Source organism: Phaseolus vulgaris, chromosome 8, assembly GCF_000499845.2.
Source record: "Phaseolus vulgaris cultivar G19833 chromosome 8, P. vulgaris v2.0, whole genome shotgun sequence".
NCBI classification, from domain to species: Eukaryota; Viridiplantae; Streptophyta; class Magnoliopsida; order Fabales; family Fabaceae; genus Phaseolus; species Phaseolus vulgaris.
This window is the reverse complement of record NC_023752.2, coordinates 13,278,703-13,422,881: the sequence shown is the minus strand read 5'-3', so window position 1 is coordinate 13,422,881 and position 144,179 is coordinate 13,278,703. Positions and strand designations below refer to the sequence as shown.

The 144,179-nt window shown below is 34.1% G+C and overlaps 9 protein-coding genes across 9 annotated transcripts; 4 read left to right on the top strand and 5 right to left on the bottom strand.

Annotated features, from left to right (window-relative positions):
• Positions 1 to 11,105: 11,105 nt before the first annotated feature.
• LOC137826133 (uncharacterized) lies at positions 11,106 to 18,256 on the bottom strand. The gene is made up of 7 exons (XM_068631992.1): positions 17,690 to 18,256; positions 13,552 to 13,728; positions 13,331 to 13,477; positions 13,050 to 13,151; positions 12,877 to 12,947; positions 12,699 to 12,766; positions 11,106 to 11,712 (listed from the first exon to the last, which is right to left on the bottom strand). The coding sequence occupies exons 1-7, from the start codon at positions 17,870 to 17,872 to the stop codon at positions 11,477 to 11,479; spliced, it is 984 nt and encodes a 327-aa protein (XP_068488093.1). The 5' UTR covers positions 17,873 to 18,256; the 3' UTR covers positions 11,106 to 11,476.
• A 31,192-nt stretch (positions 18,257 to 49,448) lies between these two features.
• Positions 49,449 to 56,421, bottom strand: LOC137825850 (BEL1-like homeodomain protein 9). Its single transcript, XM_068631636.1, has 4 exons — positions 54,300 to 56,421; positions 50,797 to 51,158; positions 50,536 to 50,596; positions 49,449 to 50,439 (listed from the first exon to the last, which is right to left on the bottom strand). The coding sequence occupies exons 1-4, from the start codon at positions 55,083 to 55,085 to the stop codon at positions 49,897 to 49,899; spliced, it is 1,752 nt and encodes a 583-aa protein (XP_068487737.1). The 5' UTR covers positions 55,086 to 56,421; the 3' UTR covers positions 49,449 to 49,896.
• A 4,748-nt stretch (positions 56,422 to 61,169) lies between these two features.
• Positions 61,170 to 68,200, bottom strand: LOC137825755 (protein NRT1/ PTR FAMILY 5.6-like). Its single transcript, XM_068631518.1, has 4 exons — positions 67,924 to 68,200; positions 63,231 to 63,448; positions 62,563 to 63,110; positions 61,170 to 62,177 (listed from the first exon to the last, which is right to left on the bottom strand). Exons 1-4 carry the CDS (start codon positions 68,060 to 68,062, stop codon positions 61,304 to 61,306), a joined length of 1,779 nt encoding a protein of 592 aa, XP_068487619.1. The 5' UTR covers positions 68,063 to 68,200; the 3' UTR covers positions 61,170 to 61,303.
• A 6,694-nt stretch (positions 68,201 to 74,894) lies between these two features.
• On the top strand, positions 74,895 to 75,791 carry LOC137824609 (uncharacterized). The gene has a single exon (XM_068630276.1). The coding sequence runs from the start codon at positions 74,895 to 74,897 to the stop codon at positions 75,789 to 75,791; it is 897 nt and encodes a 298-aa protein (XP_068486377.1).
• A 355-nt stretch (positions 75,792 to 76,146) lies between these two features.
• LOC137824608 (uncharacterized) lies at positions 76,147 to 76,551 on the top strand. The gene has a single exon (XM_068630275.1). The coding sequence runs from the start codon at positions 76,147 to 76,149 to the stop codon at positions 76,549 to 76,551; it is 405 nt and encodes a 134-aa protein (XP_068486376.1).
• A 445-nt stretch (positions 76,552 to 76,996) lies between these two features.
• On the top strand, positions 76,997 to 77,518 carry LOC137824607 (uncharacterized). The gene has a single exon (XM_068630273.1). The coding sequence runs from the start codon at positions 76,997 to 76,999 to the stop codon at positions 77,516 to 77,518; it is 522 nt and encodes a 173-aa protein (XP_068486374.1).
• A 4,777-nt stretch (positions 77,519 to 82,295) lies between these two features.
• Positions 82,296 to 83,921, bottom strand: LOC137824606 (uncharacterized). Its single transcript, XM_068630272.1, has one exon. It carries the CDS (start codon positions 83,919 to 83,921, stop codon positions 82,296 to 82,298), a length of 1,626 nt encoding a protein of 541 aa, XP_068486373.1.
• Positions 83,922 to 85,214: 1,293 nt separating this feature from the next.
• On the bottom strand, positions 85,215 to 86,774 carry LOC137824605 (uncharacterized). The gene has a single exon (XM_068630270.1). It carries the CDS (start codon positions 86,772 to 86,774, stop codon positions 85,215 to 85,217), a length of 1,560 nt encoding a protein of 519 aa, XP_068486371.1.
• Positions 86,775 to 118,321: 31,547 nt separating this feature from the next.
• LOC137824604 (uncharacterized) lies at positions 118,322 to 128,982 on the top strand. Its single transcript, XM_068630269.1, has 4 exons — positions 118,322 to 118,421; positions 118,575 to 118,628; positions 126,322 to 128,587; positions 128,670 to 128,982. The coding sequence occupies exons 1-4, from the start codon at positions 118,322 to 118,324 to the stop codon at positions 128,980 to 128,982; spliced, it is 2,733 nt and encodes a 910-aa protein (XP_068486370.1).
• The last annotated feature ends 15,197 nt before the right edge of the window (positions 128,983 to 144,179 follow it).

Here is a 144,179-nt window from a genome sequence, read left to right as displayed (position 1 = left end):
AGAGCTTGAACATGTCCAAGCGCTTGAGTAGTGCAACCGTGGAACGTGACCATGGAGCGCTTGAGAAGTGCAACCGTGAAAACTTACGACAAGCATGGGTTTCAGATTTCTTTTCTTAATATTTTTGTGTTGAAAACTCAACCCTAGGTTCTCGATTTCTTTCTGTGTTTTTTAAGTTCTTGATTTTCAATAGTTTGAAGGTCTAACCTTAACATCTTATTTCCTTCTCGGTGATTTTCTGTGTCTTTCAAGTTCTTGATTTTCAGTGGTTTGAAGGTCTTACCCTAACACCTTATTTTCTTCTCATTGATTTCTTTGTTTTAGACGTTCTTGATTTTCGTGGATTGTGTTTGTTGATGTGGTGATGCACGCTCACTTTTGTATTATTGATCACTCGATGTAGTTCTATTACAATTTTTTCCTTTTTTCATTATTTTAATTATGAAAGAACACTTTCGACTAATGAGAGAGCATTTTCAACTAATAGCTTGAATATGTCTGAGCATTCGAGCAATGCGACCGTGGAACGTGACAGTGGAGCGCTTGAGCAGTGCGACCGTGAAATCGTGCGACGATCGTAAGTTTCACATTTCCTTTCTTAATCTTTGTGTGTTGAAGACTTAATCCTAGGTTCTCGATTTCTTTCTGTGTTTTTGAAGTTCTTGATATTCAGTGGTTTGAAGGTCTAATCCTAACAGCTTATTTCCTTTTCTGTGTTTTTTACGTTCTTGATTTTCGTGGATTGTGTTTGTTGATGTGGTGATACACGCTCACTTTTGTGTTATTGAGCATTTGATATAGTTCTATTACCAATTTTTTCCTTCTTACATTGTTCGACTGATGAGAGAGCACTTTTGACTTATGAGAGAGCATTTTTTACAGAGAGCTTGAACATGTCCAAGCGCTTGAGTAGTGCAACCGTGGAACGTGACCATGGAGCGCTTGAGAAGTGCAACCGTGAAAACTTACGACAACCATGGGTTTCAGATTTCTTTTCTTAATATTTTTGTGTTGAAAACTCAACCCTAGGTTCTCGATTTCTTTCTGTGTTTTTTAAGTTCTTGATTTTCAATAGTTTGAAGGTCTAACCTTAACATCTTATTTCCTTCTCAGTGATTTTTTGTATTTTTAAAGTTCTTGATTTTCGTGGATTGTGGTGATGCACGCTCACTTTTGTGTTATTGAGCACTTGATGTAGTTTATTACCAATTTTTTCTTTCTTACATTGTTTGATTGACGAGAGAGCACTTTTGACTGATGAGAGAGCATTTTCGACTGAGAGCTTGAACATTTCTGAGCGCTTGAACAGTGCAACCGTGGAGAGCTTGAGTAGTGCAACTGTGAAAACGTGCGACGACCGTGAGTTTCGCATTTCCTTTCTTATTATTTGTGTGTTGAAGACTCAACCCTAGGTTCTCGATTTCTTTCTGTGTTTTTCAAGTTCTTGATTTTCAGTGGTTTGAAGGTGTAACCCTAACACATTATTTCCTTCTCAGTGATTTTTTGTGTTTTTTACGTTCTTGATTTTCGTGCATTGTGTTTGTTGATGTGGTAATGCACGCTCACTTTTGTGTTATTGAACTCTTGATGTAGTTCTATTACCAATTTTTTCCTTCTTACATTGTTCGATTGATGAGAGAACACTTTCGACTGATGAGAGAGCATTTTCGACAGAGAGCTTGAACATATTTTAGCACTTGAGCAGTGCGACTGTGGTACGTTTGAGAAGTGTGACCGTGAGTTTCACATTTCCTTTCTTAATCTTTGTGTGTTGAAGACCTAACCTTAGGTTCTCGATTTCTTTTTGTGTTTTTGAAGTTATTGATTTTCAGTGGTTTGAAGGTTTAACTCTAACACCTTATTTCCTTCTCAATGATTTTCTGTGTTTTTGAAGTTCTTGATTTTCGTGGATTGTGTTTGTTGATGTTGTGATTCACGCTCACTTTTGTGTTATTGAGCACTTGATGTAGTTCTATTACCAATATTTTCCTTCTTACATTCTTCGACTAATGAGAGAGCATTTTCGACTGAGAGCTTGAACATTTCCAAGCGCTTGAGCAATGCGATCGTGGAACGTGACCGTAGAGCGCTTGAGCAGTTCGACTTTGAAAACGTGCGACAAGCGTGAGTTTCGCATTTCCTTTTTTAATCGTTGTGTGTTGAAGACTCAACCCTAGGTTCTTGATTTCTTTCTGTCTATTTGAAGTTCTTGATTTTCAGTGGTTTGAAGGTCTAACCCCAACACCTTATTTCCTTCTGAGTGATTTTCTGTGTTTTTAAAGTTCTTGATTTTCATGGATTGTGTTTGTTGATGTGGTGATGCACGCTCACTTTTGTGTTATTGAGCACTTGTAGTTCTATTACCAGTTTTTTACTTCTTACATTGTTCGACTGATGAGAGAGCACTTTCGAATCATGAGAGAGCATTTTTTACTGAGAGTTTGAACATTTCCGAGCGCTTGAGCTGCGCGACCATGGAACGTGACCTTGGAGCACTTGAGCAGTGCGACCGTGAAAACATGCGACGACCGTGAGTTTCACATTTCCTTTCTTAATCTTTGTGTGTTGAAAACTCAACCCTTGGTTCTCGATTTTTTTTCTGTGTTTTTGAAGTTCAGTAGTTTGAAGGTCTAACCCTAACACCTTATTTCCTTCTCAGTGATTTTCTGTGTTTTTGAAGTTCTTGGTTTTCGTGGTTTGTTTTTGGTGATGTCGTGATGCTCGTTCACTTTTGTGTTATTGAGCACTTGGTGTAGTTCTATTACCAATTTTTTTTCTTACATTGTTTGATTTAAGGGGTTGATATCCAACCCTAATAGTAATGTTTTCTAGGGTGGGTTTCAATTTCAGTTTACATATTTAAGGGTGAATCTGATGACTAGAATGTCAACTTAAAAATATTAGGTCATCTCAAATCAAATCTAGTGAGACTATGAGTGAATTTGTTTGATAATGAGCAGAGTTGTTCTTCTGCCATATGCGTTTGCAAAATGGAATTTGTATTATATTTGAATATGTTACAGCTCTACTTCTTCACTATCTATTATTTTAATAAGCATTGTTTTCTTACACTCAATGTTGATTTCATAATAATGCTCATGAGTTATGATTCTTGACTATAATTGCTAACATTGTCAGAAAATTTTGGGCTCATGTGAAGATTCTTAAGAGGTACGATTTTCTTTGAAGAGAATTGTTAAATAGTTCTTTGAAGAGTGAGGTAAGGATTTTCAACAATTTCCACCGTGTATATTCCCATGTTCTTCTGATATTCTCTATAGGGAGAAGACAAAACTTATAAATTTAGTTACCTTCCGTATAATAATTTTAATTAACTAGTATGTTGATGACCTTTTACGGCAAGTGCATCGCGTTTGTCAAAAGTAATAATTGTCCCTAAGGACGGATATCGATCCCACAAGGAACAGTGAATTATCGAGTACAATAATCGCTAAATATAAAAACAGAACAATTAAAAGAGTTTTGAATTAACTGTGTTGGCACTGATCAATAAGAAAACAGACAAAGAATTAGTTGTTTCAATTGGAAAAATAAGGATTAGTTTCATCTCTCTCACTCTCAAGTATTTTGATTAGCATGTCAATATTAAGTTCTGTGATTGAAATTGATGCCCGTATAAAAATCATTTATATCGATTCCTCGCATATAACATCCTTAAAAGAATGTTCCCTAACTATCGATCCCTCGCATAATTATAAGAACAACTTAGAACGAAGCTCAGACGTTAATAGCAATTAACATTTCAAGTCTATTCCTAGCACTCAAATATGCTAAGTATTGCTGTTTAGGTCCAAACCCTAAAAATACCTCCCGGTCAGATTTAAGATTCTCAATTTGTCACGAAAAATTAAAAGTAAAACAACAATACCAATAATCAATCAAGAACTGAATATTAATATATAAGATATCACCTCAATACATAAGAGTTTGAGCAGATTACTCCCAATCCCAAAGGGTAGAATTAGCCACGCATACTTCTAGCACCTTCTATTCTCCCAATTGGGTTACAATTCACTCTATGGTGTTTTCCACTCAATCTGGCACCCTAAGGTTGAGCCTCTAGCCCTCTATTTATCCTAGTTTTCTAGGGTTAGGTTGTTTATTGTGTCGCGCTAACGGGCTAAATGATAAAACATAAAAAAGGCTCAATCTTTCTATGCATCTTTTTCCATTCTAGGACCTTCTATCTTTATCTTTTTAGCTCAAATCATTCATCTTTAATCCAAATCTCCAATCTTCCTTAGAAATCTGCAATTAACACCAAATTTGGGAATAAAATACTCTTATTCAAATAAAAATCATAAAAAATGTAAAAAGGTATAAATTCATAAATTATGGATTATTTTATATGTAAATTAGCAATAAATCCTCATAAGTGTCTATATTTTAATATGAAATATTACTGAAATTAGACACTTATCATATGTACAATCAGATGTGAGTCTTGGACACTGTGACCCAGAGGTCAAAAGATCAAGTCAAGGACCTAGTCTATTCCAAATGCAAGGTAAGGCAGCCGACCAAAGACCCACTTAATGAGTCAGACCCTTCCCACAATAAAAGATTTATAGCATTAGGCTTCCAATTTTCACAGTGAAATGACACACTTGATTATAGTGAATTAGCATGTCCGACAAATGTTCTATTCCTCTGTACTCTTTAGATTACGGTTTAGGTTGCTGGGAGTAACAGTTATGACATGTGAGTCTGATTTTAGAAGGATCATTCAAACCAATATGTTGAGCAACTTCTTCAACAACATTGTCATAGGTGTCAAGCTTTGACTTGGAGTGTCAAAGTGAAAAGTTAAACTACCAAATATACTTCACTCAAAATTACAATAGAGAGAAAGAGAAAATAAACTAACAACTCAAAACTAAAGTCATCCTCCTTTGGTTTTTCCAAAATTCTAAAGCAAACAACCTGCATATCAAAACAAAGTATTGAATCAAATAATCTTCAAACGACAGGACTCTTCAGTATTGATTGTTAACTTTTGCAAATAGAATTCAAACAAAAAATGAAACAGGTAAAAAATAGGATAAATGCAATAAGAAAGAGAGAAATAGAGTAATTTTAGAATTGATTTCACATTAGTTAATGTAATTTTAAAATTGATTTATTTCAATAAAAAAAAATATTTTTCTTTTTAATTATAATCAGATGAAACTGGAAACTAGAAACTGGACCGCTCGTAACGCTCGTTATTTGAAAACGCACACCTTCTTTGTGTGCCAAACTTGTAGGCTAAGCCTACACTTCTTCAAATAAATAATATAAAAATATATTTTGAAGGCTAAACTCACGCTAATTTGTGACCAAAATGAAAACTTAGCCTACGCTTATTTGTGACCAACAGAAGGCTTAGCCCACGCTTATTTAAAGATTGTGTGGCACTCCCGTGGGATTAACTCACGCTTCTTTAAAAATATGTGGACATCTCAAAGGCTAAACCCACGGTCTTTTAAATGTAATATAATTTTGTTTGGGCGAAACGTACGTCAAATCCACGGTTTCTAAAAATTTGTCAACTCCTTGTAGGCTAAGCCCACGCTTGACCTACGCAAAATACACCTGCCATGTGTCGCCCGCACCCGCCAATATCTTTATGTCGACTACATTAGCTTCGAAATTCCCATTAACGCTAAGCTCACGATAATTATCCTTTTGCATCAGTTTTTCATAGTTAGTGTATTGATTTATTTTATTCTTAATGCTTAAATTATGAAAGGATTCCATAATTATAATTTCAAATTCTAAGAAGAGGTTTGGAAAGTGATTTTTAAGATTATATTTGATTAAATTTACTTAATATAACAAGATTCGAAGGATAGATCTTGATATACTAATTGTTTATAGCATGATGCTTAATGTTAGAGAATTTGTTAAATATTTGAGGAAACAATACTTAATAAATATTCTTATAGCTTATTATTGAGAAGGAATTGTTATAAAGTAGTATTAGAATCCTTTTGCAAAAATATTGTATGAAAATTGCTTTAAATGAACTCATGAATAGTTAAGATTAAATTATTTTTAATCTCATGCATTTATATTACTTACTTAATTCCATTATTTTATTCACGCTACATAAATTATTTATAACTATTAGAAAAAATACATTATTTTTTATAAATCTACCATTAATAGAAATTGACGAGTAATTGCTCATAGATGTATTACTTTTTTTTCATTTCTTTTAACTTCAATAGGATTTTAGTATGCTTTCCAAGTAAAAAGATTATTTATACTAAAGTCATTGTCAAGTCCTTGCCCCGATTACCAATGATAAACTAGCATTGGCATTGGTAACACAAATTTGTTACATCAAATGTCATGTGATCAGTAACTTACAAATCAAGTATTTATGTCTTAGGAGTACCCTCATTGTTAAAAAAATTGATTTGGACATGATCAACGATAGCCATGATAAATTTTCCTTGGTGTCATTAGAATTACTACAATTCCAAGCATGGAACTTTAACTACAATTCAAAATAGTCTTGGAGTTTGAAATATGTTTCGCAAATATGTTTGGTACCTACATAGCGAGAGAACTTGGTACCATTAGATGAATATTTGCTATCATTGGATGCATGTTTGGTACCATCAGATGATGTTTGATATAAATAGGATTGGAGAGAAATATGATGAAAAAGAAGAAAAGCAACTTAAAAAAAAGAAAAGAATAAATAAGAAAGACATCTCTTAACAATTGTTTTGTCTGTCCGCCAACGTCGATGGTTAGTGTCACAAGGTAGTGGTAAGTTATATAGTACATGGATACTGATACCACACGGACACGGATATGAAAATCTGTATAATCTCTAAAATGTAGGATATGGAATACATATCTATATATTGTATAATTATGAATTATATAAATTGAAAATAAAGATTTATGTGCACAAGTATGTTCTAGATTTATTTTGGAGCAAAAAGATGTTTTTCATGACTGGTTCAAAAGGATTTGTTTCTTATTTTTATAATCATAATAAAAATTCATACAATAAGTTTGAGTTTTAGAAAATTAATGTATTTTTCTTTTTTAAAATTGTATTAAAATCATACTAGAATTGTCAAAAATTCAACAAATATTTTTTGAATTGGATACTTCATAGATATGTCTCCTATGAGTAGCATATGAGTGTCAGTGTCCAATATGTAAATCCGACACCAACACATCATTTAAGAGAAGTGTCTGAACTTCATAAGTGATATTTCTTCATGGATATATCTCATTCTGATTTTACCTAAGATGTACATCTCAATCACCAAAGACCAAATAGGATAATTGTTGCATCAATTGAAATCAAACGATGCATTGGTATGTTCAACACTAATCTAGGATAGCATTGGAACTTTGTCCAAAACTCTGCCATTTTTTTTTTCTTTTGCCAACTTAGCTAGAGTAGGCTCAAGGCATCCATTATCAGCCATGGAAAAAAAAGGCTAATGCAAAAATCAAGGTATGGATCATTCGCTTCGATACCATGTCAAATGAACATAGTACAAATAGTATTTTTGAATATATGAATATGATATATGTACAGAGAATGGAACTATTTCTAGCTATACATAAATTATGATAATCACCCCTATTAAATACATATTGTAATTAGATAATTGTCATGATTTGGTAATTATTGTAATTATAGTAATTATTATAATTTAAGATTCAGTGATTCTCTCCAAGGATGAAATCTTTTTCCAACTCACCCCAACATAGACATTCTATTGATTAAATTGTCATGCATTGGTGATGTGGAAGAAATAATCTGCATTCCAAGGATTAGAAACACCAAAAGTGTTACTCTAAACCTCAGGATGCAGATTATCTTGTCCTCACCCAATAGTATTACTGACTTCACCAAAAAAACATTGAAGCATTGAATTACCAAAATATCAGTTAAATCGGTCTACATTGGTGTTAAGGAATAGATAATCTGCATCCCAAGGACTAGACACAATAAAAATATTGTTCTAAACCTCAGGATGCAGATTATCTTTTCCAAACACAATATTTAGGTAGAGTGGAACCTCTCTGGAAGTTTCAAATTGACTAAACTACTTTGTAAGAAAGAGGTAATCAGCTTCCAAATACTAATTACAATACAAAGTATTATACTGCTCTAAATTTCAGGAAGCAGACAAGAAGTATTAAGCTAATGAGAGAAGAAGAAAGAGCAAAGCAAATAATATGCTAAAAGAAGGTTTGTTTGTGGGTTGGATTGAAAGCCATCATCATAGGAAGTTATATATAGTGGTACTCAAACACTAGAATACAAATCATTCATGATACCTAAGAATCTGTTACATTCATAGAAGAGTTATCTAGATCTCCGAAAAAGATGATCATGAATGAAATGGAACTTTTTCTCTTCTACATGCTGTATTCGATAGCAACTTTTACAATCATTAGGAGTTTGGACAGCTCTTGATTCATGCCACTTGTTTGAAGATACATGTGTGTTATTAATACTAAATCCCCACTAGAATTCAAGTTAATTCTTTTATACAGAACTCATTGTGTTAATATGTAAGTAATTTTTCAATTCATTCTAATTAACTCAGGACAACCTGAGCCTGGTGCTCATACGCCTTATGCTCATACAAGTCACAGTCTAATGAGTAAAAATAAAATATAAACTTTCCCCTAAGTTAATTGGTAGATGTAGAACATGTCATTAATTGGCATAACATTGTCATTCACTTTAGACTTAAGTTAGGAATTCAAATGTAAGTTTAAGTTCCCTATTGAATAAAAATAAGAAATTAAGTTATATAAAAGAAGAAAAAAACCAGAAAAATTGGATTAAGGTTTTAGATTGAAAATAGTGTCAACTTATGTGAGTTTAACTTAGGTTTCATCCTTATGAAATCTGTAAGGTAAATCTTTTCAAAAGAGCAAACATGTTGAAGTTTCTTTTAATTATGAATTGATACCAGCAGATTAAGAAGCAGCAGAGGCATCACCTTGCATGCCACTACTAATAAGATTGCCTAGCTTCCTGGAAACACTTCATTCCAGCAGGAATAAATACCACCATTGCCACTGCCAGTTATAAATGTTATCTGTTATATTTATTAACTAAATCTAATACTTTCTAGACCATGTTCTATACCTTAGGACCATTCAGCGTTATGCTTCAAATTAATTTGAAAGGTATAGAATCTATTTGTTGAGGGCAAGATCATAATAATGTGAGCATATAGGTGGACCAATTTGTTCCCGTTTCACTGGTTTACAACAAAATAAAGCAAATTCCTGATATTTAAAGACTGAACCAGCCATTGCTAATGCAGACAGTGTTCCAAGTGAAATGAATACTTTGAATTTATTGATAAGAATTAAACACAATTGCTCAACCAATTCAGAGTTTATAACAACTTAATAGCTCAACCAAATTAACTAGGTAGACCCTGATTGAATATTTTGATTTGAGCAAAAGCCAGTAGATTTGCTTGTATAAATATGTATATTTAGCTTATTAATTCATAAATGACATGAGCATTAAAAGACAATTTATAATTCTATACATCTTTATTATTTTGATCAAGTTCGAAATATGATTAAAGAACATCACATTTCACAGTTCTATACCTTGAGAACTGCATAGATTGTTCTGGTGGTGGTGTTTGTTTCACAACAATGATATTTTGTGAGAACTTTCTCTGCATTAAATGAAAATCAGATTACACACTATACAAAATCCTAAATTGTACATAATTAGTAAACTTTGATGCTAGAATTTTTTGATGGAATATATGATCTCATAGAGGATAGTACATCAGTTTCTAGTGTGGACACAACAGAACATGGGTCATTCACATGTCACAGATAATGATGTTTGTTCAAAGTTAAATGATACTAATGCCTAACACGCCAACACTTGTGCCTTGGCATAAAACTTTTTCGATTTCACTTTCCAAAGAATTGCTTCGGAAAAAAGGAGAACATCAATTTAAAAAGAAAAATTATAGATTGAATAATAAAATTGTTTAGAAGTAAAATGTTGAGTAATTAAAGTTGCATACAAATAAATAAATAAGAATCAAATTAGTGTGTTAGTAATTTTTATTGATCAGCTTCATATCTTTTATTGCTTAGCGTATGATTGAAATACAATCTCCAACAGAATTAAGAATAACAAAAAAGAAGAAGATTTGAAAGAAAATAAAAAGACAGAAGATAAATGAGGCTTACAATAAAGAGGTGACAAAACGCAATTTCAATTCTAGTCAAGACATACCTATGTTTAGTGTCCTGTATCTAAAGTATATAAAAAAAAAATATATATATATATATATATATGAGAAAAACTTTAAATAAAACAAATAATATGATATTTTGTTGAGAATATTATTATTTTAATCTTATGAATATTATTATTTATAAAGGATTATTTGTAATACAGTCTTGAATATATTTTTTCCAACATTTATATTAATTACAAATTATAAAATTACCAGTATGTCTTGTCAAATAAGAAGTAAAACCCCATCAAATTTTGTATTTTTTTCATAGATCAATTAGCAGGGCTGCAAATGGTTAAACACTCTCCAATATAATTTATTTATAAAAATATTATTTTAATATAAAATCAATAAAACATAGATTTCTTTAAATTGAGTATTTAGCTTTTCTTGAAAAAAGTATATGGATTGAGGATGTTTCTCCCGACTTTGGTCGCTTACCTTCGGCCGTTTTGCCAAATAATTGTGAACTTAATGCTTATGATGGGTACCATCTAAGTTACGTGTTAGGTTATTTTTAAGTTAGCAAATAACTATATGACTAAAATTTAATTTGAAAATTAAAATGTTCATAATTTGGTTCTGCTTAAGATTAACCCCTGAGTAACATTTTTTCCTTATATTAGAACACAGTGGAGTCCCATTGGATAAACTATTATTCATTGCATTTAATCCAATATGCCCAAAAAAGAATGGTAAATACAAAAAAACATGGCCAATAAAATGCGAATTTACATTGAGCAAAAAGAGAGAGATTGAATCTAAACCCATAATTAGTGGTTCCCGCATGCATTTTAATGAATAATAGAGTGCTTTAGAATAAATATGTGACTCAGTGAAATACCAACAATTCAATAATGAAAACATATAATTCAAGTTCTTCTCAAAACAAAGAATCCCCAGAACATCATGGTAAAGATACATCAAATGCTAACATTGATACAGTGAGACATCCTAGTCTTGTCTCGGGAAAAATAATATCTTAATGGTGGAGAATTCTATAACCAAACTATTTCTCTTATCATCCATAACTTCAACCTAAAATTCGATTAGGTACAATTGCTGTAACTCGCTAGATTATAACTTCCTATACAAATACAAAAATGTGCCCTACGACAATAATAAAATCCACCTCAAAATTTTCTTCTAAAGGATAAAAATAGTATGAATCATCGCATAGGATAAAAATAGAGTGTTTCTTAACTTGGACTGCTTGATAGAAACACCTTCAATGTCTCATATGTCATAAAGACAATGCCCACGCTGGGAACAACCTTGTAGTACTCAGGCAAAATGCCTCTGTACAAACCACGTAGTCCTTCATTCTGAAGAATGTGCTTAAATGTCCCAAATAAACTGGTATTATAGACACGTGCCCGACCACCAGCTCCCTCCAACTGCATCCTGCGTCTTACAAGATCCAAAGGAAATGTTGCTGCATGTTGCAAGAGACAACAATTAAACACAAAAGTAAAGTAAGAAGGATTCATAACTAATGAGGAAATTGCTATCTGATCTATGAAAGCTTCTACCGTGACTTTTTGGGAGAAACCGATGTTCACAATGACTGACAAAATTATATATTCTTTCAAAGAAAATAAGGTAATTACACTACCAAACTAGTTAATTTTATAGGTGCTAATGCATTGTGTGTTTCACATGAAGGTGCTAGTTCATCATGCATGAAAGTCAGCTTACACCAAAACACACCACATCCAAGTCACACCACCGGGCATGCAACTTCTAGCATAACAAAGCTTATGCCAAGACAAGCAATCATCGTGGTTAAGGGCCTGTTAGGGGAAGTAGCAAGTTTTCAGTTTAGTTTCAAATGAAAATATCAGAAGAAAATTCGTTTGATTAGATTGTAGCTGAAATGACTTGTTTGGAAATACTATTAACTCAAACTTTTAAAATTAAAATTTTGATTTTAGGTTGTAGAAACAGAGACCTCATATGTCCCCCATCTCTTCCGAAAGACCAAAGACACTGCATTAACAGCTTCTTCCACTGCCACTACCGTCACACCCATCAAAAACCAAGCTTGAACAATCTTCTGATTTTAGGTTTATCGTGGGTGAGTTTATCGTGTATGAGTTTATCGTGGGTTAGTTTATCGTGGGTGAGTTTATCATGGGTGAGTTTATCGTTTATAGTGATTCAGATTTAAGATTTACTATATTAAAAATATAAAACCTGAAAACTGTAGAAACATTAAAACTTTGAAAGCTAGCTTTAGTTTTAAAAAAAATTAAAAACTTAAAACTAACAATCAAACCAAATAGGCCCTTAAGCAGATATATTCAAGCATATCATTAATTAACAAGCCCAAAGAAAAAGGATTTATCACCTTTGGAGCAGCATATGCAATCTAAACTCTAAAACTGATATTTGAGACAACAACCATCAATAAACACCTACCTGTTGACGATGCAACACCTGAAAGACTGCCACTAGCGAGACTGACGATGACAGGAGAATCATCTGGCCTAAATTTTAAAGAAATAAAATAAATGTCCACAAACCATACACACCAAACACAAGGAAGTAACCTTCCGCATAAAATAGTCTCAACTCAATGCAAAATACAGATATTCACCTTCGGGACTGCCAAAAAGAACGTAAGCCTTCATAAACAGAAAAGCTTATAGCTATGCTGGGTCCAACACCCTATACCATACAAAACAAGTAGTTGGGTCAGTTGTAAAATATAGCAGGATTGCAAACACAAAGAAGCTAAAAAGAAGAATTGAAAATGCATCATCAGCATACCAACAATGTAGCTCCAAGTCCCTTGTAGAAACCTGAGAACCCTTCTTCTCTGCAAATGGTATTAAAAGCATGTGAGATGCCCCTGTAGTAAATGGCACTTCTCTGCAGCGAAACATAGCCTGTTAATCTCTACTCTCAGTTAAAATAAAATCACAAACAGTAAGTCATTACAAAACTGGATCAAATTCAATGAAACAGTAAATGCCAATTCAAATATAACCAACGCATAATGCAAGCAACTGAGCACCAAAAATCTTCAACTAATGATAATTAGTAATTACCTGTGCTGCAAGTCGTGTTCTCACCAAATCCAAAGGATATGTAACTGTAGCAGATGTTATGCCAGACAAACCACCACCCACAAAGTGCACAAAGAGATCTGCACTGGTATTTCCTCGATGATTCTCCCCCATAAATATATGCAATAGCTGTAACAGAATACAAACTATGAAATTGATTCCACTGACCGCATAAATATTATGCAAAGAGCATCAGAGGTTACATTCTTGAAGCGTTCATAAGCATAGAAATTGACTGCAGAATAAGGGAGACGATGAGCTATGGTCACCAAATTGCCTTTCCAAAATGCTCTAAATCCTTCTTCATTGACAATACGTGAAGCCTCACCCCAAATGCTAGGTTTGCTCAATGTTGCCATATCAAAATGCATACCTTGAACCTGATAAAGTAAATGCATGTAAAGATAAGCAGATATACAAGAGTTGAAAGCATAGTTGTCATTACTGAATAGCAGAGTGGAGCTGCTGACCCCAAAAAAAGTGGGACGCAGAATAGAGAATAGTGGGATGACGGCTATTCCAATATTTTTTAATATTAAATCATTAATATATAAGTATACTTAAGTTGAAAACCAGAAAAACAAAACTCAAAATTCAGACATTAAAACATAGTACTTGGACAAATATACAGTATAAAGTCCAGAAAAAAACATACGTAAAGCCTAATTTAAGAAAAGATTACTGAACACAAAAATTAATTATAACACAAGAAAGTTCTTAGAAAACTGACTTTGGACCAACTTAACCTCACAAAATGACTTGTTTGCACTCACTTATATACTATAGTTTTAGTTATATCTCTACAAGAAGTGAAATTTCTAACACAGCCTCACACCAAAGACTAGACATCACAAATGTTAGACTAAATATTTGTGAATGGTTAGATAGCAGGTGGCATGATAGGCCCAACAAATCATTCTACAATAGACTCTGATACCATTTTAGAAAGTGGACTTGAAGCCTAACTCAACATCAAAAAATGGTTTGTATGGTGAAGTTTACATCCACTTATATGTTATAATTTTGGCTATACTCTAGTTAATGTGGAATCTCAGACAAATACCAGGAAATGAAGATAACAGTGGGAACAAGGGAAGGAGAAAAATAGCAGTAGTTTTGAACAACCAGAGAAAAAAAAATCTAAAGAAAACAAAAGAGAACAAAGGAAATAAAGACAAAAGAGTTAAGAAAATGAAAATCGTGCATGCCCTCACTAGAGAAGCTGGGTCACGGGAGAGTGAGTCACCAGAGAGTTGGTGGATGGACAAAGGCAGTCACTGGAGAAGACAGTCATGGTGAGAAGGAGGAGAGGATGCAGACAGATACTGTGTTTGCAAAGAATGTGAAGAGTTCCACGCTATTTGCTGGTTCATTTGGTTCACCGTTGAACTATGCAATATAAAAACTTAAGCTAAAAAGACTGAAAATACCCTTGCAGACACTCCTTAAGTGACAGTATTTCAGACTTTTCTATTGTTTCTAATCTGCAGCAGATGAATCACCTAGGATCCTGATTCGCACTGCACAACCAGTGCCATGACACTGACCCACACCATCCACTACAGGCAATATATGAAAACGCACCACAACCAAACAACTGCTGCGGCTTGCTGCCATGCTGCGCCACCACAACAATTGTGATTGACTACCTAGGTTTAAAGAACTGAGTTTGAAATTAACAAGGAGAATTACGAATGCACACACAAAATCCTTTTCGATAATCAAATTACATTCTGAGAATGCTAAAAGTCATGGAAGGTAAAATAAATTGTTGCAATCATGATTACCAGCAGAAGATTAAGCACTCATCAATCACCGATTACAATTTGACTTTCAACATGTAGTGTTGAAATGGGGACAAGAAATTGATACAGCATAAAATGGATGTAGGAAACAATTCCAGAAAAATTAGACTAAGGACCTGTTTGTTTGAGAGAAGGGATTAGGATGGAAATAATATCATGTGTTTGGTGGGAAGAGGAGAGAAAAATAAATTTAAAAATGGTGGGACCCATGCTACTATTTCTTCTCTTTATCTGTCTTCTCTATTAATCTTCAACCAAGCACCTTTGATGTCTACATTATTTCTTATATTTTCTACTCCAACTTATTTCCATCTCACCTATTTCTCTTTACTTTACCAACCAAACAAAGAATAAGTAAACAAGGGAACAAGAATACTATTCTGAAGAATGCATGCTTGTCTTCAAAGTTTAATCTAACAATTTTTCTGAGCTTAATGTTTTAACAAGTACAACAAGATAATAAAAAAGTACCGAAAGCAGAAAACCCTATCCCCTGATCTAAAATTATCCATGAGAAATAAAGGAATGAACAGGTGCCATTCATGACTTCGACACTATAACCTTGAAAAAGACACAGTAACAGACCTTATATGTATCTCTAAGGCAATTGTAAGTAATGATGGTAAGAATAACAAAATTAAAACAATGTTCATTTTTGCATTAATCTCATCAATTTTTCAACAATGACAATCATGTCCAAATAAATAGGTCAACATTGCCATCTAAAAAGCCACCAAGAGTGGCTAGTAGTGAGGGGCTTGGGTAGTTTGAGCGAGGGGGTCACAGGTTCAAAGTTCAAACCTCAATGTCACCACATCTAACGAAAACAAGCATTGCCTTCAATTCAAAACAACCTTGTTACCCTAATGAAGTTTCAACAAATTAAACTAGCCAGAGTAGTATAGGCACCTGCCAAATTTCATACTTTCACTATGCTAACTTCAGATACTCAAATGCTAAATTTTAATGTTTAAAAGTGACTTTATACAGGTATGTGTCGTATCTAATTAATGTTAACTTAGCGTTGTCCAACGAAAAAATAATATACAATGAGTACATTGTTTAGAAATAAAAAATTGGATAATTAGTGGGTTAAGTACAACAAATCGACATATTTCGTTTTTAGTACAATAAGAAAAAAAATAGTCTTAGTACAAAAACTTTAATTCCACTAGTTTTGCTTGAACTCCGTAAATGGTTGGGATAATTGAGCACACGTTTAGTGTTTAGTAATTGTCACGTGTGTTTATTAAAGAGGAAATTAACGTTAATATGCAGTTAACCTTTAATGGAGTCTCTTATCCTTTGCTTTTTGCTTTGTAAATTTAAAATCCTTAGTGACTCCTCTTCAAGGTTAATTGCATATTAATGTTAATTTTTCCTATAATAAACATAAGTGGCAATTACTAAAGATCAAACACATGCTCAATTACCTCAATCATTAATAAAATTTAAACAAAGAAATTAAATTTTTGTACTAAGACTGATTATTTTAACGAAATATGTGACTTATTGTCCTGAACCAATTATCTACCTAAAAGATTTAAACATATTAAACTAGTTTATGATGGTCCAAGGCTCTTATACTAAAATAGTTGGTGTAAAAAGAATTTTCATCAAGATACACTTCTCAATGTGTACTAATATAAATAGAAAATAAGGTAAAATGAATTAGGCCTTTCCCTTGTGTTAAATTTAGTTTCTGCATAAGTTAAATTCAGTTCTTGAAGACGTTAAATGAGAAGTTCTATAAAAGTTGAAGTACACAGATCAATTTTAACTTCCAAAAGAAGGATAATTCATTTTACCACTTTATGTATTCTCCACTTATTTAGTTCTTGTTTGATTTTTCTTCACCTGAAGAGTTGATACACCTCTCTGAGAATCATATATGCATAGTTTTGCGTCTATATGTATAGCTTGGCGCAGGTATTTTTCTGTTAACGTGGATCATTCAGGCAGTACCAAACACACATTTAGAAGTTTACTAAAATAAAGCCATAGTTTGCAAAGGAAACTAAAATTGAATTTAAGCTTCATGAAGTTCTGCCTCCTAGATAGCAAGTCTGGTGCACTAGTAAAGTTTTGCCTTGATATTTTGTTGCTATTGGTTCGAGTTTGGAAACAATGTCTTTGCATATGCAAGGAGAAGGCTGTGTACAATGCGTTTGGAAACAATATATTTGCACATACAAGAATAAGGCTGTGTACACTGACTAAAATTCGCATGACAATAAACCTTTTATAGAAGGTGGGATGAGGCTTGCACAAAAGTTAACAATCAACCACACAAAACCTCACAAAATCAACTCGTAAGGTAAATGACCAAATTCTTAACCTCACGTAATAGACTTGTGAGATGGTTACCCACTTATAGGGATCTCCAACGATTAATACCAGTCAACTAGACCAGAAACCCAAACCCATCATCCCATTTCAGCCAAAACTAAAATTTCGCCTCCGCCACATGCTATGCAACCCTAAATTCAAACACATTCATTATAACACATTTAAACAAACAAACAAGCAAACAAACCTGAAAAAGGATGGTGAGGCGTGCAAGTGGAGCAGTGCATGTCTTGGCAAAAGCACCGGATAGTCCACCGGCGAGAAGCTGAGACACCGTTCCCAGTTGTGCTTGCTGACTCTTCTGCTGCAACAATTTCACATTGTTCCCGTTCCCACCTTCAACCACCACACCCACTCGCGCTGCTTCCATACCCACCCCAAAAATATAATTTTTCAAACGAATGAATGAATAAGTAAAAGACCCTTGTTATTTTTTTTCTTTTCTAGGAGTACTGGGGGAGAGTTTAACCTCGGAAACCTCGAATCGCGGTTTCCCAGGGGAGGATGGGTAGTTGTTACATGGGTGTTGGATGACGGGTGGGCCTTCTTATACTCAACAAGGAACGAAGCGTGAAGATGAAGTAGAACAAAGAAGTGAAGAAAGAAAAAATGTTGTTTTGATTCTGAGAAGCCGAAACCTTGGAAGTGAAGAAAAACAACAAAAAGGAAAAGCGGAAAGGGTTTAGGTGTGAACGATAATTGGGATTAGGGTTTTACGGAAATGAGACCGTGCCGTGATTTCTTCCACGAGTTCAGTGTAGTGTCTGTTTAAGGGAAATTTACATAGTTGGTAAATTTACATATTTTAAAAAATAAATAATACAAAAAATATTCAATTACAAAATAACTAAATATCTATGTCTAAAAACTGTTATTTTGGATCATTATCAATTTTACCCTTTTCTTTAATTGCACAAACTATAGTTGGTTTATTATTCTTTCTTTTGAAAAAAAAAATAATAATAATGAACGGTAGCAACGGTTTCTTCACCAATGACTTTACTTGTGACTGTGACTTTCGTCAACAGCATTTGGCGGACGACCATTTTCGAATGTCTCGCATGGAAGATCTGGATGTTTGTCCCGCCTTTCGCAACGAGACCTTTAAAGTCATTGTTAGGTTTATTATTCTTTATTTGCAAAAAAATATGAATGAATGGTAGTAGTGTTTTCTTCACCAATGACTCCATCTGTGACTATGACATTCGTCAACAGCATTTGGCAGACGACCATCTTCAAATATCTCGTGTGGACAATTTAAATGTTTGTCTCACCTTTTGCAACAAGACCTTTAAAGTCATTGTTTGGAGGACGGTATTCACACTCTTTATCAAATTGATAATTCTTTCATTTCCTTTTATTTATTCATTCCATTAAATTAAAAATTATTAATAAATATAAAATATTAAATTTTTTTATATTGTTGTAATAATATTATCACTTTGGAAATGTTAATGATAAAAAAAATATATGTACATGGAGTTGTCCCGTGTTTCCATTAGTATTTTATAAGTTATAAAAATATAGCAAAATTGAAAAACGAAAAGAATAAATAAAAAAAAACATAATAAAAAAAATAGAAATCATGTCTGCAAACACAATTTCAACAGCAGTGTACATTAAAAAAGTTTTAAAAATATTTTTTAAGAAAACAAGTTTAGAAAAGAAAAATTAAAAATAGTGTATGAAACGATTTCTAATATAAAAATAAAAATTGATTGCAATAGAAGAAGTCGTACACAATCTATGTAATTTTTAAAAAATTTACCGATAAAAAATATAAAATATTATACTATTTATGTAAAATTCCCATCTATTTTAAACTATTTTTTTACCGAAATCATGTGAAACTTAAAGATTAATAGCGAAATATTAAGATTCATTAACAAAATAGTTTTCTCTTCCCAAATATCTTTTTATTGTAATTAAGCATAATCGTGTATTTCATTGATAAGATTAGTTGTTACATTATAACTTATTCTTTATCTTTATTTAAAGTATATTTATTGTTATTTATTTTCTTTCTTTATAAATGAAACAAGTAAATGAACATTTTTACTTATTTTATTATAGGAAATATGTTTATTTTTAAATCCATAACTTTTTTTTTGTTTTTCTATACTTTTAATCTATTATGAATTTGTTAACGAAATATTTACACTTTCTCAATGAAAGCAAACGTATTTATTGGCTTAATAACAGTATAATTGGTGAAAACAATTTATCTCTAAAGATATTATTTAAAGCGTCATTAATATTACTACTACTTAGTTTTATGGGTATTTTTAAAATTAAATTAAATTTATAATATTAAGTTTAATCAACTTATCACTATTTCTTTTTCTTTTTATACATAACTATTTTTTGTCTTGAAAAAATAGTTAGTTTTTTTGTATATACATTTCTTCTATCGTAATTAATATTTTTTTAAAATTTTAAATTTTCTTAATTGATGAACTTTTGAATTATTTATTAGTAAATATTTTCAATTGTTTTAATCATTGTATGTGACACTAGTCAAAATAAAATAAAATAAAATGTTTACATTTAATTATAATTTTTAAACAAATTTATTGGTGTGATAAAAAATTTATAAGCTTTTCAAATGATATTTTTTAATTAATTTATTCACGTTATATTTATTGGCCTGGTAAAAATTATTCAAACAACATTTAGATAAAGTATATACACTCTAATTAAAATAAAATAAAATAAAGTTTAAAATAATAACTAAAATATTTTAAACTAAACAAAATACAATTTTTTATAGAATATAATTTAATTTTTAAAAAACATTCAATTTAAATCATATATATATATATATATATTCCTAAATATTTATAAATTTAATAAATTATAGATTTTTCTACTTATATATTGGTATATTTATATAAAAAAATTCTAAACTCATCTAATTATAAAAGTTTTAACTAATTTATTGGATTTGATCCAACCAAACCTACTAAAGACTAATTATACTCAATTAGATTTAGGCTTGACTCGACCCAATTCAATCTTGCATGACTTTGGCTCAATTCTCTTTTTTTTTTCTAACTTTAAACCTGACTCAATCTAACTTGAACACAGGTCAACTCTATTGATCGAGTTAACTCATCCCAACCTGAACCCAAACTTACTCGAGTTAACTTGTGTCGACCTTTCTCAACTCCAACTATACCTCCCTCTGACTCAGGTTGAAGTTGGACAACCCAACTTGGTTTGACATGGACCCAAACAAACACAGCTTAATATGGATCCAGACTGACTCAAATAGACTTGAGTTTGAGTCAATTCAACCTGACATGGGACCAGACCAACTTGTCCTAACCTAAACTAGCCCTCTAAATTTGTCTAATGTGGATCTAGGTTGACTATACCCAACTTCTGCTTTAGTCAATTCATCTCAAATTGGCATGTCTTATAACAACCTACATTAACCTAACTTGGCCCAACTTAGGCTCGATCCTATTCAGCCTAATGAGGTCCACCACCAACTCGACATATGGTCCCGACCAACTCATTATGACTTAGGCTTAAGCCAATTCAACCAAAAATGGACTTAAAATGACTCGAGGTGAACTTGGGTTAACTCAATTAAACTTAGTTTGCTTCACCCTAATGTGGGCCAAATCAGATTGTGCATGACATGAAATGGCCTAACTAGATTTGGGCCCGATCCATTGCACCCAACTAGATTTGGGCCCAACCTGAGCCAACCCAACTTGGCCTAGGTCCAATCCAACCAACTTGACATAATTGTAGTCTAACCTAACTTGACTTGGGGTTAACCGACCCAAATTGACTAAAGTCTAACCTAACACAACTTGACTTAGACTTAGCCTGACTCAACCTAACTTGGATCTAACCTTGTTAACTTAATTTGGGTCTACCATAACCCAATTTAACTTTGGCTTGGCCCAATCTGACTTATCTTAGGCCTAACGTGACATCACCCAACCTTGCATGACTTCAAGCTAAGTCGACTCAACCTTACACGTGTTGGCCAAAATCAACGTAGTCCTGCCTTGTATAGGTCAGGCCTAACCTAACTTTTCATAACTTCACCTAACCTAGACTCACCCAAATCAAATTAAATGAATTGGACATAAAATCATAAAATATGAATTTGGATTTGAGATAAATCTATTCAAACAGACTCATAGCAATATGAGTTTGAATAATTATGGATTGAATTTTTTTTCCCACCATTAATTTGCAAACTAATGAAGAACCTTAACTCTCTCACTATGCTTATTTCAAATCCATTATGAATTAGCTTAGAAAAATCTCCATATAGAGGTTTACTAGTGATAGCTGTCGTTTTGCTGTCAAATTAATATGATTCTAGTGTAGACTTGTCTAACACTAGAGAGATGATAGTATAATTGTGGACAAATGTCCCCAAGTCGTCTCCCAATGAATCCAATAGTAAAATCAGTTGATCACGGTTTAGAATCTATCTGCAAGAAATAAAAGTTAGCAATAACAATAAAGATAAAAAGGGAGTTTGAGATAGTTGTGCAGAAAATAAAAAAGATATTAAAATAGCAAATAAAAAGCGGTTGATCCCAAGTTCTTCCACCATTGAATTCTTCACAGGTTCTCTAAAGATTAATCTTTTCTCAATCCTCCAACAGAGCTAAACCAGATTGAACATGCGCCGATCTAATTCAACTGAAACTCACCAGTAAAGCATGCGTCTACTAGTTTAATCAATACCCACTTTGTTCCATGCGTATACTCCATGGGAATACTTATCTCCTCTCCCTTGAATCATGCGCCCAAGAAATTAATTAGAACAATGCGAACTAACTAAGAAACCAAAGTTTAAGATAAGGAAGACTCTCAATCATGCGTTCAAGTACAACCTCTCACAAAAACCAGTTTTCCAGGAGATTAGACAATAAAAACAACTGTTATAGAGAATTAAAAATCGAAACTTTTATTGAACAAAACCTTAGAACTCAATGGGAAATTACAAAGGAATCAACAAAAAAGGTTTAGCCTTCCATGCGGAGGCAAAACAAAAGAATTACTAAGAAGAAAATAAACTAAGAAAACCCTATGAAGCTCTCCCTTTTCTCCTTGATTCTTGTGTCCTTTTATAGGCTTTTCTGCTCCAAGGATCTTGAGAGAATATTGTAGTTTATATTTTGTTAACCGTTTCTAAGTTTCCATCTTTCCAGAATTCTTGTATTTTGCAGAAGATTTGATTCCAATTCTGTTTCTGAGATATTGTAGATTTTATTTTCTCTTTCTTCTCCTCAGATTTGTTTTCTGTTTTGGTTCAAGAAGCAACTTGGACTTTTGCATATTTTGCCCATTCACAAAGGTAGATGTTTCCTCCGGATAATTTACTCTAAAAACACAAAATTAACAATAATAATAGTTAAGGCCCAAATAAACCCAATTATAAGAATATTAATTAAAACAATGGATTTATTTATTATTATAGTCCAATAATCTATGAATAAGGCTAGTGAGTGTGAATAAATATATGCTCATCAACTAGCAACACCAAATTGAATGTCATCTATTTAAAATTGAATTATAATAAAGTAGAGAAATAATCTTGGAGACCACCTCCTCTTTTGAAACCATTTTTATTTAGAAAGTAGCTTAGACGCGTGTACCAAGCTCAAGAAGCTTGCTTGTGTAGCTTAAAAACATTATTTGAAAAGTTAGTGCTCTCAAACTCATATAATTATTTTACATAAATGTTGACTTTCTAGCAATTACATTAGTTGTTTTAAAATTAAGAGACTTGGGGTAGTACTGTGAATTACACTAATTTTATACTATTAGGCTTAAAATAAATTATAAAGCATAAAGCGAGATTATATAAGGGTAACTTAAAAAGTTAAAACTAAAAACTACAACATTTTTGTTATTATTGGAATAATAAAGCTAGTTGAAGGGTTAGAGTTTGTTATCTCAGTCTTTTGTTTCATTAACCTCATATTATCAATCCATATAAAAAAAAAGTTATACTACAATCTCTTTGAGAAAATCGTAAGTATCCTATTAAATCATAATCACTTGTCAAGTGTATGAAAAACGAAAAATATTATTATTGTTCACCCTTAGCAAGGTGGGCATGAGAGCCTATATACAGATAGGGGTCTGCAACTATAACAGAACCGTAAAGAGAGGCTAACAGTAAACTGTATTAACTGACTAACATATTAACTGACTAACATCCCCCTATCAAACTGATGTGGGTGGAACACCAACCATCAGTTTACATCTGAAACCCAAGAATGCAAGACCCGATATGGCTTTGGTGAGAATATCTGCTACTTGAAAACCTAGCAGGAAGATGGACTAAGCTGATCTTATGTTGTTGAACATAGTCGCGAACAAAGTGTAAGTCGAGCTCAAAGTGTTTCGTGCGAGAGTGCATGATGGGGTTGGCACTGAGTAGGACAACACCAAGATTGTCAGAGAAAATCTGAGGTTGAGAAGTAGGTAGATGTAACTCATGTAACAGAGACTGTAACCAAAGAACTTCGGTTAGAACTGTAGCGATACTCCTGTATTCGGCTTCGATGCTACTACGTGATACAACACGCTGCTTGCGGGACGACCAAGCAATGAGGTTGCGACCATAGTAAACGCAGTAGCCTATGGTAGATTTGCAATCATCTACATCGTTGCCCCAGTCAGCATCACTGAAGGCACATATAGTTGGAGAGGGGTTGGGGTGAAGAATCAGACCATGAGTGCGAGTACCGGCTAGGTAACGAAGAATCCGTTTAACAGCTTGCCAATAGTGATCTTGTGGGCTATGCATGAATTGGCACACCTTGTTGACAGCATAGGATAGTTCAGGGCGAGTAATAAGAACATATTGTAGGGCACCGAAAACGGAGCGGAACATAGATGGATCATTCATGGCAGAGGAAGCATCCTTTTGGAGGCGAAGGTTGGTTTGCATGGGTGTAGGAAGCATCCGTGTTGGTGCGACGAAGCAAATCCGTGATGTATTGTTGTTGTGACATATGTAGACCACCCGTAGAGAGATGAGTTACGTGAATGCCAAGAAAAAATTGAAGCGGACCGAGATCTTTAAGTGCGAAACACGTACTGAGAGTGGATATGAGTTGTTGAATCACTACTAGGGAAGACCCTGTAATTATGATATCATCCACATATATTAAAATAAAGATAGTGTATGTGGAATAGAAATTAACGAACAAAGATGTGTCACTTTTTGTTGAATGAAAACCAAGGGAGTTAAGAGTTGTACTTAGCTTATGAAACCATGGTCGCGGAGCTTGTTTTAGCCCATAAAGGACTTTGTGCAGTTTGCATACTAAATGTGGAGAGGTGGAGGTGAATCCTGGTGGCTGGGTCATGTAAACATCTTCATTGAGTTCGCCATTCAAGAAGGCGTTGTTGACGTCGATTTGGTGGATAGGCCAGTGATGGGAGATAACATGAGATAAAACGAGGCGAATGGTGGCAGGTTTCACTACAAGACTATAGGTGTCAGTGTAATTGTACCCAGCAGTTTGACTGAAGCCCTTAGCAACCAGTCGTGCCTTGTGACGTTCGAAGGACCCATCGACATTGAATTTGTTTTTGAATAACCATTTGCATCCAACAACTTTTGCACCAGCAGGAAAGGAGGTTAGAGACCAAGTATGATTGGTGAGGAGGGCATTATACTCATCTGTCATAGCTTGAAGCCATTGAGGGGAAGATAAAGCTTCGTTAATGAAGGTAGGGATGTGAGATGTTGAAGTGGTGTGAGTCAGGAAGGTTTTGGGTTTGAAGATGCCACTCTTGGAGCGAGTTTTCATGGAATGGGTGTTGGCAAGATCATTGGCAGTAGTGGAAGATATGGGTAGCATGGGTGATGGAGGAGAATAAAAAACAGAGAGAAGAATCAAAGTTAGTGAGAGGAGCAGATATAGGAATAACAACAGGTTTAGGAATAACAGTTATGTGATTATTTAAGCAGCTAGAATCAGAGTGCGTGATAGTAGTGGGAGTGAAGTTGTGTTCAGGTTTAGTGTAAGGAAACATGTCTTCATTAAAAACAACATTACGATATATATATACCTTACCCGTAGGAGAAAGACATATGTAGCCTCTGTTATATAAGTTGTAACCAAGGAACAAACAACATGTAGATTTAAAATCCAGTTTATGTGTGTTGTAAGGACGTAGTAAAGGGTAGCAGGCGCAACCAAAAGTTTTCAAGTGAGTGTAAGTTGGGTCTCTATGAAACAAGGCAGCATAGGGAGATTTATTCTGAAGAACAGGGGAGAGAAGGATATTAATTATATGTGTGGCAGTGGTAAAGGCTTCACCCCAAAACTTTATGGGTAAGAAAGCAGGAGCAAGAAGGGTTAATCTCATTTCCGAAATATGTTTGTGTTTACGTTCGATGGAACCATTTTGTGCATGTGTGTGGGGACAAGACGATGAAAAATGCCATGCAGTTGAGTAAAAGGTTTGAAACATAAGAATTCTTTAGCATTGTCCGTTTGAATCACACGGAGCTTAAATCCAGTCTGATTTTCAACAAAGGTTTTAAAACGTATAAGAGAATTTAAAGCTTGAGATTTATTATGTATAAGAAACAACCACGTATATTTTGTGTGAGCATCCAAGAACGAAATATAGTAACGAGCACCATTGGAAGCACAAATAGGAGCAGGGCCCCAAATATCAATGAAAATTAATTGCAAAGGTTCAGTGTATTGAGTTACAGAGGTGTGAAAAGGAAGTTGATGATGCTTTCCTTGTATGCATGGATCACAGAAATGAGTTTGAGAGGGATAGGAAATATGACATTTATTCAAAACATGCTTAACAGTAGTAAAATTACAGTGGCCAAGTCTGTTATGTCAAAGTTGTAAAAGAGGTATCTTGGGTTATTAAGAAGCATAATGAACAGAGGGAGCAGGAGTTGAAAGCGATGGCGAAAACACAAGAGCCCATCTTTAATTACTCCTTGAAGTAAAATCTGATGGGTTTCCTGATTTTTAACATAGCAAAGGTTAGCATGAAATTCAAAGTAAATGTTGTTATCTTTGGCAAATTTAGAAACATTGATAAGATTTTTAGTGATAGCAGGAACATGCAACATATTATGAAGTTTGAACATGGTGTGGGAATGAGGGTCAGTATAAAGAGCAGAACCAGTGTGAGAAATAGATGTACCTTGTCTGTTGCCGAGTTTGAGATCATCATTACCGTGATATGGTTGTTTGAGTAAAAAACTTAGAGTCTTTGTTCATATGGTGTGTGGCACCCGTATCAGGATACCATAGAGGGTCTTCTATGGTGGAGGGTGTGCCAAGAAGAGACGGAGTGGAATTGGAATCCATGGGAGAGTTATAATGAGAAGATTGGCATTGTAAGAGTGAGTAGGAGGAGGATCATACCTACGCCACCATGTGTCCGCAGTGTGGCCAGTCTTATGGAAAATCTGACAGGTGGGTTTTGCAGAATTCCAAGACACGTCATGGTGGAAAAGCGGACGAACAGGTGGACGAGGGCTAGGTGGACGAAAACCAGTGGGATGTTGCGATTGGCCTCCACGAAAGGGATAGGTGGAAGGTTTCTTTTTGTATTGGTTTTTGAGATTCCATGAAGAGGAAACGTTGTTTACCTGAAGAATGGAATCATGCGCCAGCTTGTGCCTTTTAAAGCGTTCTTTTTGCGCAAGCAGAAGGGCTTCAAGATCGTCTACCGTGTATGGGTCTTGACGAGAAATAATGGAAGTGATGAAACCATTGTAATCTGCAGAGAGCCCATCAAGAATGGCATCGGCATGGTCTGTAGTGGACAAGGGGGAACCAACAACAGCAAGCGAATCAGCAATTTTCTTTATATTAGTGATGTAGGTGGTGATAGTTTTATCATTCTTTGGAGTTTTCATGAGAAGACAAAACTTCTTCACCATGGCACGGGTGTGTGATGCAAATGAGTGAGCAGACGTCCCTAAATAGCAGAAGAAGAATCCAGACCCACCATTTTGGTTAAAAGAGGGGAGGACATGGAAGCAAGAAGCCAGGCTACTAGCAGTTGATCTTGTTGCTGATAGGTGCAAAACGCAGGATTGGCCACATTGCGGTTGTTTTGATTCAAAAACTCAGAAGGAACGACAGTGCCATCCAAGAAATGCATAAGCTGGAGACCACGTAGAGTAGCACTTACCTGTTGTTTCCAAACAAGAAAGTTTTCATCGGTGAGTTTGAGAGAGATAGGAGTTTGAAAATGGTGGACAACAGAAGGAATGGGTATGCGTTGGTTAGAGAGGGAAGAAGGAGAAGAGGAAGAGGAAGGAGAAGACATGATGGGAGAGAAAAAAATTTGGCTCAAAATACCATGTATGAAAAAGGAAAGATATTATTATTGTTCACCCTTAGCAAGGTGGGCATGAGAGCCTATATACAGAGAGGGGTCTGCAACTATAACAGAACCGTAAAGAGAGGCTAACAGTAAACTGTATTAACTTACTAACATATTAACTGACTAACATCAAGTCAATTGGATAAACATGCATCAAGTTCAAGGATTCAAAGATGATGAATAAATTATTATCTATTCTCAAACAATTTATTTATTGATTATCTTATCTTAAGTCAATAACTTATAAGAATTTTATCATCTCTTACAACTTCACCTAAGTTATGGTTTACCAAGTCATTATAATCAATAAGCATAAACATTAAAAATTAATGAAGAGGAAAAATATAGAAATATATTCAAATATAATCAAAATGTTGAAGAGAGTTTGGTGATTGCATCTAACCCTAACAAATGAGAATTTAGCTACTCATGTTGAATAACATAAAATCTAAACTAAAAGATGAAGAAGAAATAGCAATCAATGAGGGAGTCTTCAATAGAAAAACTTTTCCCTAAAAGAATGTTATAATGGATGAATCCTCACATAAGAGAAAAAAATTCAAAGTATCTTTGGTCTTCTATCCTTCATACTTTTTTCGACAGTGTATGTATGTATGAGGTTGATGTTACTGACAGAATGATAGTTATGCAAACGACAACATTTGTCATGGTCAACAAGTTTTTTTATTTTTTTTTTGTTTAATAACAAACATTGTCTAATTTCCTGTTGATGAATTTACTATGGGATTGTTTTCAAGTGTTGAATGTAGCTTTGATATAGTTGCCTCTAATAGTTTAGTGTTGGTAATTGTTACAAATTCTTTGTACGACTTGCATGTAAAAGCGATGTGTTAAGTGGTCTTACAGTTTTATAATACTAGGTTAGGGATACCATGTTGGATTACTTTTGTTAGTCGGGTAACCTGGTACATGTCTCCTCGCCTCTTTATCTCATCTTAATTATAATAGTTTCAAAGGTGACTTTCTTAAAATATGAGAATTTGGAGAAGTTGTTAGTTTTGATTCAACTTGCCCAAAAAAACACCCTACACCACTTAAAAACCCTTTAGTGTATACTTATCACCATGTTGCCAATACGATCTCGATGGTATGTTTCATTCTTGATACCATTGTTTGTTTTCATTATTTTAACTTAACCGACCTTTTCTCTTTATTTTAGATATCATGCTTGTTACTAAGTCAAAAAGTAAAAACTACTTCAAAAATACTAAGTCATTCCTGCTAATAGGAGAAGAAGATGATTAAAGGGGTTATGCCAGTATAAGAGACTTAATCTCTTTAATTTTGTCATTATAAAGTATAAAATTATTTTAGCTTTATTTTTCTCGTTTTAGCCATTTAATATGATATTTTTCTAATTTTAACAATATGAAAATCAAACCTTGTATAATAATAATAATTATATACTAATGTTATAAAATATAAATTTATTCTGATTTAATATTTTTTTATAAGATAGTTAAAAGGCCTTTTTTAATAACATGTTGTAGTTAATGTATATATACAAATTTTAATTATGAGTTCACAAAAGGATTTTTTTTCTTCTTCTTAACACATGAAATTGAAGGTATAACATCTTTATTTTTAAATAATTATATTATTTGTTTTATCGCTACTTTAAATATAAGAGTTAGAAAATTTTAAACTTCAACTTTTATGGTTAAATTTATTTTAAAATTATTTTGTATTCTATTAAAATAAAGTCTGAACATAAAAAATAAATCAAGTTATTTTTAAGAAATATTGTGAACAAGTAAAATTAAAATAATAATAAAATAAATAATAATAATAAGAAGAAAAACATTAAAAAATAATTACTAAAAAAGTAAAGAGATAAATAATATTAATTATTAAATATATATATATATATACAAAAATTCATTATTAAAAAATTTAAAGAATATTCTAATCTCATCTTAAATGAAATAGAAGATAAGATAAAAGAGGAAATAAGAATTATTTATTTATTTTTAATGCATGTAATGATAACTTTGAAAATAAAATTAAAAAAAAAGAAATATATATATATATAGAGAGAGAGAGAGAGAGAGAGAGAGAGAGAGAGAGAGAAAGGGAGGGAGAGAGATATGGAGCTAGTAACATTCTAAAAACCCTTATAGGTCTAAGTCTCCAATTAATAAGGTTAAAGTGAGTGAGGTTAAAACTTTTTTTTTATATTAATCTTAAGTGTATATTTGTGTGCTACCAAATAATTGATATTCTAAAACTAAAATTATAATTGTATCATTATTTTTTAAAATAAAAAATACTCAATTACCTAATCATGTTAATTAACTTTTAATGTTTATAATAAATTATCAACTAGGATATAAATTCTTGATAAAGTGAAATTAAGTCCGCTAGGTGAAATCTTAAGTTTTCTCATTGTCTATATTGTAACTTAAGTTTATTAAATTATATATGATCTATAAAGACCTTACTAATTTTCATGTTTTTTTATATGTACCAGTGAGTGATACGAGTAGAAGAAGAATTTATTCACTAAAATTTGTTTGAAAAAAATTACAGTTTGACTCATGAACAATTTATTTTTAATTTTTTTAAAGATATTAAATATATAAATATTTCTCTATTTTGATACAATTTTTTTTATTGTTGTACAGATGTTATATATTATAAATAATTATAAAATATAAATTAACACATATAGATTGTGTTGTTTTATATATAAAAAAATATTTATTCTTAATTTTTAATTAAATAAATATACTTATATAACAGTGAAGGTGTCATAGAAGATTTGAGAATTGGAATATTTATACTTCAAAAGTATATTTTTGTTCTTATTTAAATATGTTTTATAAAATTATTCTTGAATATTTTTAGAAATATTTAATTTTAAATATTTTATATATGAAGTTAATGCTTATAAAATTTTAAATAATATTGAAGCTTTATGGTTTCTTCCTCTTAATTGGAAATAGAAATAAATATAAGTTGGGTTTTTATTGTTTTGATTGAAAATTTTGATTGAACAATTTAATTTAAATTTACACCAAAACTCGAAATAAGTGAGAACGAATTAATATATCAATCTTGCCAATAAAAAATAGAAAACTTAAACTAAATTATGTTCTATGAATATATATATTTAAAGAAACAAATATAGTAAATAAAAATGTCTTATTTTTAATATAAAATAATTAAAAATTTATATTTTAAGATAATCTCAGGAAATTCTTCCTGCACCTTCATGCTCTCTTCCTACACCTCCATCGATGAAACAAACTTTTTTCATCTTCTCCGTTGAGCACATCTCTTCCCCTAATTCATAATACAATATAATTCATATTCTACAATCCAGAATATAAACCACAATTTATATTTCCATATTGTAAAATTCTAATACAATTTTTTTTGCATTTCCAATTATAAAATTCGGAACAAGCAATTTCGATATTTTGTAAAATATGGGACTCCTGGAAGAAATTATTGAGGTGCAGGAAGAATGTGCTTAAACCTCAGTTAAAAAAATAACCCAAGCCCATTTTAAAGAATATATCTCATTTATTTTAAATTTTAAATCCGTCCAACTCATCTTAATTCTTATAATTTAATTCAGTTTCTTAAGTATTACTGGAAAGATAAATGCTATTATTATCTATGTCTATGAATTTTTATATTTTATCATCTTATTATATTATCTTATCTTAATGAGTTAAAATTTAATATTTATATTAATATATATTTATTTAAATATAAATACTAATATATTATTATATTGTATATTTGATACATAATCTATAATTTAACTAAAAATAATATTAGAAACATAATATAAATTATAGATTTACATTAAAAAGAAAAATAAAGAGAAAAAATTATATTATTAAATGGTAGTGTTTACCTTTATCTCTACTATTTATATCTCTACTTTAAAATAAAAAATATGAAAAATTTAAAATATAAGTAAAAAAAGGATAATAAATAAGAATAACATTACATCTCCTAGTTATATAATTAGTGTTGTATTTGTTATCAGATGAATATTGTTCACTCCGATGGATTTGGAAAAAGTATTCGCGTTTGGTTCTATACATATTTAAGAGGAAATACGAGCATGGATGTAAGAGATGATTTGTTTTTTAATCTTCACTCATGTAAATGGAAAGAAAAAAAAAAGCCTTGTAGATTTGAGGAAAATACCAAAATATCATGTGTTACAAGATGGTGACAAAGTTCAAATAATTGATTATCATGATGCATAATTGATTATGTTTGAAATATGAGTCGCATAAAGTATAATGATCATGTGATTCATATTTAAAAGATAATTAGTTATACATTCTAATAATTATTATCCCTTTTTCTTTCAACCACCACAACTTTTCACTTACCCCTTTTTGCTTCCATGAATGTACTGTTCAAGAGGAAGGATGTGAGTGGATATCCATAGTTTGGATCAAGGGATGTGCAGGGAAGTGAAAGAGAGGATATACCTGTGAACAGTAAATATCCTCTCCCCTTAAAATGAAGAGATGTGGAGGGAAAGCCATGTTAGCATCCCTTATTTCCAAATTTACCCTCATTTGAATGTATCACAATGCTTCATTTGAATGTATTAGTATTTTAAAAAATTTATTGCACAATGTTTAATATATATATATAATATTTAAAATGAAGAAACAAATCATAATAAATTTTAAAGAAGTTTTAAGTTTGTTTATTATTTTATAAAATATTATAAATCAGTGTAAAAAAAATATAGTTAAATAAAATCTTCCATTTATATATTAGTTATTAGAGTAGATCAGGTGATACCTATTTTTCAAGTTCTAATCGGATATTTTATTAAATGTGGTTGGATTTAGTTTTTTTTTTAAGAAAAGAATATACTATATCTAATTAAAATTGAAAATATTACCTGGGTTGGATCATGATCATCACCAAAAGATTATACTAAACATTTTTCATTTTTTTATACTAAATATTTAATTTATTTAATACAAAAAAATCCCTAAAAACAATCCATCACTTAAAATAATTTTATTCTAACATAAATTATTCATTAGAAACTGAAAATATAATTAATATATTTTCACGTATTTTTACATAATTTATTGATATAAACTACACTTTATTATAAATATTAGTTATTAAATAAATTTAACTAACACAAATATTTAATAAAACAAAATAATAATAATTAATTATTGAACTATATCGGATTATACTACTAATACGTTTTTATCCTTATATTTTATTATAATTTTTTATGGAATCCTTCTCTATGATGAATTAAGTTATATTTTTGTTACTGATCCTGCCTGTTGACCGGAGCGCGGGAGAATGCCTCGTCAAAGGATCGACGTGCGCGCCGCTTCTCACTTCCGTTCCTCCTCCGGATCTACCTCAAGAACCTGCAAAGAAACGACACGGCGCCGCTGCGGCCGATCGCACTCCGACGCTCAAGTCAGTGACGGTATCACCAAATACTAAGAACTGGAACCGTGCAAACTCTCTCTCACAAACAGCTCTGTCACTCGCAAGCGTAAAGTGTATGAACTGAACGCGCGTACCTTAGGAAATCTGTTAAGAACTCTTATATACCTGGTGATTTTCTCTCTCCTGGCAGTTACAGACTTGAACACGTGGCTCGTATCCAACCGTACACGTGCCATCATCTGGAGGCTCCCTGACTTGGCGCTGCTTCTACTCTCATTTTGGCTAAGTTACCTATGCATGGTACTGCCCATTGCATAGCTAACTTAGGAGTGCGATCTCTACTGAAACTGGCGAGTTAGGGCCTTCATACACCTTCCCTGTGGTCTCGCCGGCCGCCTTCATAATCTGCTTCTCCTTCGTCTTTCGGCGATGTGCTTATTCTGGCGATCTCCGATTGCCTGGTCGCCTGAGTCTACATCTGGCGACTTCATCTTCAACCTGGCGATCGCCTATTCTGGTAAGCTGGAAATCGGAACACGCCAACTTAACAATCGGCGACCACACGCGCCTCCCGACTTCCTTCCCATCTGCCAACCTGGCGCCTTGTCAACACGCCTACACTGTAGCAGGGTGCCACGTCATCGCACCCGACCACCACGGCGGTACACAAGCCCCCCAGTCTTAAGCGAAGACTTGTCTAGCGAAAAGACTAAAAAAGCCTTCGTTAACACCGGTCTACGTGGCATGGACGCGGAATTCCAAGCGATAGTACTTTCTGCTGCTCTGACGCTCCACCAAACCCTTCGCGCATCGTTCGACACGTGGCTTCATCAACGGCTCTCTTCATCTGCCGTTAGCGCTTCCAAACTTATTTCGAAAACCCTTAAACCCCTTACGCTCCTACTGTTCCATCACTTTCTTCACACTTGCATACGCTCTTATTTCCTTCTGCGAAAACTCTCGACGTTCCTCGACGCTCCAGATCACCACCTCCCTTCAACGCTCTCCTGATCATCGAAAGGTAACTACTTTCCTTCATCTGGTGGGTTTCCTTGCATTTTCACCGATTTGCATCATCCTGTAACTGTCTGGTGCATACGCTGTGGGCTGTTTTTCCATTTCTCCTTCTGCGTAACTTAGGGCTTTGTCGATCGTCGCAACGAACTCACATTCGTTCGTCTTTCACTTTCCTTCTATGATCGAGTCAGCCTTTGTAACCCTCCTGATTGTTCTTCCTTTCTTCTTCCTTTGCAGCTGCCATCATGACTCGCACCAAGATCACCCCGAACCCCCCTCCATCAGCGCGAAACCCTCCTTCACAAGCACACGACTCAATGCAAGTTCGTGGTGCTCCCTCTTCGCAGGCTGTGAGGCCTGCGTCTTCCCAAACCGCTCTGGCCCAGGCGACTCCACCAAACGCTGGAGGAGCCCCCATCCCTCTGCCAGACTTCAAGGCTTTATACCCATGGGCTAACCCAACCCTCTTAAAGGAAACCTCGTCGGTGAACACCGCGGGAGCGGTTCTGCGACTGACCAATGGGGACGAGGTCCACCAATCGTTTCACAAGGAGCACGATGAGAGAATGATGGTGCTGCCTTGCCCCGCCGCCCTGCCAGTGTGCGCCGATGATAAAGTGAGCGCCGATGGGCCCTTCTGCTTCGTCTACACCACCTTCTTCAAGAAGGTCAAACTCAAGTTCCCTCTTACCCGATTTGAGAGGGAGCTCTTAACCGAGCTCAATATCGCTGCCGCCCAGCTTCACCCCAACAGCTGGGCGTTTGTCCGAGCCTTCGAGATAACATGCGCCCACCTGGGGTTGCCCGCGTCAGTGGACGTGTTTTTATTCCTGTTCGAGGCCAAGCACCCAGGAGATCGCCTGTGGGTCAGCCTGAATGCCATTGCTGGGAGATCCATTTTCACCATCTTCCAGCAGTCGTACAAGGATTGGAAGAGGAAGTTCATCCAGGTTCGCGCAAATGACAAAGACACTTCCCTTCTCGACGGTTTCCCCTTGTACTGGGTGGACAAGGGGAAAAAGGAGTCCAAGAGCTGCTTCAGGAGGCCCAGAAGTCCTGATAGCATGGGAGCTTTGGATCGAGACCTCTGCCTATTCTGGAAGAGGGTGGCAGATGCCCACATAACATTCTTGACCCCCACCCTGATTTCCTTCGAGTTCTTTGAGGACCAGTTGGAATTCCAAATAGGTTAGGACGCTACACCCTTGTCTTAACATTGCTTCTGATATTGTTTCTGGGCGTCTTGTGCGACCCGCACAAGACTTTGGTTTTATCTTTTCTGCATATGCCTGTTTTTGCTGTCTCATTGCCTTGTACACTTACCCCTTTCTCCTTTGAGCTAACTTATGCACTTTCATTTTATGCAGACACCATGTTGGGTAAGAACATGCTCGCTGACTTGAAGGCGCTCGCCCGCAACCACGGGTTGGCGAGCGGTTCCCAGACGGTGCCCAACTCGGCGGTCGAGAAGGCCATCATTCATGGGCGATCACCGCCTAAGGAGCCCACCCAACGAAAGACACTGGTCCTTAAAAGGCCAAAGCGGAAAGCCCCCCAAGTTGTCCAAGAGGATGAGGAAGAGGACGACGAGGTCACTGAGGACGGCCTTGTTACAAAGAGGAAAAGGGTGGCACCCCCTTCTCCACCTGCCCCACCCCCTCTTCCTGCTTCAACACCACCATCAACACCTACTCCTCCTCCCTCATCGCCAACACCACGAGCCCCTTCACCACCAGTCCAAGCAGTTGCATTGGCCACTGCGCCACCTGCAACTGAGGCCCCAGAGCCAAATTTCTTGGAGGACCCCCCGAGCGCCTCTACACCACATATATCAGCAGGAGGGGGCCCTCCTTCCAACACTTCAACTGCAGGAATCGTTCCAATCGGGGATGAGGTCGCTCACACCTCTCCAATCCTAATCACCGAGTCCCCGATTGCGTCGCCACGCCAAGAAGCAACCACCGAAAATATTGCTAAGGAAGGCGGCGACGAGAACCCTCAACAAGCCCCCCTAGCGCCTCTTCAAGCTGTAAATCTTTCCCTCGAGGTCACGAGGATGTAGGAACCTCTGACTGCTAAACTCAAAACCATTGCAGAGGATATCCCATCGATCATAACGAGAGCTGTGGAGAGCTCCACCAGGCGACTACAGGATGATATCTACAACCTCAAGACCGAAAACAGCACAATGAAGGTTGAGGTGGAGAAGGTGGCCTTCAGCCTAACGCTCGCGGAAATGGAACATTCCCGAGTAGAGGATGCCCTAAGTACCGAGCTTAGGCTTGCGCGCAAGGAAGCTGCTGACCTTCGCCGCAAAGTCCATGAACTTGCCCAAGAAAAAGTTGAACTTGAAAGCAAAATCGTGCCTCTGCGCACCAAGGCGAGCGACCTGGAGGCTCACATTCAAGCTAATGCCGATAAGGTACAAAAACTGGAGCAAAGGTCAATCGACCGCGAGAAGCTACTTGGGCAAGTAGAGAAAGCAAGAGACGACGCCATGGCTGATCTCTCCGAGGCAAACAAAGAGAAGGGGAAGATAGCTGCCGAGTTGGCCCAGGCTCAAACTGAAGCCAAGAAGGTTACTGACGACCTTCTCCACGCTCAAGAGACTAACAAACAACTGCGAAAACAAGTCGAAGAGCTGGAGCAGCAGAACAAGGAGCTTAAGCAACAGGTTGAAGAATTTCAAAGGCAAACTGAAGAACTCAAGCTAAGCTCCGCTCAGATTCTGGTTGCTGGATTTGATGCCGCTCGGGAACAATTCGCATGCCTATTCCCTGATCTTGACCTCAGCATGGTGTCGTTAAACAACGAAGTAGTAGATGGGAAGGTCGTCCCCGCCGAAGACTCAACCAATTCCACCCCATCTGCTTCTTTATAAATTCACTTGTATTTACCTTGTAAAAACTCTTGCATATGTGTTTTGAACAGCTACTTATTTCAATAGCGAAACTTGGATATTCTTCCTTCTGACTCCTTTTGAGCGCTTTCAATCTCTTTGTATGTTTAACTTTGCCGAGTTTAACTTAGCGATTATGCAAACACAATCTTTGGCGTAACTGCCTCGAGCCAATTCAAACTTAAGCAATAATCGCTTTAAACAACGTGTATTCTTGAAGCACTAACCCGATCATAAGAAAAGCTTCCAAGCAACGAACTGTAACTTAATCATTGGCTCAAACAACGTCCCACTCGACCTGCTTTATCAAACAGGCCTTTCAACCTTCTCGCCGTGTTTGAACTTTTCGCGATCACCAGGACCTCTTGGTAACACCAGCTTTTCTTAGCCTCAGGCTTTGGCAGTCATTTCTTTGTCTGGGGCAGAAATGCCCTTTGGGATCTTCCTTTACCCCCCGAACTTCAGAGCTAAAGACTGGCTGGCTAGGCGTTCTCTTCGAACCTGCCTTAGCCACCTTTCAAGCTTCTTCCACCCTCTTCGCCATACCTGAACTCGTTCAAGACGAGAAGGATTTTATCTTGCCTATACTCGCACACAAGCGAGAAGGTTTTTTAACTCGCCTGAACTCGCTTATCGGCGAGAAGGACTTTACTCGCCTGAACTCGCTCATCGGCGAGAAGGACTTTAAATGGCCTTAACTCGCTCGACAGCGAGAAGGACTTTGTCTGGTGCCTCAACTTGCCCAGGGTGTACATCTCCTCCCCCCTGGATGCACTGAGGACCTTTTCTTTCTCGCCTGCACTCGCTCAACGGCGAGGAGGTCTTTACCTTGCCTCGACATTGCCCCAGGAGTTACATCTTCTCGCTCCCAGAAACACGGAGGACTTTTTCTCTTTCTCGCCTGCACTCGCTCAACGGCGAGGAGGTCTTTTTAACTTGCCTCGACATTGCCCCAGGAGTTACATCTTCTCGCTCCCAGAAACACGGAGGACTTTTTCTCTTTCTCGCCTGCACTCGCTCAACGGCGAGGAGGTCTTTTTAACTTGCCTCAAAACGCGCGAGGGCGTTGAGGTCTTCCGTCTGGTGCCTCCGATCGCCGAAAGACGGTGAGGACTTAAAAACTTAACTGGTGCCTCCAATCGCCGAAAGACGATGAGGACTTTAAAACTTAACCGGTGCCTCCAATCGCCGAAAGACGATGAGGACTTTAAACTTTTTAGAAAGCACGTGATATATCTTTTCTTGCCTCAAATCATGTACAAATGACAAGGTCTTTTTTTCAAAACTTTCGAAAATAGCACACATGCAATCTGGAAACACCTTATACTTCGAAAACTCTTCTTTTATTGGGTGGCCTCGTTAAAAACCCTCCTTAGGGAAAAAAGAGTGCCCCTTGAAACTGTTTTGACAGAGACATTGCAATATAACATTTGTGTTTGTCTTTACTTACAAAGCTCTTAACTATAGTACAACTTCAGGTGTGTGGCGTTCCAGGTACGAGGGATCGCCCCTCCTTCCAGCGTCTCTAAGCGGTAGGCTCCGTTCCCGAGTGCCTCGGTTATTCTGAACGGTCCAGTCCACTTGGGTGATAGTTTATTCTCCATCTCGTACTGGTGGGCCTTCCTCATCACCAGATCGCCTTCTCTAAACTGCCTTGGCATCACCTTAGAATTGTACCTTCGCTCGACCCTTCTCTTCACCGCCTCCGCCTTCAGCCTTGCCTCCTCCCTGACTTCATCCAGCAGATCCAGGTTCAACCTTCTCTCTTCATTCGAGTCTTCCTCTACAAAGTTCTGGAATCTCGGCGAGCTCTCCTGGATCTCTACTGGAATCATGGCGTCGCACCCGTAGACCAAACTAAACGGGGTCTCGTGGGTTCCTGACTGCTCGGTGGTGTGGTACGCCCAAACTATACGGGGTACCTCCTCGGCCCAACCTCCCTTGGCTTTCTCGAGCCTTCTCTTCAAACCTCTCAGCAACACCCGATTAGCTGATTCCACCTGGCCATTTGTTTGAGGGTGCTCGACGGATGCAAACACTTGCTGAATTCCCACCCCTTCACAAAGCTTCTTCAACAGGTGGCTTGCAAACTGCGTCCCATTATCTGACACCAGGCGCTTAGGCACTCCAAACCGGCACACGATGTTCTTCCATACAAAACCTTCGATCTTGTGCGCAGTGATCTGGGCCACTGGTTCCGCTTCAATCCACTTGGTGAAATACTCGATCGCCACCACCAAGTACTTCATATGCCTGATCGCCAGTGGAAAAGGTCCCAGGATGTCGATTCCCCAAGTATGAAACGGCCACGGGCTATAGATCGACTTCAACTCCTCGGGAGGTGCCTTGTGCCAATCGGCGTGCTGCTAGCATTGTTTGCAGCACTGGGCATACTTCTTGCAATCTTCTCTCATGGCCAATAGTAGCCTGCACGGAGAGTCCTTGCGGCCAGAGCTCGACCCCCAACGTGACTTCCACATATTCCTTCGTGGAGCTCTGCCATAATTCTCGTGCACTTCTCGCCGTGTATGCACTCCAGGAGTGGGTGAGTGAACCCAAATCTGTACAGATCGCCATCAATCAATGTATACTTGCTGGAATTTTTCTTTACCTTCCTAGCTTCTGCTGGATCCAGCGGGAGGAGACCATCTGCCAAGCACCGCTTGTACTGTGTTATCCAAGTGTCTGGCTCATGGGTGGCGCAGACCTGCATCACGTCCACCTTCTCTCCTCGACATGCTCTAATTCTTGACGATCTCAGAGTTTCTTGTGTCAAAGACTTATGGCTTCTCGCTGCCCTCTCCGTCGACTTGCTTATCTGAAGGACCAGGTGATCTGCTACAAATGCCCTCGGCGTCTTCAGAGTTTCTTGAATCACCGTCCTCTGCCTACCCCCCTTGCCTGAACTGGCGAGCTTAGCAAGCAAGTCAGCTCGGACATTCTGCTCTCGGGGCACATGCACTACTTCAAAAGAGGCAAAGGAACTCTTCAATTCCTGCACATACGCCAAGTAGGCCGCCATTTGTGGATCTTTAGCCTGGAACTCGCCTGTTACTTGCCCTGTGACTAGCAGCGAGTCACTCTTAGCCATCAGCACCCTAGCTCCCATCTCCTTGGCCAGCAGAATCCCGGCGATCAGCGCCTCATACTCTGCTTGGTTATTGCTGGCTTTGAAGGCGAATCTCAACGATTGTTCGATCAGCACGCCGTTGGGTCCTTCCAATATGACTCCAGCACCGCTACCCTGCTGGTTCGACGATCCATCCACCGAGAGTACCCAACGGAAGTCGTCACCTTCAACCCGCGTTGCCTCGGATGAGAGCTCGACTACAAAATCTGCAAAGATTTGCCCCTTGATCGGGCCTCGAGGCTCATATTTAATGTCAAATTCTGACAGTTCTACTGCCCACTTCACCATTCTTCCCGCAACGTCAGGTTTCTTCAAGACCTTCTGGATGGGCAGGTCAGTCATCACCAGAATTGTGAAGCTGTGGAAGTAGTGGCGCAACCTCCTCGCCGAAAACACCACAGCCAGCGCGGCCTTCTCAAGGGCCTGATATCTCGTTTCTGGGCCCTGCAACACCTTGCTCACAAAATAAATAGGCTTCTGAGCCTGATCCTGGTCCTGGGCGAGCACCGCACTCACCGCCCTCTCAGTCACAGCGAAATACAACCTGAGAGGGATTCCCGCCAGTGGTTTGCACAGAACCGGCAGGCTCACCAGATATTCCTTCAGCTTGACGAAAGCTTCCTCGCACTCTTTCGTCCAGGCGAACTTGTTATTGCGCCGCAGGCATTGGAAATAGGGATTTCCCTTTTCTCCGCTCGCTGACACGAAGCGAGATAGGGCCGCCATCCGACCCATCAGCTGCTGGACTTCTTTCACTGTAGCCGGGCTTCTCATCGCCAAGATGGCGGCACACTTGTCCGGGTTGGCCTCTATTCCCCTTTCAGTCAAAAGAAAACCCAAGAACTTTCCAGCCTCCACGCCGAAAATGCATTTCTCCGGGTTGAGCTTCAACTTAAATTTGGCGATCGTCGTGAACAATTCTTCCAAGTCTGCTACGTGCTTGCTCTTCTCTTGCGAGGTCACGACCATGTCATCGACGTAGGCTTGCACGTTCCTTCCCAGCATCGGTGCAAGTACTCGATCCATCAACCTCTGGTACGTGGCCCCCGCGTTCTTCAGCCCAAACGGCATCACCTTATAGCAGTAGCACGACCTCTCCGTCATGAAGGCTGTTTTTTCTTCATCCATGGGATGCATCTTGATCTGATTATAGCCTGAGAAGGCGTCCAGGAAACTCAGCAGCTTGCACCCTGCAGCACTATCGACCAGGGCATCAATGCTTGGCAAAGGATACGAATCCTTTGGGCAAGCTTTGTTCAGATCAGTGAAATCGACGCACATGCGCCATTTCCCGCTACTCTTCTTTACCAGCACGACATTTGCCAACCACTCAGGGTACTGGACTTCCCTGATATGGCCTGCAGCGAGGAGTTTCTGGGTCTCGTCCTTGATTGCCTGCCTCCTCTCTTCATTAAATTTCCTCCTTCTTTGTCGCACCGGTCTCACCATGTTGTCCATCGCCAGATGATGGCACAAGAAGTCGGGATCGATCCCGGGCATGTCCGAAGCGGACCAGGCAAACGCGTCCAGATGCCGTTCAATCACCTTGGCGATCTGGTCCTGGAGATCGACCTCCAGAGATCTTCCGAGCTTGAAAACTTTCCCCCCGATCTCCTTTTTGAGCCACTGCTCGACGGGTTTGGGCCTGGATTCTCTGGCGATCACCGCCTTGGCGATCCCCAGTTCCCTTGCTTCCTCAGGGCGATTCTGTGTCTCTTCTTCCTCCAGGCCAGCATTTCTCTCCCCCAGCTCAGCATCTACCATCTCTACATCCCTTCCGGCGGCCTCCTCTATTACCGGCGGTCTGGGCTTCACACCGGGAGGCGGGGTGGTCGTTACATAGCTCACTGATCTTTTATTTTTCAGGCTATTTTCATAGCACTTTTTCGCTTCTTTCTGATCAGACTTTATCGTGATCACCACCCCTTCCATGGACGGCAGCTTCACCTTCATGTGCCGAGTCGATGGAATTGCGCCTATCCTGTTAAGAGTGGGCCTTCCCAACAGGATGTTATATGCTGAAGGGGCGTTTACGATGAGGTACTTGATTTTCTCCGTCCTCGACCCAGCCTCATCGGTAAACGTGGTTCTCAGCTCGATGTACCCCCTGACCTCCACCTGGTCACCGGCGAATCCATATAAGCACCCTCCATATGGCCTCAGCTGGTCAAGGGGCAATTCCAGCTGCGTGAAAGTCGGCCAGAACATTACGTCTGCCGAGCTTCCTTGGTCCACCAGAACTCGGTGGACCTTCCTCCCTGCTGTTATCAACGAAATAACAATGGGATCGTTGTCATGAGGCACAACGTCCCGAAGATCCTGCTTGGTGAACGTAATGTCCACTTCCGGCGAGTGATCTTCAAACATGTCCACTGACATCACCGATCGCGCGTACTTTTTCCTCTGCGATGCGGTGCATCCACCACCTGAGAAACCCCCTGCAATGGTGTGGATCTCCCCATGGATAGGCATCTCGTGCTGCTGGGCTTCTCCACCTGCCGGCTGGGAACTCGACGCTCCTCCGGTCCTTCTGTCCAGCAGATAGTCGTTTAGGAACCCGCTCTTAACCAGATCGTCGAGCTGGTATCCTAAAGACAAACACGAGTCCAGGTTGTGGCCAAAGCACTGGTGAAACTCGCACCAAACGTCCGGCTTTGACCCCAGCACCTTGTCGCCCACCTTCTCGGGCGCCTTCAACCTAGCAGATATGTTAGGGATAGCGATCAGGTCCGCTAGTCCCATGACGAATTTGTGCTTAGGCGGGCGATTGTACTCTCGGCGTGCTGGTTGTTGGCGTGCTGGCAGTTGGCGCGCTTGGCTTCTTCCCTTATTTCTCCTATCGTAAGGATAGCGAGTCCTTTGGTCTTTTCTGGTCGCCGCTGCCGTTTCCAGCACCCTCTGTGGCTGGATCCTGATCTGGGCGCGTGGCCTGGCGGGAGCCACGCTGCCTCTCTTCTCGGCGACTTCACTCTCGTCGGCGATATGGGCCACCGCAAGTCGCCTGACTTCAGCAAACGTCACTGGGTGAGCCCTGATCAAGGCCTCGCAGAATGGCCCTGGCTGCACGCCTTTCTTGAAGGCATAGACCAGCATTTCTTCATCCTTGGCCGGCGATCTGACCATCTGCGCTCCGAAGCGATTGAGGTAGTCTCTGAGGGACTCCCCATGGTACTGCCTTATATCAAACAGATCATAGGACACCCTGGGCGGTGCCTTGTTCACAATATACTGCTCGACAAAGATTTTCGAGAATTGTTGAAAATTAGTTATGTGGCCATTAGGTAGGCTCACAAACCACTCCATCGCCGTTCCCTGGAGCGTGCTCACAAACATCTTACAATAGACGGCGTCCGACCCTCCCGACAACATCATCTGCGTGTGGAACGTGGTCAGATGAGCCTCTGGATCCTCCACGCCAGTAAAAACAGCTTTAACCGGAACCACGCTCGTGGGAATTGGCGTGTCGGTAATCGCCTGAATGAAAGGCATTGGGAAAACACGAGGTGGCGTCGACGGTGCCACCTCTTCAGCTGAAGAACGACCCTGCTGCTCCTGAAGAGCTCGACGCAGCTCCTCAGCTACCTTGCTGAGCTCCTCGTTCCTGGCGCGAGAGGCGACCAGGTTTTCATGTATCCTTGCCTGCTCGGCGCGCGAGGCTTCTACAGTCGCCTGCAACGAGCGCATCATTTCTGCCATCTGCGCCATGGTCATGGCGGTGTCGCCTTCAGCTGCGACGGGAGCCACGGGACTGGAACGATTACTTCTCATCTTTCTCATTAACTTCAGCGAACCACAGAAATACAGCAAAAAACACTTCAACCACGAACGAATCAGCGATCAATCGGGGAAAACTCAAGAGACTGCGCAAGAACCCAAGAACACCGCAAACCTTCGCAGAAAACCACTAAAGAACTCGAACCTCCACCAGACAGATTGTGCGCAAGCAACAAAAGACCTCGCTCCACCGATTGAAAAACAAACAAACAGCACAAAACACAACTCACCGAACGAAACTCAAAGAAACTGCCAACGACGGTTGCACCAGCACACAACCGCGCAGAAAACCTCGAAAACTTCCACGAACTCACGCTGTGGATGGGAGCACGTTTTACACGGCCCCACGGTGGGCGCCTGATGATCCTGCCTGTTGACCGGAGCGCGGGAGAATGCCTCGTCAAAGGATCGACGTGCGCGCCGCTTCTCACTTCCGTTCCTCCTCCGGATCTACCTCAAGAACCTGCAAAGAAACGACACGGCGCCGCTGCGGCCGATCGCACTCCGACGCTCAAGTCAGTGACGGTATCACCAAATACTAAGAACTGGAACCGTGCAAACTCTCTCTCACAAACAGCTCTGTCACTCGCAAGCGTAAAGTGTATGAACTGAACGCGCGTACCTTAGGAAATCTGTTAAGAACTCTTATATACCTGGTGATTTTCTCTCTCCTGGCAGTTACAGACTTGAACACGTGGCTCGTATCCAACCGTACACGTGCCATCATCTGGAGGCTCCCTGACTTGGCGCTGCTTCTACTCTCATTTTGGCTAAGTTACCTATGCATGGTACTGCCCAGTGCATAGCTAACTTAGGAGTGCGATCTCTACTGAAACTGGCGAGTTAGGGCCTTCATACACCTTCCCTGTGGTCTCGCCGGCCGCCTTCATAATCTGCTTCTCCTTCGTCTTTCGGCGATGTGCTTATTCTGGCGATCTCCGATTGCCTGGTCGCCTGAGTCTACATCTGGCGACTTCATCTTCAACCTGGCGATCGCCTATTCTGGTAAGCTGGAAATCGGAACACGCCAACTTAACAATCGGCGACCACACGCGCCTCCCGACTTCCTTCCCATCTGCCAACCTGGCGCCTTGTCAACACGCCTACACTGTAGCAGGGTGCCACGTCATCGCACCCGACCACCACGGCGGTACACAAGCCCCCCAGTCTTAAGCGAAGACTTGTCTAGCGAAAAGACTAAAAAAGCCTTCGTTAACACCGGTCTACGTGGCATGGACGCGGAATTCCAAGCGATAGTACTTTCTCCTGCTCTGACGCTCCACCAAACCCTTCGCGCATCGTTCGACACGTGGCTTCATCAACGGCTCTCTTCATCTGCCGTTAGCGCTTCCAAACTTATTTCGAAAACCCTTAAACCCCTTACGCTCCTACTGTTCCATCACTTTCTTCACACTTGCATACGCTCTTATTTCCTTCTGCGAAAACTCTCGACGTTCCTCGACGCTCCAGATCACCACCTCCCTTCAACGCTCTCCTGATCATCGAAAGGTAACTACTTTCCTTCATCTGGTGGGTTTCCTTGCATTTTCACCGATTTGCATCATCCTGTAACTGTCTGGTGCATACGCTGTGGGCTGTTTTTCCATTTCTCCTTCTGCGTAACTTAGGGCTTTGTCGATCGTCGCAACGAACTCACATTCGTTCGTCTTTCACTTTCCTTCTATGATCGAGTCAGCCTTTGTAACCCTCCTGATTGTTCTTCCTTTCTTCTTCCTTTGCAGCTGCCATCATGACTCGCACCAAGATCACCCCGAACCCCCCTCCATCAGCGCGAAACCCTCCTTCACAAGCACACGACTCAATGCAAGTTCGTGGTGCTCCCTCTTCGCAGGCTGTGAGGCCTGCGTCTTCCCAAACCGCTCTGGCCCAGGCGACTCCACCAAACGCTGGAGGAGCCCCCATCCCTCTGCCAGACTTCAAGGCTTTATACCCATGGGCTAACCCAACCCTCTTAAAGGAAACCTCGTCGGTGAACACCGCGGGAGCGGTTCTGCGACTGACCAATGGGGACGAGGTCCACCAATCGTTTCACAAGGAGCACGATGAGAGAATGATGGTGCTGCCTTGCCCCGCCGCCCTGCCAGTGTGCGCCGATGATAAAGTGAGCGCCGATGGGCCCTTCTGCTTCGTCTACACCACCTTCTTCAAGAAGGTCAAACTCAAGTTCCCTCTTACCCGATTTGAGAGGGAGCTCTTAACCGAGCTCAATATCGCTGCCGCCCAGCTTCACCCCAACAGCTGGGCCTTTGTCCGAGCCTTCGAGATAACATTTATTCATTAGAAACTGAAAATATAATTAATATATTTTCACGTATTTTTACATAATTTATTGATATAAACTACACTTTATTATAAATATTAGTTATTAAATAAATTTAACTAACACAAATATTTAATAAAACAAAATAATAATAATTAATTATTGAACTATATCGGATTATACTACTAATACGTTTTTATCCTTATATTTTATTATAATTTTTTATGGAATCCTTCTCTATGATGAATTAAGTTATATTTTTGTTACTATTGTATTTTTTAGATTGCTTTATTGTGAGGTTTTTTAATATTAAAAAATAGTAATTTTTTATTTATATAAGATGTGATTTATTTTTTAATTTTAGAGTATATGTTTAATATTTAAAGAAATTATTTGAAATTCTATTTTTACTTTTTATTTTTGTTATGTTTATATTAATATATTTCTATATATATTTATTATGTTTATGAGCTATAATTTATTTTATTATAATTTTTTATGAAATGTTTTTATATTGTTAATTACGTTATATTTTGGTTGTTGTGGTATTTTTTATTTTTCATTTCTAAAGGGTTTTTAATATTAAAAAATAATATATTTTTATTTATATAAGATTTGATTTATTTTTCAATTTTATTACTTGAAGTTCTGTTTTTATTTAATTTGTTGAATACATATTTTTTTTCTAATTATAGTTTTTATATTATACATATTTATATTTAACATATATTTTTTTAATTATAATTTTTAAATCTACGAAATGTGTGAAAGTTTTTCATTTTTAAACAAAAACAACTCATTTTATTATTAATTTTTTTAATAAGCAAGGGTTAATATGTAAAGTAATATTTCACACCTTTAAAAAAAATTAAAATTTCCTCATAACCATCACATCACTCACAAACTCCCATAAACTTTCCTCACACATCCACCTCCTCACACATCCACCCTAACATACCCCAATCCAAACACCCTCACTTTCTTCACACTTTCCTCACACATCCACTCCCTCAAATCCTCACACATCCCCTCCCTAATCTAAACAGAGTCTTACAATTTAATAATCGGACAACAATTTTGTACATTGGCAAGTAATAGTCGAGAGTGATATGTTGTTGAGAACTAACAAGCAATTACATAATGATCCTAAAATAAGCACGACACATGGTCCAATAGGAAAAAAAAAACCACATTACCAAAAGAAAATAAACAAATTAATAAATCACCCTTTAAAATAATAATAATAATAATAATAATAATAAATCATAAATAATAATAATAATAATAAATTAACAAATTAATGAGAATTAATTTTTTATAATTATAAATATTTAATTTTATTTATTTTATCTAACAATTTTTCATATATTGACAATATCAAATAATTTGTATTTCTTTTATAACCGAAATATTCTATATGCTTAAGGAACTATACTCAACCCCCAACACTTCTTTTAACATTGGCATATGTAATCACTTATATATGCAAATGAATACATGTTTAAGTATCTATTCATTAGTATAAATTGATGAAGTGTCTTCACTAATAGGGTACCAGTTTCCTTCATATTCTTTGCACAACCGTAACTAGCTTCCAGGTAGCTCTTGTGGCTAATCACATTCTCGATATCTTTTCCCATGTGTAACACATGTTAATTTCGTCATCCTTTTATGCGTACTCCTCTTGGACATCTAGGATTTACATTGAAGTTAAATAAGTCAAAATGTAGTCTTAGATGGTTTATGACATCATATTCTAACCCCATTTTACCCTAGCCCAAATACAAGGCCCAAAATCTTATTCTACTTGGCTAAAAATACAAGACCCAATTATTCTATGCTATTAGGCCCAATACATGACCTATGAAATACTAAACTACTTTCTACAATTAAAGAACTAAAGTATGACCCAAATAAGATGTTAATTTTTCTTCTCTAAAGTAAGTTGAAACTCAGTCTTCTTGTGTTCTTCTTATCAATGCTCTAGTTGATATTAAAATGACTTGTAGGTCTTCTTGTATATGTTTTATTCATTTTTCTCATCCTCAAGTTGTCATCTTAATGGACCTACAAAGATAAATAAAAAGTCTAATTAGGTTCATATGTGCTAGTAAATATTTAGACAAATTCTAAATTTTCATCCTCTTATTTTGTGGGTGGTTGTAGTTGGAGAATTTTCATTATCTCCTCACTCTTAAGAGGATTTGTCCTCCTATCTACATATTTGATTCTAGACAACTACCTTAACTTTGCTTGAAATTCATGTTTCTCCTCCAAAATTAAATATCATATGAAATAAACATCAAAGAAATCAAGTAGCATACGTATAAATCAAGAAGAACATGATTCTTTAAAAAACAATTTTCTCATATTTTAATTTGAATGACTTTCAAAAAGTTGTACAAAACTATAAGGACCATAAACCTTAATATCAACACATGTATTACGAGAAATTATGAAAGAATTGACAAATTACAACATGAATTTCATAACTTTTACAAATCTTTTAAATGATAAATATCTAACTAATTGTTATTATTTTCAAAATATTATTTTGATATCATTTTTTATTCATATATGCCTTTAAAAGTACTCTTACAACATTTCACAACACCATATGAATTAAGCTTCGCTTTAACTTATTAAAATATTTATATTTTTAAAATTTTCATACATCTTTTTTAATTACAATATTAAAAAATTAATTAAAAGAAAAAATTTCTATCTTCCGACAATTTTACTTAAGTCATTTTTTCAAAACTAATTCTTAAACAAATAAAAAAATATTTTAACTATGAATAACTTAAATACACAAATAAATAAATTACATTTCATTTCAATTATTTTAAACACATAAATAAATTTATAACCTTACATTTTAATAACTAAAAAAGTTAAAATTTCAATTTAACCCATCACACTATTCAGAAATTTTAATAAATTTTTCATTCCTTTCTACTTTACTTACCTTAATCCGAAGGTCATATTTTTCATTCATTATTCTCTCAAATCAATATTTTCCACTCCATTAAATCAATCCAAACAAAACATTAAAGATAAATAATTTTTATATATAGTTTTGTTGACTTCAGATAGTGGAGGTATAGATATAATAGCAAAAAATTTGCAATGTTCTACAAGATTCAACTATGACATTGAAATCCGTTTACCCGGTTTGGTTAATACAAAAAGGAAAACAATGTTTAACCTTGTGCTGCCAACAATGCCAACACTAGGGTGAATCGATAGAAAGGCCTGACATAATATTTCCCCCTAAAATGAATTTACAATGACTTTACAGTCTTGTACTTGTTGTGGCCTTAATACAAAGACCAGTTCATGCCAAACTCTGTAGCACCATAGAAGCCCAATTTTTCAATCACTTTCCTTTTCCTTCCTAATTTCTGATGGTTGATTACAGCAACAGAAACATGGTTAGTTATATAATATAAACCAAATTAAACCAAGTCTAAGCAAGGTAGTAGATTGAAGACATCTTCAGCCTACAAAATCATGCAACAGTTGCCCTCCTCCAATAACATCTCTTCCAAAATGTCGATTTTGTGATTCAAAACCACTTATAACATAGCCCTCAGGCTGAAGGGTAACACCAAAACGTTGAGCTGCACTCATGCCAAAGGGCTCAGACAACCCAATACCATGATTTTGATGAAGACCAAGTGTGAGAGACACACCATTATTACTACTTGCCCCACCACCACCACTCCCCATGCTCACTCCAACACCCACTTGCTGATTTCTCGTGTTAGTTTGATTCAGCTGTTCCTGACCCCTCACTTGCATATTAGCAATTTCATTTCTGTGTTGTTTATAAAGGGTATCCTGAAACTTCTCCATGGAGGATGATGGATTCTCAGTAACAAGAGAGTTGTCTGAAGGTAAATGATCAACACTTAAGTTTCTCCTATTTTGTTCTTCCCTCTGTGGCCTTTTCTGAGCTTGCTGTGATTCTAGCATATGTATCTCTTCCACCATTGGTTTCCAAAGCCTTACTCTTGCATTAATAAACCAATTAGACACCTGTTGAAGAGATAATGTCAGTAAACAAATATAGAATCCATCAACCTGATATGAAAATATTCATAAGATGAATAATAATTTATCTTGAATCTTCACCTGGTTGCGAGATAGACCAGTTTGTTTAGCCAACATTATCTTGTCGGTATCAGTAGGATAACTGTATCAAGAGAACAATGTTTGATTAATATTCTAAACACATTAGTCTCGTAGAAGGGTAAGGGTCTCGGGGTCCATACATCATACATGTATTAATTGTTTAGGTGATAAGGAAACAGTGAAAAAACATGTCCTTGAAGTATACATATCTAACACGAGGCATTACTTGATTCGTTTTAATAAAGTTTAAATAGCACTTACGGATGAAGAAAGTGTTCAAACAACCAGGCCCTGAGAACACTGACAGCACGCTCAGGAAGTCCTCTTTGAGGTCGCCAAACTGGTTGTTGGTGCTCAAGAAACCCTGGCCTTTGGCTGTAAGTGCCCCTATCACTGCTGTGCAACCTTGGAGATTCATCCTTTCTGTTACTAATCTGAAAAGGAGCCTTGTTGATGAACTGAAGCTGGTCAGTGATAGCACTCTTCAAGCCTTTAAAATGTTTGGACATTGCATTTATAGCCAAACTTGCAAATGGGGCTGCATTACCAAGACCAGAAACATACTCAAATGAAGTTATCACTGCATGCATCTGTTGATAATAATGCCTGTACCTCCTGTAAACCTGTTGGTGATTCACAAGGAAAATGTTAAGTTCGAGGTGACACTAGATCATAATATCCCAATTCAAGCAAGTGCTTAAGGAAACAAAAGGAGCTTTGAAATTATTCATGGACTTTTACAACTTTTCACATTTATTTGGGCTCTACACATTCAGATTTCACATTATCGATCCTAAAAGTAAGGGATGAATAAAGCAGTGGAATGCACCATCAAATGAAATATAAAAAACAAGAATTGCATTAACTTTTAGCAAAACCAATCTACATTAGTACATAGTACTTGATTGATTGTCACACGTTACACTCCACACAACACAAAGGAAATCATTAATCATTATAGCATCCTAGTAGATTTAGTAAACATGCTACAAGGGTCAAGACAAACAAAATTAAAGAAAATACAAATAACAAGCAAATTAAACAACTTTCTACACAGAACCTCACATTCTAGCCCTTGGATGTAATAAATTGGAAGTTCAAAGCCATAGTGATGAATGAGTTGATGTCCAAGATTTTGTACGACAGTGAGATAGGAAGAACTTCCATCTTCTGTCCAGTAAATTTAATTTTGTAGAGTTTGTTGCTAGTAAAAATTAAAAATTCAGATTTGCTGATAGTGCTTGGAGCATTAATAATTTAATTGTAAGAAATTCCGACCATGCACAAATTAACATCATGAACAAGAGAAATGATACTAGTGCAACAAATTTTACAACGAAGAGAGAAAAAGAGAAGTGGGAAAAGTTTGAATTGAAATAAATGATGTAATAGAGACACACAAAAATGTTGTATAAATTCTCGTATGTATATCACATCTAATAAATAAATAGGAATCATAGAAGCTACAATTCAAAATATCATGTGACAAGAAAGAAAGAAAAAACTGACAACTAGAGTTTAATTAGCAAGATCAATTTGGAAGAAGCAACTGACATGATAATTACTAAACGGAAATCAGTAAAGTGAATATCAATAACTGTCTAATAAAACAACTAAAGAAAACAAAAAAGACTCGATATAGCTTTATTTTTCCACCATATAATGCATAGTTTAATCTAATTATAATAGTATTAGTTTACAGTGAAATTGAAGTTGTATTAATATTTAGAGTCATTAGTTATACACTTTACTTTGATTGACATCACATTACACAACAATTCAATCATTACAGAAGGACCAGGACCCACAGTTATGTGAGTAAAGCAAGGAACCAATCCCTGTCCAGTCCAGGAACTGTGGCGTTGTAGGGACGAAGCAGTATTGTCTAGCTTATAAAAAAAATACAGTATTTGAACAAGTGAACACTCTTATTCCATTCAGCTTTCAATAATGTTTTTATGACTCTTTTCTACCAACAAAAAATGAAAACAAATAATTTTTTTTATGCACATTAGAACACTGGTATGGTTTATACACACTGTCATTGAGGAGCTGACACGGCCAAATAAGTATTGAGTTTTTTTTTCCTTTCTTTCTTTCTGTTGTGTACAAAGACAGTAATGGATTTGAACCTAAGAGCCATACAAACTATCCAACCCTTCAGGCCAACCCTAGTGGGTTAGGTATTGGCTATGTTCCACCATTGATATTCCATCTCCACTTCCCATGTTCCCAAAGGTTTACCATTGGATTTCAAATTCTGCATGATATTTATAATTTCTAAACCAAGTTCCAATAAATAGCTATCTATTTAAATGATACAAAACATGTTCATGCCCTATATTTCCACCCTAAAAAAATTGACCTAGCATAAATGACTGCTTAAGCGAGAATAGGTTCCCACCAAAGCAAAACCATAAAGCATACACCAACATGACAACTACCAAATGGTACAACACTACCAATCTTACAATTAATTAACGTGACAAGTCACATGCTCTAATGCCACATGTAGATATATACCATTATATTATTCATCAACTTTTTCACTTTTCAAGGCCATATTTATTCTTAGAAGCAACTGATCGGGACACAATGCATGTGTACGTTGATACCCTACACTTGACAATATAAGCCCACTATGCGAGAGCATAGTACGCATATGCCTACAGGTATTATGATTGGTTATAAGAGGTACATTTGTAGCATAGCATGGTATTAAAATAATATTGCATTATAACTTCATCAAACTTCCAAAAGTTAATTCATATTTAATATTCACTATCAAAAGGATAAAAGATTTGCCTCCTAATCTTTTGATAATTAAAGAGTACAATGTATCGCCTATATAATCATTTTATATACCTGCAATATGGCCTGTCAGAAATTAATTAATAGTTCGAAGTTCATGTGAAAAAACCAATTTCATTTCGTAGAATCAATTTGCAACTAGTGAAAATTGTCAATATAATAAAGTGAAGCATTATCATGACATTACATGCAACTATTATAGATCCAGAATCTAATATTGTCAGACTAAAATGGCAGTCACAACAATCAGAGTTACTTTAATCTAAAGCCAACTTAGATAAAGGTTAAAATAAAAACCCTTGTCATACGTAAGTTTCTTTAATCTTTAGACATGATCATATCAAAAAACACATTTTTACGGAGTATAAATCTTTTCCAATGGATTCCTTCAATCACTTTATGCACATTAATTACTCAACCCAATCTGGATGGCATAGTTAGTAGCTAGAAAATCTTTCTATAGATGTCAGGCCCTTTACACTCCCAATCTTCGTGCATATATTCCCTGCCAATAACTTTTCCAAAAAGATAACCAAGTTCACCGAGGCCATCTATACCACGAAAAACAAGCATCTTTAAGCAAATAGATCATAAATAAAAGCTCGGCCACATACAAATTACAAAAACATCACACCACAAACTCACGATTCCTTCATGCAATCCACAAGATCGAGTGCTGGTACAGATATCAAACCCTTAATGTTATCATTAAGTATACATTTATGATAACTTAGGACTTAACTTTTTAAGGAAAGAAAACCCTGGCAACTTTAATCAAGAATCCAATTTTCACTCAGTTTTTCTAAAACAGTAACACACTGACACTTATCAGAAGGAAACACGAACACAAAAACCAAAAAATTGATAGAATAACATCAAACTTGAAACCTCATTTCAAGAAAATTTCAATTAGCCATAACTCAGATCATTAAAAATAAAAATAAAAAGCATACCTCGTCAAGCATGGTTAATAATCTACACTTCTTCTTCCTACTCTCATTCTCGTATTCCCCAAGTGGATCATCCCCACCAACAACTCCACTAGCACTCAAACCCTCATGAGGAGGTTCCATCAACGATGCATCAGGAGCAAGAGACTTCTCGGTAGCGTAAATTCCACGAACCCCGCCATCACACAACTCTTCCAATAATTGCTGTGCAGGTTTCAGGAACCTCGATCCCTTCAATATCGAAGCATACCCCGTAAAGGGTCCAAGTGGAACCGAATTCCTCGAAACCTCACTGTTCCTTCCAACCAAACCTGGAATAACAGCCCCAAATCGCTGAAGATTCAGTTCCAAAGGGTGATGAGTGTTGTTAGTCTGGGAAGACAAAGACAAAGACAAAGGCTCAGGCTTGAACACCATCATTTCACTCGCATCATTGTAGCCATCACCAAATTCCCTAAGGTTCTGAATCTGATAGAGAAAAGGGTTGTTGTTGTGGTGGTTGCTATTACTGTTGATAACATGAATTGCATCACCATTGACAACCCCCCCTTCCACAAACCCCATCATCAAATTGGAACCTTCTCCCTTAGCAGCGGCACCTTGTTGGGTGGCACAAGCTAACAAATCAGAGGGAATAAGAGAAGGATCGTAGAGAGAGGTTAAAGGTGGACAAGTGGGATGAAGGATAGAGGAAGATTCAACGAAAGAAGGTTGGTTCTGAGCGAAAACTCTTAACTTGTCCCTCCTACTTTGTTGTGGGACATGGTAATGCTCAAAACCCTCAGCCATAGGTAAGAAAAGAAAGTTAAAAGGAGAGGGGTTGGTGTAGTTGGTGATGTTGTTGCAGTTGATGAAGAAGGAGAAGAGGGAAAGAGAGTGGAGCAGAAGAGGTGACGGAAGTTGCAGAGAAGAATAGTGGAAGTGATGGTGACTGTGAAAGGAAAGGATATAATAATTATCATGATCTTATGCAGCAGAGAAAGTGGCGCAGTTTGTGACAGAGATACGTGAAGTGAAGTGATTTGAGAAATTGGGGTGTGGTATGGGGTTTGGTCTCTACACGCATCTGAAACCACTGCACACAAACTCACACACTCACTCACAAGCAAACACAGCTTCTACCTCTTTCTCTTTCTCTTTCTCTTTCTCTTTCTTTGCACTGTTTTTAACAAGTAACTGTGGATTCTTCAGTTTCGTTCCCTTTCTCTCTCTCGAAACTCCAAAGGGAAGGTGCTCATGATACACCTTGGGGCTCGAGAAAGACCGGCTATTTCCGGTAATAATCGAACAACGTTGCTCCTGTGTGTTGCAGATATTTCTGACAACTGGGTTTCTCAGTTTTGTCGTCTTCTCAACCCTCTTCTCTTCTCTGTCTTTCTTACTTTATTTTATTGTTTACTATTCAATACTCAGATTAGACAATCATTTACAATTATATTAAACTAAGGTTTTACTCTTTTATATTTTACATCATAAATATCTTTTTATATATACTATCACTATTAGATACTTATTTTTAACTTCAAAGATAAATATACTTAAATTATCGTTTATTTCTAATTTTTGAAAGTATTAAAATTAGGGATAAGACTAAAAGATAATGGGTTCAATATCACTTTTACCGCTTAATTATCAATACAATTCTCCATGCGTAATTTAAATTTAAAAATTGATAAATATGTAAAAATTAAAAATTTGATAGAATAATTGAAATAGTTAAAAATGAGAATGATTAATAATAATATAAAAGAAATGAATAAAAGGGTAGTTAGGTGTGAAAGAGATAACATGTAGTAATGTTTTGAATGAAAGATGAATTTAATTGAAAAGGAAATAAGAATATATAAGGAAAAAGTTGTTGCTTAGAGAAGTGGTATTGTATACTAATAAAAATAATATAAAAAAATGAATAAAAGTAATGGTTGTGAGAGATAGTAGAGAGTGGGGGTAATAGAATGACGCACGTGAGAAGGGAGGAACAGAGCGGTGAATGAAAAAAGGCTTTTGCCGTTCGCAACACTCATCCCCTTCTGCTTCACCAAAATCGACTCCTCTTTCATTTTTTTATTTTTTATTTTAATTGAGGGTACGCTAATGATACAACAACGAACAACATTTTGCAAGTGATAAACCCATCCCATTACCTCCTTATATTCATTTTCTATAGTTTATAGATTAACTCGATTTTTAGTTGGACTTTTTTTTCACTTCGATATTATTTTTGGTTCATTTTTATTGATTTTTTAAGTCTTAATGACATTAACAATATTAAGAGTAGTTGTATATTGATATTAATTAACTTTTTTTTATTTTTTTATTTTGTCTATAATGTGGATCATAAGATTCCTGAAACTTGGATACGGGTTGTGGTTATTTGTTGTGTTATTTATTGTATTTTTTTCTCTCAAAAAAAGCAGTTTTAACTTGAAATTTGTGTGATGAAATTTTTAATTTTTTAAAGTCGCATGAACTTAGTGACTTTGTGCATTAGTTCTTCTAGGTCAAACATTATTTTTTATTGTACAAAATGTCTACAAATGGTTTATGTTTAAGTGTTATTACTATTTCATATAAAGCTATATCTCATTTCAATTTTCTTAATTTCATAGTTATTTTACTAAATCATTTTATGACATTCATAAAAATTCTTTTTTTTTTCAGATGTTTACTAGTATGGTGAAGTTTAATAATACAATTGACTAGTTGCGAAATACATGTCAAATATTATTACCCACATGTCCAAAAATCTACAAAAGTATGTGAACAAACTCATTGTTTCCCCTTTGTGTGATGTGGGAAAGACCCAATAGAAGATGACAACATTTATGTTTTATAGGCTAATTTGGGTGATGACATCATCAATGGTGAGACTTTCCTAGCTTGATGGGAGGACACTCTCCATGAATTCATCCATGAAAGTGTGAAAAGAACCCTTTTATGGTTAAAGATGTACGAGCGAATGTGTGTTATTGTAATACAAGTTTTTGGCTACTATTGACCTTTGCTCCTTTTAACATTTCGAAGGCAAAAGGTGTTGCATCAATCGTTAACAACTTGGTGCTTCTCGTTCTTCCTTTTGTTGCACCAGGCTAGGCTCGTGAGAGGTAATATCAAGTCTAACCTACTTTATATTTAGGAATTTTCAAGCCTTAAATCAACCATTTATTTTATGTTTCACTTCTTTAGGTGAGTTAGTTATTTTTCTAGTTCAATAAGCAATGTTGTCTTGTGTACATTATTCTTTTGCACTTCATATGATTGTTGATACTCATTGTTTTGTCATGTTCCTTAACGACACCATATGGTCTAAGAAAGTTTAACTCGACCAATCGTGGTTGTCAAATGTTCTTATAATGACCAATATGATTTTATAAGACTAACATCTTCTATCCTATTATAATTTTTTCTTTTATTGTCTCAAGATGTTCTCTCTCTCTCTCTCTCTTCTCTCTCACTCTTATCGTGTGAATGTATTAGTAAAAATATTTTATTGCTCAAATAAGTTAAGACAAGGTGAAGTAATGAACGAATAATTCATACTCAAAATCTTCACCTATTTATAATATTTTAATGAATTTTTACTTGTAATAGCCTTGATCATGCTCAAAATTTCCTTAATACTTAATTAATGCTTAATCACTTAATTACTTGTCTAATATAAATTATTATCCTATGTTAAAACATTATGATGGTTGATATCATGTTAGACCATGAATTTTATATTGACCTATTGACTCAAATATTTGTTATGAGAAGAAATTTTGAAAGAAAATGTGCACATATATAATGAAGATCACTTTAAAATATCAATAAACCTAATTAGCAAGTTGTATTGTATGATGCTCACCCTTTTAAACAACCACAAGAATAATACAACAATTATATTCTTATGGTTATTTTTAACATCCGAAACATGAAGTGTTATATTTATACTTTCGATCTCTCAGCATTAGGAAATTTTAATGAAGTTCATTAAACTATTTTCTTATTTATTTATGAATAAAACATTATTTTAATTTGAAAACAATTCTTATAAACAATTTATAGATATGTCTTTTTCCATTTGAGACCGTCATCGAAATATATATTTAAAATTGTTATGTTGTCGTGTATAGGATCTAGGCTATGGATAGAGAATTAAATGTTAAAAAAATTCATTAGTTCTTGATATCTTGATTCAACAAGACTTAATTTTTTTAATCCGCATTAACAAAGGTAAGTCCTCGCACATGTATTATTTTTTTCCCAATCAAGTACATGTTTTCTATTTTCCTATTTTTATTTTTAATTTTTGTGAATATGCATTTGAATCAGTTGATTGTTATTGATGAGTACAACAAGTATGGAATATTCTACAAAACAAAAGTTTATCATGATTAATTATAGTTATTTGTTAAGAAAATTAATTTATGTAACACGAGATAGTTCCAATTTAATGCTCTTTTTTTTAATTGAGTTTTCTGAACCTTTTCTTTTTATGTGATTTACATTTTCAGGTTAGATACAAAACAAACACTTTTGTATGAAACTTTTATACATCTGGCTGAATCAAGCAAAGATGTGCACATTTTTTTTTTAACCAAAACTTCTTGGTAAATTCTCTCTGCACCTCCATATATTATCTCTGTACATCCATATTTTTTTTTTTAAATTTCAACCATACCCTTTTAAGATAACATATTCTTATCCATTAAGACATCTTTATCAATGTGGGAATAAAAGTTTGATACTCCTTCCTACCTCCATTGAGAACAGGGAAAAAATCTATCCTCCTCTTATTTTTTTTTGGTATAATTTTATATTATTTATGAACAAAATTTTGGACCAAATAATACACATATTTAATTATGATGATGTTATTTATTTTTGAGATATCTCATAATGTTAATACTTTCTTCCGTGATAACTAACATTAACGTGTATTGAATTTTAACTTTTACTTAATTGATAATGTTACTTAAATTAATTTTGATCTGACCACTCCCAAATGCACGCCCTCCTTGTCCCTACTTGGTTTTGATTCACATGCATCCATTTTTGTTGTATAATATTGAAAATTATATCATTGCTAGGTGTAAAAATGCAGTTATACTGACAAAACAAACATTAATGTTTAAATTCATATTAAACAACCCAGAAAAAAACTAGTGAGGTGCAAAAATGGAGTATAAAACTAAAACAAGAATTATCTTCATACTGGCGAACGTCGAATACAACGAATCTTTTTGTCAACTCTCTCACACACGCTCAAATGATGAAACTGTAATCTCAAACGCTCTGATTGAAGAAAAATGAGAGTGTTGCTGCTGGAAGGGAGGTATGTGGCTAGAATGGAGGTATGTGTAGATGCCGGAGTGCAAAAAGTTTAATTTTGCTTTCCCATCTAGCTACTCTAGGTTGGGGAGTAGGTCCTCTAAGGTTATCTAAAAATATAAGGTTATGATTTGTTTAGGGTTATTTAAAAAAATTTAAAAATTAAAGCTAATTTTTTCACAATTAATATGGAAGTTCAGGGAGAAGGTATGGAGGTGGAGGAAGAATTTGCCGACATTGGACTTTGAACCCAAATATGTTAGGATTAGTTATTATTTTATTTGTAATAGATTGATTTATTGGTTTTGGAGGAGACATTAGTTAACTATGTTATTCGAAATCTATTTTGATTAGTTTTTCAAATTACAGCAATTTAATTGTATAAACTTTATTTACTTTGATCTGTTTCTTTCTTCAATTTAGGCCTTGATTAAAAAGCATAAAGAAACCCAATGTGGTGAATGCAGTGTTTTTTTTTATTGGATGGGTGATATAAATAGCAACTAAGGAGAGTGGAAATAGCAATTTCCAATTTCAAGTTATCATTGCTGGTCCAACTCAAAAAATGTGTTAGACTAGTGATAGGTTACCCTAAGTAGCCCAAATTAGAAGCTCTGCCTACGACTTCAGCTCAATTCATTGATGTTAAAAGTTTCACTTTCCGTTAAGTTTAACTTGGATTGGAAAGAGATAGAAGATTCTTACTGAAAATCAAGATGCCATTCCTATTTCTCATAGTCTTTTCTTTAATGAGAAAACTAACCATTTGAATATTGTTTTCCCTTTTTTTTAGTGCAATGAGATAAGTTCAATAAAATATACTCAAATAAATTTTAATATTATTTTAGAAAATAATGAACTTAAACTTTAATTCAATCTCACAAACTAAACTTTTTTTTATAGCCTATAAATAAACTCAATTTCTACTTTGATCTTTCTTCCACTCCTACATTATCATTAACTCATTCGTATTAACTTTCGAGTCCTAGTAACATTAACAATATCAAGAGACACCATGGATTAAGTTAAGTTAACTTTCTCATATTTAAATGAGATAGATTTAATAGAATTTGATAAGATAGACTCTCATAAATTTTAATATTACTTTAAAAAATTAACTCAAAGTTTAATTTAAATTCATAAAACTAACTTTGTAAAGCAAAGTTTACACCCATTTATATTATAATGTTATAATAAGCAAGGCTAATAAATATGTTTAGAATTACTTATAGAAACTATTAACATGAGCTTCTTATATTAGGGAGTAGTTATATTGTTGTTATCTAGTCATGACTTAATTAATTTTTGGATAATGTTGTGAGTGTATAGTGCCTCTTTAACTTCAAATGGTTTAGTTTAAATTAACCAAGGCTAAGATGGTTGCTAAGTGAAACCATGTTGAACCTTGTAATGACATTGTGCTGCTAACTGGCATGGCTTGTTATAAAAGTAAGATAAGATGTAGGACTTACTCTTTGAGAGAGTATGCAAAAGTGCATAGTTCATGAAGTTATATCAGCATTGACAGGATCTTGAGATTAACTAACCCAAACCAAACCATATGAAAGGATGGAAGAATAATATAGAACAGTAAGCAACACAAATACAAGCAACATAAATATAAGCTGCCAAGAGATGTGATAATATATTTGTTCTACATTACAACATTCTTAGTAATTAAAATTAAAATGACCCTAAACCTTGGTTTCCACACTCTCATAATCACTTTTGTCTTCATAGCAATCAGCCACAACTACCTTCTGCACCCTTTTGTAGGAATATCGACTGGCAACAAACGCAAACAAGAATAAATTCAGTGTGCTCATGGCTGCCAATAGCCAATAGAATTTGTCCAATCGACTACTATTCAAATCCTTGCCAAACCAACTCTCCCCACTCTTCTTTGTCAAGTGGTCAACTATTGTTATAAGCATGCTACTCAGGAAACTTGCTGCCCCAATTACACTAAGGTAAAATGCTATGCCTAGGCTTCTCATTGAGTCAGGAACCTGATCATAAAAGTACTCTTGCAAGCCCACAAGAGTAAAACCATCCCCAAAACCAATGATGAGAAACTGTGGTGCCAACCAGAAGATACTCATTGTCAATGAACCCTTCAAGGGATCCCTCTCAACAGCTTCAAGCCTCTTTCTTTCCACCAAAGCTGCAACTATCATTGTAGCAATAGAGAAGAGCATTCCAAAACCAATCCTCTGAAGAATGTTGATTCCTCTCTCATTCTGTGTTACCCTTCGTAACACAGGCACAAGAATCTTGTCATATATGGCCACAGAAACTACCATTCCCAAGGCAGAAACTGTGAAGATTGAAGCTGGAGGAATCTCAAAGCCATTACCTATATTTCTGTTCAGTGTGGTACCTTGTTTGACGAAGAATGTAGCAGTTTGTGCCACACATATGCCGAATGGTATGGTAGATACCCAAATGGGAATCATGTTGATAATAAGCTTCATTTCTTCGACCTTTGTTACAGTTGCTAGATTCCAAGGACTCTGCTTCTCTCCTAAACTTCCCTCATTGACTAGAATCGCTGCCTTGTCAAGAAATCTGAAATCAAATTATAACCATAACGAATTACGTGTTAACGTGTACTTAATTAGCATACAAGATAAAATGGGATAAAACATAACACATCAGGTCTGTTCTATGTTTACGGAGTAAATCATAGAATTTATTAAGAACATTGTCATAGTATAAAATTTGTTTACACTATCATTCAATTATAGATTGTTATGTATAGTATGATGGTTGATTTTATAGTTCCTAATCAGTTGACAATGTAAATATGTTTAAACTGACTGTGTATCAAAATTAATCTCTAAATCATAGTTATATTTTGTTTGTTTGCTTTCAGAGAACAGAGCAAAATTAAAGTTATATTTTGTTTGTTTGGTTTCCAAATACTAGTATACTACCAAGTCACGATACTTACTTGAGTTTGTTAGTGTGACACAGAAATCTTTTATTGTTGCTAAGAGACTTGGGAACCTCGTAGAATTGAGCAGGATCAGAAGGGTATGGAAGCTTTCTTTTGGAAAAGGAAGCAACAAGAACCTGCAACATTGGAGTCAAGGGACTCCCAGTGGGTACCCTATAACGATAAAATGGCCTTCCTAATATGAAGACGATGAGTGAAAAAACCATGATCACTGTGAAGATAATATCAGCAGCTCCCCAGTTTATGTTGTCTTGTATGTAAACAATGAGGGTCACTCCCAGAACAAGTCCAGTGCATAGTGCACAATTCCACCAATTGAAAAAGGACATTTTTTGCCTCCTTTCTTCATCATGATCCTCATCAAATTGGTCAGCTCCAAAGCTCTCCAAGGAGGGTTTGTGCCCTCCAGTTCCAAAAGATATTAAGTAAATGGCCAGGAAGAAAACCACTTCATGAATTCTCCTTGGTTTAGTGCATAAGCCTGTGTCGTCACATGGCTTTAAGCTTGGCAGGAACCAAGACAAAGTAAGGAGAATCAAACCCTGTATTTCATTATAAGTTTCTACAGTTAGAACATATACAGAAAATGGCCAAATAATAATAATAATAATAATAATATAGTGTGTAATAGTAAGTTGTAATTGAATATTGTATGAGCTTACCATGAGATAGACAATGCTTGATGCCAGAACAGTGGTGTAACGGCCCATGTATGAATCAGCAATGAATCCACCAAACAGTGGCATCAAAGTTGTGACACCAGACCAGTAGTTCACATTTCTTGCTGCTGTTTTGAGTTCTTGATGCATAACCTTTGTGAGGTAAAGGACCAAACTAGTGGCTATTCCAAAGAAGCTCAACCTCTCGCTGGTCTCAATTGCTGAAAACAAGGGTCCAATCAAAATCATATGGTAGGTTAATGGCACTTGATGAACATAAACAACTTGTTTCAAAATCGTGAGCTCCGATCATAATCGTTTTTATTAACACATGCTACTATTTATGTTGCAGGTACCATTGGAAAGATCTAGAGGAATTTGGTAACAGATTAATTTTGGAAAGTAATTAGTACATTTCTTTCATAAGTCTTTCGTGATAAATCAAAGACAAAACTCGTATAAAATTTCACGTAATAGTAAGGAATTTGAATAGCTCATATAAAATCTTAGATTCTAATCTCATGATCACTATTCAACCTAAAAGAAACACGAACCTCATCTTTCCTATGAATTCCCCTTTAACTAAGAGATCCGTGGGTAACACAATTCCATCTAAACAAGAAAAGGAAAAGTGAATCTATTGTGTACATGGTAAATACGGGCCAAAAGTTTACTTTTTTGGATAAATTAAATGGAAGAATAAATTTGTCAGCTTCTTGTAATTTAATATCGTAAGTTCAATCAGTAACATTACATGATTTTAATTACATGATTGATGCTTATGTGTATGGAAGATATTATTCAAAAGATCACAAAGTGGATCAATCAACTCTTTGATAGAGAACAAACTACTTAAGCCACTAATGCCTACTATCTTGTACTTGGAAAACGTCAATTGGACACGAAAGCAGACAGGTACTCTTCGATTCTTTGCATTTTGGCAGGCAAAGAGAATCATGGGTTTCGTCAAACTCTTAGGAAAATTCAAGAGGAAAATAAAACTTCACTAGTGGTAATATTTTTTAATATGATTTGGACTTGGAGGGCCCACTGCACATTTGCTTGCTATAATATTATGGAAATTAGTGTCAGATGGTCTTCTGAATATGACAAAATGAAGAAATCATATTAAGTGATGCTGAAATGTCCATGATTTTATGGCCACAATTGCAATACAACAACTATATTTTTTCATAGTTTTATAGTATATATGTTAAGGATTACGACCAACGCACATCAAACTTAGAGACCGGAGGAGGTTTAGATATGCCTTAGTCCATTTGGAGTTGTCAGAATGAGTGTTTTTCATAATAAGAAAAATAGAAGCAAATCTATATTCTCCAAGGTAGCAATTGGTGGAACCCGCCAAAAAACAATTTGGATATACTATTGTTCTTACTAATATAAAGCATCCTTTAATGTTATTAATTACTAATAAATGGCTAAGTAGGTAAAAGAAATGCTAATTAAAGCTTTGGATAATGAAGCTGTCTGAGTTACTATAAAGGAGAGGTTTATTGGTTGATTGGTTCCAATCTATCATATGTTTCCTCCAGATTCGGATGGTGTACTATGTGACCACTGAGAATTTAGGGAGATTTTAAATTGCAAGACCCTATTTAGTGTAACTCATGTTCAGAGTATATCTAGAAAACTTCTATTTTTAAACTGCACTGCACATGTTTGTGTGGAGAAATGAAATTAGTTTTTTAAATGATTTCTAGTGTGAAATTCGAGCATGTTTTGAAGAAAAAAAGTTAACAACGAATATTAAAAATGAAAACATAAAGTAATATTGAGTACTTGATTTACAATGCTGTGAAACCTGATATGGAGTCTGAACTATGTTGAGTAAATGAAAGAGGTGTGTTCTAGAAGTAAGTATGAGTGGCACAATGTACTGCATGTGGAATTTGAAAACTAGTGGAAGGTGACGGTTCTGAATAGTTTGCTTATTCTCAAGTGAAATCCTGAAAATATGATTTGTTTGTGGTATAGGATATAAGGTCGGCCACGCCATACACTATGTAAGTTCATGCTCATGCAATGGTCCATGTACAATAATCACGTATATTTTCAACCTTTAAATACCATTGACAATTGATTTGAATCAGGGTCAGCATCTGATAAAGAAGAACCACTACTAAATAGCAACATTCTTAGTGATAGAAACCATTAGGGTTTATGTGGTTGATATCGTTTATGGTCATAATTTAATGGTGTTTTGGATAATATATATATCTATCAGTGGATAGTGGCATGTGGGACTGGGAATCCACCGATTTTCATGGTCGTACTGTTTTTGACCTAACTATAGTGTGGAGTACAACAAGGGAAAATTGACCATAACAGTTAACCTTTTTTGCTGCTTCTCTTTTTTGGTTATGGCCAATAATTTTACGACTGAAGATTTTGATTTAAGTGATATCACAGAATCATTATGCAAATGGTTTGGTTTTTAAACTGGGTCTCTTAATATGTATTTGTTTTACTAAATTCATCTCCTTAATTACTAAGTAAATGAAGAATTTAAGCCTATAAGTGTTTGCTATTTCAAATATATGCGGCTTTGAGAAACTTATCCACGATCTAGTCTTCTGATATGGAGTTGGATTTGATTTGACTCTTCTGATGGAATAAATGCTTCAGAAACTCTCTGATGCATTCTATTTTTATCAATCAGAAGAAAAGTTATCCTCCTAGAATTTAGATAATTATGCATCTTATAAGTTGGATGAGACATTTCTTCTTTATGAGATTATTTGCTCCTTGGCAGGGAATCTATTTTGTGATGATGATACACATGCATGTGGGCGATTAGTGTTTCACATGTTTGGAATATTCTCATGAAAATTATGCAAAGAGATGAGACTCAACACTCTTTAGTACATATCTATTTGGATACAAATAATGAGGAAAAACAGAAACAAACTCAACACATGAATCTTTTCCAATTTACTATTATTTTTGGATGTGTAGTCTCCAAGTGACTTACAACTTTTTTATAAACATTTTTTAATAATAATTGTAATAAGTTTCGAAGAAACACTTATTATTTATAGGGTTTTTTAATTTACTTTAAAAAATTGTCACAGTTTAAAATTTTATCAATGAATATTTAATTAAATATACAGAACCTCCACCAGCAACTTTATGTAAATTCTTCATTCAGATAAACTTCTTACATAATTTTTGTGCGTGTATGAAATAGAGTATTCTAAGGTGTTCTCCAAATCTGTGAGTTTTAAATTCGTACCAACGTCAACCAGACAAGTCATGAAAGGAGATGATCGTTTGACATTATCATTTTTTTATACTTCCATTTAACAATTAAAAATATTGTTATTTTATTTTATAATTTTGTTTATCTTATTTTTATTTATTAAATATAATATTTTATTATTAAAAATTATAAAGTGGAAGTAAGATAAAAACTGAATGTGAAATGATAATTTTTCATTTATATACAAACTTACAAGAGTTATTTTGACTATTGAGAATGAGGAGAAAGTTAAAAAAATAAAATAAATTATTGAAAAACTCCAAAATTGAGATGTTTTTATCCTTGTAACCTTTTTATCTGTTTCGAATTTTGCGAAGAAATTATTTTTCTATAAAAATTAATTATATACATATTGATTCTATATAAAAAAATATGTTTTAATATAAATATATATAATGTTTAAAATTTATTTATTAATTATTAATATAAAATGAATAACTAAAACAAATATAATTTTAATTTTTATTATTAATATGTATTTTTATTATTATTTAATATTGATTTTTAATTTAAAATTGATTTAAATTCTAATTTATATTTCTAAATTTTTTATAATTTTTAAAATTTATTATATCTATCCAATTACTTGCAACCTTTCTTTTCATTTTTTTTTTCTTTTCTCTTAATTCAAACCATATCACATTCCAATGTCTTTTCTCTCTTTATTATTCTCTCAAGTTGTTTCATGACAAATTAATAGTAAATAGTATTCACATTTAACCGAGCAGAAAACGTGCGTGTTAAGCGAATGAAAAATAATACTTTAACACTAATCAATTCACAGCTATATTATAATAATATAATAACATAAATAGATTATTCATAAGTTAAATCAAATTATTATGTTAAATACAATTGTTAATATATCATTATTTTTTATTAATAGAGATGAGTTTCGTTAATTTATTAACTTGCTTAATATTATTAGTGATATTTTTTCAATCAAGTTAGATTTGGCCCCAAGTATAAGTTCTCTTGATTTTTTTTTCATGAATATTGGTTTTGTTCTCTCTTGTATTTCCGGCATGATTTTCTCAATTGTTTATACACTCATAACCTATTGTAAATGATAGATGAACTTAAAGTAACAACTTATTGTAAATGTCTTTGTTCTAAGTAGCTAATCAAAACAATAAATTACCAGAGTTTTTATATTTTTGTGAAACTTGTTCCACAAAAATTTCTAAGAAACGAATCTCCTGCAATTTTTTCTGTGCATTTCATAAAGATTCGGGGAATATTCAGAGTCTGATAGAATAAGAAAATTAAGAATAATAAATGATAAAAGTAAGTAGATGCATAAGGAGGTTGAAGTAAAAGGTGGATAAAGAAAAACAGAAGAAAATGAAGTGTGGAAAGTGCAATAGGAAGCATTGAATGCAATAATTTGGCAGTAATTAATGAAGTTGTTACCAATAATGAAGAGAGCAGCTTTCCAAGAACCAGTGGAAGTTCGGAGTGGAAGCTGGCCTCTGTGGTCCACTGAAGAGTCATGAACCCATTTCATCTCCTCACTCTCTTCACCTTTCACTTCAACATTAACCTTCTTCATCTTCCACACTTTGATACCGCAATTCTATTACACCCACCAACCTTTACCTCACCACCTCTTTTTATAGAGGAGGATCTCCTTTTTTTCCCTTTTTCTTTCTTTTCTCTTCTTCACATAATAAACATATCTTTTATATACACTTAATTATTGCTTTTTTCATACTAATAATTGTTTGCACTACAATATATTCTCCTTTTTGCCCTTCTCATTTTTTCCTTCACAAAAAAGCTTTTTCTTAATACCTCTCACGTCATTTCAAAATATTGATACCTTTTAATTTATTCTGAAAATGCCTCTATTTTGAAGCTTAAAGTATGATACCAAACAAAACACATATATACCATTTTCACCATCCATAGAACCCGTACATTTTGGATACATATACCTGTATTTGATTAAATCTTTGTTCAATAAAATAATGTTTATTCTCGTAGAAATTATGTTATCAACCATGATTTCATGAGTTTAATGGTTATTTATTATCCATTAATTATAGTTGGATATTGTTGTTGGCTTTTTTGTAAATGATTACTGCAAAAAATCAAAATTTTGTAATTCGATCGTAAAAGTGCTGATAAAAAAAATCGATCATAAAGTAAAATTACTTTATATTTTTAGTGCATGTTGTTTTTAATTTAATAAGTTAAATTCGTGAAAATAGTTTATGGTTTTTCTCTGTGTTCCTTTCAACTAACCTATAACGGTAAATTTCAAAATAAAATTTACAACATAAAATTTAAAAAAAAAATCAATTTAACTTGATTAATCCAAATTGAATTAACATGCAATGTGGTTTGTGGTAGGTCAAATTTCTTGGCAAAATACAGAAGTCATTACAATAATGGGTGAAGGACTGAAAAATGATAGATCTTTAAAATATGGTAACATCATTGTAGTAAGGAACGATGTTGGTATGCCATTATCTTTCATAGACCCACACTTCAATGCATTTGAATGTATAGTGCTTCTAAAATACATCTCAATCTTTCATTAAAAAAATCATAGAAAAATTACTTCTCAATTGGCCACAACAATTCAACAATGTATTTGTTAGGCCTCGCAACATTTATATCAAGATGTAGACGTTTTACATTAGTTTTTGGTTTGGTTATATACCTACCTGGAATGCCAAATTAATTATTAATTTTAAAGGAGGAACCAAAATAAAATACTTAACAACATGTTTCAAATAATTCTAGAAATATAAAAATTAAACTATGGTAATAAAAATAGTTTATTATTAGAGAAAATGTAAAAGATGATAAATTTGAACTATAACACAAACTAATAAATTTTAAGATTAGTTATGAAGAATTTAATTAAGTGGTTATACACTAAAGAAATCTGATATTATTGTTAAATTCATGAGTAATTCAAGCTATTTTATTTTTAAATTTTTAATTATTATTTATAAATATTATTTTATGTTAATTTTTATGATTATTATTGACAATTATTATTAAAATTAGAACTAAACAGTAATAGATGAGATTCAAAGTCAAATCCATTAAAAAAATACTAGAATCTTTAAAAATTATACTATTCAAGTTTTGTTGTTATATTATGATGATTATTATTATTATATTTTTATTAATATGATTATCAATATTAATATAATTAATATTATTAAATATTCCAAAATACTATTAAATATGATTAAATACTATTAAATATTATTAAATATTATTAAATATTATTAAATACTATTAAATATTATCAAATATTATTAAAATTATCAAATATTATTAAAATTATCAAATATTATTAATATTATAAATATTATTAATATTATAAATATTATTAATATTATAAATATTATTACTATTATAAAATATTATTAATATTATAAAATATTATAAAATATTATTAATATTATAAAATATTATTAATATTATAAAATATTATTAATATTATAAAATATTATTAATATTATAAAATATTATTAATATTATAAAATATTATTAATATTATAAAATATTATTAATATTATTAAATATTATTATTATTAATTTTATAATATTAATAATATGTATATCTATTAGTTATGATTATATTATTTATGAATATTAGTTGTGATTTTATAATTATTCATATTATAATAATATTTTTAATATTAAGTATATAATTATTATGATAATAGTAGACAAGTAATAAAGATTTGTGAGTAATAGTTGGTAGCTAATAGAGATTCGTTGGTAATAGTTGGTAGGTAATAAAGATTTGTAGGTAATAAAATTCATAGGTAATAAAATTCGTAGGTAATAGTTGGTAGGTAATAGAAATCCGTAGGTAATAGAGATTCGTAGGTAATAGTTGATAAGTAATACAGATTCGTGAGTAATAATTGGTAGGTAATGCTGTACTTACCTACGGATTTAAATTTGTGGGTAATATCCGTAGATAATGTTGTTTGTAGGTAATATCTGTAGGTAATGCTGAATTTACCTACGTATTCAGATCCGTGGATAAAAATCTATCGATAACACTATATTTTTTTAGTAATTATTGATATTATTAATTATTATTATATATTATTAAAGTTATCAAAACTATTGTTGAACCTAACAAAGTAGAAGAGTCTTTAATCACTAAACCAAAATTAGTTAGTGGTCATAATATTTTATTATATTATCATTGTTATTATTATTAATATGAAACAAAAATAATAAAAATATTATTAATGTAATAATAATATTAATATTATTATAATTATTATTATTATGAATACCATTAATATATTATAATCATTGTAATTATTATTAATTTTATTAATATTAACATTAATATTACTAATATTACTAATATTATAATTATTAATATAATATTAATAATAATAATTGTAAGGATTTAGAAAATAATCTTAGAGTATAAGTGGTATAATTTAAATGACACCTGAATATTTTATTATTAAAATAAAAAAGAATTATAAATAAAAAAATTTAGTTATTCAAGTTTCATTTTAAAAGAACCAACATCTCTCTAAAAACTTCTCTTTTCTTTTTCTCCATATTCTCTCTAAGATTCTGACCTCATCGCCCATCAGTTTAATGATCGAAGTTCACCATGACTCTTGACAGTGAATACTACAAGACTGCCTGATCGAAATTTTTGATAGAGTAAATTCATTTTTGCTCTTCTCTTTGAGTCAAATTTCGAACTTGTTAGGTTTGTTTCTATCTCGGTTTTGCATGTGACTCTTTTAGCTTTAGGGTTAATCTCTGTTAGCTCTAGGTCCTAGCGATATAGTTAGATTTTTTATCAGGACTCTATGGTGCACGTTAAGTTATCCCTAAGTTTTTGACAAATTGAGAACTCTTAGTGAGCATCTGCTCAAGTTCAAGTAAGGGAAACTAGTTTAAATTCCCAATAGAACCCTAGGCTAGAAGATTTGGATGTGGGGGGTGACATGGTCACCAATCTCAAAATTTCTTACAAGATTATTTGTTTTTGAATATATTAGAATTTGATTGAAATTAGAATAATGTTATTAAGTAAGTAAATGAATTTGATTGAATTGAAATTATATTGTTTTTTATTTGAATAAGTAAATGAATGTAATTAAATAGTTTGATTAATCACTTAAAGGATAATGTTATTGAGTATTGGTTATTTTGATGTTGATTTAGGATAATTATTCAACTCTAGCAGGGAATTTGTTACTTTGGTTTAGTATATTTGATAAAATAATAATTTGAATGAAAATATAAGGTACTCTCGGGTCCATTTTCGCTCAAACGAGATGAGATTTCGTTAAATCAAAAATGGAGAAACTCTGGGTGCACGATGGTTCATTTTTTTCACTCAAGTGTAAATTTTGGGTGCACACTAGTTCATTTTCGCTCAAACGAATTTTTTTTCGCTCAAACCATTTTTGAAAAAAAAGTTAATTAGTTTTTTTTTTAAAAGCCTAGTTTATTATTGCTTATTGTTGTTAAGTGAAATTTTAGATATATTTGGAGTGTTTAAAAAGTTTAAAATATAATGTGGTGTATTGATGTGTTAAATGAAATGTGCACTAAGGTGAAAGTGTGATCAAGACATAATATTTTCAGGAAAGGAAATACCATGTTAAGATTTTATTAGGGTGTATTGATTTGTGAGTATCCTGTGAATGAGATGATCCTGACTCTACTAATATAACAGAATCATATAGATGAAATTAATTAGTTGGTGAGAGTCAAAGGAAATTCATTTAACTGAGTCTAGGTTTGAAAGAACTAATAAGAGCATATCATATATAATTCCATAACCCATTTGCATTGCTTGTTGATTGCCCTGGTTTTCGTCTATCTTGGAGTCCATCGGACCTTTCAATACTAGGATTTCATGTTTTGAAAGGAGCTAAGGAATAGTTCCAGACAAACAAGCTACACCTGCTTTGCTAACTAAAGACTTGCAAGATGGAGGTGAGCTTCTTCTTCTCAAATTTTCCAATGGACCATGATGAGAGGGATATGTGGAAGGTCTTTCAAAGGCAAGGTAGGTTAAAGGATGTCTTCATCTATAGAAGGTTAAATGTCAAAAAGCAGAGATTCGATTTTGTTAGGTTTCAGGAGGTGGGGAATGTTGATGCCCTGGAAACAAGGTTGAATCTCATCTGGTTAGGGACCTGGAAGCATTGGGTCAATAAACCAAACTACAGGAGGCACTAAGAGACTAGAAAGGTAGGGAACAAAAGTCAGAGAACAATACAACTGAAATATGAGTGTAGGTAGAGGGACCATAGACTTACGTATGCTCAGGCAGTTGGAAAAGAGAGTCAAAGGAAGATACAGGGAGCTGCGATACAGAGTGGGACTCATATCAGGGTTTAGGGGGACTGTGGTAAATGACTACAAAAATGTTTTATAGGAAGAGTGGCGAACATGGAGAAGATACAGTTAGTGAGGCTGTGCTTTCTCATGGAAGGGTATAATTTTATCAGTATGAGATACTTAGGGGTATTACACGTGTTGTTATCTGGAGAACCGGATGGAGCTCTACAGAAAGCCATTGAGGGGAACAAGGAGATGTTGGTGGACTTTTTTGACTCTGTTGTGTCGTGGGACAACAATTTTGCTGTGGAGGACATGGTGGTTTAGGTCAAATGCAGGGGAATACCATTTAGATTTTGGAACAAAAACTGCTTCGAACAAGTTGTTGCTCTCGCAGGGGCTCTAATGGAAGTCGATGCTGAAACGTTATAGCAAGAGGTGCTTGAGTTTGCAAGGCTAAAAGTGAGGGTACCAGTGGGTGGAGAGCTTCGTCTATTGAAGAACATATGGCTTAATGACGTTGAATGTTAGATTTCCTTCGAAGAGGAAGTCGTGAATACGTGTTGTTGGCACCAACATCAGAGAAGGGAGATGGAAGATGAGTTCTCGGATGTGATGTTGGAGGAGAAGCTCGGTGAGGAATTATCTGAGTCAGAGGGTTCGATTATGGTGGCCAAATGGAAGGTGGTGAGTTTGGTGGTGAAGAGGTTACGGTGAGAGGCTCAACGGAGGGGGCGTGTGTTCAAGAGAGCGGCGCGTAAACTCGGGAGGGGGCAAATTGTCAAGGTGCGGTGAGAGGTTGCCTAAAAAGGTGGAACAAGATGGAGGCATGAAGAAAAGGGGAGAAGACAATTTACATGAAGAGGGTATGTCAGAAAAGAAAAAGGGCAACGTAGATGATAGGTGTGCAATGGCTAGTGAGGAGTTTGACCTAATTGTTATTGGGCCAGTTAAGGCCTAGAGGAAGGAGGGGGTGTGAGTTTAGCATTTTCATGGGCCTGAATCCAGATGATGTGGACGATGAACAAGTCGGGGGGTGCTACAAGCAAACTTGTTTTTTGTAGCCCTATGCAGCGTCGAATACGGCGAATGGGAGCGGTAGCGAGGTACTATCGGGGAGCAGCACCCAGGTTCACAGACACAAGGAAAAGTGAGGTTTCTCTCGGTGATAGAGGTCCATGAAGATGAAGGTTCAATGACGAGGTCATGGCGAGGCTGTGCGGTCGATGGTGACATAGAGCAACGACGTGCGCCGGGACGCACTGTGCGACACTGCCCAGGGAGAAATTCAAGATCTCCATTGACGCTTTTTGAGGATGGCTTGAAAGATAGAGTGTGTAGTAGGGGAGATACGGGCATGGAGGAGGAGGAAGACGACGGTATGATTGCCGAAGATAATCGCAAGGTGATTTCTTTCCCTTGTAATGTCGTGAGCACATGCAACGAAGGAGTTGAGATGCTCAATGCAGATTCAAGGAGTAGAAGGACCTTGCTAGGTCTCATACCTGTGAAAATTTCAACATCCAATCAATGTCTCAATAATCGTTTATCTGATAGTGTGGTTAGGAACTGTAACAAGATGTTTTGGATGAATAACAAGAACTCTGGAGTTGTGAGAGTTTAGAAAATTGGAAAAAAGGTGGGGTACTCTTACTCGGGGAGGAATAAGGTGTTATCGGTCGTTTACAAACTATGGAGATGAGACAAAAATCAACGGTTAATAAGGGGAGTACAAGTAAGGTGGAAAACAGTTTGTTTGATGATGAAGTTAATTAGTATGAATATAAGAGGAGTGGGGGGAAGTATGAAAAGGAAATATTTGGGCGATTTGATTACGAAGGAACAACTAGATTTTGTATGTATTCAAGAGACAAAATATAAGGAGCTGGGTTAGGAAGAGATTTTTAAAATGTGGGGTACAAACGAGGTCGAGTTGGCTAAGAATGATGTGGAGGAGAAATTGCTTTTGTCCAAGTAACATTACTAATGGGAGTAATTACAATATTATTGAGGGGGAATGAAAGATAGGAAGGGCTCTCCAGATTACATTTGTTAATATGTATAACTCTTGTTCACCGATGGAGAAAATAGTTGTGAGGGAGGAGGTGTGGGAGAGGAGAAGGGAGCAAAATACAAAGACTTGGTGTGTGGTTGGGGATTTTAACTCAATTAGGAGCCTTGGTGAAAGGAGGAATGCAAAGTTTGATGCTAATCATAGGAGGGAGATGAGAAGGTTTAATGAGTTTATTGAAAATAAGGAGTTGGTCGATATTCCGATGGTGGGAAGAAAGTACACGTGGTACAAACCAAATGGCTTGGTCAATAGCAGAATAGACAGAATCTTAGTGTTCAGGGAATGGTTGGATAAGTGGCCCGATAATAGGTACTATGTGTTAGATAGCTCAGTGTCTGATCATTGTGCCTTGGTGTTAAAAACAAAAACCATGGATTGGGGACCGAACACGTTTAGAAGCCTAGGCATTTGGCAGAAGGACAATAGGTTCAAGACTTTTATTCGTGACAGATGGGGAAGTTATGAGGTGCAAGGAAGCAGGATCTTCATCTTTAAAGAGAAGTTGAAAATGCTGAAAGCATATATAAAAGTTTGGAACATAGAGGTTTTTGGTAATGTTTTCCAAGAAGGGGAGGAGATTCAGAAGAGAATACAAAAGTTAGATACAAAGGATGATGAAAGCGAGTTGGATGAGGTAGGAAGGGAGGAGAGAAAGTTGTTATTGACAAAACTGAGTAGAAACAGTCTCAGCCAGGAAGCACTCTTACAAGAAGGCTCGTCTCAGGTATTGAAGCATAGGGATTCGAATTCAAAATATTTTTATTCGGTAATTAAGTGGAGAAGTGTAAGGAATGGTCTTAGAGAGATTAAAGAAGAGGGTCAGTGGGTTGAGGAGCATGGTACTGTGAAGGAAAAGGTTCGAGACTTCTTCAAAGAAAGATTCAGGGGAGAAGATAGTTAACGGGTCAGACTAGACAACGCAGAGTTCAATAGGATTTTAGAAGAAGATGATGCGTTGTTGGTAGGAAGGATAACCGAAGAGGAAGTAAAGCGCGCTGTGTGGAGTTGCGGTAATGATAAAAGCCCGGGTCTCGATGGTTTCAATTTCGACTTTATCAAGTTTTGCTAGGAAGAGTAGAAGGAAGACATTTTAAAAGTTGTGCATGATTTTGAGGAGGATGGAAGGTGGCTAAGGGGGTCAAACACTTTGTTTATTTCCTTGATTCCTAAAGTTGACAATCCACAACATTTGAACGATTTCAGACCGATTTCTTTGGTCGGCTGTGTGTACAAGATTGTGGCAAAAAATCTTATCTATGAGGTTGAAGAAAGTGCTACATAAGGTCATCGATGGAAGGCAGTTTGCTTTTCTGGAGGGCAAGGGGTTTATGGACGGTGTTCTAGTAGCAAATGAGGTCTTGGAAGACGTAAAAAGGAGGAAAAGTAGTTGTGTTTTCTTCAAGGTTGATTATGAAAAGGCCTACGAATCAGTATATTGGGATTTTGTGTATTACATGATGGAAAGGTTAGGCTTCTGTGGGAAATGGGTTGGATGGATAAAAACATGTCTCGAATCCGCTTCGATTTCGTTGTTAGTGAATGGAAGCCCCACTCAGGAGTTTAAGCCAAAAAAATGGGTTGAGACAAGGAGATCCTTTAGCTCTGTTTCTCTTCATTATAGTGGCAGAAGGGTTAGCTGGGGTCGTAAGGAAGGCAATTGAGAAAGACTTATTAGAAAGCGTAGAGGTTGGGGGAAGGAGTATTAAGGTTAACATGCTGCAGTACGCGAATGATACTTTGTTCTTCTGCAAAGCGAAATCGCAAAGTGTGTTTGTCATCAAGGCGATTTTGAATTGCTTTGAACTAGCCTCAAGTTTAAAGGTTAATTTCCAAAAGAGTAGTGTTGGAGGAGTGGATTGTAGTTGTCGTTTGACTCAACAGTTTGCGGTAATTTTGAATTGTGACATGATGAACACACTGTTCAAATGTCTCGACATGCTAGTTGGAGAATGCCATAAAAGAGGTAGGTTATGGGAAGGGGTGGTGGAAAGAGTAAGGAACAAACTAGGCAGATAGAAAGGTAAATTTATATCTATGGCAGGACGACTCTGTCTGATTAAATTTGTGTTATCTGCTCTTCCCTTGTTTTACATGTCTATGTTTAAAATGTCGGCAATAGTGGTGAAAGAGTTAGTGAAGTTGCAGAGGAACTTCTTGTGGAATTGGGGTTCGGAAGGTAGGAAAATTGCTTGGGTTTCGTGGAATAAGATGTGTCAGCCAAGGGAAGAAGGAGGGTTAAGAATGCTAGGCATGCGTCGGTTCAACACGTCTCACCTCTTCTGTACGTGTAGAGTTGCCTGGCTTGTGTGGGCTAAGTGCTATGAGTGGATGAGGTTGGCAACAATGGATCATCAGGAGCCTAAAAAGCACTTCGCTAGTTTCAAGGTAAGTGGAGCCAAAGATAGTGTTAATTTGATGTGGGCTTGCGTGTGGATAGCTGTGGTAGGAAAGATATGGAAACACAGGAACATAAGGATTTTCATAGGTGGAAGGATAGATCATAATGAGATTTTTGACCTGGCTCAACTGAAGGCGTGGTCTTGGATAAAGTTCAAAACACAGGGGGTATGCTTTCCTGATTGGTGCCTTGAACCAATGGTTTGCATGAAGTTTGTCAAAAACCTATAGGAGGATTTTTTTTGATATGCGGGGCTATGTTTCATAGTTACGTCTTGTAGGATAGGTGGTTTTAATGTTTTTTCGTTGTGTATGGTGGTAGGAGGGTGTGCTTCTTAGGGAGGCTTTTTGTACACGGGTTGAGGTATCATTGAAATATCTCATATTTATTCATTCATTTATTGCTGATACAAAAAACCCTGTCATATGAGATGATAAGATAATGAGATAATTATGCGCATGATTGTGTGGATTTCACAACGAGTAGTATGACATGTGCAGGTCTTTGGATACTAATTTCAATACACGAGTCTTCCGAAATATAGTGAATTGTTTGAGTATGTGAGTCAGTAGAAATCTGACAGGAGTAATATGGATGATGAATGTGATAGACACTTGATGATTTTTTTGCAAATTACAAGAATTTGATGGATTATACTTGTTATTAGAAGTCAAATTTTCTAGCGAAACAACTATTTTTATTTGAATGTTTTGTTTTCAATCCTTTGTGTGTATATTAAAATTCCTATGAAGAGGGATATATTTTGAGATACAATATGAAATAGTAGTATATGTTTATATGTTAATTAGATATTGCATGCATATTATGTTATTAAATATGAGTCAAATAGGGATGTTACATTATGGTATCAGAGCAGGTCGAACCTTAGGTGACCTGAGGGTTATGGCGTTGTTTGTGTGTGTTTTAGATTGCATGTTTGAAGAGTGTTTTTGAAATCTTGTTTGTGCTTGAGTTAAAGGTATGTTCTAAATGAAAATTTTAGTACTAAGAATTAAAGAATCTTGATAATGTGGTGAGGTTGCACACTCATAACTGAATCAAGATGATTTTATATCTTAATTCTAAAAAGTTTGATGTTGAGCATATGTTTAATTAGTGTGTGACATGTTTTATTTTATTGAGTGGTTTTTATCTAATTAGAAATTTTCTTTTAAATTAACAGTTTTACACCAATAATTATTTTTGGTGTAATACTTTATATCATAAGTGTTATGATTTTGTTGATGGACTCAAATTCTAGATGAATTTGAGACTTGCCTTTGAAAGGTCTAGGTGTTATTTTTTGAATGAATTGATTATTTATCAATTTCATTCTTATAGCTAGAGGAAAAGAAAATATAGTTTCAAAACTTTAGAATATAAAATGCATAGTTTCCCAATAAATGTGGAGCAAGTTACAAGTTAGAATTTGTACCTGAATGGAGAGATGGGGCCCAGGCACGGTCGGTTGACGTAGTATAATTGCTGACGTGTCGATCTTCTTCTCCTTAGGTCGGTCGTTCCTTCTCGGTGTCTCCTTCAGTCGGGCGGGGGAGGGTACCTGCGAAGGCACTCCAACGCTCAAGTAAGTATGAGATTCTAAGTGTGATTTAGTAAGTGAATGAAAACGTACCTTTCTCTGGCTTGAGCACAGTATTTATAAGATTGCCTAATGGGCTTTTTATCTTTTGGGCTCAGGGTGGTTATGGATAGGTCTTGCCAGTCGTGCTTCGGAATACCCGGGGAATATATCTTCTTTAAACGCGTATTCCTTATTCTTCGGAGGTATATCTTAACCACCTTATCTTGTTACATAAATACCGTATTTATTATGCACTCGGTCGGTCGGCCACATGCGACCGTCCGGTACCTATCAATACACCTGCCCCCTAGGCTCGAGGTAATAAAAGCCGAAGAGTCGTAATGATTGTTGTGCCTTTCGAGGTGTCAGACATAAAATGTAACGAAATGACGGGACGTTTGCCTTTGGTCGGATGGGACAGAGATCGATCTGACGGTGGAGATCGAGTGACGGTTCGACTTTCGACTGGCTGAGGCCGTAGGATGAATGTGCATCTGACGGTTGAGGAAAGAGGAGGAATGCTATAAATAGCGTTCGCATGTGGGTTAATTTCGTGTTTTTGTGAATCCGGCATCCGAGTCGCTCCGAGTGCCGAGTCTATATCGTGAACCTGTGTTGCCGAACGAGCTAAAGTTGCCGACCGGCTGTGTGTTTCTGCGCGTTGAGGTTAGTTATGTCGTCTCAACATTCCTCAAATAGGATAGTGAACATAGAGTCATTTGGCAGTGAGGACTCTTCGTCCGGGAGTGGTGAAAGTACAAGTGGGTCGAGGGGTCCAACATATGACTGGGTGGACATTAGTGTTAGGAACTTTCCTACTATTTTTTAGAAAACCGGACGACCTAGATAAGGTGATAGCGAGGGCGCCGGTTGCGCGGTTGGGTTTACCCTCGGATATTTTAATAGCTGAAATATGTGGGTATACCGACCGGGTTTGTCATGGGAGGGAGAATGCATCGGTAGATTTCTTCTATGTGTATACCACATTATTTACTGATTTGAGAGTGACCCTGCCGTTCGATGATTTTACCATGGACGTGCTACGAATCCTTAACTTAGCTCCGACACAACTTCACCCGAATTCATGGGCATGTTTACAAGCCTTCCGAATGGTGTGTCAACTTTTTGAGTTGACACCCATGACGGAAGTGTTTTTGTTTTATTATAGTACATATCCGGTTAGTCCGGTAAGCTGGGTTTCCTTGGTGAGCCGCCCGGGGAGTGTGCGATTTGCGGCATTTACCACCTTTTACAAAAACTTCAAGGAAAGGTATTTTAAGATATTCGTGGAACCGGACGGCCGAGAGTATTTTTATACTGCTGAGGGTGGAACGAGGTTCCCATTTCATTGGATGCAGAATCCCGTTGCCCTTAACTCTAATTCCCGTACGGCCGTGTCGGTGTTGGGTAAGGCTGTAATGGCGATATTCGACCAGCTCCCGCATAAATTGCCGACAAGGGAAATAATTGCCTTATATGCGTCGTCCGATCCTTGGGCGGATTTTATTGGTATGTGATTGCAAATTTTTTGTGATTGAATAACTTCATTAATAGTGTTTAATTCTTGTGTGTTTTGCAGAAATCATGACACGGACGAACGCATCCTTGAACAAGTACATGAACAATTTGCGCCAACAGAGGAACCAACAGGGGGGTTCGTTTGAGACAAGTGGGGCGTTGGCCGCCCGACCGACTTCCATGGTGCCTGCTGCGGGGGCCACAGTTGCGGCCGCGACGAAGAGAAGGGGGCGACCCCCTAAGGGGAATCAAGAAGGTCGACTGGGGCCATCCAGAACGGTTGGCGAGCCTTCTTTGTTGACGACCAGTTTGGAGATTGCTTCCCACTTGCAAACGGAGTTGGCGGTCGAGGAGAATGAAGTGCTCTCCACCATCCCTACAACAAAGTTGATGGTGGAGACTTTATAACTGCAAAGCCGGGCGCTCGTGGCGAGCCGAACGGTGATCGAGGAACTCGAGAGAGTTACGACCGTCACCGTTCCTCGTTTGAAGAAGGAAGTGACTGAAGCAAACCAAGCTTCAAAGGCGTCGGCCGGGATGGTCGAGAAGCTGAAAGGCCAACTGGAGGAGGAGCGGGAGGCCATAAGGGGGTGCGAAGAGCAGAAAAGGGGCCTTGAGGCACAATTGAAGGAAGGGGCCGACCGGGAGGAGGCCCTCAAAGCTGAAGTGACAAAATGCCAAGACTTTATGCTCCGCATAAGTGAGGAGTACTTCCGACTGGGTCTCCAACAGGCGGCCTGTTTACATGGAATACCGGCGGACGACGACCGGTATGATATAGAGAAAATGGTGGTTGACGGAGAGCTGGTGCCGACCAACCCCATTGACAATCCGAACGAGGAAGCCGAGGTGGAGACTGCTGGGCCACAACCGGACGCCTCGTTCGAAGAATTGAAGAACAATATTCAATGACAAGTTTGCTGGACCCGGCATGTGGGCAATATAAACTTGTATCTAGGCCGAACGGGTGATGATTTCTGAACAATGTTTGGTTGGTATGACGATTTATGATGTGTTTAAAGCAATATGATAATTCGGACGCCGAACAAAGCATAATTAATTACGTTAAAGTAATAATGATAAGTCGGATGCCGAACGAGGCATAATTAATTACGTTAAAGTAATAATGATAATTCGGATGTCGAACGAGGCATAATTAACGTTAGTAATAATGTGATAATTCGGATGTCGAACGAGGCATAATTAATTACGTTAAAGTAATAATGTGATAATTCGGATGCCGAACGAGGCATAATTAATTACGTTAAAGTAATAATGATAATTCGGATGTCGAACGAGGCATAATTAATTCTGATTACGTTAAAGTAATAATGATAATTCGGATGTCGAACGAGGCATAATTAATTCTGATTACGTTGAAGTAATATAATTCGGATGCCGAACGAGGCATAATTAATTCTGATTACGTTAGTAATAATGTGATAATTCGGGTGCCGCACGAGGCATAGTTTGGGAGTGAGAAGAAATAGGAGTGTGGTTTATAGTGCCTCGTTAAAACCTTCTCAGTCGTAAACCCTTTTTAGGGAAAAAACCGACCGAGCAAGGAAAGAGTGCACTGTTATTAATTCAAGTGTAATAAAATTTGAGATGCGTGGCATTCCACATTCTCGGTATGTTCTTTCCAGATAAATGTTCTAAATAATAGGCTCCGCCGGCTGCTGTGTCTGCTATGCGGAATGGTCCTTCCCAATTGCTAGAAAACTTGCCGCCTTTCTTTCGGGCGTCACCTCGCATTCGCCATACTAAGTCACCTTTGTGGAACTGTCTTGGTTTAACTTTGGAGTTGTACCGCCTGGCTGCTCTGATTTTGCATGCTTCCTCACGAATTCTACACTTGTCCCGAAGTTCGTTGATGAGATCTAGGCTGACTAAGAGACTTTCCTTGTTCAGATGAAGATTAAGGGTTCGACGGCGGAGATAGGGTTCTCCAATTTCGACGGGATCATAGCTTCAGTGCCATATGTTAGGCTGTATGGCGTTTCTTGTGTAGTCGTCTGAGGGGTGCAGCGATATGCCCATAAGACTTCTAAGAGTTCTTCGGTCCAGTTACCCTTGGTTGGTCCAAGACGTTTCTTTAGTTCGTTCAGAATGGCCTTGTTCGCAGCTTCTGCCCATCCGTTTGTTTGCGGATGTTCAACCGAGCTGGCGATATGTTTGATGTGGAGCTTTGCGTAAAATTCGGCTAAGGTGCGGTCGGTAAATTGTCGGCCGTTATCAGTGATGATGATCTGGGGAAGGCCGAAACGACAAACAATATTTTTCCATACGAAATTTTGGACATTGCGGGCGGTAATTACGGTATGAGGTTCAGCTTCAATCCATTTGGTGAAATAATCAATGCCTACCAGTAGGAACTTACATTGTCCTTTGCTGGGAGCGCAAGGGCCAATTATATCCATACCCCATTGGACGAACGGCCAGGGTGAGAACATATAATGGAGTTCCTTTGGTTTTTGATGAGACAAAGTGCCGAATTCCTGACATTTAAGGCATTTGCAGACGAAGTCGGTACAATCACCTTGGACGGTCGGCCAATAGTAGCCGGCTCGGAATACCTTGGCAGCCATTGTGCACGCACCAGAATGAGTCCCGCAAATTCCTTCGTGCAATTCCCGGACGACATAGGAGGCCTGATCGGGTGTTAAACACTTGAGGAGCGGTCTGGTATATCCACGACGATAAAGATCGTCGCCAATCAGGATGAACCGGGCTGTTTTCTGCTTCATGGTTTTGTCAGATCTGGGACTACATGTACCATTAAGCAGATATTCTTTGATTGGGGTGATCCAGGTGGATTCCGAGTCGATCATTAGACATTCTTGTAGGTCGATGCTTGGCCGTGCAAGCGTGACATAGATTACCGACTGATGTATTCCTTTATTTTTTGTGGTTGCCAACCGGGATAAGGCGTCCGCGCGAGTGTTGTGATCGCGTCGGACGTGTTGCAAGGATATTTCCGAGAATGTATTCATCAACTGTTTGACGAAGTGGTAGTACTGTTGTAGCAAGCTTTCCCGTACTTCATACTCGTCATTGAGCTGACCGATGACGAGTCTGGAATCACTTTTACAGATTAATCTAGTGATTTCCAATTCTTGGGCTAAGTGTAAGCCGGCTATAAGGGCCTCGTATTCAGCTTGGTTGTTTGAAGTTCTGAAGTCGAATTTTAGAGCTTGTTCGATAACAATCTCGCCGGGTCCTTCCAACACAACTTCGGCGTCGCACGACCGTTCATTGGAGGAGCCGTCAACGTGTAGAATCCAAGATGGATGGTCGTCTTTGGTCAAGAAAGGGGTGAGTTCGACTGCGAAGTTGGCAAGGGCTTGCGACTTGATGGCTCCTCTTGGCTGGTACTGTATATGGAATTCTGATAATTCTATCGTCCAGCTAATCATTCGTCCGGCTAAGTCCAGTTTGGCGAGAATCTTCATGATAGGATAGTTTGTCTGAACAATATTGCGGTGGTTTTGAAAATACATGCGCATTCGTCGGGTTGTAATGATTAAGGCCATGGCCACCTTTTCAATTGTCTGGTATCGAATATCGGCGCCATGGAGGGCACGGCTGACGAAATAAACTGGACGTTCTTCGGAATTAATTTCTTGGACCAAGACCGAACTAACAGCTTCGTTTGAAACGGCTAGGTAGACTATGATCGGCTCTCAGGCGTCCGGTTTTTGGATGACCGGTGGGGAGGATAAAAAAGTTTTTAATTGGAAGAAGATTTCTTCACATTCGGTCGTCCAGTCAAAGCGAGATGCTTTTTTCAATAATCAGGCTATGGGTCTCGTCTTTTCTGCGAGTTTAGGGACAAACCGGGACAGAGCGGTGAGCCGGCCAATGAGTCTCTGAATTTCTTTAATGGAACTGGGGCTCCTCATCTCGGAAATGGCTAGACATTTCTCTGGATTAGCTTCTATGCCGCGGTGAGTAAGCATAAAGCCTAAGAACTTTCCTCCCTCGACGCCGAACGCGCATTTGTCAGGATTGAGTCGCATCTGGTGCTGACGAAGAGCTTGGAAGACTTCTTTGAGGTCGGCGACATGCTGTTTACACGAGTCTGACTTGACGACAATATCATCAACGTATACTTCGACATTCCGGCCGATCATGTCGTGGAATACATGATCCATTAACCTTTGATAAGTGGCTCCCGCATTTTTGAGTCCGAAGGGCATAACTTCATAGTAGAAATTGTCGGAGTCGGTCATGAAGGCCGTCTTTTTTCGATCGGCCGGGTGCATTTGGATTTGATTGTAACCTGAGTAGGCATCCAGGAAACTGAGGATGTGATGTCCGGCCGCCCCATCGACTAGGCGATCAATGGTAGGTAGAGGATAGGAGTCTTTTGGACATGCTTTATTGAGGTCTGTGTAGTCAACGCACATTCGCCATTTTCTGTTCGCTTTCTTTACCATAACTACGTTGGCTAGCCATGTGGTGTAATGGGCTTTCCGAATGAATCTAGCTTGTAACAATTTATCGGCTTCGTCACGTGCGGCTTGGCGTCGTTCCTCGCCTAGATGTCTTTTCTTTTGAGCTATTGGCCTAGCTTCTTTATACAGTGATAATCGGTGAGTGATGACCTGTGGGTCTACGCTAGGCATGTCAGCGGCCGTCCATGCGAACATATCGACATTTTTAACAAGTGTCGTGCCGATGGCCATTCGGTCGTCCGGCTTCAGTGAGGTGCCAATATGTGTAGTGTGGCGATCATCGCGAAGTGGGAACGGATGCAAGTCTTCTCCTGCTTCCATACGGGGATCGTCCATACGAGGGTCGAGATCAACAAGGGCTATCATCTGTCAACGGGACATGCGCCGTCCGGAATGCCGGGTCGGGGATCGTCCTCTTTTTTGCGGGAGTCGGTCGTCCGAATTGGTCGTGTAGAGCCGTCGAGTTGGCTCACTTTTCAAACTTGCGACATAACATTCTCTAGCGGTTTTTTGATCGACATGGATTGTTGCAATGTCGTTATTTGCCGAAGGGAATTTCATGGCTAAGTGTGGGGTGGAAACAATAGCTTTTAATCTGTTGATGGACGGACGACCGAGCAGGATGTTGTAGGAAGTTTGGGCGTTAACCAGAAGATATCGTACGTTTATTGTTTTGTGGAGATCGTCTTCCTTACCAAAGGTTGTATACAAGTCTATATACCCCTTAGTATCGACCCGTTCACCTGAGAACCCTACAATTTGTTCGTTATAGGGTTGAATATCTGCTTCTGGGATGCGCATTTTCTTGAAGATTTCCCAGTATAATATATCGACCGAGCTACCTTGGTCTACCAAAGTCTTGGCAATTGCGAACTTGTCAATTTCCACGGTGATTACCATAGGCTCGTCCTGGGCTGGATCTATGGCTGTGAAGTCGTCGTCAGTGAAAGTGATCGGAGGTATGTGTGGACGCCTCCTCGTAGTAGCATGAGCAGAATGAATGTCCCGGAGATGTTTCTTTCGGGCAGAATTTGAGCACCTACCACCGGCAAAGCCTCCGGATATATAATTTGCTTCGTGGTTTGGTTCGCCCAAGGTAACGGGTCTAGCAATCATATTGATGACTTCACGGACTCGTTGACGAGGGCAGGCGTTTCGGTCGGGACTTGTGCTGCGGGCGAGTGTACGCCGAATGGGGCTTTCACTACGTTTCCGCGAAGCCTGGCTATGGTCAGTTTGGCGTTTGTAGTTATTACAGTATGACCGGTCGTCACCACGGGATGGATGGTCGGTACTTCGTGGTGGGGATCTTGAATTCCTTATCTTCTTGACGAATTGCCGCAAATGGCCAGCCTGGATGAGCTCTTCGATTTTGTCCTTCAACGCTTGACATCCTTCGGTCGTGTGACCGAAATTTTGATGGTACTGACAACGCTTAGCAGTATCTGCATTCGGTGGTGTTTGATACTGTTTTAGTGTCGGAATTAAATCCGTTTGCAGTGCTTCATCTAGGGCTCGTCCCCTCGAAATAGTTAAAGGGGTGTAACTGTTAAACCTGGGGATTCGGCCTCCTCTGTTCCGGTCGGACCTTGGGGTGGTTCGAACGGTCCGTTCGGTCTCGAATTCCCTTTCTTTGCTCGGGGTTTGATCTTTGAGGACTCCGGATCCGACGGCTTTGAACCGTTGGTGATAGTCAATGTGTTCCTCAATTTGCATGAATTTTGTTGCCCGAGTTCGAAGATCTTCCATGTCTTGAGGCGGCTTTTTGATGAGACTTTCGGTAAAACGGCTCGGCCGGATGGCCGAAACCAAATGGTGTAACGCGACTTCCTGTTTGAGCCCTCGGATATTCATGCATGCCTTGTTGAATCTATCTAAAAAGGTTCTGAGAGATTCACCTTTCTCTTGTTGTACCGCTAGTAGAGACATGGAGGACATGTGATGCGGTCGGCTGGTGGCATATTGAGTAGAGAATTTTGCGGCTAAGACGTCGAAGTCGCAAATGGAATTCGGAGGTAGCTCTGTAAACCAAGTAAGAGGTTCTCCCTAGAGCGACGTGGGGAATACTTTACACCACACATTGTTATCTGTGGTATACAAAGTCATTTGCGTCTTGTAAACGTTTAAATGCTCGTCTGGGTCGGTCGAGCCGTCATAGAGTTTGATGGCGAGGCCTCTCCACTTGTCAGGAAGTGGTGTGGTGATGATTTCGTCTGTAAAAGGATGACCCCTTTTACTCAACTTTCTTTCGACTATTTCAGTTCTGGAAGCAGGATTGGTGTCGGCCGGTGTAGGTAAGCGAGAGGCGGTTCGGTCGGCCATATGGGATTGGTCTTCTCGTTCGGGATTATCAACCTGTCGTTGGAGTTGTGCATTCTGCTCTCTCAATAAGGCGATTTCTTCCTCTTGACGGCGCCTATCCTCTTCGTGTTGACGACGATCTTCAATCCCCTTTTGCCGCAGTTCCTCCATCTGAGTTTGGAGAGTTTGAATCATAGTCATCTGTTCTGCCATAGCGTCGTTGTTGTTCCTTGTTGCAACCATTATAGCTTTAAAAATTGAAATCTTGCCTCGGCCCCACGGTGGGCGCCAATTGTACCTGAATGGAGAGATGGGGCCCAGGCACGGTCGGTTGACGTTGTATAATTGCCGACGTGTCGATCTTCTTCTCCTTCAGTCGGTCGTTCCTTCTCAGTGTCTCCTTCGGTCGGGCGGGGGAGGGTACCTGCGAAGGCACTCCGACGCTCAAGTAAGTATGAGATTCTAAGTGTGATTTAGTAAGTGAATGAAAACGTACCTTTCTCTGGCTTGAGCACAGTATTTATAAGATTGCCTAATGGGCTTTCTATCTCTTGGGCTCATGGTGGTTATGGATAGGTCTTGCCAGTCGTGCTCTGGAATACCCGGAAAATATATCTTCTTTAAATGCGTATTTCTTATTTTTCGGAGGTATATCTTAACCACCTTATTTTGTTACATAAATATCCTATTTATTATGCACTCGGTCGGTCGGCCACGTACCGACCGGTACCTATCGGTACAAAATTAGTTGTGTTATGATTCAGTTTCATATAGATATAGATTATGAAAAGTAAATAAGTAGTATGTTAGAGGATTAAAGCTTTAAGGATGTGTTTTGCATAGGAATAATATAATGACATCAATAATAACATAATAAGAATCATAACATAGTTACTAAATGATTTTACTCTAGTGGTTCATATCTTATTATTAATATTAATGATAATAACTTCTTCAAAAAATAATTTATATATGTTGGTAATTATTGACGTACTCAAACCTGTCGGTAATCTTATATGTGTAGAAAAATAAAATTACCAACACGTTAGTAAATTTTTGTCGATAATTTAATAATTTATTATAGTTAATAGTTATAAATAATACTATGTAAGAGAAAAATGTAGTTAATTGAGCGCACATAATACGCGTTGACTAAAATATTCTGTATAAAATTTTAATATAATTTAATTATACTTTAGGCACTTAATTCAAAGTTCGGACATGTTAAGAAAAAACAGAAAGAGATTCACTAGGTGAAAATGAAAATATATTTCATTTGTAGGGAGGGTTATTGTGTGTTTTTTTTATTATAAAATGTAGTGGGTAATATATTTTTTGTGGCGGTAAAATTTCATTTTTTAAAATAATTAAAGAATTTTTTTTGGGAACAATTGTCCCTCAAATATCTCTTTCACATTGATAAATTTTTTCCTTTTTGAGTAAAAACATTTCTATTTATGAGTACTTTATATATTATCTTTTTCTATAGTTGTTCATCATATATATATATATAAATATAAATAATGAACACAAACCTAAAAGACTTTCAATATATATAAATTATTCACATGTTTCATATTACACTCCTTTAACCGATCACCAAGAAAAAACGTCAACTTTATTAGACCTTTCAATGAAATACAATAATAAAATTTGATATAAAATAAACTATGAATAATTTATATAAGAGACTACAAGAACACTTCAAACTTAATAACTTGTGACATTAATGTTAAAGTGTATGAAAATTTTTGGATGTTAGTGTTAGAAACTTGTAATTGTTTCTCTCACAAATGAAAGTGGTGATAGAATCAATGGTGAAGTAGGTGGTGGGATATGAGAAAGAAGAAGGCGTGTGATATCCAAATTTTGATGCGGCCATAAAGGACATTAGGCAGAAGTTGATGTATGATTCAGTGTTTGTATCTAAATATATAGCAATTCATTTATCCTAGTCTTCCTAATTTAGTCATTTATCCTAGTCTTCCTAATTTAGTCATTTATCCAGCCACAAGGATTTAGCAAGATGCGAATCTTGAAAAGTGTAAGATTTGAAAGCCTTTTCTTCCGGTTACTTCTCTTATCAAAAGATATTGCGAATAACAATATCGTATTGAAATGATGAACACCCGTCATTTGGCCGGTTCCAATTGCTTTCCTTTTTTTGCTTTTTAGCTCTCACTTACTGTTCTCATTACATGCGCTAATCACCTCCTCTTGTTCTATGTTCATGTTCATGTTTTATGTTCATTTACCTCCTACGAGGTTAATTCTTTCATGCTCCTATGCACTTTTCAAAACAACAATTGCTAGCCAAACAAATTACCGAAAACCAAACAACTAATTTATATGCATTAGAAAGGATGATAACTTCTCCACCGACCATATCTTGGGATTTAGAATATTGTGGTTATTCTTCAATGTCGGTTATCCGCCCCACAACGAATTTAGGTGGTATATATAGCATAAGATATAATAAATGGTGGTTGTGCATCCAATGATTCTATGCATTTTAGCAGTTTCTTTTATCAAGAACAAGATATAGATAAAAAAATTATGATAATCCCACCCCATTTTCATAGATTTGGTGTATTGGAAATTGACTAAGCACGTAAGACTTCCAAATTAATACGTTTCACCCACTCAATAATTAAAATTTCGTATTAAAATTGTATATTCTTTAATTATATTAAAATCAAAATATGTTAATACTTATCACAATGAATCGATTATCTACTTTAATTTTGATTCTAAATTTAACTCTTTTGAAATAAGGATTTATTATAAATATAATAATTATAAGAAAAAAAGTAATAATTTATTATTTACTACAAATAAACATACTATAAAAAAATATTAAAGTAGACTTTTTAGTTATAAATATAAGATATTAATGGAATAATAAAAAAAATAGTTTAACACACAAATAATATGACACAATAATTTAAAATAAAATTAATGTGAATTGTGTATTAAGCAAGATTAATCCATACTTTAATGAGCTTAAATATCTCGTCAATCCCACACTTTTTTTATAATAGAGTAGAGACCCTCTTACATTATCCCCATTCGTAATTTTCTTTCCAAGATTAGGCAAAAAAATTATTTAATTAACCACCTCTTTTTAAGGTATGTTTAGCTAAATTTTCCATTATATTTTTTACAATAAAATAAGAAAAATCCCAAATAGGCCAATTATATTAATTGTACAGAGACACAATTTTCTTTTTTGAATATTACCTATTTTTTCTTTTCCCAGTTCTTATCTTTTGTTTTTTAATATATATTATTTTCATCAATACATAGAAAATATTCATACAATCATGACTCTCATATTTCGTGTTTGGCTTCTTTCTCTTTTCTTTCACGGTATTAGACTTTTATACAATTACAATGATGAGTTAAATTGGACTCTCTTTTTATTGAAGAAAGAAACTAAAAAAAATTAAATAAACTTCTCTATAAATTAAATTAATTTATAGTACGTATATTAAAAATATATTTAAGGAATTAAATAAGACACTTATTTAATTTCTCTTTCTTATTTTTCTTTTACAAGTTTTTCTAGAAAATTTAATTTAAAAAACCTCTCATAAATATTTTTATACATAAATAAACATGAAAATAATACCTTTAATTATATGTTTAAGAAAAAAATATCTATCAACTAAACTACACTAAATTGATGCAATTTTTGAACTCAACTATTTCCCCTTTTACCATCGACCGCTTTGGTAGTAAACTTTTTTAATGAGAATTTCATATATATATATATATATATATATATTATTTTTATTCTTAAATATAAGAAAAATTTAAATATTCTATTTTATTTAATAATACTTTTGCAAACATACGTTATAACTAACTATCTTTACAAGCATATGTTTTGGTATTTTTACATATATTTGCAATCTTATATAAAAATATGTTATATTGGTAAATTTTGTCGATGATTATTTCTTATTTAAAAATTAACTGATTATATTTAGTATTATTTCTCCTCTTAATTCTCCTCTTTTTTTATAAAATTCAATTTTAAGAAATTTCAACCATATACAAAATGACTTGCGGGTAAAAAAAAGTAAGAATTTAAATTAATTCTCAACTTTCATAAATTCTTTTATTTATATACATTCTAATTGTCTATTTTATTTTTAGAATATATAAATTTATTTTTAACATTAACATTGTATTATATGACATCGAGATCTCAATCAACTGACCGAATACTTTTTAGATAATATGTCTGACATAATTTTTATAAACCCAAAAAATATTCTTTAATATAAAATGATTAACATAATCATAATATAAAATAATATTATCTAACTCTGTGATTAACTAAGTGATCTGCCTTAATCTTAACTCAATATCACAGTTCAATCACAATCTTATAAATATTTATCAAAGATTAATGTACACATTAAAATATTTAATATGTCATTACATATTAGCCAAAACTAATATAGCACAATGAGATAAGGAGAAACAAAACTTTCTCAACTTCTTAAAAAACAAACATATAATGGGAACAATTTTTTATTTTTATTTTTTAAATGCAACCATTTGACTATTGATTATTTTATGTCTCTCCTAGGTTGTGGGTGCTTGAAGACAAAACAATACCCACCGCCATTAAACTAAAACTGATGATTAAAACTTTTAATACCCTAATGATGTTGTCTATAAGATTTTGATTTCTTCCTCACTCTTCTTTGCTAGTCATGGAGCAACATATCTAATAGGGGAATAATTTCCAAAGATTATTCAATTGGTAATCAAGTAATCAATTCTTAGAAAAACATATCCAAAGAAGTCCATTATTAATTAAGCTCAACATTCTTGTGGCCACAAGCACTTCCACCTTCTTCAAAATCATAAACAAGATCATGGAAACCATAATTTAGCAACTTTACCCTACAAGAAACAAAATATAATACTTTTAAAATACACTTTCAGTCAACCATTAGTGGACCATGCCAATTGCTATCCAGATTATGACAACCACGCCAATTCTTTTATTCAATTCACCATGTGTTTTACATTTTGGTTTTCCTTTCTCGTGATGTGAAATTAAAATCTATAGTATATATCTATATACTATTTTGTCACTTATTTTATTCAACCTTTTAGCTTCTTTTTTAATATGTTGTCACTTCCATTTATAAATTAATTAAATTATTAACTTTTATTTATGAGACTTTGGTAACCGATAAAATATCACTAATTAATGAAGTCTTAAAAAGGATATAATAAATTATCTTTTTTGTTGAACTAAAGAAAGAAGTGGTGTGGTTGTGAGTGAAGCAAGCATATTACTTTTCTGGAACCGTATTTAAAAGGCAGTCTCTAGTAGTTTTTTCTTCAATTTTTTTTTTCTATATAACATAAGGTTATATATATATATAATATATATATGTAACTATAGTAACTAATTTATTTTCAAAATTGTATTAATAGTTAATTGATTCAAATATTTTTATTATTAAAAACAATTTTCATTCATAATACGATAAAGCTTTTAATTTTCACTACAAAAAATTTATTAAATAAAAATTAATTTAAAAAAAATATATATTTCATTATTATATATAGATTCATTTGGAAATTATTTTACAGATTGAAGATTGTTACTCTTTAAATTATGTATTGTTATTGAATAAGTTTCTTAACTAGTTATTAAACTAATATTTAAAAGTAGTGATCCAAATTTTAATTACTTTAAATTTAGATTATAATTTTTTTTATAATTTTTTTTCAATAGATTTGTCAGCAAGAAGATGAATGGTATGCATTATTTGATCCATTTTTTTTCTTTATCAAATTCCTTTAATTGAAAAAATCACATTTTATGTTGGTTGAACTTTTGTGTCTGTTATTTTTTTTTTATTCTTTTTGAACTAATTAGTTCAACAACAATGAGAAGATATACCTCGATACATTTTTTCCTTATCGATTTCTTTCCATGGAAGAATACATATTTTCTGATATATATATATTCTTTCATACAATATTTCAAAATATATCCCTATTCATAGGGATTTTAAATATATATACAAATATTTAAAACATAATATTCATAATAAAATAAATATTTCATCCTCCAGCTTTTTAATGATAAATTCTATCACCTGTAACATCATCTGCTCCCGTGTAAACACGCGATCACCACACATTAAAGAAAATAACACACAACAAACAATATGGTAATTAGCTATTTTTAAAACTTCTAATATAAATATAACTTTAAACATTCACATAAAATCATCAATTCTCATACATTTCCACATAACCATCAAGTGTATATGAAAATTCACAATTCATTTTTTCTCATGTTAGACTTCTACTGACTCAAACTACATAAACACTTGACTCTACTTCCGGAAGACTTGTGATTTAGCATCCAAAGACTTGCACCTTGTCATTCTACTCACTGTGAAATCCACACAGCCATGCACATAATAATCTCATATGACAGGGTAAATTTATTTAATTTGCTTTGATAAGTTATTTGAAACCTTAGACTTAGCCAAATGAACTTCCTTCGACTCTCACCAACTGGATAACTTCATCTATGTGATTCCATTATATCAGTAGAATCAGGATCGTCTCATTCACAAGACACTCACAAATCAATACACCCTAATAACAATCATAACACGATATTTCCTTTCCTGAAAATACTATCTTGATCACACTTTCACCTCATTCCATATCTTATGTAACACATAAATACACCATTCAATCACATCATATTTTAAACTTTTCTAAACAATCCAAACATATCTCAAAATTCACTTAAACATATAACTAAGTTCCATTAATCATACTTTTAAATAAAATGTATAATTTCTACTTAAAAACAATAAGCAATCATACACTAGGCTTTCAAAAGCAAAAAAAAAATTAATTAGAAAAAAAATTGACTTTAGCAAAAATACACCCACAAGCGACCCAGAAAATTTGGCTTGAACGAAAATGGACTAGAAAATAGCTAAGAATTTAACCCATTTTCGCTTGAATGAGATCCTATTTTGTTTGAGCGAATATGAACCAGAGAACACTTAATATTTTCATTCAAATTGTTATTTTTATCAAATATACTAAACCAAAGTAACAAAGTCTCTGCTAGAGTTGAATAATTACTCCAAATTAACATCAAATACCAATACTTAACAACATTATCCTTTAAGTGATTCATCAAACTATTTAAATACATTCATTTACTTATTTAAATAAAAAAATAATATAATTTTATAACATCTATCATATATAAGATTTCACATTCAAATCTCAATCAACTTCTAATGTACTTAAAATAAACAATCCTGCAAGAAAGTTTGAAATTGGTGACCACGTCACTTCCACAAACAAATCTTCTAACTTAGGGTTTTATTGGAAATTAAGGCTAGCTTCCCCTGCCTGAACTTGAGCAAATGCTCACTAAGAGTTCCAAATCTACCAAAAGGTCAAGGGTAGCTTTACCTGCACCATAGAGTTCTGATAAAAAAATCTAATTATATCACTAGGACTCTAAGCTTATAGAGATTCACCTTGAAGATAAAAGAGTCACATGCAAAACAAAGACAGAGACAACCTAACAAGGTCAATATTTGACACTGAGAGAATAACGAAAATGAACTTACTCTATCAGAGATTCTGATCGGGCAATCTTGTAGTATTCACTATCAGGAGTCTGATGGCAGACTTCGATCGTCAAACTGATGAGTGAGGAGATCAAAATCTTAGAGAGAAGGAAGAGGAAAGGAAAAAAAAGGAGATTTTAGAGAGATGATGGTTCTTTTAAAATGAAACTTGAATAACTAAATTTCTATTTTTATGTTCTTTTAACTTTAATAATAAAATATTAAGGTACCATTTTAATTGTACCACTTCTACTCTAAGACTATTTTTCTCGGTCCTTACATTCTTCATTCATTTTTTGGTTTAACACAAATTTTCATGTTGTCCAAAATGTTTATTTTATTTGTAAATTTTTTTGAAACAATATTTTTTTATTTTTTTTGCATTTAGCTTAAAATTGTTTAAAATTTTCTATATATGGATTACACTTTTGTGATTCTTAAATATTTTTAATTTTTTTTTGTGCTAGATAAGAGAAATACTTTCAGTAGGCATTGTTACCACTTCAAGAAAAAAAATGGTTTTAGCAGGGGTTTATTTTTACATTATACAGGGTTAAAACCTCTATTAAGTCATTTACCCAAGGTTGCAGTTCCCTTGCTAAACCATCATTGGGAAATGTGTTCCCTGAGATTTTTTTAAATCTCAAGAAGAGTCTTCCAGAAGCCCTGTTAAATACCATGGGTTTAAGAACTTTCATAAAATATCACGAGTTTCAATATTTTCGTAAAATGACTTGTCATTTGAAAGAACCTTTAACCCCATTTCTCAACAATATCCAACAATCCTCCTAATTTCTTTCTTCCACCGTAGACACACTACTCTCTGACACAGGCTCAATGGCTGCCGTCGACAGTCCTAGCAAAGAATCATAATTCAACCACACTTATGTCTATTATATCTAAGGAGAAGAAACATAAATAAGTCATTATCTTCTTCTTACTCCAATATTGTTTCTTCCATCACCTTACTACCCCAACTCGGTCACAAGTCAGTGTTATCTAGCTCGATAATAATTAGTGTTTATCAATGCTTTTATATATCGCAATTAATTGCATTATCTATCATATGTGGGTTTCAAAGTCATGTGTGTTCTTGGCTAAAGAGTGCAAGAACATATTGCAAGGAGAAATTAACTTTATTACTTGTCATTTTCACAATGAATTAATTATTAGATGTATTTTTAAATAAAGACCTTAATTCAAAATATTTCAAAATTATGAGAATTAAATATTAACAATTATAACTAAAACTAAAATTGCACATAAAATATACCTACATCAAAAGCTAAAACAAAATAAGTTAGAATTTTTGAAGTATGAGCTCGTAACAAAAAAAATTTAAGAATTATATAAACCAACTACCATAAATCATAAAACATATGCAAATACTTTTGAAATACTTATTATCCAATATTAGTTGTTGAAATACTTATTATCCAAAGTTATTTTGTTGAGTTTTTAAAATAAAATTTTGAAACTTTAAAACATTTATTTGTACGGTAAAGTTACACTTTCAAAATTTAAAAAAATTTAGTTATAAAATATATAAAAATATATTAAAACTATATATTTTTTAATTATTTATTTATAAATAGATTTAATTATATTTATTTATTGAAGTTTGAAAAATCTAGGGTGTTCTTTGAAAAATCTAGAGTGTTATTTATTGAGGTTTTGCAATAAATTTTTAAAATACTTTGTTATGTTGGTGAGGTTTTAAAATAAACCTTTAAAATTTAATAAAAGTTAAAAAAACCTCTATTATTTTGATGTGATTTTAAAATAATCTTTTAAAATTTAACATGGTTGAAAAATCTCCATTACTTTACTGAGATTTTAGGATAATTTTGTAACTTATAAAAGGTTAAAATAAATTTCGTTAATTAAATCATTTTTCTAGAGTTATATTAACTTTTGCTTAATCATTTTTATTAGAACCATTTTATAAAACATTTTTTTTTCTCGTAGTGTGCTTAATGATTTTTACGTCTACTTTTGTTGTCACTCCAAATTTTTTGAAAACACGTCCTTTCATGTACGCCCTTACGTATTGTAGCATAGCCGTCTCTTATCACTGTTTTCCAAACCTCTTTAAAAGCTGTTTCATTGATTATTAAACTCGTTCAAAATCTTTCCTTATCATATATATATTATTGTATTTTTGTCATTGTGATAATGGTATTTATTTCAAACTATTTTCGTGACTCTTTTAATTAAACATACAAAATTATTAAATAATAATTAATTTTAAAAATAAAAAATAATTAATAAACTTAGATACTATTTTATAAATTAAAAAAATATTGATATTTAAAATAATTTCTATTATTAAACAAAATTTTAATTTATTTTTAACTATCAAAATTTTAACTACTATACCAAAATTTTTAAATAGATATGATGTATATATATAATAATTATTTAATTTTACATTTTGACTAAAATAATATAATAGTCTATGCAAACAAAAATTCAAATACAATAATACACTTAGGTGAAAATTTCAAGGAGTGATATATAATCTAATTTACAAAAAGTTAATAAATAAAAGTTGAAAAAAGTCTCTATCCTTTCTAGAATTCCACCCTCAAGCACGTAGGGCCTCATCGGAGTCATGTGCAAGCATTCTCAAGCACCACTCTTACTAGAGCCAACCTCAACTTGCCACCAACAACTAAAGTTACAATATAGAGTTAATATATTTTTTTTCCTGTGTTGAAGTTGGTTTATATTAAGCACGATAGAAAATCATATTACACTCATATTTAATTAAGAATTTATAGTATGAATTGCACTGCAAAAAATAATCAAATTATTTTACTTTTATTCTAGTATAACTTAATATAACAAACAAGTTAATAATTTCATCCCAACTAACAACATTACACAATTAAAGTGACTAAGAACTTTAATGAAGGTCTTTAATGAAGGTCGAATTTTCATATAGTTAACTTACACTTTATTGAAAATATAGTCAAATTATTATTATTATCTTTTTTTTATTAGTAATAAAAAATTATATAAATGGGAGTATTAGGGTACTCCAACTCATACACACAAAAATTCACTCTAGTTAAGGAAAAGGGTGGCAAAAAGCATAAATCTAGATCAACAACAAGGACTCAAACCTTACATGCGGATAATTAAACAAAAAACAAAACAATCCAGTATACCGTCAGGCATAAAACTACCTCAATATATTACAAGAAATCTTCATTGCACCACCTTTCTTTCCACCCAACAACAAAAATACTACATTGATATTGGTTGTAGCCCTATTCAGATCCACACTTCCATTCATACAACCAATTTTTAATGTTATCATTCAAAACATTGCATACCATCCAAAGATTTCAGAGTCCCTTCTATTATGTGCTTGCTTTGGCTGTGTCCTTGAATAGGAGCGCTTGTACATGAAAATCATACAAAGACCATTCAATGCGAAGAGTTTAAACATACATATAAATTAGTACACCAATCAAAATAAGAAAATTTTGATTTCGAAAATTTATAGTTAACCCATGCCCAAACCTTCATTTGAGCCACAGTAAAAATTTCAATAAGATCCACTGTATTTTTGAAAACAAAACAATTTCTCTGATTCCAGATACCCATATTATAGCCATCCACATGGATTTCCAAATGTTATTTCCCACACTATTAATGTCATCAAACCAATTTGTTCAAAGTGTTTTTTTCAACTCTATCATCATGTATAAATAATCTACCCACCCACGCATCAGTCATATATCACACCTTAGAAGCCACTTTACAAGTAAAGAATAAATGATTTACACTTTTCGGAATAATCACACACATAACACACATCTCCCCACTAGTTTGAATCCCTCTAATAATAAGATTATCATAAGTTGCAATTTTCCCTATTAAGACACGCCATGCAAAAAAGTGTGTTGACGACAAAGCTTTTAAATCCCAAAAGTATTTAAAATTAAAACTATGAATGTAAAGTGGTTGCACATTCATTAATTTTAAGAGAATTGCGTAAGCAGATTTCACAGAATAATTATTTGATGATTCCCCCGGCCAAGACCATTCATCTACCCTATTTGCATCTAGAGAGTCAATTTTTAGTTCCTTCATGAGAGCACTAACATGTTTGTATTCCCACTGGAACCATTCTCTTCTCCATGATAATTGCCAGCACCATTGATTCTCTTCCCACACCTTATATTGCATCAGAAACCCCTCTTTATTTACTGAATTCAAAATCAGCCTAAGATATTTATCTTTAAGGGTGCCATTTCCTACTCACCTATCAGTACAAAACATAATTTTACTCCTTCTACCACTCTTCCACCTCCTATTTATGTCAAACTAGTTATTTTGGATTTCCCCCACAACTTTTCTTAATATCTTTCCACCAGCAAGATTCATACTTGGAACTACTAATGTCTTCCAATCCTTTTCAAGACCCATACTTGGAATCCTGAGTCTTTTTCCAGAGTCCTAAATCCTCACATCCTAATCTCCATTTCTATTTCCCTAGGAGGGTAGAACTAAAAAAGTGTTATAACTTTGATGCCCAAACCCCCTAGAGATCGATGATTACATAAGTAACCCCATTTAACTAGGATATTTTCCTTTCATCACCTCCCCGACCCCACAAAAAGTTCCTTTGTGTTCTTGTAATTACGTTTGCCACACCTGGGGGGATGTTAAACAAGGAGAGATAATATAGAGGAACAACAGTAAGCACAAATTTTATCAATGTGACTCTACCTTGCCAAAGTGGAAGCTTACTCCTAATCTTGAGAATCGCATTATTCAAAAAAGACTTTTTTATGTGATTGTTCCCCACTAGGTATGTAAAGGGCACCCCCATAATGTTACAATTTAGGATTGTAGAGTATCTTTGGATATCTATGTTATGCACACCTATCAATCTTGCTTTTTCTAAAATTCACCTTCAAACTTGAAGCAAGTTCAAAACATCTCAATGCACACTTTATTGGTATGATTCCTCACAAAAAAATATTGTATCATCAACAAACTACAACATGCTGACATCCACTTGGTCTTTTCCTACCTTAACCCTGTCATATAAACCTTTTTCTTGGGCCACTCTCATAACACCCGCCAATCCTTCAGCCAGGATAAGGAACAAGAAAGGTGCTTGTGGATCCCCCTGTCTTAGTCCCTTCGACGGGTGGAATTGTTCAGTTGGGCTACCATTGTCTAGGATGAATATAGTTGATGACTCAAGACAACTTCTAATCCACTTAATCCACATTATATATACTAGTGTTTTGTTGGGACTACCAAAACCCACCCTTAGGTTATGAAAACTACGCACATCAATTTCCAGCATCATACTCCACAATCTAAGACCTCCAAACAATTATCACAACACAAACAATATTCACTCACTAGTGGAAACTTACTAAACGACAATCCCTTACGACAATAATTTTAGGAGTTGTCAAATTTAAATTCATGGTATTTTTAACTTTATTTTGGCGTTTGCTTTGAAAGTATCATTACATTTCTAATTATGAGTAGATTCTATGTGTATTTATTTGTTTGTATCATTATTATTTTTCTTCTTTTTTTTCATATTTTTTCGCTTCTCGTCGATTGCATAATTGTAACTGATCATCATCATCATTATTGTTGATTGTCCACCATGAAAGTTGTGACTTGTCATTGTGAACAGTCTGTTTGTTCATGCTTATTGTTGTTCTTACTATTGTGTCGCATTCACTCTTATAGTTGGTTGAGTGTTGTCATCTTACCATTGTCACTACGCATTACTTTGTTGTTGTCATTGTCACCACTTTGCACTAGCACTATCCCTTCCATTTCAAAATCCATGTTAGTGTATTCCTTGTTTTAAATTTTTATTTTTTTTAAAGATTGTTGTGCATTAGATAATTGTTTTTAACTCATATTTGAATTATATTTTGACTATAATGTAATTTTATATTAGTAATCTTTTAAATGCACTGGTATTGGATTTGACGGTGTCAAACTCCAACAAATTAATTTTTTTTAAATGTTCATATTTTAAGCCTTATGTTGTCAACATTTTGGAAAAAGTATGAAAACTTGAAATTACGAATCTCAAAATATATATATTTTTTTAATTTTGTAAACTCATAAGAGTTTTCTTAGGTGACATTAAAGTTGTAGTTTTTTGTTTGAGATTTCATATAAAAATTGTGTTAGATCAACATGAGCAACTTATTTTATTAATTTATACAATACATTAGGCTTTAAATATTACAATAGTTTTTACTTTTTTTTTAAATTTTACTTTTTACTTATGGACTTTGTTTTAAAATTCTTGACATTTGACATTTGCAATACTTTTTATATATTTAATTTCATTATATTGTTTTTCATTTAGCGAGACAAACAACAAAAAAATAAACAATTCTTTAAAAAAAAATGGAATTCAATGACGATTAGGACTAGAACTTTTGTTGTATGTGAACCTACAACAAGACTTCATGTTAACAATCATTATTTTAGGTCCACATAGACAACAATTTGTACATAAAAGTTCTCGTATGTGCTTGATATGAAGATGGTCTCAACCGTCATCGAAAACCTCTATTTTTAGTGACAATTAGATCAATGATGAATAAGAAATCGTTGTTAGTATTCACAAGAAAGTGTCATTAAAGATATTTTTTTACAGTAGTGACTCTTTACTCTCAAACAAAATTGTGAATGTAATAACATGACCTAACAATTTTTTTATGTAACTACATGTTATAAGAAGATATACATATAAACTAAGAGGGGATTGAATAGAGTAAATAAAAAATATATGATTTTTCTAAATATTTTGAAAGGTTTTTTTAACCATAGAGAAAGTAGTACGGATGAGGTTTTGAAATAGATTAAGAAAATCATCCACTAAAACTTTTATAAAAATATTCTTTCTTTGAAGTAAAACAATTAAGTTTATATTTATTCACTTAATCATACCTACATCTAGTTTTTCTTTACTAACTATAAAAAAATTCACTAATTAAACTTATTATACTTTTGGCTTACAACTATTCTCTTTTACACTCCTGATGCACACTAATTAAAGACTTTCTCCAAATATTAAAGTTTTCTTTATTAAGTCACCTATATATATTTACAAATAATAAATTATTTTTTAAAACTAAATACAAAGATTCAACTAAATTAATAAATTAAATATAATATTTTTAATGATGAATAGTGTCATACAATACAACTTTAATTAGTTAATTAATATTTTTAATGGGATAAATTAAAAGAATTATTACATCTACAGGTTAAGTTACTTCCTTATAACTAATGATTGAAACTTAATGTATAATGTATAGGTGTTAAAGATTTAAGTTGTCATCCAATATATATTTGTATCTTTTAAATAATATATAATATAACTTTTAATTTAAAATATTTCTTAATTTTAGATTTTAATTTAAAAAATGGGTCAGTAAACTAGCTCATTCGTCAACTCGCTTTATCATCTTAATAATTTAATTTACTGTCATGACATAAAATAAATACGAAAGTGTGTAAGTGTGATAGAGAGAAGAGAAACACATAATTTAATTTTAATTTAATTTTTATCTTAATTATAGTTCTTTATCATTTTAAGAGTTTTTCTTCTTTCAAGTATTATATATATATATATATATATAATTTCTGTTGAAAAATCTAAGTGAATATTATTAATAAGTCTTTCAAACACATTATTTTTATTTACAAAGCTAAAAAATATGAAATCTTATTAAAAAAATTGAGAATTAATGTCATTCGTAACATTTGATAGTTTCGGGCTATTTAAGGAATATATAGCGTTTTCCTTTTATTTAATAAAATTGCCCTTGAAAAACTAAATGAATCTCTAAACGCGTTAGGTTAGGTAAAATTTATAATTCAGAAGAAAAGGTTAAATTTATAAAACATAAACTTAATAATTAAATGACGTATTAATTTATTCTCTCTAAATATATATCTATTTTAAAATGTTTAAAATAAAACATTAAGAAAGTATTTCTTATCAACATTTTTTATTAATTTATTTGTAAATCTTTCATCTTTTGGTTGGCACTTGTAAACCCTTATACATCACCTTTAGCACCTTTATAATCTGAAGTTTTTTTTTATATAGCAACAAGACTGAATTAAATTAGTAAGATGAATAAGAAAACTTCATCAATGAATCAATGATATGAATGAAGAATATATAAATGATTTTTTTATTATTTATTTTTAATAGTATTACCACTCTGTAATAGTCTGAGCATTATGAAAAGCATGCACCAGAAATCTCTAAAACACAGTCCAAATGTGTGTCCACAAGATGTCCACAAATGCACCAGCAGTGGTTGCCATGGTAGACCAATCACCATGCTTCAATCAGTTTCAATAACGAATAATTAAATTTCCACTACCATCACTGTTCATCCCATCCCACAAACTAAAAGCTTAAGATGTTACCAAATACTTATATTCTTAATTCCTATATAATTAGGGTTTTGATTGTAGTTTTTTATTCTGCTGTAGGTTTTACTTTTGTATAATTACATCATTAGGATTATTAAATTTTTAAGAAAATCTGATTGATAATTTTGTATTTCTTTAAAGTCAAAGCTTTGACAGTGAAGTAGGTTCCATTGAAGAACACATGTGAACTGTGTCAGAATTAGCCATTTCAAATGCGCAATTTCATGAATGGTGGATACTGAATGCGCAATTTCAAATTAAAATATTATATTCATATTATTAAACCATTTAATAATTTATATTTTTTTATATATCTCTTTCCATTATCTATAAAATATTTATATATATAAACAAGATTCTTTTTTACGTTTTCTAATTTTATTCTTTCTAATATTAAAATATAATAAATTTGATAGTTATTTATTTTAAACTGAAAATTTAAATTTTTTAAAAAATAGAAAAATTTAAATATAAAAAAAACCTTATTTTTTTACAATTTTATCCTTTAAATAAATATTTTTTTAAATTCAAAATAATTTTTCTCAATAAAAAAATCACCTACACAATAAAAAATTCATATACAATAAAATTAAGAAAAATATTTATTTTTATAATTAATTTTAATAAAAATATTTTTATAATTTAATAATATAATTTATTTCAATAGTTATAATAATAATTTTTTGTCAAAATAGAAAAAAAAAGATTATTAATCTTTTAATAAAAAATTATTTATTTATTTAATAAAATAAATAATTGAATAATTTATTTTTATTTCAAAATAGTTAAATCATTTATCTTTTTAGAAAAAAAATTATATATAATAATTTACCCTTTAACATATATAATTTATTTTTTAAAAAATAATATACTTAATAATTGTTATAATTTAATAAATAAATTACTTAACCCAAATTTTACCTGTTATAAATTGTAGGTAAACTCAAATAGAGTTTTCATTTTAATATGTGAATAGAAATATATAATAAAATTTGTAATGACATTTGTAAATTTATGTCATATATTAATTTAATAAAATTATAACTACTATAAACTTATAATACAATATCTATAACAAAGATAACACAACAAACTTTTAAAGATGTTTAAAAGATACGGACACCTATACAGTGTGCATTTTTATATTATGTGTGCATTTTTATATTATGTTGATGTAAAAAAACTATGCTACCTAGAAAGATTGGTATAATCAATGATTAAGGATGTTGCCCTAATAGAAGAAGAATAATTAAAATTTCATACAGAGCATTTAATACACAAGTCCATATTCAAGATTGTCAGATGTAGAAAGACGTACATTCAAAAAGTTTAAGCGCTTAGCAACCAAAAGCTATCTCTCAATTATATTCCTCAGTGGTTACCTAAAGCCAACTTTCAAGAAAAAGAATGTAGTGTCAAATCTCTAGATCCAAACAAGTTTCAAAGAGAACATTATGAGTGTTCATGTAGCTAACCAGAAGAGAGTATTTAACCTTGTATTTGTTGAATGCAACCCCTCCCTACTGAGCTAGACTTGTAATTGATGATCATACCATCATGCAAACTTTATATCTTAGTTACGAGTGACTATTGGGAAAGAATACTCAATTGAGTTAGGAGTGACTAGGGAAAGAATGTTGAGTTGAGTTAAGAGTGACTTGGGAAAAAAATACTTAGTTGAGTATGAAGTGGTTGGGAAAAGAATACATTGTTGAACCAAGAGTAACTTGGAAAAGAATACTCAACGGGGTCAACCAACAATGGCTAGGAGCCGAAAGAATACTCATTGAGCTAAGATTGATTTGTGAAAATAATACTTGAGAGGTTAGCTAGTAGTGACTACGAACTCAATCAATACTCAAAATGTGGTTCACAAAAATAGTGTACTTAATGACTATTGATCGAGAACTGAATGTAATATGTTACAATAAATGAATCATTATAAATTGATGTGTGTATTTTCTCTCTTTCATATCTATATTATATTACATGTTATCATCATACCTATTAATTGAAGAATGAAAACTCCTTTTTTAAACATATATATTTAAAATGCATTAGTCTATAAAATTAATTAAGTTATAAAATAGTGTCTATTATACTCCATCAAATAATATTTGTCAAATTGGTTGACAAACAAAATTATCAACTGAATAATTAGTATCAAAAGATATTTATGAAAAAATGTTAATTAATTAAAACACAATTCACTCATCTTTTCTTATGTTTTTTAATTCACAAGTAGAGAAATGACTTTGTACTATAATTAAGTCTAAAAAAACTAATTTAAATTCTGTCAAGAAATTGAGTAATATTTACATAAAATATTTAATGAAAATTGAACATTAATTATGATTTTTTAATAATTTTTTTATTTATACTGATTCTTTTGTGAAACCAATATTAATGTACTTACACTATCATCCAATTACAATTCATAATTGATTTATATTTTATGTTACATATATGATGCTTTTGTAATTAGATAATTGTGTAAAGCTATTTCAATGTAATTTTTTTTTCTTATTTTATACATTCATATTAAGATGATTTTATTTATTTTGTTGAGAATTAATTTGAATAGTTTTTTGGAATTTGAAAATTAAGGATTGAAATTAACTATTAGAATGGTTTTATATACAATTGAAACATAAAGCAATAAATAACACATTTAAAAGTAAACACAGTATATTTACACATTTATTGTATTTAAAAAACTTAAACTCCCACAATTAATAAACATTCTTGAAAAACTAAAATCAAAATTATCGCATTGTTGTATTAGCTCACCAACAAGTATTTTATCATATCAATATTATTTGTTTATGTGTTGCAAATATTGCTGTCACTTTATAAAATAAAGAAATAATATTAATTTTTATATTCTTTTATTAAGAGCAAATAAATTTATTACATATTTCAACTGATAGTCTAACCAATGCAATATTTATTAAGTTGAATTTAGTTGCTAAATTAATCTTAAAAATTAAAACTAATTTTGATGTAACCCATGTCACTTACATCATATATAAGATTATTTGATATATACATAAATCCATCTATTCCTATTTGGACCTCAAATTTAATATATTATTACTCACTATTATCATTTTTATTTTGGTTTTTTCTTTTTTCTTTTTCTATAAATATATTTTTGAAGTAATTTCGATTGAAACAAAATCTGCTTGTTATAGACACTCTCGTTATATAAACTCAAATATTAGTTTACTACCTTGTAGATAAAATTGGATTTTTCTTTTAGTTAACAATTGAAATTATAATTGGATTAGATTAAGTCAGATTGAATAATTAAGCAAAATATTGTTATTTAACTATACTTTTTAGTTTGAAAATATATATGAATGGGTATTTACTTTCTAAAGAAATCACTTTATACATTTTTTTATCCTTTAAATTGGTCAATCTGTAGTATAAAATTACATTGGTGACTTTTAGATATGTAATTATGAAATATGAAAAAGAAATGGGATTAATTCATAAACAAATTTTAGAGATGCACAAAACAAGTGTGGAATGAAATTGGGCCTGTTTTATTGGGCCAGACTGCTCTTCTCTTTATTCCTAACATGCTTTGTTTCATTTGGATTATTATCTACTACTAACCATTTTCCAACAATATATTATAAATTTTTCTTTTGGTCTAATACTGATAATGTCATTGAACAATTACATAAATAATAATTACAAAATTTGTAATACCAATAAATAATAATATTAACAAAAAAACTTCAATATCCGATGCATTGTCTGTTTTGGAGGTAGGTGGTTCGTCATGATTTTGTCTTTAAAAGGTATATCGGTGGGTTGGAAAAGGAAGATGTATTTAAACTGTCATTGACTTCGACTCCTAAGCGATATGAGACTATATATTGGCTATACCGGAACATTGAGGTCGGATTTGAGGTCAAAACACTGGTGTTGTCTGTGGGGATCGTAAATTCTTTCCCGGAATCGTAAACTCTTTCCCTTAGCCCCTGATTGGAGACTATTGTTCCGATATGATCAATATATAGTCCTATATCGTTTAAAAATCGAGATAAAAAATAGGTTAAATACACTTTCCTTCTCCAATCCACCAATATTTTTTTAAAAATAAAACTGTAACAGACCACCGAAGTCTAAAGCGAAAAATATCTCAGTAATTAACCATAATAATAGTATCTATTGACTATACTATTTCTTAAGTCACAAATATGTTAACACTATTAATTTTGAATGCCTTACCAATTTGATTATGACGAAAGAGATTTAAAATAAAAATTAAAGATGAAAAAAAAAACTGATTCAGAGATTTAACTTGCGCAGTCATAAAAATTATAAGAAAATAAAAACCACGTCTTAAGCTATATAATAAGTTTGTTTTAATCTTCAATTTTTATTTAAATAATCTTTGTATAGAATTATTTCTTCCATATATAAAACGTATTATTATTATTTTTTTCTGCAATTATTCCATTCAATTTTTATTTGTTGATATCTCTCATCAAATAAATAGATAAAAAAAAATTAAAATACATTTTAAAAAATTCATCTTTTTATAGATTTTTAATTATAATATTTAATAATGAATTAAATTTATTTATAAACCTTTTGAAAAATATGAATTTGTTCTTTATATTTTTTTAATTATCATATTTAATAATAACTTAAATTAATTTTAAAAATATTAACACACAAGCATAATGAGACGTGCTTTTCACTTCTACTACTTTATATACAAAGAAAAATTATTATTTTTCTCTAATTTTATTTTGTTTTTATAATTTCTAAGTTCTTCTCTTTCGCATTTCATTTATTCTCTCATTAGTCTATTAGCTCAAATTTATTTGATATTTAAATATCTTAAATAATATCTCAAATTTAAATCAAACAATATATATATATATATATATATATATAATTATCTCATTTTGTGTCTCAAAATCTATCCCTCTTCATAGACATTTTAAATATTTTCATAAAGTTAAAACAAAATAATCATTTCCATCCTCCAACTTTTTACTTAGGAGCTCTATCACATGTAGCATCATCTACTCTCGTGTAAATACACGATCATCACATATTAAGTAAAATAAACACAATACAAACAATAGGGTAAACTAACTATTTTTAAAATTAAATTTCTAATATAAATATAACTTTAAATATCAACATAAAACCATCCATTCTCATGCATTTTCACAAAACCATCAAGTGTCTATCATAATTCATAATTCATCTTTCTCATGTCAAACTTCTACTTGTTAGGTCTATTAGTGTCTAAGTCCAAGAGGGGAGGGGTGAATTGAGCTTATAAAATTTTCGCAAGAACACACAATTTTTCAGTATTCCAGAGGCAAAAAGAACAGATTGTTTTTACATGAAACAGATTGATTATTCAGAGCAGTCTTGGCACAATTTGAATTTTGTTCAATGTAAAATTGTGTTCAACAAGAAATATAACAGAACCAGATCAGCTTAGTATTGTGAGGATGAAGGATACAGCTATGCTTAGAAATCAATCAAAAGCTACACAACACAAGATTTCAAGAAGTATGATCCTTTCTCAGGTTTTAATGAATGATCAGTTTGTTCACAGTTCACTTAAACCATTATATGCAGCAACCTTGTTTATGATAAGAAAACTTTAACAAATCAGGAAGAACAGTTTTCACTTAACCCAGAATTAACAGATTCAATTTAAAAAGAACAGATTTAGTTCTTGACAGAATTAAGCAAAAACCAGAAAAGAGTGCAGGGATGAGAATACAAGATACACACGCTTTTATACTGGTTCACTCATACAGAGCTACATCCAGTCTCACCTTACCCCAAGGTGGAATTCACTAAAAACAGTACCAATCACTTACAAAACCAGCAGTTCTTGAACACTACAAGAACAACACACACAATGCTGAAAAACCCTATTTCAGCACACCTTGCACTCCAAGAAACCCTATCAAGGAGTGACTAACACTTACACCTTTACAAAACAGAATAAAGGAAAGATTACACCTGAAAAGAAGATGCAAGAACTCAAAACCAGTAGTTCAATTTGCTGCAGAACTGCACCAGCACCTTCACCAAGATTCAAGGTTTCCTAGAACAAGCACACTTGAAAATCTCTTTGGAAAACCTTTCAAAAACTCTTTCAATCCTTCTTCTCACATGGAAATTGTTTGATCTCTGTCAAAAGCGTAATTCCTCAGCACTTTTTCATGTGAGAGAGACATTGTTTATATAGAGAACAGTTTCTAACTTCTTTTCAAAAAACAGTTGAAAAGCAGTTAAGAAAACAACAGATTCAGTTTTGAACTTAACAGATTTATTTTGTGAAAACTGCCAACTCAGCTTAACAGAAATAACTGTCTGAGTGGTACCTTTGGTGCCCTAACTAACTTGTGAAAAACCTTTCAGTAGACCAAAGAATAAACCTGTTCTTTCATAGTAAAACAGATTAAAGTATACCACACAGGCCAGCTCAGCTTAACTGAAATAACGAACTGAGCTTTCCCTTGGTGCCCTAACAGAAATTTAGAAAAGCCTTTTAACAGAGAAGAAATAAACAGATTCTTTCTTCATAAAAACAGATTTATTTGTGTACTGTTTTAAAACTGTTAAAACCATTTTAAAAAGCTTTTCAAAAACCATTTAACAAAAGCCTTTTTTAACAGAGAAGAAATAAACAGATTCTTTCTCCATAAAACAGATTTATTTGTGTACTGTTTTAAAACTGTTAAAAACATTTTAAAAAGCTTTTCAAAAAACCATTTAACCACATCATGTGCTTGATCTAGACTTGGTTAGGCATCTAGGATAGGTTACACAGCAAAAGGCAATCATACACACTTACAAGCCTAATTACAAATGAATCTAAAAACCTATTACAATCTTCAAAGCACTCAAGCCATTTTCTTCATCAAACACACATCAAGCCTTGGTAGGGAAGAAGCTTCCTCCAGCTTCAACACTACTGACTCATAACACATAAACACTTGACTGTACTTCCGAAAGACTCGTGTATTGAAATTAGCATCCATAGACTTGCACTTGTCATACTACTCGTTGTGAATCCACACAGTCATGCGCATAATCATCTCATATGATAGGGTAAATTCATATGACCTGAAAGACCAGATTATATTTCAAACTGCAGACAAAATCATATAAACCTCCTTCGACTCTCACCAACTGAATAACTTCATCTATGTGATTCCATTATATCAGTAGGGTCATGTATGTTAGAATTAGTGGCCTAAACAAGAGGGGGAGGGGGGGTGGATTGCTTTCACAATATTTTCGCAAGGTTTGAAGGTAGAGTGAAAAGTTTTGAAACATCAACCAATTGATTTTTTGTCAACTCAATAAAATTATGTTTTAAGTTTATTTCTAGAAAATCAACCTATTGTTTTACGAAACAACCAGTTGTTTATACCAGCAGAATTTAAAACAAAGTTAAAATAGTTTATGAGAGTAGAGATAGAGAGAATCACACAAGATGTTTATACTGGTTCACTCTTAACCAAGAGCTACATTCAGTCCTCAGCTAACCACTAAAGTATTGCACAAGGTTATATGAAAATATCAGCTGCACCTTTCTCTTTCCTTTCCCAAAAAACATAAATTGTCAGCCTGCATTTTCTCCAAAACAGAAAATCCTTCTTTCGAGATCGGGCAACCACAATACACTTCCACACCTTCCAAACTAGGCAAATCCATTAAAAAAAAGGTCGTTCCATATCGCAGTGTTATCAAAAAGTTATTAGCTATCAACATCATAGATGTAACACACTCTTCTGTGGTGAATTGACTAATAAAAAATTCTCTTGGAACCCGACCTTCGCCATGCCTTTACCTTCATCATTGCAATAGTTCCTTTACAAATATTCATCAAACCCATGAACACCAATGTGATTGCCATTCATAAAAAGCTTTGAATTTCCAAGAAAACAACATAATATATTCCCTTATGACCAGATTTTGAGGCATACATATTGCATATTTGACCAACAACTGATTTTGAAAAGTAGAAACAGGTATAACCATGCATAAGCAATTATGGAAACTTTATTTAGAGGTGCCAGAGGCAAAACAATAGGTAGTTTCGTACTTTCAACAGGTTGTTTTACTGTGACAACAAAGAGTACATTTTCCAGAATCAAATAATCACCTTTTAAAGTGATGAAAAATACAATATGCAATTTGTTCATACCTTAGCAAAGAGAACCCCAAATAGATTCACCCAAAAGAATACTTTGAGATGTTCATATGGTCACAAGGAACACTTACATAAGTTGAGAAATGAAAACACACATACTTTCTTTATTCTTGAAGTTTCTATTTTGAGCAACCATTATGCATGTGTCAAGGATCTCTCTTGACTTTCAAAAAGCCCTGGAAGACATATGCAATTGAAAAGTGTAGGCACAAAGACTGACTTTACTCTTGATGTTTTTCCTTTTGCCAGTCATTCTTCAAACCCAAAAGTGATTCTTGGCTGCCAAGAATCCCTACAAGAAAAGTTCAAGAAGCAAGATTTGATCCCCTGATAAATTTGGGTCCAATGATGTTAGTAGGAACCTTAGAAACCTTAGAAACCCATTTCAAAATACCTTTAGGAACAAAAAACCTCCTCACTTTGTAGAATCTAATAGTGTTGTCCCTTTTCATGCAGTAAAAGAAAATTTCAACCGGTTGTTTCGACAAAACAACAGATTATTTTTCAAAGAAACTAGAAAAGGGTTTTGAAACTGATTTGTTCTTGCTGTTTGGGTTAAATCCCAATCCAGCCTATCTTAAAACACAATTTTGCGAGGCAAGAACAGTTTCAAGATTTGATTGGCCTTTGGAAAAATTGTCCATAGTTTTTAAAAGATAGTGAACTTTCTTTTGATGAGATTCACAATTTTCATAAAAGCTTGAATCAACACCCTTACAAGAAGAATTTTGGTAAATCATTTCCAGTTTTTCAAAATCAGTTTTTGAATTGTTTAACTCTTTTTCAAAGGTCTTGACTCTATTTTCCAACTTGTTGTTTAACCCTTTCAACTGGTTATTCAAAAGGGCCAGCCTATTAGCTTCCTCGTGAATTTCTTTGAAGGAATCAAGAAGTTGACTATAATTTTCAAAATTAATAGAAGTGCTTGAACTTACACTGCTTGATTCTTTCCTTTGCCATTAAACATAGATTAGTTTCTTCATCTTCCTTAGATGATGAACTTGAGGATGAATCATTACTATCTTGCCAAGCTATGTAGGCTCTTCTTGCTTTGCCTCTCTTTTCAATTTTCTTGATTGCCCTCTCTCTTTGCTTTCATTGTCTGGACAATCAGCCTTGATGTGACCCTGTTTACCACATCCAAAACAAGTATAGTTTGTAGAATTGAAATTCATTTACTTTCTTACTATTATACCTGTGTGATGGTTGATTCTTGTCCCGATTGTTCTTCTTCAAGAACTTGCTAAACTTCCTTGTGAGCAAGTTGAGAGTCTCACCATCACTGCACTCACTTGAGTCTTGACCATCTTTATGACCAACAACTCTTAAAGCAATGCTCCCTACATGTTTTTCTTCATTTTCTTGGTCATTTAGTCGGTTCATCTGAAGTTCATGCTCCCTTAACTTTCCAAACAAGGAGGTTATGGTCAATGTAGTCAAATCCCTGGATTCAGAAATTGCACTGACCTTTGGTTGCCAAGATCTATCCAAGCTTTTGAGGATCTTGATGTTCAGTTCATCCCTTTCAAAGATCTTGCCAAGGCTAATGAGGTGATTCACTATGTGGGTGAATCTTTTCTACACATTTGAGATGGTTTCCCCTTTAAACATCCTGCACATTTCATATTCTTGGATCATGACATGCTTCCTTGCCCTTTTCACATTAGTTATGCCTTCATGGGTAACCTTAAGGGTGTCGCACATCTCCTTTGTAGATGCACATTGTTAGACCCTGAAAAATTCATCAGGATTCAAAGCAAAAGTGATAATGTTCTTGGCAATGCAATCATATTGAGCTCTTTTACTTTCACTCCCAGTCCATTGGGATCAAGGTTTTTCAATGAAAACATCTCAGATTCCTCTATCAATTGATTAAACAAAAGTTTTCATTTTTACCTTATAAAATTAATAGTTCAATCCACAAAATAAAGGTGACATGCTTATAGAAGCACCCTCCCCAAAAGGTAGTTTTTCAGCCATTTTAGAAAATGTTTTAGGATCGAAACTTGAGTAACTTTCTAGAACTACTCAGCTCATGATGCCAATTTTTAGAATTAGTGGCCTAAACAATTATGTTCAACTCAATAAAATTTTGTTTTAAGGTTATTTCTAGAAAATCAACTCGTTGTTTTCACAAAACAACCGGTTGTTTATACCAGCAGAATTTAAAACAAAGTTAAAACAGTTTATGAGAGTAGAGATATAGATAATCACACAAGATGTTGATACTGGTTCATTCTTAACCAAGAGCTACATTCAGTCCTCAACTAACCACTAAGAATTCACTATATAATCTAACATAGACTACAAAGCACACACCAAAAGCGATGATCTTGAACCCCTCAAGAACACACACCACTTTTTGGCAACACCACAGTTTCCAGAAATACCTTTTTGAAACTGCCTTACACAGGAACACACAAAAATACAATGTTCAAAGAGAAGAGAAGAGAATACATATGGGTATACAAAGCTTACGTTCAGAAGAATACAAAACTCAATCTTATTCCACACACTTGAGATGAACCAAAGCTTTTGAATTTTTGAAAAACGTTTTAAGTAATCTCTCTTTCTTAGAGTCTTGAAAAGAATGTCAAATAGCCTTTATCTAAACCCAATCAAGTGGTCAAAGTTGTTAGATAAAAAACCAGAAGTAGTTGAAAGCATTTAAAGTAGTTTAAAACACAACAAAATTCTATTATGAAAACAACATTTTTTTTTCCAAAACAAGTTATTGAAATAAATTTTCTGTTATGGTTTTCATAAAAACAACCAGTTGTTTTATCGAAATAGCAAATTGTTTCTGTTTGACAGTAAAGACAAAACAAAGGAAAGCTTTTCCAAATCATTTTAAAAACCACTAAGTGTCAAACAACAGGTTGTTTTGACATTTCAACAGGTTGTTTCGACATTTCAACAGGTTGAAATTTCACAGCCTTTTAGAAAACCCTTCTTTTAAAAAAGATAAAGATTCAAATGAACTTGCATCATCTTAAGGAGTGAATTAACAAGTTAAAAACTATTAGACAACACACACACCAAGTAGCAAGGTCATCAAGGTTTCCACCTAGATTTGGAGGCATCAAAGCATCTTGTTGAACAAGGTATAGTCTCATTCACAGGATACTCACAAATCAATCCACCCTAATAACAATATTGACATTGTATTTTCTTTCATGAAAATATTATGTATTGATCACACTTTCACATCATTACATACTTCATATAACACATTAATACACTATTCAAGTACATCTCACATGAGCTTTTAAAAAAATCCATATATATATATATATCCTAAATTAAACTCATAATTAATTACTTTTAATCATATTTTTAAATAAAATTTAAATTTTTCACTTAAAAACAATAAATAATAATAAACTAGGCTCTAAAAAGCAAAAATAAAAATTAACCTTTTTTTACTGGCTTGAGCGAAAATGAGTCTCGCCCCAAGCGAAAATTCTCTCGCTTGAGCGAGACTGAGATCCTCTCTTGCTTGAGCGAAAATGGAGCCAAGAGCACCTCATATTTTCATTCTACTCTCGCTTGAGCGAGAATTTTCTCGCCTAAGCGAGATATGCATAAAACAATTTATAAAAAAATCTGATTTATTTCACATTTTCATCCGAAAAAATCTCATTCAAACTGTTATGTTATCAAATATACCAAACCAAAGTAACAAATTCCTTGCTAGAGTTGGATAATTACTCTAATATAACTACTCTATAAATCTACAATACCATATATCCAATATCTCTAAATCAAAATCAAACAATCAATACTCATCAAACATTACCCTTTAAGTGATTCATCAAACTATTCAAATACATTCATTTACTTATTCAAATCAAAACCAATATAATTCTACAACATCTGCCACTTTTACAATTTCACATTTTAATCTCAATCAAATTCTAATAAACAAAAGAAGCAATGCTGCAAGAAAAATTGGAACTGGTGACCACGTCACTCCCACATCCAGATCTTCTAACCTAGGGTTCTATCGAAAAGAATAAAGCTAGCTTCCCCTACCTTAACTTGAGGAAATGCTCACGAAGAGCTCCAAATCCTAAAATTGTTCAAGGGTAGCTTAACCTGCATCACAAAGTCCTGATAAATAATCTAACTATATTAGTAGGACCATGAGCTAACAAAGTATGGTTCTAAAGATAAATTCAATTATTAAAATTTCATTTTAAAAGAATCACTATCTTTTTAAGTTTTTATTTTTTATTTTTCTGTTTTGTCTCTAAGATTTTAACTTCCTCATTTATCATATTAACGATTGGAGTCCACCATTGGACTCCTGACATCGAACTCTAAGATTGTGTTTGGATTGGGGAGAGAATTTGAGGGAGTTGATTAATTACTCAAAGAAAAAAGAGACAAAATGAACTTATACTATCTGAGATTTTGATTGCACAATCTTATGCTTCGTTTGCATCCAAGTGAATATTGAATTTTCTATTTATATACTCTTTTAATTTTTAATAATTAAATATTTTAGTATCATTTAAAATATATCACTGTTGTTTTATAAATCCTTACAAATATATAAAATTATTACAAGAATTGATGTTTAACTTAAGAATTGATGTTTAACTTAATAACAAAATAACACGATAAAACGTTTCGTTAAAAAAATGAAAATAAAATAAAGTAAAAAAATATTAGTTAGCAATTAGAGAACTTCATGTTCTTATTTTATTTGTGTCGTGCATTTATCTGATTTAAAGGTGTTTTTGATTGATGGAGAAATTGAGTAAATAAAAAAAATTGAAGAATTAAATTTAGTAACGTAACTGATGTTCCTTTTTTTGTTTGAAATGGTCTACTAAATTAAAATAATCCCAAATCTTAACAACAAAACTTTGTCTTTTATTTTATATAAGTTTTGTGAGTTGGGTTGTAATTGTAGTGAAAGTGAAAAGAAAGAAATAGTTGACTTAAATGTGGACTAAAACAGAAAGTGGTATAAACAAAGTGCCTTCCTTCAAACTTCTCTCTCAGTGTGGACCCCACAAGAGACGTAGCAAACTGGAAAACGTGTGATATGTTCCCTTTCTTTCCCCAACTCAAATCCTTTCTTATCTTTTGCCTTTTTCTTTGTCTCTGCACCTTCCCAACACTTTTTTTTCCCCAACACTTTTAGTTCATAAAATATAAAATGTTTTATCTTTTATAAGTAAAAAATTAACTTACACACGAATTAAATTAATGGGTAACAATTTCTAATTTTTTACTTTTAATTTATATATAAACTCACAGAGTTAATTTTATTCTTAAAAGTTTCTTATGAAAAAGTCTTACAAATATGCATTTAAGATGTTAATATATGTTTGGACTTAGTAAAGACACTTTTTTTATAAGCATCTTAATGATAGTTTATGATTAGACTTTTTTAGTTTAACAAATCAAATTTGTTGAAAAGAATCTAACATTAGATAAATCTTAAACTTATCCTTTAAAAGAAAAAAAAATGTTTCCAAAATAAAAATCATAAATTTTTCAATTAAAGTTAAAAAATGTTAAAAAATAAATTTAAATATAACTCAACTTCACATTCTTATTATAAAGGGAGGTTGGGATGATTATAATTTTATTTTATTTTTATATTTTAATAATTAAATATCATAAACATAAGACCATATTTGTGAAAATGATTTTTATTAAGTAACATAATATAAATCTAATAAACTTTATTAAAATATATTTTAATATTATATTAAAAAATAAACTTTCTCGTAAAATTGATTTAAAATAAGAGGTTTTCAATTTATATGCTTTTATTTGATTTTATTTTTACTCTACTTGAAAATCACCTACTGCAAAAGTTACCAAAAACATGGTAAAAAGACAAATACAAAATAATTTAAAAAATTATTGTAATTTATGTGTCTATATAAACGAAAATATATTTATGTGTACAGGATGAGTAACCTATTTAAGTGGGTGAGCTAATTTTTTGAATTTATCAATTAGTTTAACATATTTAACCTATCAATTCGACGAATCATAGTTCAGCGATCCAGACCATCTAACATGTCCTTCTTTATTTTTAATACTTTTAAAAAAATTCATATTTTTTAAATTAAAATTAACGGTGATAATGTTTTATATAAATATTTTATAAATGATTTATTAAAATATTTGTTGGAGATTCCACATCGACTAAAGATGAGAACCTTTCATAGTATATAAGTGGGTGCAAATCTTATGAGCTGGTTTTATGGGGTTGAGTTAGGCTTAAAGTCCACTTTGTAATAATATTGTTAGTATTATTTTTATTTTATTAGATATTAAATTTTTTATTAAAATATTAAACTTTTATTTTTCTTTATATTTTTATTATAAAAAAATAATATCAATAATTACAATCAATACACAGATTTTAAATAAAAATAAAAATGAGTTAGCAGTTTTAATTTCTAATCTTGACATCAAAATGACCCGGATTAAACCGTTTTACCACAAGTATTTGTGAATGTGAAAGAAGATGGAAGATTTGAATGCGTCTTGTTTGGTTCCCAAGGGACCCAATTTAACTTCTGAATTAAGCTCCTAACCCATCTTTCAATCCAACAAAACAACAAGACCGGATGCCAACCTTTTTCTTCCACACAGTGCTGCACGTCACATCCACCATTATTGCTCCTCTTTTTCATTCTCTACAAATTATTTATAATAATACCAATCATCTACCTCATACACTTGCTACGCAACTCCCCTCCAACCTTTCCCCTTTAAAGCTTCCAACTTCTTTTTCATCCATGGCTCTTCAACCTCCCAGGTTTTAGAAGCTCAGCTAAGCACAAAACACTGTTTCGCCCTTCAATATTTTTCATATGGGTCTGAACAAGCCTCATGTGCTTATGCTGCTCATCATCATGCTTGTTTCAACCACACTTATTGAAGGAAGGACACTTTCCTTGATATCTGGTCAAGGTAATTCAGAATCTTAGATTTATTCAATCTCATGTTTGTTCAAGACTTTCATTTTAGTGTAATTATTATAAAAGGTGTTTGTATTTGCATCGGGATGTTCTAATTAAGCTATTTTTCTTGTATTATTGTTTTATGTGTTTGATGTAATTGCAGGGTACTCGAAGATTTTTGCAACTCTTGGAGTTGTATGCAAGTGCTGTGATGGAGGTGCCTGCACTAGTACATGGACAGAATCTTGCAATAATCTACAGTGTTATCCTTGGAAATCACACTAGCTAGTTGTTTTGTAGTATTAAATTATATACTATTATTAAGTCTGTGTTTTGTTCTGTATAATGTGAACAGTTTGACTTTTTGAATCAAAATTTTGAGAAACACTCATCATGGTTCTTAATTTGTGGAAAAAATCAATAGCTGTCATTAATAGATGTAAGAACTCTACATAGTTTTTTGTGCTTTGGATTTGTGTTCAAAATAAACAGGTGAAGTGTAGTTATCAGATTTAATTGATGATCAGTGAAATTGACGACCATACAAATGTGGTTGACTGAGACTTTTGGGGTTTAGAAGGACGAGAAACTGGCTTCCACTGAAAGATGGTGATATGAGTAATATTTTACTATTCTGAATATGACATAGGGAGATAAAAATATTTGTTGGGGGAAAAATACAAACGGTGTTTCAGTATGGTAAATTGATAAAGATTTTATGCTTAACTCTTAATGTCATCTGGTTATCTTTGATTGGGCTCAATCACATAACACCAAACATTGGAACTGGTTTTGGGTTTGTTTTTGTTGAATGAAAACAATTATAAGCAATCTACTTCCTTTATTTTGCCAAATAAAATATGTACCCTTTTCTATGCAGATAAAAAGCTGCAAACCTCGATGCTTGAAGTTGTTTTCATTAGGTTTTCGATCACAACTGTTCCTAGTAGTAGAGTACTGTGTTTTTGTCCATGTTGAATGAACATGTGAGTTATACAGCTAGTGAAATCAAATTAGTCATTTCCCAATAAAAGGAACCGAGGAACTTCATGTTACAGATGCAGTATCTTACAGGCTTCTGAAGTTACTCTAATAGTTACAGTGAAAGTTTTATCTATACTCTGCATAATGCTTATTAGGAAATTAAGGTTTCATTCGTCAAAGAAATGGTTTGCTCTGGGTTCTTTATTATAAAAAAAAGAGGTTAGATTTACATTTTTCTTAAAAAAATTAATTAATAGATGCTTTAGAAAAAGTGTATTAAACCTAATAATCTGTCATGTTTATATAATAATAATGAATATTTTATATAAATAAAGTTCCAAATTTATATCATATTTGATAAATTCAAAATTTCTTTTATTTGAGTTAATTCAGTTGTTATAATTTTGATTAAATAATGAAGAGAGAAAGATAATATTTAATAGTTAATGACAGGAAAATTTATAAAAAGAATACAAATCTTATGATTCGAATAGAATTTTTTTTTTCTTTTGGTATTATTTTTTTCATTGCTTTATTATTTTAGATTATATTTTTTTTTCTCAATTTTTTGTATTTGTCACAAGAAGACACATTCTATGCTTTGTATGTTTTTCCACTTTTAATATAATAACTTAATCTTCTTTTAAATTTCCTTATTTTTAATACTAATTTTTAGAAAATAAAATAATGTAATATCCAAGACTTATTCAGAATTTTATGTTCCTTGAAGTACTTGAGTTTACTAACTCTTTTTATAAGATAGGTTACTAAGTAGAGTTCTAAATTAAACTAAATTTTCAGACAAGTGATATTCAATTTACAAAAACATATAAAGTTAAATAGGTTAGGCGTAGACTTAGTAATTATGATATAGTTAAGGTACATGTTTCCACCAAATGAAACAAAATTGATAATTTCCTAATAATAGGAACAGAGGAACTTTATGTTTGAGATTTTCGTTGCACTTATTATGTTGCTTGTAAGTAAACTATAGTCAATAATGATGCATTTAAAAATAATTCTCACGAAGAAATACAAGGAAACACCATTAGAGCCAAGAATCTTGAAAAAAAAAAAGTTAAAGACTTGGATTGAGTAGGATTCTATTACTAGACAAAAAAAATCATGAAAAAAAAATCAAATTTTAAAGAAAAAAAATAATTAGTTACTATAGTAACTAAATTAAAAACCATTTTAAAAGTTAAAAAATTTTGATTTTTAAATTAGTTTTTATTATTATTAAATAGTTTCTAAATTGGTGTCTAATTAGCAACCAAGACTTTTGCTACCAATTATTTAGTTAAAAAAATTTGGTAGCAAAAATCTTAGTGGCTAATTAGACACTAATTTAGAAACCATTTAACAATAATAGAAACTAATTTAGAAATCAAAATTTTTTTAGTCTCTATAATGATCTCTAATTTAGTTCCTATAACAACTAATTATTTTTTGTCTCTAAAAATTGGTTTTTATTTCATGATTTTTTTAGTGTATTTTTAAGAAAAAAAAAGTTATCTAACCCAATTTGTAAGCTAATTTTCCCTTTCACTGATTTTACCTCTTCTAGAGAAGTTTACAACAAATTGGAGTTTCAAATTAGGGTAATAGTCAAGAGTCAAGGCACGTTGTTGAAAGAAAAAAGGGTTAATTCTTCATGAAAGATAGTACTACCTACTAGTAAGTGGCAATCATTTGGATTTTTAAGTTAATTTTTTTTAAATGTTAGTTATTTAAGTATTAATTATTTATTATCTTAAGGAGTTACTAGAGATTTTTTTTTTTTAACTTTCAATGTAATTGTTTAGGTTATTTTTAGGAGTTTATTTGTGTTTTTATCTAATTCTATATTTTTTTAATTTTATTTTATTTTTGGTGTGATGAGACATGCTGCTTAACATGAGTTTTAATAAAAAAAAATAATTATTTTTGTTTCTAATGGAAGTTTCTCTATAAATATCATATTCTCTAAAAAAATAGAAATATAATTAAAGTCCTATTTATATATATGACTTCTTTGTGATGTAAAAAAATATTTAGACACTGAAACCATAATTCTAAAACGCGACTAACCCCATTTTTTTTTCTTTTCTAAATTTATTATTTCGGAACATTTAAAAAAGTCACATCCAATGAACCTAAAAAACAAGTGTTAGATATTAAATATGTTTAGTACAAGCTATGAAGAGAAGACAATCATTTGAATTTGAAGTTTATTATAGTGGATTATTTGTAACGTTCTTCCATGAAAACATATTTATAAAACCCACTATTATAGGACCCAGCATGTATGCTATCAGAAACATCTTGGGCCTACAACAATGAAGCAGTCAAGAGAGATAAATGCTTCACCAAATCCAAATTATTGTATCTCAAGCTATCACATGTTCCGAGTTAGGGTACATACTATAGCTACTTTTTAAAATAATTTTTTCATTTTATTTTTTATTAATATATTAGGCAAAACTTTATTCTATTTGAGTTGATAAATTTGTTTCAATTAATTTTGTTCAAACAAAAGGTTCTAAAACAAGTTGCATTTTGAAACTCATTTGTGGATAATACTTTTTAGTGACAATTTAAGTAAAAAAAAAACAAAAATCAAAGGAGTAGAATCTTCCAAATTAATGGTAGTCGCTAATACTACTCACATAAAAATGATCAAAAGAAGTGGGATAGTTAATTTGAGTGATTACAGTAAACATACCTTATAATATAAATATAGTGCATAGTTGTTAATTTATGATTTTAAAGAATAATATTTAATTAATAAGATTGTTAAAATGATTTACTGATAAATTTTAGAATCTAGATTAGTATTTTATTTAATCTTATAAAATATACTAGTATTTCATTTTAAACAAGATGATTGTATGATCTATCAACCATTTATCAAGTTGCATTCTTCTTTATCATTTCTTTCTCTTCCAATATTCACTATGATGACTTTAGGATGAGTTTCAAATAATTTGTTTATTTCTTGATAGTTTTCAAACTTTAAAATTGTTGAAAATATCAAATGATCCAGTGTTGAAAATGATTATACGGTCTTATCATATCATTTAATGTAAGCATCTAGTGGTTTGATGTGGCCATTCAGCCATTTGGTGGACTGTCTAGTGGTACGTGGAGATTGTCTAGTGGTATGAGGAAATCATCTAATGATCCACAACTTTCCAGTAGTCTATGAAGATCGCCTAGGGGTTTATGAAGTCTGTATAGCATTTTACAAAGATCGTCTAGTGGTATGTGAAAATCATCTAATGATGCACAACTTTCTACTAGTCTATGAAGACCGCTTAAGGGTTTATGGAGTCTATCTAGCGTTTTACAAAGATTGTCTAGAAGTTTCTTGGTAATCACCTAATAGTTTTTAGTGATCGTCTGACGATTCATTCTCTTTATTTTTTTAGATACTCTTGGTTCTCTATATATTTGACCAAGAACACAGTGTGAACTTTTGTTCTTTGTTTTCATAAATCACTACAAAAAAACTTGTATAATGCGGCGGTTTTAATATGGCGGTTATTAATAACCGCCACAATCTGCCGTATAATACGACATTTTAGTAACCGCCACAATGATCCTTTAGAATATGGCATTTTTAACCGCCATAATTATCCTCCAAAATAAAATTCCCGCTTTTGCTTTCCCTCCTATACCATTCCTCTTTATTTTCATTTAAAAAAAAAATTAAAAATTTGTTAAAAATTAATTTTGTTTTTGACCAGCCTTTGACCAGCCTTGTCTCCCACTCTTTGGACCAACCTTGTCTCCCACTTTGGAAACCAACTTCTTCTCCCTCGTGTCTTCAAGAAACCAGCAGCATTTTGTCTTCCTCTTCTTTGGAAACCAACATTGTCTCCCACTTTGGAAACCGTCTTGTAGTGTCTTCATGAAACCTTCACCTTCTGTTCTCCTTCTCCGCTAACGCAACCTTCACGACCCACGAAACCCTCAGGCGAGCTTCACGAAACCCTCTGTCCGCCATTGCCGCTCCGCTCAAGGTTGTTCCTCTGACCTTCAAGAAACCCTGAGTCCGCCATTGTCGCCTTCGCGCCAGGTTTTTCAGGTCTGTGCTCACGAAACCCTAAACCTCTGTCTTGGGAGTGTATTTTTTGAAATTGTTATAGGTTAAAATCGTTAGCAGATTTGGGATTCGTTGGTGGAAGGAATGCTCATTATCTCTCAATGAGATCTTTTTCTTCTTTAGAAACCAATAACTTCGTTGGTTTGGATTTTGTGGTTCTGTTCAGCACAAGGATCTCTTAATTCACTTTGAGAGTTTCCATATCACTCATTTGAGAGTTAAACAGAGCAGGTGCTGGCTGAAGGTGCTGCTCCAAGGGTGATCGGGTTTGCTAGGTGGCTTCCAGGTAACTCTGATGCCAGACTTGGAGGTAGAAGCCGATTGGAGGTGTAAAATGGAGGTTTGAAGTTGGTTGATGTTAGACAAAGAATGCTGGTGAGGTTTGTGCAGGTCAAGGTAGAGTGGCGGTAGCAGCATTTGGTTGATGTTAGACAAAGAATGCTGGTGTGGTTTGTGCAGGTCAAGGTAGAGTGGCGGTAGCAGCATTTGCAAGAAGCTTTAATTATGAGGTTTTGTGTGTGGAGCAGAGCAAGTGGTATGCACGATCACCTTGGGAGCTACATGGAGAAAGGATCTTGAATTTGGTTGCAGAAATTCTGTTTTAATCATTCAATTTGTTGGTGTGTATACGTTGGAATGTAGAAGTACACAAATCAAATTGTGGTCTGCTGCTGGAATGTAGAATATAGAAGAATGGAAACAGAATGGAAGTATGGTTGAAAGAATGGTAGCAAGGGTGTAGAGCGTTTGTGTTGGGTATGCAGATGAAATAAGGAATGGAACATTGTTAATGAACCCTGCAGGTGGCCATGTAAGGTATATTGGATGTCAACAACCGTTGCTGGTTCATGCAGGGTCATGGAAGATGAAGAATGTGAAGTCACTACATATCAGTAAACTAGAGTGTGGAAGGGAGGTTCAGCTTTGGATTCAAATTCTTAGACGTTGCCACCATCATTTTTATTATACTTGGTTTTACTGCACAAGTAACATAATGAGTGCTGAATTGTGGTATTGAGGGGACCTTAAACAATAGTTTCTTTAGACCATATGTGTAGGTTATTGGGTTGGTAATGATCGGGGTAAAAGGAAGAGGCCCGTAATATTCCTGTGGAAGAATCAATCAGTTTTATGCTTTGATAAAAGTATATGCCCATCAAATAAAATTATGAATAAACTAGATGTAAACAACTTGGAAGCAATGACTTTTTTTCTGTGCATGTGATAAGTTGCTTCACGAGAATTTGCTTAAACAGTGACAGTGATCCATTGGTTTTTTTGTGTTGGGTTTGGTCCCAAAGCAGTATAGGAACATGAAGGGAACATGAATGTGAGTTATGGATTATTGATTGGATCCTTTAAGATAGAATTTGGGTGAAGAAAAGCTAAGAAAGTGGGAAAATACCAAGGTTGCTGCTAAAATTATGCAGAAAAAACCTGCACACAACGTTTTTGACAGCAGGCACAGGGTGATTGTGTGCTAGCACTTTTATTTCCCTGATCAAGGCTTTTCCTGTAAAAACCAGCATGCTCAAAAGATTATGACCACAAAAAAGAGAATAAACTTCCCATAAGTGTAGCTAGATATAACCACTAGTGATACTACTCCTGCCACCAACCCTTACCAAACTTACTCAACATTTCCACATAAGGATTAATCATCCACCAAGGGGAGAAATCTGCCAACAGAGAAGTCCAATGCTTAAAAAAGCAGCTGAAAACAAAAAACCACCCCATTAAGTACTAGTTATTACACTTGCTTTCTATTGTTTGAGCCTGAGCCGTAAGACAACACCTCCCATTTATCCAATGCCCCTCATAACCATCTGCACACCTCCAGGCCCTCCCACAACAGAAACCATTATAGCATTTGCTGTCTGCCATGCATAAGACCGGAAAAAAACTTACCAGGGCCCAGAGAAAAAACCCCTACCTGCAGATCCTCTTTGCCATTCACTACTTAAAAACCACACCCTTTGCTGCCTGTTGTAGCTTTAAGGAAGCAAAGAAACATCATCAAAAAAACTACTACCGTACCACCAAGAAAGCGAAACCTCAACCCCAGCTGTTTCAAATTATTCATAGCAGAAATTGTAGAGGCAGAATAGAAATTATTCATAGTATTTTATTTGGATCAATTGACACCATTGAACTCTATAAAATGAATTATCTCAACTTGTTCTTGTATGTCTGCATTGTTTAAAAATTATATCTTAAAGGTTATTTTTATGTATTTTCCAATGTGTAACGTGTTATTTTTTTTTTGTTTTCTTGCAGGTCTATTTTATTTCTTACACCATACTGTTCCCGGATAATATTGCAAATTCAGGTTCAACCCCAGGAATTTATTACAGGTTTAGCCATTTATTTTTATTCTACTTAAGCATGAGTCGGTTTTTATATGAATGGTTAACTACAAAAAGCAAGGGTTCATGTCTTACTTCAACTTTTATTATATATTAGCCTTTACAGACTTAGTTTCATTAATTTGAAGATGACCTGCACGTACTTAAATTTTGATTGCATTGTGTTAGCTTATAGAATGATAATGGTTATTTATAATGGTTATTTGATAATGATTATTTATAGAATGATTAAGAAATTCATAGAGACAACAATTGATCCAAACCAACTTGCAAATTGGTTTGGATCTAACTTTATATTCAACCATCCAGATCTGTTTTGAAGCGTATAGATTGGTTGTATAATTAAAATTTTGTTTGTGTGACCCATAAAATTTACCAAAAGCTAGTTTGGTAAATGTAGGTTCTGATTAACTATTTTATGTAGTTAACACATTTATGTAAGTAATTTTTTGTTATGGTGTTTTGTTTTGTAGTCATGCCAATTGATAAAAGTTGGATTTCTAAACCACGAAACACCATTGAATATGCAAATGGTTTGAATGAATTTTTGGAATTTGCATTTGGACATGCTAATGGTCTTGTCATAAAGTGTCCGTGTTCAAAGTGTGGTTTCAATAAGTGGCAAACAAGGGATGTAGTTCAAGAACACTTAACATGTAGCACTTTTCCTCAAAACTACCAAACTTGGTATATGCACGGTGAAGGACTAAGTGGAAATGAGTCTGTGGTTGTTCCAAGTGCGCATGTCATTGAAGATGTCATAGAATCTCATAATCCAATGGAAGACATGTTGAACGATGCATTTGGGTTTGTGGGGCACCACGATGATCACATTGATGAGGGTACTCAAGATGATGGTGTACAAGATGATATGTTGCATGGTGAAGGAAATACAAACTTTGATGCGTTGTTGAAGGACAATAATGAACCACTATATGAAGGTTGTACCAAGTATTCAAAGTTATCATTCATGTTGAAGTTGTATCATATAAAATGCATGTGTAGAATGAGTGATAAAGCAATGACCATGATTCTAAACTTGCTAAAGGACGCATTTGAACATGCTAAGTTTCCTAACTCATTTTATGAGGCCAAGAATGTGATTAACAAACTTGGTCTTAATTATGTCAAAATACCAGCTTGTCCAAAAGATTGCATGCTATATTGGGGTGAAGAGAATGAAAGCTTAGAAGAATGTAAACGGTGCAAAATGTCTAAGTGGAAAGATAAAGATAAGAAACAATATGCAAAGATCTTGCGTTACTTTCCATTGAAGTCAAGATTGCAACGATTGTTTATGAGTTCTAAGACAACTGAATCTATGACATGGCATGCATCAGAGGATAACCAGGATGGGTTGATGAGGCATCCTAGAGATTCCGAGGCTTGGAAAGCATTTGATGTATTACATCCAGAATTTGCAAATGATCCTCGAAATGTACGACTGGGCTTAGCTAGTGATGGCTTCAACCCTTTCGGAACCATGAGTACAAGCTATAGTATATGGCCAGTAGTCCTCATCCCATACAATCGTCCTCCTTGGGAGTGTATGAAGCAAACCTCTTTTATCCTATCCATGATAATTCCTGGAAAACAAATGACAGGAAACGACATTGATGTATACTTACAACCACTCATAAAAGAATTAAAGGAGCTCTGGTTCGATGGAGTGCAAACTTTTGATTATTCGAAAAAAGAAATGTTTACATTGCGAGCGGCTTTGTTGTGGACAATTAGTGACTTCCCTGGCCTAGGCAATTTATCTGGATGGAACACGCACACTGGTCTTGCTTGCCCAACTTGTAACTTTGACACTGAGTCTTCTTTGTTGTATAGGGGCAAATACAGCTTTATGGGACATCGTCGATTTTTACATAAAGAACATAGATTCAGATTGAGTCGTTCTCTTTTTGACGGAAGAACTGAACTAAGGGAAGCACCAGAACATTTGTCAGGGTCAGACATATTTAAACAAGTTGAGGGTATCAATGTTACATTTGGAAAACCATTAGAACCTACGAATACAAGTAAAAGGGGTCGGGGAAAGAATGTTCTTGAAGTTGTTGGAGCAGAACAATGGAAAAAGAGAAGTATATTTTTTGATCTTCCTTATTGGGAGACGAACTTGTTACACCATTGTCTAGATGTCATGCATATTGAAAAAAATGTTTGTGACAATGTTTTGTATACATTACTCAATGACCCTAAGAAATCAAAAGATAATTTAAAAGCCCGAAAGGTACTTAAAGAAATGGGTATAAGGAATGAACTTTGGCCAGATGAAAGAGGAAGATTTCGGCCAAGTGTGTTTTCATTGTCAAAACCAAAGAAAAAAACGTTTTTACAAACACTGAAAGATGTGAAAATGCCAGATGGATACTCGAGTAATATTTCAAGGTGTATTGATTTGAAAGCTGGAAAGATTTTTGGCCTTAAGAGTCATGATTGTCATATTCTTATGGAACATTTACTACCCATTGCCATACGTAATGTTTTACCAAACAATGTGACTGCAGTGATAGTAGAACTATGTTCATTTTTTCGACAATTATGTGGCAAAAGTTTAAGCCAAACCGAACTTGATAAACTTCAGTCCCGCATCATTGAAACTCTTTGCCACATGGAAATGTTGTTCCCTCCTACCTTTTTTACAGTTATGGTGCACTTAACTTGTCACTTAGTTGGTGAGGCCAAACTTGGAGGCCCGGTTCATTATCGTTGGATGTATCCCATAGAAAGGTAAATGTTTTTGGCACACATAGATTTTGAAGTTTTTTTAAGCTTCATATTTGATTATCCTAATTGAAAAATTATTTTATAGGTATTTGGGACATTTTAAATCATATGTTCGAAACAAGGCACAACCTGAAGGTTCCATTGCCGAAGGATACCTAGCTGAAGAGGTTCTGACCTTTACCTCTGAATATATGGAAGGGGTTGAGACAAGAAGTAACAGGCCTTCACGTGTGGATGATTCTTGTAATACAAATATGCCACAATTGAGTACCATTTTCCCACCAATTGGTAGAGTAGTAAGTGCCTCTTCAACTTTTGAGTTGTCAACCATGCAAAGAACTCAAGCACATCGATATGTGTTATTTAATTGCCCTGAAGTTACCCCTTTCATTCAGTGAGTGTTAACACAACTATAAATTTAATTATATTCAAAATGTGTTCTTAATGGAATCATTAGTAACACATTGGTTATGATTATTTTCTTAGGGAATTTAAAAGTCATTTGCGAAGGAGGTTTAGAGGGAGAAGAATTTCAAATATAGAGATAGAAAGGATTGTTAATAAGGATTTCATGAATTGGTTTCCTCAAAGGGTACGTAGAAACTGTTTTTATAATTGTTTTATTAAAGTTTGTAACATATGTTCACACATTCAATCCTTATTTTTGTAGATTAATAACCCAGACATTTCAAGTACAGTGTCAAATGATCTTAAGTATCTATCTCAAGGTCCGACTCCACATGCTAGAAGATTTTCTGCCTTCAATGTAAATGGATTCAAGTTTAGGACCGAAAGTCGAGAACATGGGTTAAAAACCCAAAACAGTGGAGTTTACTTAACTTCATCAACATCATGTGTTGCAAGTATGGCTGATCAAAACATTAGGGAAGCGGATTTGGCATACTATGGAAAATTAGAAGATATAATTGAGCTTAATTACTATGGTCGTTTTAAAGTGACATTGTTCAAATGTAAATGGGCTGACACCACAAGAGATAGGGGGCTTAGAAAGGATCCGTGGGGTTTTACTTCTATTAATTTTTCAAGATTAATTCACATGGGAGATCGTGAGGAGCATGATCCATATATTGAAGCTTCACAAGCTGAAATGGTATATTATGTTAATGATGAAGTTAACAAGGATTGGAAAATTGTCGTCCACTTGAAACCACGAGACTTGTATGATATGGGAGAAGGAGATAATGAAGTTTGTGAACTGGAACCATGTCCACAACAAGATTTAAACCATTTTTTCAGCGAGTCTGAACATTTGCCATTGTTTAGGGATGATGAAGATGATGAATTATTAAACGAGGACAACAATGATCACGAACTTCATGAAAATGACTCAATGTCAGAGTAATAATAAGCTTGGTCTGTTAATAAAACTGCACATGTATGGTTATTGTTAGTTGCACATCTATTTGATTATGTACTTTGATATGCATTGTTATATCTTGTTTTTGTATTTTATTCTTTCCTTTTTATGTGCAGATATGCCTAAGCCTAAGAGGATTAAGAACTTGCTTAAGGCAATTGGTGGACATAGTTCAGACACATCTGTGAGGAACTATGTTCAACTTAATGACACGCCTCAAACTACACGTCAACAAATAACTAAATCTGGTCAACCACATATTGGATCTCCATTACCACAAGCATCTGGACATACACCACCACAAATCTCAAAATCTGCACAACCACGAGATTTACAACCTACTTTTGAATCAGCAGCGCTACCACAAACTGAGTCTACTCAACCACCAATCTCACAATCTGCACAACCTGAAGGCACATCTGAGTATGCACAACCACACACATCTGACTCTGCACTACCACATACATCTGAGTCTACACTGCCACATACATCCGAGTCTACACAACCACATACCCCTCAATCTGCACAACCGCATACATTAGAATCTGAAGCAGAAAGGGTGGCACCAAAAAAAGGCAGACATTCAAACCACTATTGGTTTGTTGATACTATAGGTAAACATATGTTAATTTTGTTGTTGTGTTTTTCTTTTTCATTTAATTACTTTCATTGCAGATACCTTAATGTATTATACTTTATAGATGAGCATGGAGTTACTCAGAAAACGAAGCTCAAGGTTAGGGATGCTCATAATTTGCCCATTGGAACACGTGTGGTTGTCAACTATGATGATAACTTTCAACCCATTGGAGAAGCATGTGGTTTGCTTGCTGGAGTTTGTGGACAGCTAGCAGCAAATCATATATTATTGCCTATAAGTTTTGAAAGTTGGTCATCTGTGCCTGATACTTACAAGGATACTATATGGGAGAGTGCACTGAAGGTAATTGACCCTACATTCAATAAAACATTAAATATGTACATTCTTATTTCAGTTTTTGAATATATATGTGGACTAACAATTGTATTATTTGAAGAGTCGTTTTTGCTTCATGGTAAATGAAGATCTCGCTAAGAGAGATGTTATGTTCAAAATTGGCAAATTGTGGAGGGAGTATAGATGCAAGCTCTGGAATGAATTCTATGACCCAGTGTTAAGCAGAAATGACTTGATAAAGAATGTTCCAGATGGTCTTAACATGGAGCAGTGGGCTATATTTGTGGATTATCGTCTCAAGCCTTCCACAGTGGTACATACTTTTCATTTCATATATTTCTCACTCAACTTGATTTTAAATTTGCAAAAACTGATTTCATTTTATTGTGTAGAAACTGTGTAACAGGAATAGAGAGATAAGAAAGAAACAAACTATTCCTCACACTGGTGGAGCTATGGCATTGTCAAGAAGGAGGGATAATGTGGTATATTTACATATATGTAGCTTTGTGAATTTGGCATATATTTTGATTTATAATATATTATGTATTTTTGTAATTATATTATCCTTTTTGGAATGTATAGAAAATTGAGACTGGTAGGAACATTGGCCGAGCTGAGATGTGGAAGATCACACACAAGAGGAAGAATGGCACGTATGTTAATGATGAAGCTATGGAGATTGGGGTAACTTCTAATTATATAAGTTTTGAACCTCTCATTTTCTTCTTTATGTTGAACAGAGTAATTGTTTTCTGTATATACTATTTTTGAGACATACTATTTTGGATTTGGATACTGATTTGGATATTGTTTTAGACTATTTTGGACTATTTTAGATACTGTCTTAGACTGTTTTGGGTTATTTTGGACACTGTCTTGGACTGTTTTAGGAACATATTGTCTCTACCATGGGTATATATTGTTTTGGACTGTTTTGGATTGTTTTGGATTGTTTTGGGCTATTTTGGATACTGTCTTGGACTGTTTTGGGAACATATTGTGTCTGCCATGAGTATATACTATTTTGGACTGTTTTGAGCTATTTTGGATACTGTCTTGAATTGTTTTCGATTGTTTTGGGAACACTTTGTCTCTACCATGAGTATATATTGTTTTGGACTATTTTGAATTGTTTTAGGCTATTTTGGATACTGTCTTGAACTATTTTGGATTGTTTTGGGAACATATTGTCTCTATTATGGCTATATATTGTTTTGGACTATTTTGGACTGTTTTGAGCTATTTTGGATACTGTCTTGAATTGTTTTCGATTGTTTTGGGAACACTTTGTCTCTACCATGAGTATATATTGTCTTGAACTGTTTTGGATTGTTTTGGGAACATATTGTCTCTATCATGGATATATATTGTTTTGGACTATTTTGGATTGTTTTGGCCTATTTTGGATACTTCCTTGGACTGTTTTGGGAACATATTGTCTCTACCATGGGTATATATTGTTTTGGACTTTTGGATTGTTTTGGGCTATTTTGGATATTGTCTTGGACTGTTTTAGACTGTTTTGGGAACATATTGTCTCTACCATGGGTATATATTGTTTTGGACTGTTTTGGATTGTTTTGGGCTATTTTGGATACTGTCTTGGACTGTTTTGGGAAGACGAACATTAAAGTTGGTTGCTTCCATTTTTATGTAGGATAAAATTGATGAGTTAATGCTGGAAAATCCAGAAACTGCATCACATATATCTCCAAATGATCCTGTTGGTGTCATTTTTGGAAAGGAGCATCCAGGGAGGGTCAGAGGACTTTCATATGGAGCTTGTCCTACCCTTGCTTTCAAGAAATCCACAACAAGGGTAAGCAATATGAATAATGGTTCCTCTAGTGGTGGGTCTTCAACAAATGTTGAAGAAAAGGTAGAAAAGATGGCAACAGAACTTGCAGTTGTAAGGAGCCAAATGCATACTATGCTAGCCTACATTGCTTCTAGACCAGACGTGCCGGAACATTTTGCTGCAATGGCATTAAATTTGGTACAAGCATCTATTAATGAGGTATAAATTACTATACTTAAAATTTTATTATAATATTGTTTTCATTTATTTTTTAAAAATTGTCAATTAATTTTAAACATATTTTAACTTATTCCAGGCACCGGATGTTGCTAGTGGTGCTCCATCACCAAACCAGAATATAAGATCAAGTGGGATTGAGAATTTACTTCTAATATGTTTAGAAAATGAAATAATTTACATTTTGACAATTTAATTTACTTGTTGTTTGGATTAGTTTGACATTATCAACTTTGTTATTTCAATGAATGAATGAACTCATCTTTTGATTATTATATTTCTCAATTTTAAATATATTATGAAATTAGTTTATGTTATAACTTAATTATATATATTATGAAACATAATATCAAATTAATTAATATTATAAAATCAAATTATAAAATAGAATTAAATAAATTATTATAAATATTAAAAATAAAATTAAAGTTTAATTATAATATCAAATTAAATAATATTATGAAATCAAATTATAAAATAGAATTAAATAAATTATTATAAATATTAAAAATAAAATTAAATATTTAATATTCGAATTATTACAGTTATAAAGTGGCGGTTAAAACTGCCACTATTTACGTTAGAATTGGTGTACCCAGTTTTAAAATTACGACATTTATAACTGACGTCAATTACACGCTTAAAACCGCCACTTTATACAATGCATAATATGGCGTCTGCTACAACGGTTCTTAATTGACCGCCACATTAAACTTTGTGGCGGCAAGAATTCTGGCGGTATGCGGTACCGCCACAGACTTATAATGCGGCGGTTAAAAACGCCAGTTTTTACGAAAATAACCGCCGCATTATACACGTTTTTTTTGTAGTGAATGACACTCTGTTTTCATGCACGTCTGTGAATAATGTTTGTTTGATTCTTTTTTTTATATCAGTTGCTTGTTTGTTTGTTTTTAATATGAATTGCCATACTCAATATGGTTTCAAAGCTGGTTAAATCCTACTCTCTTTCAACTTTCTTCCTTCCTTTCTTGTTTCATGTGTTTTCTTTATTCGATGGAGTCTTCAACAACAGATATACAACACACAATGGATTTCTCCTTTAAGCCTCGAGTATGTATTATTTGCACTCTAGAGAAAATTCAGGCACAGTTCTTGTCTTTCCACCTTTGAACGAAAATCAATTACCATTCATGGAGTCAAAGTATGAGACACACGCTGGTATGTAATGAACCTTGGGAAGATGCAACTTGATGATATTGTCTTGTATCATGAACACTCTTTCACCAGAGATTGTAGCAAGTGTGTCTACATTAACATTGCCAAGGTTTTTTGGAAAAATTTAAAATAAATGTTTTCCAAAAGAGATCAATTTAGGATCTCTAATTTATTACAAGAAATTCATTCGATCAAACAAGGAGAGAGGGGCATAACAAAATTATGTTGAACAAGGTGCTTTAATGTTTCCAAATCTGCTTTGAAGACTTGAAGAATCTGTTGTTATTATGTACGTTTTATTTAGTAGATTTTGAGTTATTAATTTAGACCTAGTATTGATCCAAGTTCATTTTATTTTAAATCTGTTTTGAAAACTTTGTTTTCTAAAATCTTTGTTAATTTTAGTCAGCCGTTTCAAACTTTCAATCAGTTGAAAAAACTTATGTTCAAAGTCTGATGACTACAACAATTTTTTCAATCAGTTGATTAACTGTGACAACCGATTGAATTACACTTAATGTTTTTCAAAGGATTTGAAAAAGCTTTGTTTTCTTTTGTCTTTTATGTGAGACAAAAACAATCAGTTATTTCGATAAATAAATTGGTTGGTTTATGCCCTGTCCTTAACAGAAAAAGAAATCAATAAAGTGGTTTTAACATAATTATGATATGTTTTCAAAAGTGTTTTTAAATGCTTTTAACTATTTTCACTTAATGATCAAATAACTTTAAATACTTTTAAAGTCTATATAAAGATTTTTTTTTATCATTTCAAATGAAAAGAGAGTTTTATCAAAGTGCTTTTGGATCATTGCTTGTGTGTGATGTTGGAGTTGAGTTTTCTATTCAATTGTTCTACTGCTTTGTAAATTCAGGTGTATTCTAATTCCTTCTTTGAATACTGTAATTATGTGTAAGATAATTTCATAAAGAGGTTATTGAAGTTATGGTGTTGTGTGTTCTTGAGGAGTTCAAGATCAACATTCTTGGTGTGGTTTATAATCTAGTTTTGATTGAATAGTGGATTTTCAGTGGTTAGGTGAGGACTGGATGTAGCTCTTGGTTAAGACTGAATTATAAATCTCTTTGTGTGAATCTCTCTTTCCTTACTCTGATATATTGCTTTAAATTGTGTTCTTTATATTTTGTTGCTTTAAACAGTTAGTTGTTTCGACAAACAACTAGTTGATTTTTCTTAAAAAATTGCTAATTTGTTGAATAATCCAGTTGAACAGATAAATTAATTGATTTATTTTATATATGTTTTCACCCTACTTCCAATCTTTGCGAAAATCTTGCGAAAAAAATTCACCCCCTCTTGTTTAGGCCATACATTCTAACAAATTCTTTACCGATCTTAAGATTCTTTGGGAAGAATTGGAGTTCTTTAGGCCTATTTCAAAATGTGTTTACAATATTACTTGTAATTATGTCTTATTTGGGATCATCATGAAGTATAGAGATGTTGAGCATGTCATGTGTTTCATGAAGGGATTGAATGAAGTTTACAACACTATCACATCTTAGGTTCTTCTTATGAGACTTCTTCTAGGTATAAATCGTGTTTTCTCTTTGGTCGTGAAATAAGAGAGACAACTAAATGGAAACGTAAGTATGTCCCAATGATGATAAGTTTGTTATCAACGCTATTGAAAAGCAAAATAATTGAAATAATGAGAAGCAAAGTAATTGGAAACCTAAAAAATGAGGAGGTGGCTAGAAGAACAATGGTAGGGGAAAAGGATGATTCTCCACACAAGGTAAAGATTGTACCTATTGTAACAAAACTAATCATATTCTTGATAAATGTTACTCAAAACATGGATTTCTCCCTTCGTATAAGAAACAAGAGTTTTCTGGTAATGGTATTGATAAAAGAAGTGAGAAGGTCTCGGGATTGACAATAGTTCTAATTCAAGACTAGGTAGTAATCCTTTTACCCGTGAACAAGTTCAGAAGATATTGAGTCTTTTACAAGAAACGACCAACCATAATGTCAATCAAATACGAAGTCATAATGGTGATTTTATGAAACAAGCACAACAAGTAGGTAAGTTTTCTTAGATTCTTGATATTAGTGTCATTGATCATGTCACTTACGTTAAAAATCATTTGATCTCCTTTTATAAAATCAAACCCATTTGCATAAATTTGTCTAACAATACTATTGTAACTACCAATTTTGCTAGAACCGTCAACTTTGCATAAAATTTTATCATTTTCAACGTTCTTTATAAATAAGAATTCACTTTTAATTTGATTTATGTGCAACATTTGATTGAATACTTAAATTGTAAACTAATATTTTCTTGTAAGAGTTGTCAAATTCAGGACAAAGCTTCATTCAAGATGATTGGTCGTGCTGAATTAGATAAGGAGCTATACTACCTATGTGACTTTACTTATAATCAGTTCTGGATAAATAATGCTCAAAATTGTAGAGACTCTCAAATTGATATTTGACACTATAGGCTTGGACATCCCTCTGTCAGGATTCTTAACAATTATGCAAATATTTTCCTTATATTAGATTTTCTTCTAAAATTGTTTGTGATACTTGTCATTTGGCTAAACATCATAAGCTCCATTTTTACTCTAGGAATATTTATAGTGCTTTCAATCTTATGCATGTAGATATATGAAGACCTCTTTTTGTTGCTTTTGTTTATGAGCATAATTATTTTCCCACGGTTGTAGAAGATTTTTGGAAGATTGTCATCAGAATATTTGTTGAAGATGGATGAAGCTTCTTCTTTTCCAAGTCTTAGTGTGTGTTTGATGTAGAAAATAGCAAGTTTGCTTTGAAGGTTGTAATGTGTAATTAGGTGATTTTGTATATAGGTTAGAGTGAGTTTGAGGTTGTCTTTTGCTTCATGACCTACCTTATATGCCTAATCAAGGTGGTAAGATCAAACACAAAGAGTGATTCAATGTTTTCCTAAAAGCTCTTTAAGTTTTCTCATAAAATCAGGTTACTGCACAAAAATAAATATGTTTATTTGTAAAACAATAGATTTATTTTTTTAACTGCTGAAAGGTTTTTCAAAATACTGTTAGGGCACCAAAAAGTTTGTTTCAACCTTTTTTTTTATCAACAAAGAATAAAATAAAATAAAGGAGATATTTCAGGGGTATCTCAACCCGTATACAGAACCACGAAACCCAAACCAACTAAGGTTATTGGTTTCTTAAAAAGAAAATAAAACTCATTCAATCAATGAATATTCCTTCCACCAACCCATAAACCTACACAATTGGTCTAAAGAGACTAGTACTTACGGTCCCCCACAATACCACAAATCAGCATCCATTATACCACGTATGCAGCAGAACCAAATATAATAATAATGATTGTGGCAGTATCAGCCAGTTATTACTGTTAAGATGAGCTGACAGTTTTTTCATAAAAATAATATGTTTGTTTTGCATCTAATTTGTTCATTTTATAACAACTTTTTAACTGTTTTTTGAAAAGTTGTTAGAAACTGATTTTTCTATATAAAGAAAGGCTCTTCTCACATGAAAGGTTGTTGTGCAATCACGTTTTAAACAGTGATCAAAAGTTTTCTTTGAGAGAAGAAGGATTTGAACGAGTTTTTGAAATGTTTTTCTAAAAGAACTTCAAGAGTGTTTGTTCTTAGTGTGTTTTGATCTTGGTGAAGCTGTTGGTGTTGTTGTGCTGCAATTTGGGCTACTAGTTTTCAGTTTCTTGCATCTTCTTTCAGGTGTTATCCTTCCTTAATTCATTCTTGTGTAAAGGTGTTTGCGTAAGTCACTTCTTGATAGGGTTTCTTGAAGTGCAAGTAGTGCTGAAATAGGGTTTTTCAGCTTTGTGTGCCTTGTTCTTGTAGGTTTCAAGAATTGCAAGGTGTTATATTTGATTTGAACTGTTTTTAGTGAATTTCACCTTGGTGTGAGGTGAAAATGGATGTAGCTTTTTATGAGTGAACCAATATAAATTGTGCTTGCATCATTCTTCTCATCCCTGCACTCTTTTCTGATTAATTGGATAATTTGTCAGGAAAGAAATTTGTTCATTTAAAATTGAATCTGTTATTTCTGGGCTTGCTCATACTGTTCTTCTCTGTTATGGAAAAATCTTTTAATCACAAATAAGCTTTATGAATCTGAGTGTTGACTGGTTTAAGAACAAACAATTTCTTTATAATATCTTTGTTAAAGATTCACTTTCTTTAAAGAATTGTATCAAAAGAACTTGTGTTGATCTCTTGATGTAAATCTTGTTCTTATAGTTGTTGTAAAAATAACTCATCTTGTTCTGGAGAATTTCTTTATTTGATCTGAATGCTAATCTGAACAAGTTCTGGTTTTGTTAAAGTGTGTTGAAAAATAAATTTGTTCTTTTCAAAATCAATCTTTTCTTTTTCTTCAGAATTTCTGTAAACCAGTTTGTGTTTGCGAAAATTTTATAACTTCAATTCACCCCTCCCCACTTGAACTTAGACATTAATAGACCCAACAATATTAATAATTATGTTAAAGATAAAGGTAATATCATATATCCTATCTCATTTATTTTATCTTATAAATCATTATATAACAAACAATTACATTTTACTTTGGCTATTTCCAACAATGTTGAGCCCCAAAATTATAAGGAAACATGCGAAAACATGGGTAAATGCTATGAAACGAGAAACAAAAGCGCTTTAGACTAATAACACTTGAAATCTAAAAATGCTACCACATGACAAGGTACCTATTGGGTGTAAGTGGGTATACAAACTTAAATACAAATTTGATGAATCCATTGAAAGACATAAAACTCGTCTTGTAGTTAAGGGATATATTAAAGTTGAAGGTATAAATTATTTAGATACTTTTTCACTATTGCAAAATTAACTATTGCAAAATTAACTATTGTAGAATTACTTTTATTGACACCAAAACACCAAATTAGTTTTACATTAAATTTTTTATGGTTAGAAAAAACTGTAAGGAAAGTTATCTTAAAGAAAACGATTGGCAAAATAAGTGAATGTGAAGCCTCCTCCTCATCTATCAGGTATGACTAGGGGTTTGGCGTATGGGGTTAGGGTTTTGGCGTAGGGGCACGTGGGTGTTGGTCGGTGGTCCTCAATTGTGCGACGGCGTGGCAATTTGCAGACGCTGGTGGTGGTGCGCGGCGACAGGCGCTATCAAGTTCTGTGCGGTGGTGCTTACAGTGGTGAGGCTCGCTCGTGCAGCCAGTGCGAGACGGTGGGTGCGACGGTGGTGGGCGGTGTGCGACGCAGTGCAATGATGAATAGTATAATGCAGTGACGCAATTTGGCATGCGTAGTTTTGCACCTGCGTGGGAGGCGCACCGTTGTTCATGGTGGTGTGCGAATGCTGCACTTGTGGCAGTCGAAAGGGGTGTTGTGAAATGTTACAGTTTTGAGGTGCTATGTAGTTTTTCATTGTGACATGGAGGTTCGGGTTGTCCGTTTTGGAAGCAGCTTGTTAGCCTTTGAGAATGGCAGAGGGCTTTGCGGGTTTCCTCATCCCATGGGGTTGTTTGAAGGATAAAGATGTGGCTCCTAATAAGAAAATGATGACAGGAAAAGTAAAACATTTGCTCAAGCTTTGGGAAATACACGCGACATTCTTTTGTCCTAGCTACCTACTCCTTATATTAAGGGAGACATGGTTGTTATCCGGGTTGAAGAGGAAGATTACTTGACTGGTCTTGAGGATTACAAGACTCATCTACATGATAGGATCATTTTATCTAAGGGGAATAAACCTCACACACACTTTGATTTAACTAAAAAGTTGCAGCTTACATGGAAAGCTATTGGACCATGGAAAACTATACCTCTTGGGAAGGGCTTCTATGAGTTTGAGTTCTCTTCTTTAGAAGACATGTGGTTTGTTCTCGGGGTTGGTTCATGGCAGTTATCTCCTGGCTTCTTGAGATTGTTTTCCTGGACAAAAGATTTTATTCCATCTACTATGAAAAGCACTAAAACCTAGACCTAGGTTAGCATTTATCATTTGCCTTTGGAATATTTGAGACTGAGGGCGATATTTTCTATTACTAGGGGCATTGGTACCCCTTTGTTTTTGGATGATCATACCATGAAAAAAAAAATGTTTTTTTTGCTAAAGTGTTGGTGGATATTGATCTTTTGTCCTCTCTTCCGAATCAGCTCTTGGTTGAATGATCAGGATTTGTATTTATAGGAGACGTGGAATATGAATGACTCCATCCATTTTGCTCTCACTATAAGATGATTGGGCATGAATTTACGTAGTGTCGTGTGTTTCATGCCCAGGGTCGTGTTGCTAGTCCTCAACATAATTCTTCTCATCCTGATGAACGGGAACAAGAGAGGGTTATCTGGGATCCAGTTGTTCCTAAACAACATAAAGAGTATCGAAAGAAATATGTATTGACTGTTTCGCCACCAATGCTTGTTGATGAGTCTACTGGTAATCTGACAACGGATGGTACTGGTGGGACTAATGTTGTTTTACACTTGGGTCCACTTGATTATGCTAAAGTAGATGGCGATATTGGTAATCAACCAACGGAGGTTACTGGTTAAGTGGATCTTGATGAAGAGCAAACTGAAGTGGTGAAGTCATCAGATGAGATGAACAATGGTTCACTTAGCAAGATGGGTTTCACCAAAATTAGTGGAAGTTGGGTAAGCAAGGATCGTGATCAAGTTGGCTCATCAAGTGGTGTTCAGGTTGAAAATGAGGATGAAGAGAAGGTTGTTGTTGCTGGTGAAGATGCTGGTGCTAATGCTCATGATGATGAAACTGTTGGTGCCTTTGATGTTGGACTAAGTGCAGGAAACATGGGAGAACATATCACATCAATGTCACCTTTTGAAAGGTTGATGGTGAGTAGAATGGATAGCTTTGCTGATGAACAAAGGAGTCTTCATGAGCTTTGTGTGATGAGCATATATTTATTCACACTCAATAGCTTTAATCATGGATTATTGAACTATAATAATAAATAAATCCATTGTTTTAATTTAGATTCATATAATTGGGTTTATTTGGGCCTTAACTATTATTATTGTTAATTTTGTGTTTTTAGAGTAAATTATCTGGAGGAAGCATCTACCTTTGTGAATGGGCCAAATATGCAAAAGTCCAAGTTGCTTCTTGAACCAAAATAGGAAACAAACTCCGAGGAGAAGAAAGAGAAAATAAAATCTATAATATCTTAGAAACAAAATTGGAAGCAAATCTTCTGGAAAATAAAGGAATTTTGGAAACTTGGAAACTGTTAACAAAATATAAACTAAAATATTTTCCCAAGATCCTTGGAGTAGAAAAGCCTATAAAAGGACACAAGCATCAAGGAGAAATAGGGAGCTTCATAGGGTTTTCTTAGTTTATTCTCTTCTTTGTAATTCTTTTGTTTTGCCTCTGCATGGAAGGCTAAACCTTTTTTATTGATTCTTTTGTAATTCCCCATTGAGTTCTGAGGTTTTGTTCAATAAAAGTTTCAATTTTTAATTCTCTATAGCAGTTGTTTTGATAGTCTAATCTCCTGGAAAACTGGTTTTTGTGAGAGGTTGTACTTGAACGCATGATTGAGAGTCTTTCTTATCTTAAACTTTGGTTTCTTAGTTAGTTCACATTGTTCTAATTAATTTCTTGGGCGCATGATTCAAGAGAGAGGAGGTAAGCATTCCCATGGAGTATACGCATGGAACAAAGTGGGTATTGATTAAACCAGTAGACGCATGTTTTACTGGTGAGTTTCAGTTGAATTAGATTGGTGCATGTTCAATATGGTTTAGCTCTGTTGGAGGATTGAGAAAAGATTAATCTTTAGAGAACCCGTGAAGAATTCAATGGTGGAAGAACTTGGGGATCAACCGCTTTTTATTTGCTGTTTCAAATCTCTTTTATATTTCCTGCATAACTATCTTAACCCCCTTTTTATTATTATTGTTATTACTAACTTTTCATTGCTTGCAGATAGGTTTTGAATTTTGTTCACTGGAATCACTATTGGATTCGTTGGGAGACGACTTGGGGTCATTTGACCATAATTATACTATCATCTCTCTAGTGTTAGACAAGTCTACGCAAGAATCATATTAATTTGACAACAAAACGACAGCTATCACTGTGCAACAAGGTTCCACACCATGGATGTAAGGTTTCAGAATCTGGATAAACAAATTGAAGTTGTTCAAAATCAACTCTTTGGCCTTCAATATGGAAAAGAAGATTAAAGATCTTTTATGATTCTCTTTCTTTAATTGTTGGACATTTTTTTCTTATTCTGTTTTTATCCCTCCCATTATTCTATTTGTGAAGACCAATAGGGGGAGAATATGTTGGTTTGTATGTTGGTTTATAAGTGTTTTATCTGCTAGTTTAAAGCTGTGCAGAAACTCTAATTTTGCATCTCACTTACACTGGTTTTTCACACTGATTTTGCTGATTTTCTTTGTGAAAATCACATATTGAAAACTGGTTTAGTGGTGCAAGGGAATCTGGATATGATTGCACTGGTACTGCATGTTTTTGTTAGAGTTAAGCCGTGTCTAAGATCAAGAGGGGAGGGGTGAATTGAGCTTATCAAATTTTCGCAAAACAATCTAATTTACTATGTAACAGAGGTGAAAAGAACATATTGATATTAAACGGAACAGATTGTTTTTACAGATGAATCTAGCACAATCAAAACAGATCAGCACAGTTTAGATCAACCACCAACAATACCAGAACCAAATTGATTAACTTTCTCAGTTTATAAAGTTGCAGTTTAAAGCACAAAATTAATCAATTTTTACTAAACATAAGCCATCTAGAGTAATGAAACAAATGTCACAGTTTAGTTAAAGGAACCAGTTCACCCTTCTTATCCTATTACAGATTCACACAGCAGCTTGATTTATGATTAGAGGATTGATTAACAAGTTAGAACAGCAGATTTAACCAGGTCCAGAATTAATAGATTTAGTTTCAATATAACAGATTTCTTTCTTTACAGATTATATGAAATTACAGAATTAAGAGCAAGGATGAGAAAAGAAACACACGAGAATTTTTATACTGGTTCACTCATCAAGAGCTACGTCCAGTTCACCTCACTCCAAGGTGTAATCCACTAAAAACCGATACAATCAATTACAAACACACAACAGTTCTTGAACCCTTCAAGAACCTCAACAATCAAGGCTGAAAAACACTATTCCAGTTTACCTTGCACTCCAAGAAACCCTATCTAGAGTGACTAACACTTAAACCTATTACAAGAATGAATAAGGAAAAGATTACACCTGAAACTGTGTTGCAAGAACATAAACCAGTTGTTCTATTTGCTCCAAGACAGTATCATCACCTTCAACCAACCCAAGGTTCTTCAAGAACAAGCTCACATATATTTTCCTTTTGAAAAACCTTTGCAAAAACCGTTCCAATTCATTTTCTCACACAAAATGTTGTATCTCTGTCAAAACTGTGATTGTTCAGCCTCCCTTCACGTGAGAGGGGCATTTTATTTTATAGAGAACAGTTTCTAACCACTTTTAAAAAAACAGTTACAGAGCAGTTTACAAAACAACAGATTGATTATGAAAACAACAAGTTAAAAGATGATAAAGCTGCCAGCTCATCTTAACTGAAATAACAGACTGAGTTGTACCTTTGGTGCCCTAACAGAATTTCGAAATGCCTTTAACAGAGACAAAATAAATTGATTGCCTCTCAATAAAACAGATTTATTTTTGCACTGAATTAAGCCATTTAAGAAAACTTTAAAAAGCTTTTCCAAACCATTTAACCACATCATGAGCTTGATCTTACTACCTTGATTTGGCATATAGGATGGGTCATGCAGCAAAAGGCAACCTTGTCAACACACAAGCCTAAACAGCAGAATCATCTAAGACATATAGCAACCTACAAAGCAAACTAGCTAACATCTACATCAAACACACTAAGGCTAGGTGGAGATGAGCTTCATCCATCTTCAACAATCTCCCCCTGTTTGATGGAGACAAAACCCCTTTGCTTTGCATACTTTGATGATCAAAACCTGCATTGTGCTAACTGCCAAAACCTGCACAACAACTTTTAG

What these genes read in the sequence shown, in the direction of transcription:
- LOC137826133 (XM_068631992.1), bottom strand. Translation starts at nt 17,872, where the DNA reads ATGGAAGCAGCGCGAGTGGGTGTGGTGGTTGAAGGTGGGAACGGGAAC. An exon ending in CTTATGAACGCTTCAAGAAT is followed by an intron (nt 13,478 to 13,551) that starts GTAACCTCTGAT and finishes ATTCTGTTACAG; the next exon opens with CTATTGCATATATTTATGGG. An exon ending in AGGTGTTGCATCGTCAACAG is followed by an intron (nt 11,713 to 12,698) that starts GTAGGTGTTTAT and finishes TGCAACATGCAG; the next exon opens with CAACATTTCCTTTGGATCTT.
- LOC137825850 (XM_068631636.1), bottom strand. Translation starts at nt 55,085, where the DNA reads ATGGCTGAGGGTTTTGAGCATTACCATGTCCCACAACAAAGTAGGAGG. An exon ending in TTTGAACACTTTCTTCATCC is followed by an intron (nt 50,597 to 50,796) that starts GTAAGTGCTATT and finishes CTCTTGATACAG; the next exon opens with TTATCCTACTGATACCGACA. An exon ending in CTGGTCTATCTCGCAACCAG is followed by an intron (nt 50,440 to 50,535) that starts GTGAAGATTCAA and finishes TCTCTTCAACAG; the next exon opens with GTGTCTAATTGGTTTATTAA.
- LOC137825755 (XM_068631518.1), bottom strand. Translation starts at nt 68,062, where the DNA reads ATGAAGAAGGTTAATGTTGAAGTGAAAGGTGAAGAGAGTGAGGAGATG. An exon ending in AGCTGCTCTCTTCATTATTG is followed by an intron (nt 63,449 to 67,923) that starts GTAACAACTTCA and finishes CCTTGTTTTCAG; the next exon opens with CAATTGAGACCAGCGAGAGG. An exon ending in TGTCACACTAACAAACTCAA is followed by an intron (nt 62,178 to 62,562) that starts GTAAGTATCGTG and finishes ATTTGATTTCAG; the next exon opens with ATTTCTTGACAAGGCAGCGA.
- LOC137824609 (XM_068630276.1), top strand. Translation starts at nt 74,895, where the DNA reads ATGGAGAAAATAGTTGTGAGGGAGGAGGTGTGGGAGAGGAGAAGGGAG.
- LOC137824608 (XM_068630275.1), top strand. Translation starts at nt 76,147, where the DNA reads ATGAGGTTGAAGAAAGTGCTACATAAGGTCATCGATGGAAGGCAGTTT.
- LOC137824607 (XM_068630273.1), top strand. Translation starts at nt 76,997, where the DNA reads ATGTCGGCAATAGTGGTGAAAGAGTTAGTGAAGTTGCAGAGGAACTTC.
- LOC137824606 (XM_068630272.1), bottom strand. Translation starts at nt 83,921, where the DNA reads ATGGCCTTAATCATTACAACCCGACGAATGCGCATGTATTTTCAAAAC.
- LOC137824605 (XM_068630270.1), bottom strand. Translation starts at nt 86,774, where the DNA reads ATGTCTCTACTAGCGGTACAACAAGAGAAAGGTGAATCTCTCAGAACC.
- LOC137824604 (XM_068630269.1), top strand. Translation starts at nt 118,322, where the DNA reads ATGGGTCTGAACAAGCCTCATGTGCTTATGCTGCTCATCATCATGCTT. An exon ending in ATGCAAGTGCTGTGATGGAG is followed by an intron (nt 118,629 to 126,321) that starts GTGCCTGCACTA and finishes TTTGTTTTGTAG; the next exon opens with TCATGCCAATTGATAAAAGT. An exon ending in TGGATGTATCCCATAGAAAG is followed by an intron (nt 128,588 to 128,669) that starts GTAAATGTTTTT and finishes ATTATTTTATAG; the next exon opens with GTATTTGGGACATTTTAAAT.